Below are 144,179 nucleotides of genomic sequence, written 5' to 3' on the forward strand. Positions count from 1 at the left end.
TTTTGTTTCTATATGTAAACAGGATCAAATATACTTGTATTCAATGTGAATACACTGTGATACAATGAGTTTGTAATTCTATATGTAAACAGAATCAAATATACTTGTATTCAATGTGAATACACTTTGATACCATGAGTTTTTACTTGTATATGTAAACAGGATCAAATATACTTGTATTCAATGTGAATACACTGTTATATTATGAGTTTATACTTCTACATGTAAACAGAATGAAATATAATTGTATTTAATGTGAATACACTGTGATACCATGACTTTTTACTTCTATATGTAAACAGGATCAAATTTACTTGTATTCAATGTGAATACACTGTGATACCATGAGTTTATACTTCTAAATGTACACAGAATTAAATATACTTGAATTCAATGTGAATACACTGTGATACCATGGGTTTTTACTTCTGTATGTAAACAGTATCAAATATACTTGAATTCAATGTGAATACCCTGTTATACCATGAGTTTTTACTTCTATATGTAAACAGTATCAAATATACTTGTATTTAATGTGAATACACTGTGATACCATGAGTTTTTACTTCTATATGTAAACAGGATCAAATATACTTGTATCAATGTGAATACACTGTGATACTATAAGTTTTTACTTCTATATGTAAACAGGATCAAATATACTTGTATTCCATGTGAATACACTGCGATACCATAAATTTTTACTTCTTTATGTAAACAGGGTCAAATATACATGTATTCAATGTGAATACACTGTGATACCATGAGTTTTTACTTCTATATGTAAACCGAATCAAATATACTTGTATTCAATGTGAAAACACTGTGATACCATGAGTTTTTACTTCTACATGTAAACAGAATCATTATACTTCTATTCAATGTGAATACACTGTGATACCTTGAGTTTTTACTTCTATATGTAAACAGGATCAAATATACTTGTATTCAATGTGAATACACTGTTATATTATGAGTTTATACTTCTACATGTAAACAGAATCAAATATACTTGTATTCAATGTGAATACACTGTTATATTATGAGTTTATACTTCTACATGTAAACAGAATCAAATATACTTGAATTCAATGTGATTACACTGTGATACCATGTTTTTCTACTTCTACAGTCATTCGTGCAAGTTTCTTTAGCAGGCAACTGGGTCTGTATCCTTTCATTTTGTTTTGACGGAAGGGATACTATGTTGCCTACCATACCCTCGTTTTTTTTTCCATTCTTCTCTTCCTCTAGGTTTCAGTCAATTTTCCTACTTTTAATTTTGCACTTTTTTGGCGTGTTGCAAAGAAAGAGAAATAGGAATAGCATAAAGGGATACGGTAGGCACCAAACTAACCCCTCCATCAAAAAGAAATAGAAGGATATAGACCCATTTGCCTGCTAAAGAAACCTCCACGCATGACTGTATATGTAAACAGGATCAAATATACTTGTATTCAATGTGAATATATTGTGATACCATGAGTTTTTACTTCTATATGTAATCAGGATCAAATATACTTGTATTCAATGTGAATACACTGTTATATAATGAGTTTATACTTCTTAATGTAACATAATCAAATATACTTGTATTCAATGTGAATACACTGTGGTACCATGAGTTTTTACTTCCATATGTAAACAGGATCAAATATACTTGTATTCAATGTGAATACACTGTGGTACCATGAGTTTTTACTTCCATATGTAAACAGGATCAAATATACTTGTATTCAATGTGAATACACTGTGATACCATGAGTTTTTACTTCTATATGTAAACAGGATCAAATATACTTGTATTCAATGCGAATACACTGTTATATTATGAGTTTTTAATTCTACATACAAACAGAATAAAATATACTTATATTCAATGTGAATTCACTGTGATACCATGAGTTTTTACTTCTATATGTAAACAGGATCAAATATACTTGTATTTAATGTGAATACACTGTGAGGTGAATACACTGTGATACCATGAGTTTTTACTTCTATATGTAAACAGGATCAAATATACCTGTATTCAATATGAATACACTGTGTTACCATGAGTTTTTACTTCTATATGTAAACAGGATCAAATATACAGTACCCACACAAAGTTTGGAAACACGACGAGTTTTTCCGCGCTTTTAACACGGCGGCTTACGGGCCGAAGTGTCTGCCTTTTTTACGCGATAACTCACGTTTGAGTTATCGCAAAGCAAATCAAAAAAATCCTCTTGTTGAGGAAAGAATTTCCCTTTCACCATGAATTTTTGAAATTTTTGTGAATAGAAGTTTAGCCCCAAAGTCATAGGTATAAAGTTTGGAAACATCGGCGCGCTCGCCATATGTTTCCATGCTAAAGTGTATGTTACTGAAAAAATTATTAAAAATTCCAATTTATGAATTTTTACTTGAAACTTTTACAAACGGTAGGCGACATAGTCGTCTACATTTTGACAAAGTTTCAATTTTTTTTGATGAAAGGCTAATTTTGCTGATTTTTAAAATAAACAATGCCGATCAATCTTTCGTGGCGAGGGGACGAAATCCTAGCCCGGGGGAAGAATGGAAGGGAAAAGCAAAAGGGGAAGAAAGGGGGAACAGAATTTCCGACGTACGTTTTATTAAAAAAATCGGCAAAGATCAGCCTTTCATAAAAAAAAATTAAACTTTGTCAAAATGTAGACGACTATGTCGTCTACCGTTTGTAAAAGTTTCAAGTAAAAATTCCTATATTGGAATTTTTAATAATTTTTTCAGTAACATACACTTTAGCATGGAAACATATGGCGAGCGCGCCGATGTTTCCAAACTTTATACCTATGACTTTGGGGCTAAACTTCTATTCACAAAAATTTCAAAAAATTCATGGTGAAAGGAAATTCTTTCCTAAACAAGAGGATTTTTTTGGATTTGCTTTGCGATAACTCAAACGTGAGTTATCGCGTAAAAAAGGCAGACACTTCGGCCCGTAAGCCGCCGTGTTAAAAGCGCGGAAAAACTCGTCGTGTTTCCAAACTTTGTGTGGGTAGTGTACTTGTAATCAATGTGAATCCACTGTGATACCATGAGTTTTTACTTCTATATGTAAACAGGATCAAATATACTTGTATTCAATGTGAATACACTTTGATACCACGAGCTTTTACTTCTATATGTAAACGAGATCAAATATACTTGTATTTAATGTGAATACACTATGATACCATTAGTTTTTACTTCTATATGTAAACAGGATCAAATATACTTGTATTCAATGTGAATACACTGTGATACCATGAGTTTATACTTCTACATGTAAACAGAATCAGATATATTTGTATTCAATGTGAATACACTGTGAAACCATGAGTTTATACTTCCTCATGTAAACAGGATCAAATATACTTGTATTCAATGCGAATACACTGTTATATTATGAGTTTTTACTTCTACATACAAACAGAATAAAATATACTTATATTCAATGTGAATTCACTGTGATACCATGAGTTTTTACTTCTATATGTAAACAGGATCAAATATACTTGTATTTAATGTGAATACACTGTGAGGTGAATACACTGTGATACCATGAGTTTTTACTTCTATATGTAAACAGGATCAAATATACCTGTATTCAATGTGAATACACTGTGATACCATGAGTTTTTACTTCTATATGTAAACAGGATCAAATATACTTGTAATCAATGTGAATCCACTGTGATACCATGAGTTTTTACTTCCATATGTAAACAGGATCAAATATACTTGTATTCAATGTGAATACACTTTGATACCACGAGCTTTTACTTCTATATGTAAACGAGATCAAATATACTTGTATTTAATGTGAATACACTATGATACCATTAGTTTTTACTTCTATATGTAAACAGGATCAAATATACTTGTATTCAATGTGAATATATTGTGATACCATGAATTTTTACTTCTATATGTAATCAGGATCAAATATACTTGTATTCAATGTGAATACAGTGTTATATTATGAGTTTATACTTCTACAAGTAAAGAAAATCAAATATACTTGTATTCAATGTGAATACACTGTGATACCATGAGTGTTTGCTTCTATACGTAAACAGGATCAAATATAATTGTATTCAATGTGAATACACTGTGATACCATGAGTTTTTACTTCTATATGTAAACAGGATCAAATATACTTGTATTAAATGTTAAAACGCTGTGATAACATGAGTTTTTACTTCTATATGTAAACAGGATCAAATATACTTTTATTCAATGTGAATACACTGTGATACCATGAGTTTTTTCTTCTACATGTAAATAGAATCAAATATACTTGTATTCAATGTGAATACACTGTGATACCATGAGTTTTTACTTCTATACGTAAAAAGAATCAAATCTACTTGTATCCAATGTGAATACACTGTGATACCATGAGCTTTTACTTCTATGTGTGAACAGGATCAAATATACAAGCAGTCAATGTGAATACACTATGATACCATGAGTTTTTACTTCTGTATGTAAACAGGATCAAATATACTTGCATTCAATGTGAATACACTGTTATATTATGAGTTTATACTTCTACATGTAAACAGAATCAATTATACTTGTATTCAATGTGAATACACTGTGATACCATGGGTTTTTACTTCTATATGTAAACAGGATCAAATATCCTTGGATTCAATTTGAATACACTGTTATATTATGAGTTTATACTTCTACATGTAAACAGAATCAAATATACTTGTATTCAATGTGAATACACTTTGACACCATGAGTTTTCACTTCTATATGTAAACAGGATCAAATCTACTTGTATTCAATGTGAATACAATGTGATATCATGAGCTTTTACTTCTATGTGTGAACAGGATCAAATATACAAGCAGTCAATGTGAATACACTATGATACCATGAGTTTTTACTTCTGTATGTAAACAGGATCAAAGATACTTGCATTCAATGTGAATACACTGTTATATTATGAGTTTATACTTCTACATGTAAACAGAATCAATTATACTTGTATTCAATGTGAATACACTGTGATAACATGGGTTTTTACTTCTATATGTAAACAGGATCAAATATCCTTGTATTTAATGTGAATACGCTGTTATATTATGATTTTATACTTCTACATGTAAACAGAATAAATATACTTGTATTCAATGTGAATACACTGTGATACCATGAGTTTTTGTTTCTATATGTAAACAGGATCAAATATATTTGTATTCAATGTGAATACACTGTGATACAATGAGTTTGTAATTCTATATGTAAACAGAATCAAATATACTTGTATTCAATGTGAATACACTTTGATACCATGAGTTTTTACTTGTATATGTAAACAGGATCAAATATACTTGTATTCAATGTGAATACACTGTTATATTATGAGTTTATACTTCTACATGTAAACAGAATGAAATATAATTGTATTTAATGTGAATACACTGTGATACCATGACTTTTTACTTCTATATGTAAACAGGATCAAATTTACTTGTATTCAATGTGAATACACTGTGATACCATGAGTTTATACTTCTAAATGTACACAGAATTAAATATACTTGAATTCAATGTGAATACACTGTGATACCATGGGTTTTTACTTCTGTATGTAAACAGTATCAAATATACTTGAATTCAATGTGAATACCCTGTTATACCATGAGTTTTTACTTCTATATGTAAACAGTATCAAATATACTTGTATTTAATGTGAATACACTGTTATATTATGAGTTTATACTTCTACATGTAAACAAAATCAAATATACTTCTATTTAATGTGAATACACTGTGATACTATAAGTTTTTACTTCTATATGTAAACAGGATCAAATATACTTGTATTCAATGTGAATACACAGTGATACCCTGAGTTTTTACTTCTATATGTAAACAGGATCAAATATACTTGTATTCAATGTGAATACACTGTTATATTATAATTTTATACTTCTACATGTAAACAAAATCAAATATTCTTGTATTCAATGTGAATACACTGTTATATTATGAGTTTATACTTCTACATGTAAACAAAATCAAATATACTTGTATTCAATGTGAAAACACTGTGATACCATGAGTTTTTACTTCTACATGTAAACAGAATCATTATACTTCTATTCAATGTGAATACACTGTGATACCTTGAGTTTTTACTTCTATATGTAAACAGGATCAAATATACTTGTATTCAATGTGAATACACTGTTATATTATGAGTTTATACTTCTACATGTAAACAGAAGCAAATATACTTGAATTCAATGTGAATACACTGTGATACCATGTTTTTCTACTTCTACAGTCATTCGTGCAAGTTTCTTTAGCAGGCAACTGGGTCTATGTCCTTTCATTTTGTTTTGACGGAAGGGATACTATGTTGCCTACCATACCCTCGTTTTTTTCCATTCTTCTCTTCCTCTAGGTTTCAGTCAATTTTCCTACTTTTAATTTTGCACTTTTTTGGCGTGTTGCAAAGAAAGAGAAATAGGAATAGCATAAAGGGATACGGTAGGCACCAAACTAACCCCTCCGTCAAAAAGAAATAGAAGGATATAGACCCATTTGCCTGCTAAAGAAACCTCCACCCATGACTGTATATGTAAACAGGATCAAATATACTTGTGTTCAATGTGAATACACTGGGATACAATGAGTTATTACGTCTACATGTAAACAGAATCAAATATACTTGAATTCAATGTGAATACACTGTGATACCATGGGTTTTTCCTTCAATATGTAAACAGGATCAAATGTACTTGTATTCAATGTGAATACACTGTGATACCATGAGTTATTACGTCTACAAGTAAACAGAATCAAATATACTAGTATTCAATGTGAATACACTGTTATATTATGAGTTTATGCTTCTACATGTAAACAGAATCAAATATACTTGTATTCAATGTGAATACACTGTGATACCATGAGTTTTTACTTCTATATGTAAACAGTATCAACTATACTTGTATTAAATGTGAATACACAGTGATACCCTGAGTTTTTATTTCTATATGTAAACAGGATCAAATATACTTGTATTCAATGTGAATACACTGTTATATTATAAGTTTATACTTCTACATGTAAACAAAATCAAATATACTTGTATTCAATGTAAATACACTGTGATACTATGAGTTTTTACTTCTACATGTAAACAGGATCAAATATACTTGTATTCAATGTGAATACACTGATATATTATGAGTTTATACTTCTACATGTAAACAAAATCAAATATTCTTGTATTCATGTGAATACACTGTTATATTATGAGTTTATACTTCTACATGTAAACAAAATCAAATATACTTGTATTCAATGTGAATACACTGTGATACTATGAGTTTTTACTTCTATATGTAAACAGGATCAAATATACTTGTATTAAATGTGAATACACAGTGATACTCTGAGTTTTTACTTCTATATGTAAACAGGATCAAATATACTTGTATTTAATGTGAATACACTGTTAAATTATGAGTTTATACTTCTACACGAAACAAAATCAAATATACTTGTATTCAACGTGAATACACTGTGATTCTATGAGTTTTTACTTCTATATGTAAACAGTATCAAATATACTTGTATTAAATGTGAATACACAGTGATACCCTGAGTTTTTATTTCTATATGTAAACAGGATCAAATATACTTGTATTCAATTTGATTACACTGTTATATTATAAGTTTATACTTCTACATGTAAACAAAATCAAATATACTTGTATTCAATGTGAATACACTGTGATACTATGAGTTTTTCCTTCTATCTGTAAACAGGATTAAATTCTACTTGTATTCAATGTAAATACACTGATATATTATGAGTTTATACTTCTACATGTAAACAAAATCAAATCTACTTGTATTCAATGTGAATACACTGTGATGCTATGAGTTTTTACTTCTATATGTAAACAGGATCAAATATACTTGCATTCAATGTGAATACACAGTGATACCCTGAGTTTTTACTTCTATCTGTAAACAGGATCAGATATACTTGTATTCAATGTGAATACACTGTGATACCTTGAGTTTTTACTTCTACATGTAAACAGAATTAAATATACTTGTATTCAATGTGAATACACTGTGATACTATGAATTTTTACTTCTATATGTAAACAGGATCAAATATACTTGTATTCAATGTGAATACACTGTTATATTATGAGTTTATACTTCTACATGTAAACAAAATCAAATATACTTGTATTCAATGTAAATACACTGTGATACTATGAGTTTTTACTTCTATATGTAAACAGGATCAAATATACTTGTATTCAATGTGAATACACAGTGATACCCTGAGTTTTTACTTCTATATGTAAACAGGATCAAATATACTTGTATTCAATGTGAATACACTGTTATATTATGAGTTTATACTTCTAGATGTAAACAAAATTGAATCTACTTGTATTCAATGTGAATACACTGTGATGGTATGAGTTTTTACTTCTATATGTAAACAGGATCAAATATACTTGTATTCAATGTGAATACACAGTGATACCCTGAGTTTTTACTTCTATATGTAAACAGGATCAAATATACCTGTATTCAATGTGAATACACTGTTATATTATAATTTTATACTTCTACATGTAAACAAAATCAAATATACTTGTATTCAATGTGAATACACTGTGATACCTTGAGTTTTTACTTGTATATGTAAACAGGGTCAAATATACTTGTATTCAATGTGAATACACTGTTATATCATGAGTTTATACTTCTACATGTAAACAAAATAAAATATACTTGTATTCAATGTGAATACACTGTGATACTATGAGTTTTTACTTCTATATGTAAACAGGATCAAATAAACTTGTATTCAACGTGAATTCACAATGATACCTTGAGTTTTTACTTCTATATGTAAACAGGATCAAATATACTTGTATTCAATGTGAATACACTGTTATATTATGAGTTTACACTTCTACATGTAAACAAAATCAAATATACTTGCATTCAATGTTAATACACTGTGATACTATGAGATTTTACTTCTATATGTAAACAGGATCAAATATACTTGTATTCAATGTGAATATACTGTGATACCATGAGTTTTTACTTCTATATGTAAACAGAATCAAATATTCTTGTATTCAATGTGAATACACTGTGATACCATGACTTTTTACTTCAACATGTAAACAGAATCAAATATACTTGTATTCAATGTGAATACACTGTGTTACCTTGAGTTTTTACTTCTATCTGTAAACAGGATTAAATTCTACTTGTATTCAATGTAAATACACTGATATATTATGAGTTTATACTTCTACATGTAAACAAAATCAAATCTACTTGTATTCAATGTGAATACACTGTGATGCTATGAGTTTTTACTTCTATATGTAAACAGGATCAAATATACTTGCATTCAATGTGAATACACAGTGATACCCTGAGTTTTTACTTCTATCTGTAAACAGGATCAAATATACTTGTATTCAATGTGAATACACTGTGATACCTTGAGTTTTTACTTCTACATGTAAACAGAATTAAATATACTTGTATTCAATGTGAATACACTGTGATACTATGAATTTTTACTTCTATATGTAAACACAATCAAATATACTTGTATTCAATGTGAATACACTGTTATATTATGAGTTTATACTTCTACATGTAAACAAAATCAAATATACTTCTATTTAATGTAAATACACTGTGATACTATAAGTTTTTACTTCTATATGTAAACGGGATCAAAAATACTTGTATTCAATGTGAATACACAGTGATACCCTGAGTTTTTACTTCTATATGTAAACAGGATCAAATATACTTGTATTCAATGTGAATACACTGTTATATTATGAGTTTATACTTCTAGATGTAAACAAAATTGAATGTACTTGTATTCAATGTGAATACACTGTGATGGTATGAGTTTTTACTTCTATATGTAAACAGGATCAAATATACTTGTATTCAATGTGAATACACAGTGATACCCTGAGTTTTTACTTCTATATGTAAACAGGATCAAATATACCTGTATTCAATGTGAATACACTGTTATATTATAATTTTATACTTCTACATGTAAACAAAATCAAATATACTTGTATTCAATGTGAATACACTGTGATACCTTGAGTTTTTACTTGTATATGTAAACAGGGTCAAATATACTTGTATTCAATGTGAATACACTGTTATACCATGAGTTTTTACTTCTACATGTAAACAAAATAAAATATACTTGTATTCAATGTGAATACACTGTGATACTATGAGTTTTTACTTCTATATGTAAACAGGATCAAATAAACTTGTATTCAACGTGAATTCACAGTTATACCTTGAGTTTTTACTTCTATATGTAAACAGGATCAAATATACTTGTATTCAATGTGAATACACTGTTATATTATGAGTTTACACTTCTACATGTAAACAAAATCAAATATACTTGCATTCAATGTTAATACACTGTGATACTATGAGATTTTACTTCTATATGTAAACAGGATCAAATATACTTGTATTCAATGTGAATACACTGTTATATTATGAGTTTATACTTCTACATGTAAACAAAATCAAATATACTTCTATTTAATGTAAATACACTGTGATACTATGAGTTTTTACTTCTATATGTAAACGGGATCAAAAAAACTTGTATTCAATGTGAATACACAGTGATACCCTGAGTTTTTACTTCTATATGTAAACAGGATCAAATATACTTGTATTCAATGTGAATACACTGTAATATTATGAGTTTATACTTCTAGATGTAAACGAAATCGAATCTACTTGTATTCAATGTGAATACACTGTGATGCTATGAGTTTTTACTTCTATATGTAAACAGGATCAAATATACTTGTATTCAATGTGAATACACTGTGATACCTTGAGTTTTTACTTCTACATGTAAACAGAATTAAATATACTTGTATTCAATGTGAATACACTGTGATACTATGAATTTTTACTTCTATATGTAAACACAATCAAATATACTTGTATTCAATGTGAATACACTGTTATATTATGAGTTTATACTTCTACATGTAAACAAAATCAAATATACTTCTATTTAATGTAAATACACTGTGATACTATAAGTTTTTACTTCTATATGTAAATGGGATCAAAAATACTTGTATTCAATGTGAATACACAGTGATACCCTGAGTTTTTACTTCTATATGTAAACAGGATCAAATATACTTGTATTCAATGTGAATACACTGTTATATTATGAGTTTATACTTCTAGATGTAAACAAAATTGAATGTACTTGTATTCAATGTGAATACACTGTGATGGTATGAGTTTTTACTTCTATATGTAAACAGGATCAAATATACTTGTATTCAATGTGAATACACAGTGATACCCTGAGTTTTTACTTCTTTATGTAAACAGGATCAAATATACTTGTATTCAATGTGAATACACTGTTATATTATAATTTTATACTTCTACATGTAAACAAAATCAAATATACTTGTATTCAATGTGAATACACTGTGATACCTTGAGTTTTTACTTGTATATGTAAACAGGGTCAAATATACTTGTATTCAATGTGAATACACTGTTATATCATGAGTTTATACTTCTACATGTAAACAAAATAAAATATACTTGTATTCAATGTGAATACACTGTGATACTATGAGTTTTTACTTCTATATGTAAACAGGATCAAATAAACTTGTATTCAACGTGAATTCACAGTGATACCTTGAGTTTTTACTTCTATATGTAAACAGGATCAAATATACTTGTATTCAATGTGAATACACTGTTATATTATGAGTTTACACTTCTACATGTAAACAAAATCAAATATACTTGCATTCAATGTTAATACACTGTGATACTATGAGATTTTACTTCTATATGTAAACAGGATCAAATATACTTGTATTCAATGTGAATATACTGTGATACCATGAGTTTTTACTTCTATATGTAAACAGAATCAAATATTCTTGTATTCAATGTGAATACACTGTGATACCATGACTTTTTACTTCTATATGTAAACAGTGTAATAGACCGCAGCAACTCCTACCAGCAACAGCAGCCCCACCCAGCAAGAAGGTCGTCACGAATGCAACCTTCCCGGCGGATAATAGTTTATGATAAAAGTAAAAGTTATTGTAAACCCCTCCCTTCTTAACCTTCAATCTTTTGGTATATAAACGCATGGTTGTATCGTCTTGAGTAGAGTTAGTTTACTGACAAATACACAGTCTAGAAACTATTACATTTGGAGGTCCCCACGAGACTGCAAGAATAACAACGAGACTCTGGAAGAAAAGTTTCTGATCTTTGCTTCATTTGCTAGCTGCAAGTATTCAACGCTTCTATCACCAAGTCTTCAAGCAACCGACATCGGAACATCATCGAGGTAAGCGAATGCCGTTTGATTCACCTGTACAAAAGACTGCTCTCAACGAGAACACACTACACCTTTATACTATAAGAATCTGATTTAACCGACCAAGACTTAAACCTAAGTCACCATCGAGAACAATTTTTGGACCATTGGAAGACCTTAATAGACTTAGAACTTAAGCAAGACTTAGAAAGAAGTAAATCATACCAGACAATCTCAACAACTGAAAATATCCAACAGTTACAAACACAGAAACAAGAAGCAAGTCAGGCGACGCAAAATTCGCTGCATTTTTACACTTATTACCTTCTAGAACAAACTATAAAAGTAACAGATGGTGTAACAGCAGAAACCATTGCTAATGCTACTAAAACACTCAAAGACGATATAGTCGCACAAGGTGGGAACACCAGATTACTCGATAGTTTACTCCAACAGCTACACCATTGCACGGAAAAGAAAAAGAATTTTTGTTCGGTACCATCAGTGTATTGCAGAAAGAGTCAGTAATTGCACTAATTGAAGATAAAAGGCAGATATCTACGCTAAAATTTGAACTTTTAAACGCGCAAAAACAATTGGAGAGTAACAAAAAGAAGGCAAAGAGTTCCAAATACACTTTAAGCAGTTCGTTAGAGCAACTTCAAGAAAACAACGAGGCTCTGAAAAATTCCCTTGAAAAAGCCAATTCCCAAATCGCCAACCTAGAACAAAACCTTGAAGCCACCTTAGCAACCGAGAGCCAATTGCAAAATCTTCTCAAAAGAAAAGAGGAAAACAACGCAGCTGTCGAGACCGAAGGGCAAGAAATAATTAACAAACTTGAAGGTGAGAAGATCAGACTGATCCAGAAACTCAGCACTGCGGAAAACCACATAAAACAAGTATCAGAAGCAGCAGAGCAGCTCCAGAAAGAGATAAAAGTTTTGACAGACAAACTCGACAAGGCTTCAACAGAGAAAATCAATTTAAAGAAAAATTTGCTAGATTTTACTTCGAAGAACAAGAACCTTGACAAAGACCTTCAAGAACTACGAGCTGGAAATAAAACAGACAAACGATTTTGAACAAACAATAGAAAACCTGAAAACGCAAATAGAACACTTAAACAAAACAATCATCTATTTGGAGCAAGAAAATCAACAGCTAAAAAAGAAGGTCGACATGGGCGTAACACACGACGACGAGGTCACTTCGGAAAAAACGTTTGCGAATACCCGCAAGAAAAATCCCAAGGATGACGATATTCCAGCAACTGAGCAGGACGACGAAGACGCAAAGAAAGTGAACAGGTACTTCACTCTGCCAATAGTGAAGGCCCTAGGAGAGCTATTTTCCAGAGAAGACAAATAGGCAATCCCAATCTTTAAAGGGAAAAGCACTGATAAACTAATATCAGAATGGCTACGCGGCGCCGAACACGTAGCACGAAACAATGAATGGGACGACAATCAAAAGATACGTTTCTTTTCTGATCGATTGAAAGGCGAAGCCTTCGAATGGCATGAAAACTACGCTGAGGAAGAAGGCGATGATCTAAATTACCAGGATTGGAAAGAAGCACTAATAACGAGATTTCAAGACACCTACGACTTAGCTACGCTGGAGAAAAAACTTTCAAAATTAACTCAAAAACCGGAAGAAAACTGCAGAGCTTTTGTGTCAAGGTTAAATAATCTTTACGATACCATCGTTGGTAAAGAAGAAAGGGCTGACCATAACCAAACTATTATTGAAGGACAATTACTAAACAAAGTGAAAAAGACGAGGGATCACAGAAAAAGAAAAATCCTACTACAAGGATTACTACCAAAGTATAAAGCAGAACTTTATCTACGAATGCCAGAAAACACAGAAGACTTTGACGCATTATGTAAACAACTTTTCATTTCTGAAAAAATTTTACACACAAAAGAAGCTACAGACGACAAGTAGATGTCAGCTGTTATAGCAGGGATAACGCATCACGAAAAACAACAAGACGATAAAATCCAACTACTTGAGCAAAAATTATCAGAAGCTCTGTAAGAATTAAAATGTACTAATACGAAACGTGGATCCTCACAGGAAAACGACGTTACCATAGCTGCAACTGACCGATACGAAAACAGAAGACCACGTCCAAATGAACGTTACTCAAGATCACGTGATTCGCGAGTGCGATTTGCTGACAGTCATAACAGCCGAGAATCAAGTCGAGAAAGAAGTCTAAGAAGAAACAGAGACAACAGCCCCTACCGCAGAGATTACAATTCGTCAGGACGAATAAATTATAATCCTTCAGGATACAGGCAAACCAGATTTCCATCTCACCAACGTCCCTCATATCGGAACGACTACCCCCACCGACAAGGAAACTACAACGGACCAAACAACTACAGACATCAAGCACGTTATAACAGTAACCAACATCTACAGCAGCAACAGCAAACTGGCAACAACCCTCGAACTACTGAAAATTGAGAAATAACCTGCTACAAGTGTAACCGAAGAGGACATATTGCAAGAGAATGTTGGACAGATATGGCACGTACCAACAACCAAGGTCCCCGATAAACACTATAAAACCAATCCGTAACTCCCAACTAACATACAATTTAGGATCAGATGTAGAAGTAGAAATACCAAAACTGATACGTATTCCCGTTAGAATTTTTAATAAGGAAATCATAGCTTTAGTGGACACTGGCGCAGCCGCTAGTTTAGTATCCAGTAAAATATTGGATACTCTAGAGTGTAATGAGAACTTAAAACAAGTAGAAAATGCGAATCCTCCTATTTTTAGAACGGTGTCGGGACAAGAACTTAAATCGATAGGGAAATTTGAATTTTCAGTTATTATCAATGATAATCATATTATTAACCATCACTTTCATGTTATGAGCAACTTAAATGAACAATGCATCTTTGGATTAGATTTCTTATCTAACAATAATGTGAAGATTAACACTAGAAATCGTCAAATATGTTATGATCACTTTGGAGTAGCACATAATTTTGGAAGTAATACCATGCCCATTTATAGCGTAACATTTAGCAAAGCAGGCATCCATATACCACTAATCCCAATTGATAGAGAAGACGAAGATCTTACACAACAAGATTATCGTAATTTAGAATCCTTCACTCAATTAGACTTTAATAATAAAACTAAGCAGATAGCTAAGATTGCTGAAAAAGAAGAACAAGCACTCAATGTATCAGACGACATACAAACTAAAATTGAAATTTTACTAAAGAAACACGAAGATCTTTTCGCAGACCAAGAATCCGACTTGGGTCTAGCTACACAAGTAAGACATCACATCAACATAGGCCATAACGCTCCCATTAATCAAAGACTACGAAGAACACCCGAATCCCTAAAACTTTTTGTTAAGACTAAAATAGAGGTAATGCTAAGTAACAAAATAATAAGAGAAAGCCACAGTTCTTTTGCTGCAGCCATAGTAATGGTACCTAAAAAAGATGGAGAGATGCGAATGTGCATCGACTACAGAGCTTTGCACAAATTACGGTTAAGGATAACTACCCTCTACCTAGGATAGATGACACAATTGACGCGTTGTGCGGATCGGTTTATTTTTCAACATTGGACTTACTAAGCGGCTACTGGCAAATAGAAATAGAAGAAAGTTATAAACACAAAACAGCTTTCATTTGTGAATTTGGCCAATACGAATTTAATCGAATGCCATTTGGTTTAACAAATGCGCCCAGCACTTTTCAAAGAGCAATGAATAACATCTTGAAAACGGTATTAAACACATTCGCATTGGTTTACCTAGATGACATCATAGTGTTCAGTAATTCAATTACTGATCATGTGACACACTTGGAAGCAGTTTTTAGACTCCTTAAACAAGCGGGTTTAAAGTTGAAAAGGAAGAAGTGCGAATTTTTTAAAGAAGAATTAGATTATTTAGGATACATCGTATCCGGGAAAGGAATAACACCAGGTACAAAAAAGTTAGACGCGATTATTAAATATCCCGCTCCCAAAAACGTAAAAGAATTGAGCTCATTTTTAGGTCTAGCTAGCTACTACAGAAAATTTATTAGGGCTTTTGCTGATAAAGCCCATCCACTAACTGCGCTCACTAGAAAGTCAGCGGAATGGAAATAGGGGGAGGAACAAAGGGACGCCTTTGAACGTATTAAGAACTGCCTCATCACTAGACCTGTTCTATGTTATCCGGATTTTTCTCGAGAATTTATCATCTACACGGATGCTTCAGGATATGGAAAAGGAGCAGTCTTGGCTCAAATACAACCTCCACATCAATCAGCGGATTTAGAGTCCGATGGACAGGACCTTCGTAAATCAGACGGCGTAGAAGTCGTCATAGCCTATACCTCTAAACATCCGACCGAGGCCAAGTGGTCAACCACAGAGAAAGAGGCATACGCAATAATCCGCGTCATCGACGTGTTTAGGACGTACCTATACGGGCGTAAGTTTACCGTATTTACAGATCATAGACCTTTAGAATGGCTAATGAGTAAGACAGAAGCAGCAGGAAGATTAGCTCGATGGGCTCTTAAGATCCAAGAATTTGAAATCATTATTGGGTACCGACCAGAAAAGTCACACCAAAATGCTGACACACTTAGTCGTACCCTAATAGTGCCGCTAGCGAAAGTAGAAACAAGGTCAACAGGTACAAAAGAGAAAGCAGAAGTAAAAAATGAAACCAAGGCAACTAGAACAAAACAAGTAATTTTTGAAACGGAAAGTAATCAGTCCAAGGACACGGAAAAATGGATAGAACTCCAACACAAAGATGAGTATTGCAGAACAATATTAAAAGAAATGGCAAAGGCCAATCCAAGTAAGGACGTTAAAAATAAATTTAAAAAAAACGACAAAGGATTATTAGCAGATACCAGAGGAAGAATTGTAACGCCAGTAAGACTGGTGCCACAAATTTTAAAGGAAAATCACGATCACATATTGGCAGGACATTTAGGAGTAGGAAAAACGTTGGCTAGACTTCAAAGACAGTACACATGGCCATGCATGCGTACCTCCTTAATAGAATACGTTAAAAGTTGTTTGATGTGCAATAAAAGAAAAGCGGTAGGTGGAAGTAAAGCACCATTGCACCCTTTGCCTTTAGTTGAAGGAGTATGGGAAAGGATCGCTATGGATATAGTGGGCCCAATTCAAGAAAGCGCTAAGGGATACAGATATATATTAGTTATATCAGATTATGCCAGTAGGTTTGTTTTTACAGTTCCAATGAGAAATCAAACTGCCCAAACAATTGCGAAGATTTTAGTTAATAAAATATTTAATAAATATGGATCTCCAGAAGTAGTTCTAACAGACCAAGGTACTAACTTTCTATCCAGTCTGATACAAGAGGTGTGTAAACTATTCAAAGTCAAACAAATAAGGACTACGGCCTATCATCCACAAACTGATGGATTAGTTGAGAGATTCAATAGAACTCTCTGTGACATGCTAGCTTGTTATGTCTCAGACCAACCTGCTAACTGGGACAAATACCTTCCGTTCGTTACTTTTGCTTACAACACAGCAAAACAAGCTTCAATTCAAGAAACACCATTCTTTCTATTCTTTGGACGAGAACCAATAATGCCCAATGATATCAAAATTAACAGAAGATACGAGACTTATGAAGATACTAGTACGGTGTATTCACAGCAATAAGGAAAAGCTCAAAAACTGGCAAGAGAACATCTCTTCAAATCCCAAACAAGACAGAAAAAGTACTACGACGTAACCACGAAAATTATTAAATACAACATAGGTGACTACGTATTACTGAAGGCGCCACCAGCAGCAGGAAAATTCATAAATCGATGGAACGGACCATTTCAAATTTCAAGAATCTTCTCGGATATCAACTACGAGATCCAGCACACTGAAAACAAAAAACTTAAAGCTGTAGTACATACCAACTGTCTCAAACTTTACATACCAAGAAAACAAGAAACAACTAAGGAAGAAGAAATACTACAAAACCTACCAGAAAATGTTTAAGCCCAACGACGACCAACAATTCACCAACGCCGACCAGGCCGACCAAGGAAGCAGCAGCTGATACATCCAGTGAAGATGAACATCAAACCACGCAGGAACGAAGGAGAACCAAAAGAACAAACAAACCATACAATACCTAACCTTTACCGTAACCAAAACCGAAACGATCCTTTAACGAATCACCAATACCACTTAAGAAGACGATATCAAGGACCGGATTACTAAAAATTTTCATTTTTCACAGATGCAGACATTACTCTTCCTTCTTTGCCTCCTTCATTCACTTAACCCTACTTACCCTATCTACGCATCCGTCTGCAATTGTAACAATATGAAAATACGAGGAATCCTAGACTTCGAATTGCCTTACTACTGTGACAATGAAAAACCAGAAACACAACACTTACCAAGGATACCAACTACTTACACCTTAGTAACCAAGCAAAAACCAGCAGCCACTTGGAAAGGATGGACTTGTCGACAGTGGACTAAAACAAAGAAAATAACCGGATCGTTCTGGATCGGATCCTTCGATACAGTTTACTCCCAAGAGACAATACTAATCACCCCGTTGGAATGCTGGCGGATGGTCAACGATAAAAAATGTGGCGACAACAACATGCAAACCGGACCGACGGGACTCAGTTTCACAGCCACTCCCACAGGAGAAGGTAAATGGTACGCCATCAAGGAATACCAAACACTCAACTGTATAGCGGAACAGATCACGCTACGTCAGGAGAAACCATATAGTCCAATCGAAAGCCCTTTCGGATTACTAAACACCACCCAACAGGAAGGACAATTTATCCAAAATCAAAATACGATCGTGTGGTGAGAAAGAACAACCAACAGTTCATACACTCAGACGCTACTAAAGGGAAAAGGATACCTGGAAATTCTTCGAGAACCGGAGTCGGATAACTCCAGCCGCCTTTACGACACCAGTCGACAGATTGAAATATCTTTTCTTAACAAACCAGATAAGGACATCGTACCAATAGGATATAAAGTGGTTGGAATCCCTCTAACGTACTTGACGTTTCCTGCAGAAACAACAAAAATTTTGTATGAAATGTTCAAGAACACAATCGCAACATGCCTTAAAAACACCAACCTTGCCACACCCGTGTGTGAAGAATACAGAGAGTTGTACAAATCCAGACCACAACGTTCTCTTCTTCAAGAAGTTCACTTTCTTTTCGACACCCAAGTCGAAGACGAACAACTTGGGATTCGCCTCTACAGTATCAACGAAGAGCAGTTACAACCACAATCAACTCACCCATATTTGGCGGTATCTTGAAAGCAAATTGAAACATCATCTGGGACATGATCGCCTGGGGATTGTTTAAAAATGGACAATATGCAAACGGGAAATGTGTCACACATCATGGGCTTGAAAAACAACTAACCATGGAAGATTGTGACACAGATTGGACAAAATGTCAAGAAGAACTAAAAACATTTATCACAAGTAACGATCCCCTGGTGCAATCACAAGTATCCGTAGGAAACTGCAGTAAAGCAACTAACAAAGGCCAAGCTTTCGAGTATACGTCTGATTTCACCATTAGACCGTTCAACACTAATGCTTGCGTCAAGGCAAGCACAACGATGCTTATTCTACAGGAATACGCCAACACTGGTTCAATTTGGGCCACTTTCGAACACACAGGACAGCTCATGGCAACAGACAGAACTGGCCTACATTCACCGGCGTCAGACAGAAAATGTCTTAAACTAAAAGTAGGACGTCTGAGTTTAGGACATTGCCACGGTTCAAGTAGAAAACAACAGATTAACTTCGAATATCGAAACCCGCACCAAATACGGACGCTTTCAGCAGCAGTCATTATAGCGCTTCACACTCAACAATCATTGGACGGAACACAACTCCCACTTATACCCCCTCTTCTCAAAAGAGAAAGTAACACAAACAACGAAAACTTAACCACGCCCACCACACAAAAATCTATCTCATCTACTTCAAGCACCACAACGACAGTAAAACCGACTACAAAATTAAGCACAACAACAATTAAAACAACAATAGCCACAACAGCCATAAAAACGACCGTTAAAAACACACCACCGACAACTAGGCCTACAACAACTACTAAGCCTACGTCTACCACAACTAAGCCTACGACTACCACAACCAAGCCTACAACTACAACAACAAAGCCTACAACTACAACAAATAAGCCTACTACTACAACTGCTACGCCTACAACTACAACAACAAAGCCTACAACTACAACAACAAAGCCTACGACTACAACTACTGCGCCTACAACTACAACAACAAAACCTACAACTACAACAGATAAGCCAACAACTACAACCACCCTCCCTACAACTACAACTACTAAGCCAACAACTACAACCACTAGGCCTACAACTCCAAGTACTGAACCTACATTGCCATCAATTACAACTGAAACCACGTCCACTGCACTACCATCAACGACAACTATGGCGACGACAACAACAACTGAACTAATAAGCAATTCAACAACAAATAACACAACAACTGAAAAAATAGAAGATCCTCCAGTCACGAAAAATCACACCATTACGGAAGATGCAATAATGGAAATTATTGATGACACTGAACAAACAGCTCAGCAAGAAATACCCGAGGCAGCATCTTTAACACTAGAACAAGTACCGGAGGTACCAATAAAAGATGAAACAGAAAGCGGTCTACCCAAAATATAGAAGAATTCGGTGACAAAATTAAATTCAAAATTTCAAAAATGCATCAGCAATATAAAATAAGTATAGAAACAGAACGCGAAAACAAACTTGCTAAAGAAATCCGCGACGTATATTGTCAACTATCAACGATAAAGAAAACTCAAGCGGTGATTCTAGCTCAAAGTAACGGAATTCTTGCTGCTTCAGCACTTGGATTACCCATCTGTACGAGACTGCAAGGCTTCGGACAAGCGATGACACTTCAACAATGTGGAACAAAACGGATTTTCATCTCCGCAAAAGAATCCAAATGTGGATTTCAACCATTCTTTACCTATGAAGATAAAAACTGCACAATTGGAGTAGATGGATAGTCTATACATCCATATTCTGATTGCTTTTGGAAAACTCATTTGGTAAATTTAAATGGATTCCATCACACCTGGGAACACAATTCAACAGACGGAGAGTGGGTAAAACAAAAAGCAAGCATTCACATGCCGAACTTAGACCTTATCACAGAGTTCAAAGAGTTGCACTTGAATGATTTCGACTACAGTTTGAAGAGCCATCCAACGCATGAAACAATGGAAATGGAGCAATTGAATATCCTAAACGATTTAGTAGGCCTAATGCAGGAATCAAATTCAAAATCAGTTTCAAAACAGGATAATCAGATAGGAACCATGTTCTCATGGTTCGACACATTAAAAATTCTTATCCTATCTATTATCGGATTCATTATATTCATTGTATGCCTACGCATATTGATCATATGTGACCCTTTCACAAGAATCATGGAAAAAATTCGCCAAACTAGAAGAATAAGACGATATGGAATCAATAGGGAAGAAGCACACGAATTAACTGCAATGATCGCAAACTCAAGCACTCAACCACCAGAAGAAATAACAGAACAACCATTCACTAGGGCTCCTACACCTCTTACCATGGAAAGTCCCACACAATCACGCCCAGCTCAACCAAGCGCGCCGAAACAACGTATTTACCCTATTATGGAAGAAAACTGGAAATCCGATCAAGCTCGCAAATGCACAGGAAAACACACGACGTGCACTTACGTTGTTGGTTATGGAATGGTATGGGAAGACCTTTTGCAGATGCTCAACAGAAGTTGAATCTAAAAACAACTAACTTAAAAAAAAAAAAAATTATGATTTAACCTGATTTAACTAACTTAAAAAAAAAAAAAACACAACTAAACAAGTTTTTATTTTTGGGTGAAAGGGGAAAGTAGTAAATGAATTAAAAATTTAATACTTCGTTATACCATTAGTGTTTAAACAGCCACCAAACAATCAAGTGTTAAGTAAAAATGGAAGTTTTTAACATCGTGAAGAAAAACAACGAAGAAACCATAGTGATGGAACAGAGTGCAACATAATGAAGCAAGTGATAGTGAAAATCAACCAGAAACAAACTACTTAGTGATCGAAAGTGACATTGAAACAGAAAGTGAAACACAACGAGATGGACTCTTCGGGGATTATGGTTTTTATCCACCAACGTTCGAATTTAATCCAAATGCTACACAAAAAGCAACACTATTTAACTGTGCGATGAAAACGCACCCAACTTTATCGGCAGCGAGAGCAGATGCCATTCAAAAACGAACATAAGCCATCACACGACTACGTGATCAAGAAATTTTCTTAGAAATGATAGACGCTCCAAGGGAAGAAATAAGAAGGTGTATCATCCAGAAATTGGGTCCCGCTGCATGGGATTACTACCCGAAGGCAGAATTTCTAAACCAGAAATTTAACAACAAAACACTACTTCATACAAGCGTGAAAGCGGGAAAACTGGACATAATGGATTTACTGTGAGACTACGGAGCTGACCCAGATATAGAAGAGGATGGCCAGACCATTGCACATAGAGCGGCAGCAGAAAATAACAAGCTCTTGATCAGGATATTACGATACCACAAATACAAGTTTTCATCGTATAATAGCCTTGGAGAAACACCACTAATGGTCGCCATCGCCTACGGGCATGAAGAAGCGGCTAGTTATTTGTGGATAAGTTCAAACGTTGCCCAAATGGCAAAGGACAACAGCACCGTCCTACATTATGCCGCCAAACATGGAAACAACACTCTCGCTAGGGCAGCATGTGAAAGGAAAATCCACATTAACATCAATCAAACGACTAAACCAGGAAACTATACGGCCCTACACCTAGCCACAATGTATAGGCAAGATCACATAGTAAATATCTTATTGGAACACGGAGCATATCCAGACATAACTGATGTCAATGGAAACACCCGGCGGGATTACGCGTTTGATGAACATAGGAGAAACATATTCGAAGATTGGAACTGTATAAAAGGCCGCCAGAGAAAAGCTTCTGACAATGAATAAAACTAAAGCGAAACAAAAATTAAAGAACCAACAAAAGTTTATTTTAAAAAAAACCAATACTACAACAAAAACACTAAAATGAAAACACTACGACAACAAATTGCATTCGCTAGACAGAATCTTCGAATTCCTCCAGCAGGCATTCCGGTAAAAACACCGCAGACCGAGAAGTGGGATAGAAAATATCCTCGCCTGACTCCAACCACCACAAAAACCTAGCGAGATGTTGAGGATAAACATCACGGTACCTCGCATATCCAGGATATCGGCTAAAAACAGATAATAACAAAACGTTAATAAAATCGGAAACATAAAAAAAAAAAAAAAAAAAGGAAAACCAACTCACACGTAGCAATAATCGCCGATCCAAACTCGTTGAAAGCCGAAATCGCAAGCAGAGGAAGGAGCACAGGGATTGTTGAGTAGTGAAAACAGCAACAACTGCACTACCAATTCCTTATCCTCGGGTCGAAATCGAGCAAAGAAACGAGACGGCGAAGAAAACAACAACGCCCCCATCAGATGCAAAACATCATCAAAATTGCCCCGATGGCGCAACAAAAATTGTAAAGAGTCAACCTTCATTTTAAATACAAACCAAACGACACGAAACGACAACGAACGACAGAAAACCAAGAACCGACGTAAAAGAACGTCAAGAAAAAACTAAAGGAAGAAAAGAGAAGAAAAGCATACAAGAAAGATGATTGATGAATGATTGAAATCTGTAGTAACATTCCAGTAAAAAGGAACGTAGACCATCAATTATTAACTAACACTTTATTAGCCTAAAGACAATGAATAACGGTACAGGAAACATATCTTGTATTTTGTGCCTCATACTATAGCCCAACAAAGAAGAATAACGGTGAAGGAAAGAAAGTAGGTGACGGGTAAAAACAAGTTTTCACCTAACCATTGCCACGCCACATGCCGAAGAGAAGTAAGGTGAAGAAGAAAATCAGAAGAAAAAGAGGAAAATTGGAGGACCAATTTCTTCTTGCCGAAGGGGGGAAGGAATGTAATAGACCGCAGCAACTCCTCTCGGCAACAGCAGCCCCACCCAGCAAGCAGGTCGTAACGAATGCAACCTTCCCTGCGGATAATAGTTTATGATAAAAGTAAAAGTTATTGTAAACCCCTCCCTTCTAACCCTTCAATCTTTTGGTATATAAGCGCATGGTTGTATCGTCTTAAGTAGAGTTAGTTTACTGACAAATACACAGTCTAGAAACTATTACAACAGGATCAAATATACTTGTATTCAATGTGAATACACTGTTTTATTATGAGTTTATACTTCTACATGTAAACAAAATCAAATATACTTGTATTCAATGTGAATACACTGTGATACTATGAGTTTTTACTTCTATATGTAAACAGGATCAAATATATTTGTATTCAATGTAAATATACTGTGATACCATGAGTTTTTACTTCTTTATGTAAACAGAATCAAATATACTTGTATTCAATGTGAATACACTGTGATACCTTGAGTTTCTACTTCTATATGTAAACAGGATCCAATATACTTGTATTTAATGTGAATACACTGTTATATTATGAGTTTATACTTCTACATGTAAACAGAATCAAATATACTTGTATTCAATGTGAATACACTGTGATACCATGAGTTTTTACTTCTATATGTAAACAGAATCAAATATACTTGAATTCAATGTGAATACACTGTGATACCATGAGTTTTTACTTCTATATGTAAACAAGATCAAATATACTTGTATTCAATGTGAATCCACTGTTATTTTATATGTTTATACTTCTACATGTAAACAGAATCAAATTTACTTGTATTCAATGTGAATACACTGTTATATTATGAGTTTATACTTCTATATGTAAACAAAATCAAATATACTTTTATTCAATGTGAATAAACTCTGATACTATGAGTTTTTACTTCTATATGTGAACAGGATCAAATATACTTGTATTCAATGTGAATACACTGTTATATTATGAGTTTATACTTCTACATGTAAACAAAATCAAATATACTTGTATTCAATGTGAATACACTGTGATACTATGAGTTTTTACTTTCATATGTAAACAGGATCAAATATATTTGTATTCAATATGAATACACAGTGATACCCCGAGTTTTTACTTCTATATGTAAACAGGATCAAATATACTTTTATTCAATGTGAATACACTGTTATATTATATTTTTTTACTTCTTCATGTAAACAAAATCAAATATACTTGTATTCAATGTGAATACACTGTGATACTATGAGTTTTTACTTCTATATGTAAACAGGATCAAATATTCTTGTATTCAATGTGAATACACTGTGATACCTTGATTTTTTACTTGTACATGTAAACAGGATCAAATATACTTGTATTCAATGTGAATACACTGTTATATTATGAGTTTTAAACTTCTACATGTAAACAAAATCAAATATACTTGTATTCAATGTGAATACACTGTGATACTATGAGTTTTTACTTCTATATGTAAACAGGATCAAATATACTTGTATTCAATGTGAATACATAGTGATACCCTGAGTTTTTACTTCTATATGTAAACAGGATCAAATATACTTGTATTCAATGTGAATATACTGTGATACCATGAGTTTTTACTTCCATATGTAAACAGGATCAAATATACTTGTATTCAATGTGAATCCACTTTTATATTATAAGTTTATACATCTACATGTAAACAGAATCAAATATACTTGTATTCAATGTGAATACACTGTTTTATTATGAGTTTATACTTCTACATGTAAACAAAATCAAATATACTTGTATTCAATGTGAATACACTGTGATACTATGAGTTTTTACTTCTATATGTAAACAGGATCAAATATATTTGTATTCAATGTAAATATACTGTGATACCATGAGTTTTTACTTCTTTATGTAAACAGAATCAAATATACTTGTATTCAATGTGAATACACTGTAATACCTTGAGTTTCTACTTCTATATGTAAACAGGATCAAATATACTTGTATTTAATGTGAATACACTGTTATATTATGAGTTTATACTTCTACATGTAAACAGAATCAAATATACTTGTATTCAATGTGAATACACTGTGATACCATGAGTTTTTACTTCTATATGTAAACAGAATCAAATATACTTGAATTCAATGTGAATACACTGTGATACCATGAGTTTTTACTTCTATATGTAAACAAGATCAAATATACTTGTATTCAATGTGAATCCACTGTTATTTTATATGTTTATACTTCTACATGTAAACAGAATCAAATTTACTTGTATTCAATGTGAATACACTGTTATATTATGAGTTTATACTTCTATATGTAAACAAAATCAAATATACTTTTATTCAATGTGAATAAACTCTGATACTATGAGTTTTTACTTCTATATGTGAACAGGATCAAATATACTTGTATTCAATGTGAATACACTGTTATATTATGAGTTTATACTTCTACATGTAAACAAAATCAAATATACTTGTATTCAATGTGAATACACTGTGATACTATGAGTTTTTACTTTCATATGTAAACAGGATCAAATATATTTGTATTCAATATGAATACACAGTGATACCCCGAGTTTTTACTTCTATATGTAAACAGGATCAAATATACTTGTATTCAATGTGAATACACTGTTATATTATATTTTTTTACTTCTTCATGTAAACAAAATCAAATATACTTGTATTCAATGTGAATACACTGTGATACTATGAGTTTTTACTTCTATATGTAAACAGGATCAAATATTCTTGTATTCAATGTGAATACACTGTGATACCTTGATTTTTTACTTGTACATGTAAACAGGATCAAATATACTTGTATTCAATGTGAATACACTGTGATATTATGAGTTTTTACTTCTATATGTAAACAGAATCAAATATAATTGTTTTCAATTTGAATACACTGTGATGCCATGAGTTTTTTTTTCTACATGTAAACAGAATCAAATATACTTGTATTCGATGTGAATACACTGTGATACCTTGAGTTTTTACTTCTATATGTAAACAGAATCAAATATACTTGTATTCAATGTGAATACACTGTGATACCTTGAGTTTCTACTTCTATATGTAAACAGAATGAAATATACTTGTATTTAATGTGAATACACTGTTATATTATGAATTTATACTTCTACATGTAAACAGAATCAAATATACTTGAATTCAATGTGAATACACTGTGATACCATGAGTTTTTACTTCTATATGTAAACAAGATCAAATATACTTGTATTCAATGTGAATCCACTGTTATTTTATAAGTTTATACTTCTACATGTAAACAGAATCAAATGTACTTTTATTCAATGTGAATACACTGTTATATTATGAGTTTATACTTCTATATGTAAACAAAATCAAATATACTTTTATTCAATGTGAATAAACTCTGATACTATGAGTTTTTACTTCTATATGTGAACAGGATCAAATATACTTGTATTCAATGTGAATACACTGTTATATTATGAGTTTATACTTCTACATGTAAACAAAATCAAATATACTTGTAATTAATGTGAATAAAGTGTGATACTATGATTTTTTACTTCTTTTTGTAAACAGGATCAAATATACTTGTATTCAATGTGAATATACTGTTATATTATGAGTTTATACTTCTACATGTAAACAAAATCAAATATACTTGTATTCAATGTGAATACACTGTGATACTATGAGTTTTTACTTTTATTTGTAAACAGGATCAAATATATTTGTATTCAATATGAATACACAGTGATACCCTGAGTTTTTACTTCTATATGTAAACAGGATCAAATATACTTGTATTCAATGTGAATACACTGTGATACCATGAGTTTATACTTCTTTATATAAACATGATCAAATATACTGTCCGTACGAAAATTTTGTTACCTCCAGTGTGATCTTAATAGTCCACTCACACGTTATTGGCAAACCATCGAAAAACAAACTTTGTGCTATATCAATTGGTAGTTAGTTTTTTACTTACTGTATGTTTTAGCTTAGTAACACTTTAAAAACTAGCTAGCGCTGTACTTTATGAAACTGATGGGAGTTACTGGTGCCTAGATGTGAGCTAGTGTTCGTTAGGCGGGCCGCTAAGTAGAAAACTGGCGCACAACTCATTTGCTGTTTATTTGTCCAAGCAACAGCAGGTGAAAAACGAATAAGGTACAATTGGTTTGCGGCTAGTAAGTTTATTTCGAATAAGAATAACAATAAAGAGCTAACGTGATCTATATATGATACGCTGTAAACTTAGAAAATTGCGCTTATTTTCTAGAATGAAAGAAAACTAATACGGTACCATACTAATCCGTTTCTAAGGTATTTGTTAGGGCAGTAAGAATCAAGGATGTCAGTTTTGAATTAAAGGCTGCTATGACACATTTTCTAACAATTTGATACGGAAATATTGCTTCCAAGTCAAACCCGTAAATTTCGTGGTCTGATCAGGTAAGCGGACACATTCTTTGGCAGAGAATTTTGGAGAATAGGTTTTTTTATATCCCTGGCCCATTGGATGGCCTAAAATAAACACTTTAAAATTTTGTTTCGCTTCTTCAACAGAAACCAAATTTTCTATAAGTAAGAAACGGTTGTCGTTCAAGAGAGAAAAAAAATTGATACGCTTCTTCGATCGTACATAGGGGGATCTAGTAAAGGTAGAGTTACTTCCACTTTGTAAAAATAACCTGGAATAAAAATCGCAAGCCGTTTTCTCTATAAATCTAACTATATTTTCAATTACTATTAAAGCAATCTTGTTCTCCTCCTGAAGTAAAATAGTTTGAACAACACTTTGCTCGTCCATTGAAAGATGTCTGCGTACTTGTCTACCTAGAAGGCTAAATGGAATATCCTCTTCTATCTTTAAACACTTATAATTTTGGATTTCATACGTGTTTGATAAACCAATCATTTTATGAATCAATTTGAACATATGAAGAGAAATTGAATGGTTTTTTAGTAATTCTATAGCTTGGTTACGAATAGAATTTTTCATTTAAAACGACATCGCTATTTGTTACACAATCGCTAGAGTTCCTTTCGATAGCCCCGGTAACTGCCCATTAAACCACTCAGGTATAAACGCAGATGTGGCCCACAAGCAGCCCCAGTCTAAAACACTTTTTGACAGATGCGTCATAAGATGCATGTTGAATTTGACGTACTTTTCCCCATAATAGAGTTCAACCTTTTTAACAAAATCTCCGAGAAGAACTCCTACATCTTCGACACAGCGATTGGGGACGGATTCTTGTAACAGGACTGAAAGAGCGTACGACAAATTTGTAACATGAGAAAAATAGGGTTCCCGCAAAATGCCCTTTAAAAGAGGGAAATATTACAATGCAAATTCACGAAACTTAGAGGCTTTCCAATACTTGATGGTTTCTAAAGTTCTTGGAGTTCTTGCGATATCATATGGTGGTTTGGTATTTGATAAACGCTTGTTTAGAATAGTTAATTTATGATTACTGATGTACCATTTGTCTTTGCTGTGTGTTGGTGATATTCACAAGAGGATCAAATAGCGGATTACACCCAAACAAATGCAGTGCATGTACTCTGGAATGAACGTTCCAATAAAATCAAAATCTGCAATGTTAGCAAGCAAAGTGGGACCTTTTATACCATGGGATGTTTTTCCACTTTTTATTGCCTCCTATTGAAAAAACAATTTTTTTCAGTCTTTCATAACTGACAAAAAGGCAAGCCAAAAATTAAGGCGCTTATTATAGAGCTTACTTTGAGATCAATCCGGTATTGAATAGTAGAACGCAACGAATATTTCGGTTGTGAATCATCCGATGGTTTTTCTAATACCTTGACGCAAGGGTCCAGAAGATTCTCGGAGGTTTTTTGGTTCCCGAACCATATCGCCATTAATATGACATTTGATCGTCGGGTTTTATAGCCCATTTCGTTGATTATTTCCATGAATGACCAGAATGAATACTTGCTTGATCAAAATTTTTGTTCCCCGTCAGTGTTTATTTGCAAAGTTACTGTATGGTAGTTAATAAGCCCATCTTTCACGTACAGCTTATAACGATCACCGGTAAATACCGTAAAGAACCAAAACAATTTATTCTTTATTATTTTCCTTATTTTCCCCTACCTTTTATTCTTACGTAACATTAATTTTTTATACGCCCCTCCTTTCTATGTAATTTCTTCCTTAGACGTATTACAAACTGATTTACCCTTCAAACGTTTCAACTTGATTTTCTTGTAGTTCGACCTTCACGAATCCCGTATAAAAACTTTTTGTTCTATAGAAAATAGAGAGAAATATCTTTCACAATTCAGTTCCTAAAGAGTTGTTGCCCAATTTTTTGTGCTACTGCAAATATACTTTCCAAGAAACGACAATGAAAAAATAAGTTAAAATATTAATAGCTTACATTTGGTGGCAGCGGAGTCGAACTCGGCTTCCGTGTTAAGCTGAATAGCGTGTGTTTTTTGTTTTATTGTTTGTTTTTAATTTTTATGGTAATAAGTGTTACTTATTGCCTTCTCTTCGTTTGTTGGATTCCTATTTGGTTGAAATTTTTTATATCTTTTCATAGTTATAAAAGAACATGCTTTGTTAGAAAGTAGTTCGTTTAAAAAGATGTGGACAAATGAGGATTGCGGTTTAGAAACCACTTTAGAAAGAAGATCTGTAAGAAAAGGGCCACTAATACAAAGATTTGTTCGATCAGTACGTGAAAGGTTCACTCCCTTACGATCAGGAGGCGGGTCGACGTCAATTTTGAGAAAAAACGAAAATCTAGGTGTCGAATTAGATAGTGATAGCCCACATCAATCCGATATTGATCTTCTTGATTCCAATGAAATTAAAGAATTGAGAAATGATGATCAGTGGAACGAAGTACTTAATATGCAAGTATCGTCATAAGACGAAACCGTAGTCAAACCCCTGATAGGCGAGGAGACAAGAAAATTGCTATCATATATTCAACTTCTAGAACAGGCTCGGGCAATTACGGACCTTGAAAAAACAACAGATAGGGTAGAAAACACAGAAGATATCTCTATAGATTTCCAAAACCTAGAACTAATAAATGAAGAGAACCAAGATCGGGCATGGTTTTATCAGCAATACGGAAATACGAGAATAACGGAAATTTCTGTTGACGATCTTATTTTTGAATTGCAGTATTTACTTCGAAGTGAAAAAAAATAGAGTTAACAAACAAAGAAGTAGGAACAGCCTTAAGAGCATTACTCTTAACCGAACTCACCATTTTGACACCAATTGAACTCTTTAAGCACTGTGGTCTAAGGTCATACTACGAAAGTAATGATTCAGAGTATGAATCAGTGCACTCGGGAGAACAACAAAGTGGGTCAGAATCAGACTTAGTGCCCCAATCTTTAGTAACACTCGAAACTGCGGAGGAAAATTCTAAAAACAGTGTACCCATCAAAATTGTAAGAGCAGAAATCCACACGCAAGGTGATCAGATTCCTTTAGATTGTCCTAAATCGACCCCTAGTACCACAACAATCACTTGTCCGGCGGTTAATCATTCACAGTCAAGTATGAATACTCAAACTCCTAAATCACAGTTAGCGTCCACTCCGTGTAACTATTTACCGTATCAAGGACTACAAAGTCTGAAAGTTTTCTTTACTCCAGCGTCGATCGTTGACCAGTCAAACAAAATCATGCAAAACAAACCGTCAGAAGAAACAAACCAAGACATGTCCATTAAAATATACGTAAAAGAATTGAGCCGTTTGATGGGATCCAGAATGGATTATGAGGATGCTTCTAAAGCAGCTGATTGTATTGTGCAACACGTTTTAACGAATACTAAACGTTGCATTAATTCCTCTCAGAAAACAAAGCATAATGGACAGCCTGTTTTTACAACCAGTTCTCAGCCTTCATATCTTACCTCAACTCCTTTACATACACAATACTTGCGTTAAGTGGACAAAGTGTAAAAATTCCAAGCATATACAATAAGCAAAGCAATAACGGAACAACTTCAAAATACTCAGTGACCAGCTCAATTCCTAAAATGAATCCCTTAGTAAAGTGTCCGTCCAAATTAAACAGTATAGGAAACACAAACAATTTTATTACTAACGCCATTGATAAAAATAAAAAGTTACAACAAAGCCAAGCAATGACGTTATTTAGTAACGTCGGAATTTACGTAGACCTTGATCGCTCCAGTCGCTTTGATGACTGAGTTGCACATCTAGTATCAGTCCTGGTTTTAGGCGATTTTGAGGAGTTAAGAAAAATTATCTTACAACGCTCCAAATTGTATGGTGAAGCGGCTGATAAGTTAGATAACTTTAAACTTGAAATCCCAATTAGCGCGCAAATTTACGACAGAGTATAGGAGCGTTTAATTAAACTTTTCCACTCTACAGAGACCAGATCTAAACAAAGCGTTGAATTTCATAATATGCAACGGGAACCTGAAGAGAATATGAGACGTTATGCGAATCGTATACGCAAGGCCTTCCACTTAGCGTATTCTATAAAATCTACGATAGATAAAGCAACAACTTTTTCCAGAGAACAAATTATGATGGACAGATTTCTGGAAGGGCTGTCTTTCGACATCCAGACCAGACTAAAGTATAAAGAATTCGAAACTTTTGAAAAACTCATAAAAAAATCTGAAATGACGGCCATGGCAGTAGAAGAAGCCCAAGTTAGATCCAGACTAAATGCTTTTCAGGCCTAATACGTCAAACCTAATAGAGAATTGACTAAAGTAAAGGAGGCTTTAGATCGCCTTAGTACCCAGGTGGAATGAAACACTCACCAAAAACATTTAGAAGAAAACTTGGAGAAAATGCAAAGGCAATTATCTACCAGAAGAAACGTGAGTTTTTCACAGCGCTCACCACAGTCAAAACCTTCAATCAATAAAACAGGGGATTTATATTTTTGTGATTTTCACAACGATTGGGGCTATCACTCAATAAGCAATTGTAAAGCAAGGGAGAGTCAAGCTAATGATAAATGTTTTCGTTGTAAAGAAATTGGACACCGAGCAAACTTTTGCCCCCAGATAAACAATTTGAAACCCACTCCTCCAGAGGGTTATAACGGAAATGGAAAAAAACTCCTTCCTTTGAAGAAAGGGGAAACTAAAAACTACCGATGTAAGCGTTTTGCCCCTCGGTGGAACTAAGAAAAATCCCCAACATCATATAAATAGTTTAGCAGCAAAATCTACAGTTCCTAAGATAAAAATAAAAATAGGAAATTCTATTGTAAAAGCGCTGTTGGACACTGAAACCGAGAGAAGCGTTATTAGTAGCACATTTTTTCATAAGCTTAAAGAAGGAAAGGAATTAATTAATTTCACTAAAGAGGTATATGTGGATCTTTTCAGCATAAATGACAGGCACCTCGTCATGGAAGGCACAATCACCGTTAATTTTTTTGTGGCAGAAGAAACGCCACGCCAAGCACTAAGGCAGAAATTCATCGACGTAAATGGAATTGTTGAAGATTGCGTTCTAGGGCACGATGGTCTTTGGAAACAACAGTTTATCTATAACGGAAAACAACAGTCCATCTAGCATCTACCGAGTACCGGAAATTGATCACTTCCAGGAAACAGAAAATCCCTTTGTGATTAGCAAATCTTTGAGAATTCCTCCAAATTCCACTAGTCTCCTAGAGACTAGAGAAGAGGAAACTCACCCTTTCAACCCTCTCAATACTTGTCATTTTGTTAGATGGTGTAATATTCCGTCCGGGCTTAGCCTGGAACCCTACATCTCTACGACACCAAATCGTTCGCTCCGTGTGGTGGCTGTTAATGGAACAGATAAAACCATATTTCTACCTCGCCTTACAGTGTTAGGAACCCTTCGTATTTCCAGACCTTCAAGAATGCCTGTTGAAACAATGGCTTCAATAAGCGTAGCTTCAGATCCAATCAACACAGCAGCCGTTGAGTCGGCTCTTCCAGACATAGATGAAGAAAACAAAGAGAATTTGCGTAGATTAATAACAAAAAATTATAACAATTTTGCTTTTAAGACAAGTGAGTTAGGCCATACTACTTTAGTAAAACATGTCATTGACACACAAGGACAAGGTCCTATTCGTCAAAAAGCATATCGCACGTCTCCAAAACAAAAAGAGATAGCTAAAAATATCATCGAGGAACTGATTCAAATCAAATATCGTCCCCGTGGGCAGCCCCGATAGTATTAGTAAGTAAGAAAACAGGGGATGTCCATTTGTGTGTAGATTTTAGAAAATTAAATGAAATAACAAAAAAAGATTCTTTCCCTTTACCTCGTATTGACGACGTTTTAGATTTACTGGTGGGACAGAGGTATTTTTCCACATTAGATTTTACCTCGGGATATTGGCAAATTGAGTTCGAGGAGGAATCCAAAGAAAAAACAGCCTGCATAGTCGATGACAATTTGCACGAAAGGAATCGTTTGGCGTTTGGCTTAACCAACGCCCCGGGAACGTTTCAAAGACTGATGAATTCAGTTTTACGAAAAGTCATTGGAATGATTTGTCTCGTTTATCTTGACGACATAATAATTTTTTCAAGAACAATTGAAGAGCATTTCATCAATTTGAAGACTGTTTTTTCCCTCTTAGAAATCGCGCACCAAAAAATGAAATTGTCAAAATGTGAATTTTTTTCGCAATCCGTTTCCTATCTTGGACACGTAATCACGGCTGAAGGAATAAAACCAGACCCTGCTAAAATTTAAACCCTTGTGAATTACAAAAGACCTGATACAGTAAAAGAATTACAATCTTTTTTGTGACTAGCCAGTTACTACAGACGATTTGTAAAAAATTTCTCTACCGTCGCCCACCCCTTGTAACCTCTTTCCGCTTTTATGAATTTGCATTCTTTCTCCGTCAATTTTCGTCTCTACGTAGAATGGCTTGTTCCCCATTTTCACGAATTGCTTTTTGTGGGCAAATGAAACTCATTTAGGGAAGGAAAGCGAGCTTTCTTTCCATCTTGAGAGCATCAGCTGGCAGTGAACCTTTTAATGTAAACTGCATGGAATATACTTGTCACCTACCGATAGTGTAACTTGGAAAACAGATGAAACTGTAGCTTTTGAGTACTTGCGACAATGTTTAATATCAGAATCTATCTTGATATACCTGGATTTTTTGAGGGAATTTTTTATTTGCACGGACGCAAGTAACTATGGCTTAGGAGCCGTCCTTTCTCAGATGAAAGACGGAAAGGACCAACCTATAGCCTATGCAAGCAGACATCTCAATAAAGGGGAAATCGAGTATTCGACAATTGAAAAAGAGGCTGCAGCAGTAGTGTTTGGGATAAAACGTTTCCGACATTACTTACAAGATCAACCTTTTGTTATTGTAAGCGATCACAGGCCTCTTCAATGGTTGCAGACTTTTAAAGACGAAACATGGCGACTAGGTAGATGGGCGATTTTGTTATCTAATATGAAGTTCAGTGTTCAGTACCGAACAGGTCGAGTACACGAAAATGCTGATTTTCTTTCAAGAATACTGGTAAATCTAATTTCTGCCATTCCTGCAGACAACAACGTAATGTGTCAAGAACAGCAGAAAGATTCTCTGTGCAAAGCAATCGTTACGTTTAAAATGAACCTTGGAAAAAAGAAGATGGCCCGATGCCTTCTTGGGACAGTGAAATAGATCATTTCTTTGTGGAAAATGGTCTTTTATGTAAACACTACGAACCTACGTCAGTGAAAAGAAGAAACTTTAAACAGTGTCAAGTGGTTGTTCCACTTTCTCTGAGAAAGCAACTTTTACAAGAATATCATGATTCCCCATTGTCAGGACATATGGCAACTAGGCGAACATTCTTTTGTCTAAGGGACAAATACTATTGGCCTACCATGTTACGGGATGTTAAGGAATATTGCACTTCTTGTGAACCTTGTGCGCTAAGACGTCGAGTGCACAGTATGAAAGCGTATTTCAACCCGTTAGACCTCGTTACAAGACCTTTTGAAGTATTAGGCTTAGATTTTCTAGGTCCAATCAAACCGCATTCACTTCAAGGAAACAATTATATATTAGTAATCACGGATTACTTTTCTAAATGGATAGAAGTCATTCCTCTTACCAACTGTACCGCCCTCAGTACTAGTAAAGCCTTAGTAGAACGAATTATTTTACATCATGGTACCCCGAAAGCAATAATTACAGATCGAAGCAGTAGTTTTACTTCTGAATTATATTCTGCACTTGGTAAAGCTTTAAACAATAAACGCATGAAAACAACTGCGTATCACCCTCAGACTAATGGGCTTTCAACAGGCGATTCAACAAAACTATTGTTGAAATGATAAGGAAATATTTGGAGAATGGATTCGAGCGGTGGGAGGATATTTTAGACCCCGTTGTTTTCGCTTATAATAATTCTGTCCACTCGTCAACACTTGAGACTCCATATTTTCTAAATCACGGTCGTGATCCAGTCATGCCGATTGATCAATTCCTCCGTCCTCTTCTCCCAGTAATAGTTACTCCCTCAGACTATAAAAGTCAAATTATGAAACGCTTACACGAAGCCTTTCAGCTTGTAAAAATCAATCTTTCCCAAGCTCGTGAACAACAAAAAGCCCAGTACGATAAACGCGTAAAAGAGCAAATATTTAACGTAGGAGATAAAGTTTTACTGGATATGCGAACGCCCTTGGCGGGAATTAGTAAGAGACCCATTCCACGTTTTGTAGGCCCTTTTCGAATTTTGAAAGTAAGCAACAATAGTACTGTGGAAATACAACAAGACGTAGGAAGACAAACTCAGCTTGTACATGTGAATCGAAAAAAACCCCTATTTGAGTCAATGATCTTGAAAGACGAACCAGGTGTCGACTTTTTAGATGTAAGAATTGAGAAACAGGCCGAAAAATTCGTACAAGAAATCGCAGATGAACTCGAAACTTTTCCTCTACCCCTAGAAACAAACCTTCAATCTGAGTTAGAACCAATTCCTTGTGAAAAAGAAACTCCTACTCAAAATTTGATGAGACCCCCACCCACAATTCTTCCTACTTCAAATTTAATGATAAGTTCACCAACAATTTCATTACCTTCCAACCCGATTCCAGAGACGTCAACCTTACCCATACAACCAGAGCGTCGCCTCGGTTTCCGTCCTCGGAATCTTTTAAAACCAGTTGTCAAATTCTGAAATTGTATTGCTGTAATTTTTATTTGCAAATCACGTTCGAATCACTTTAACTATCTTTAAGCTGTGTTTAAATTCTAATTATTGCGTATTAACGGATTTCTTTTACTTTTAGTAATAGTTGAACAATATCACTTAAAGCACTCTGTCAGCCAAAAGGGTTCCTACAATTCACTAGCGATGACTGTGATTATCAAATAAGCCCCCTTCCCGCTATTCCAGTATATTATGATGTCTATTCTACTCTTCCCCAAATCACCCGTTTTGTTGGCCATTCGTGTACCATGGGGCTGGGAAAGAAACACATCTATACTGACTTCTGGGGATAGCAAACTCCAAGTCAATCAAGAGTGCCAATAGAAGTCAATGCACATGAATGTGAAAAAATGCGTGATTCCCGATTTTGCCATGGCAAAAAACATGGACTACTTAGAAAACAATAAGTGGTCGTTCGAACGTATTCCAAACGTGCAGGGTAGCTGGCTTCAAGTCACAGCTGATCAGATGATCAACTGTCGATTAGAAGAAGTTACTTTAGAAACTGAGTGCACTAACTGTACGATAAGTTCACCCATTGGCGATATACTGGGAGGGATCAACGGATCCGTTTCTCACAACCTAGTGACCATTGTCTGGAAAGAATCCTTAAGAGAAGTTCAACAGTGCAAACTAAGGTTTGTTGAAACAGGTATCGCTCAAGGTTACCTGACTAACAACAGTGAAATAGAAAGAATTCGTGACGTCGAGCAACAACTTGACTTTGTCTACAATACAACTAACAAGAAATATTGTAATTCATCAGATAAAAGCTACAAACAAGTAATCGGAATGGACAAAGTTATTTTACGTTTACATTCTTTAACTGACACCAATGTTCACCCGAGTAAACCACTGGAAGAAGTCATCGAAAATATTGCTGACATTATCCGGGCTGAAATCAGCGGAGCGGCACATTCTCAATACGCACGAGACCGAACTACCGATGGAATAAATGGAGTTGCTCGAAAAAATCGAGCCCTACAATGTGAAAATCGGGTACTGGCACACAAAACTGTTATCGCCACCGCACAACACAGTGGATGGCTTGCTGCCAGTTACCTTAATTTACTCACATGTAGCAAATTGATAGCCACTGGTGAATCGATCAGCGTCTATCAATGCTCCCCGAAAAATTCTACGATCACCACTGAAATCACAAGCTGTGGTTCTCAACCCAAACTCGGCGACTACACTTTAGATACTGAAGGATGGGAACTGACGCCTTACAACCCCTGTTACTGGCACAAAAATTTTACATTAACGGCCGAGCACATTTTTTCAAAATCAGTTCTTGGCATCCAATTGTCCCCGGTGTAATAATCCAAGGACATAGTTTGATCAACACTTTGCCGTATGAAATTGATAAGCTACTCGCACTAAGTTTACATCCCGCACTATTTCCCCACCCGATGAGCAATGCAGCTGCAATCACCGAGATAATTGCTGCTTCTAAAGAAAAACATAGCCTCGACCTTGGAAATCCTTTTCACATGAACACTCTTCTTTCTTCACTCCAAAAAGAAAAAGAACGTTTCCCTGTCGTCTAAGATTCTTAGTTGGACAAGTAGCATTTGTAGTCTTCTAGGGATGGGATTTATCGGATTCATTTTCTTTCATTTTTGTGTAAGAAGGTTCCCTTATTGCAAGATACATACCTTGTTGTTCTTTTCTAAGTACTTGCAACCCTTTCACTTGCTTCACCAGAACGTCTGATAATGATATAGAAGTAGGCCACCCCGCGTTATTAAACCCCCCAAATCCATCCCCGCCCATTACTATTGTAAACTTACCCAACTCTAATCAACAACCCGCCTTGGAATTTTTTGCCCCATCAGCCCCTTTTCTACAAGGAGAGCCTCCACGGAACAAATTCCATCGGGACGCACTAACACAAGCGCATCGAGAAGCAGCTGTTCTGTTGAATTAATTAATGTTGTTTTCTTTGTTTTGTTTTGACTCACTTTCTATTCCGTTCCAAATTAGACCTTGATTGATTGCGAGACGCAATCTTTTGGAACCGGATAGCTATGCAAAGAACCAAAAAAATTTATTCTTTATTATTTTCCTTATTTTTCCCTACCCTTTATTCTTACGTAACATTAATTTTTTATACGCCCCTCTTTTCTATGTAATTTCTTCCTTAGACGTCTTACAGACTGATTTACCCTTCAAACGTTTCAACTTGATTTTCTTGTAGTTCGACCTTCACGAACCCCGTATAAAAACTTTTTTTTCTTAAGAAAATAGAGAAAGACACATTTCACAATTCAGTTCCTAAAGAGTTGTTCCCCAATTTTTTGTGCTACTGAAATATACTTTCCAAGAAACGACAATGAAAAAGTAAGTTAAAATATTAATGGCTTACAATACGTCACCTTTTCTGTCTTCGTCATCATTGATAACAGCATTTGTTTTTAATTCCATGGTAACGTAAAAAAAATGTCACTTGTTCTTCGACGGGGAGTAGGAGCGTATAGCATTTGTCTGACGTTTCCTGCGAATAATTGTGACCGCAAGGCTGAATTTTGGTCAGTTAACCACTTCTTTTCGTCGGGATAACAATCGTTTTCAAGTTTCTTTGAGCACGTATTGCATGGATATATTCTTTTCAAGCCGGCTTTTTACAAAAAATCTAGCTGTGTTTAAAGAAAAAATCTTAGCACTTGAAATTGATCCCAGCGCCCCTGGTGGCGCAAGCACAAATCATAATTTTCTCTGTAAAACATTAGAGTGTAACAACTTGGGGGATATAGGAAAGCATTTTTTTGGTTCAAATAATTGAAAAAATGTACTATATTCTTATAGAGTAAAGAAAAACGCGTCGTTCGGCATAAACTAATTAATTTAAGGATGTTTTGAAGTATTTTATTTAAATTTTTTGAAACGCCGGTATTAACATGGCGTTTATGGGGGGAAAAGTGGTGTACCTAATCACGTTAACGATACTTTAGCGCCCTGGGTGTAACTGGGTCATATATAATTTTTTTATGTTAAGATAAGTTTTAGAGCACTTTGTCTTCTGGGGCCGTATTCTAGCCTTGACTTAAGCATGAAATTTTTTCTTAACTTACTGTTTTTTGCTTAAAAATCCAATTTATGCTTGGATTTACCTAAAACCGTATTCTAGCTTTTCTCAACTCACCTTTTTTTCTTAAGAAATATTTTGAACTTGTCTTTTAAAACTTAAGATAGCAAATTTTTGTAAGCCAACTATTAGATGGCTTACAGCGGTTATTTTCTTAAAATTCCGTGCTAAGGCTAATGCTTACAGCTATTGTTGTCCTAGTTTTTAGTATTTTCACGTGTCATTGTTTTGATTATCAAGTAACAACATCTAGTGGTCTAGTGAGAATTGAAGATGAATAACATCGACGAGTTCGAACGTCACCTTGATGTTTTGAACGAAGTTTTAAATAGTGACAATGACAGTGATGCGAATGAGGATGAATTGTATGAAAAACGAATAGAAGTGAGAAGGAGAATGGTTCCGTTTTATCGTAAACGTGCTGATATTTTTGATCTATTTGACGATAATAAAATTTACAAAGTATTTAGATTCGATAAAGCTTCTATTTGGTATATCGAAGGTATTCTCTATTTCATATTATTAGTAGTCTTAAGCTACTACAACATTTCCATGTGTATTAACTGTTGCATTGGCTGATTAACCATAGGAATCATTTCCAACAAATTGGGCCGCAAGTTGTTTGTAGACCAACTACAATCAACAATCAAGTTTACATTAAACTAATAAGCAACACAATTATAGCTAAGTTAACTTTCTTGCGATGTACTAATCAACTAAAGTTTCTATTTGGAATGACGACCACGCTTTTTCTTTTATTGATGGGGCCATTTTAATCTCGTAAGTCTATCACTTGCACAATAAACACAGTTCAAGATACCTAAACTGTCAATCAAAGAGTCTTATAACTTTAAAAATACTAACTAGATTCTAGCTCTAGCAGACGCCTTGTAATAATAATAAAGTAAACAGCATCTATTACTGTACGCAATGTCATGAAACGAATATTCTTATTGGTCGCTATAAGGTCCGCCCTCTAAGAAAATAAAAAATTCTATGCTTGAAAAATCTGATCTTAGAATTTGAACTTACACTAAGTTCAGAAATAAAAGTAAGAAAATTTAAGCTAGAATACGTGTTTATTGAAATGACGAACTTCCATTTTTTCCTTATTTACGTGAGGAAATTTTATAAGAAATTTTAGTAAGTTTAAGACCAGAATTTAAGCCAAGGCTAGAATACGGCCGAATTGAAATTATCAGTAAAGAGATAATCAAGTTTTCCTAAGACCCGTTGCGCCATAAGAATGCACTAAAAAAACGAGGGTGTACCTAATCGCTTGGTGGGTACTGTAGATACACCACATTCATGAAGGGAGTTTGAAAACAATATTCTGTAAAGTTTTTCTTACGGAAAGAGAAAGATCACCTTCTTCATCATCTTTATCAAACATGTTCCACCCTTCTAGCTCCAGCTCTTTGTCAAAAACTGCTTCTGGGCATTCTGATTCCATAAGAATAGATTCAAAAGTGGAGGAAAATCCGATATCCGTTGCATCGATATCTAAATTTTGTTCGAAAAATTATGAGAAATTGAAAATTTTCTAAAGTAATAAGTAAAATTGTTACCCTTAAGCTGCACTTTATCCTTACAGAAAAAAGAAACTTTTATATTTCCAGGTTCACGAGATAATTCTGACTCCATGTATTATCATTAAAATAAAATGCGAAAGCTAATGATGAACGTATTTGCTACCAACCGTTAATATTGGTGAAACATCTGAGTCAGTCATTATACTTCCAGTAACATGATGAGAGTTTGATTCTCCTTATTCAGTTACCATATTATCAACATCTAACATGGCCTGATGTTCAGCTATTCGACGTGAAATCGCATTCATTGTCCACTTTGAACTCCCGGTGACACGCTTTCGTTTATTAGACACACATTGTTCATCGCTTTGCTGGGAATTTTAATGAAGACTTTAGAAAAAAAACTTTAATGAAGAATGTTGAACACTAACTCTTCGTTGTGTAGACTCTCGAGGTGTATTTTCGATTGGCCTACGTTAGGCCATAAAAGGGCTTACATTGGCGTAGGCGGGAGGATACATCAATAAATAGTTGGAGCTAAAACCTAGAAAAGCGGTTCCCCCTTACGGGTGCCCTTACAAATAGTAGTGTTGCAGATGTCGGGGGAGACGGAGGCTTCTCCCCGACCTCGTCATGGCTGTTGGGGGTATTATATTCATAACATACTCCCCGCCAGAGACTGTAGTATCCGGCTCGACCTCCACGACGACGTTACGGTCGGGTTCTTCGAGATCCAGGGCTGGATGGATTGGACCACCTTCTTCCTCTGGTTCCGGCTCCTGTTCATGTTCCGTCTCGAGTTCCTGACCGGCCGTCTCCAACTCCTCATCTTGATCTTCACGCAATTCTAGAGGAGGAAGACTCTGAATGGCTCTGTTGATTAGATTGCCATTGGGAGTTTTCAGTATGACGGAACGGATTAGTCCATCCTTGCTGGGAATGAGTTCTTTAACTACTCCGACCTTCCACATGAGTCGTTTCGTGTTGTCGTCGTGAACAACGACGACTACACCGAGGTGAATCTTTTTTCCTGTATTTTCCTTTAGCGTTGAAGTTGTCTAGCTGCTTCAGGTAGTCTTCAACGAATCGAGAGCAGACATCGTTCACGTATTCTCTTCTGGCTTTATCTAATTCCGTCAGTGTTGGGTTTGTAGAGTTGGGAGCCATCAGCTTGTCCGCTGGCTCCGGGTCTGCGCGGGTTGTCCGCCGATTGTTTAGGAATTGGTTCGGAGTGAGGGGAAGCGGGTCGTCGGCTCTGTCTCCTTTGTAAATAAGCGGCCTGGCGTTGATGAAGCTTTTGATCTCGATGAGACTGGTTTCAAGCTCCTCGTATGTTAGGCACGCTCTGCCGTTGGAATGACGGAGTAGATCCTTCATGCTCCTCATCATCCGCTCTCAGAATCAACCCCACCATAGAGCGAGGCTGGCGGAGAAAATCCAGTGGGTTTTCTTCATGGCGAGAAAGGCTTGGATGTCTGGATCCGCGTGCAGCATCCTTAATTGTTGACTGATGCACCGAAATGTTTTTGCGTTGTCTGAATACATGACGGATACTGGGTCTCTCCTAGCAGGAAATCTTCTGAAGGCAGCTAGAAAGGAGCGTGCTGACATGTTTTTTGTCAGCTCCAGGTGAACGGCTCGAATAACCGCGCATGTGAATAAGCACGCGTAGCTCTTGGGGTGCTTGGTTCTGTCCTTCCTTTCCTTGTTCCTGTTCACCCTTCTTTTGGGCAGAGTTTTGCTCGTCGAAGTCCGCTTCTGTTGGAGTTTCCACTTCCACAATTGATTCCTGGGGAGACTCCTTGTCTGTTGTGGACGGGTTCACGTGTGTTTTAGGATCCGGGTTGACTTGCGGATTATTGTCCCCTTTGATCCTTTTGGCTGGCGCGGGCCAGCAAAATCAACTCCAGTGATTTGGAATGCTTGGGCTTGGCGGAATCGGTTGAGCGGATCAGGCGAAGCAATTTCTTGAAAGGGCGGAGACGTTAGCTTCTGGCAGGGTTCGCAAGCGAACCATACCTTCTTGACTTGTTGGCGCCCATTGACGATCCAGAATTTTCTTTTAACTCAGAGAGTGTAGTTTTGACACCTGCGTGCGCTAGGGATTCGTACTTGTTGGTAATCAGTAGTGATACGACGATGTGGCTCGCAGGTAGGAGAAAAGGGGGCTCGATGTTTCCATCCCTCAGAGCTAGTGCGACTCTGTCTTTGATTCGGATAAGTCGGTCTCTTTCGTCCCAGATTGAAAAAAGGGTGCTAACTTTTCCTTTTGATGAATATTTCGGCCGAGTTGAAGGGATTCGAATGCGTTTGGATATCTTTCTCTCAGGAGTTATCTATAGATGAGCAGCTCCACTTAATCTAGTTCTTGTCTGGATAGTAAGGCAATTTTAACCTCCTTTTCATTGGCGTTTATGCTCTCCTCTAATGTTGGTTCAGAATCTTGTAGTCTTTTGCGACTTCTGTTAAGGATCCATGCCGTTCCTTTTACGAGTCGATTCCAGGTTGTGATCCTGTTGCGATGCCATTCAATTGGCTGTGTTAGAGCGACGATGGCTGCTGTCATGTTGACTTTTGAGCTTCTTGCTTCCGCTTCAATTTCACTTTGAACCTTCGATGGTATTTCTGAGTCTTGAGAATCCGGTTATTCGTTTTCTTTTTCACTCAGCCATGTTGGACCTTTCAACCAGAGCTGAGAGTGAACCAGCGACTGCGCTGGCACTCTCAGTGAGACGAGATCGGCAGGATTCTGCAGGCCTGGACAGTCCTTCCATCAGTCGGTTTTCGAGACCTTTTTGATGGATTCCACTTGGTTGTGGATGAACGGCTTCCATCGATTGGGTTCTCCTCTTATCCATCCTAAGGTGACTAGGGAGTCCGACTAGTAAGCGGTTCTCCAATGCCCTATCTGTAGGGCCGTTTTGACTGTTTCTCCTAGACGAGTTGCCAGAAGAGCGCTGAGAAGTTCTAGTCTTGGTAGAGTAACCTTTTTCTTAGGTAGAGGGGCTACGCTTGTCTTGCTCGAAAGGAGAATGGTGTGGGGTTTTCATTCCTTTTCTGTAGCGGGGCGTGGGCAACGCTTCCGTATACCGATTCTGAGGCATCGCCGAAAATATGGATCTCACTTGAAATTATTTCTTCTGAGAATCCTGTCCACCGTGGAATTTGCACTTGGGTCAGTTCTGTTAGGTCGCTCATGAAAAGAGTCCATGACTTTTGTATTTCTTCTGGTGCAGCTTGGTCCCAACTATTGGTGGCATTACTAGGTAGTAATACCTAGTATTACCTAGTTACCTAGTAATACCTAGTATTACCTAGTTACCTAGTAATACCTAGTTTTTTTTTCACTACTTTACCTAGTTCTACTTTACCTAGTTTCTCTCCGGGCTACTTTAGTAATAGTAAAACCTAGTTTAAAAAAAAAAAAATATCTAGTAATAAGAAAAACATTACCTAGGTAATTTGACTTTTTTTTTACACTGTTGTCAAATGATTAAAAACTCAAAATTTCTGTTAATTGTAATTTGTCGCTTATCACTATTCATTTGTTTCCTTTTTTCCCTTTCCCTGACAGAGCCTGACGCCTGACTGAGTTAGTCTATCAGTCTATCTACTGTTTATTGGAAATTACATGCAATTCTGCACCTGAATAACTCAAAGTTTAAGTATGAATATGAAATAAATGGTTATTTTACAAGCATTTGTTAGTTTTGTAATGTATTTAATTGTATTGCAGGGACTTATTTAGTTTGTCTAGCATTTTTTCATTGGAATTGTCACATCCTAAAGTGAGTCAACTTCATTTCACTTGCAACTGTTGCAAGCTGCACCTGAATAGAATTTCGAAAATTAACTGATTCTTCCTTTAATCTACAGATAAACCTCAGCATTTCAAGAGGCGAAGGTTTGTAAACTCACCATCACTTCCAGCTACCGTATCAAAAGAGGAGGAGTTGAAACAAGAAGTTCAAGATTATATCTTAATGATCGACAAAGGAGAATTCAGCCAAAAATGTGATGTCCTTCAATTCTGGAAAGAGAAATTGGGTAGATTTCCCACTCTAGCACCAATTGCCTTGCAGTACCAGGCCATGCCCGCAACTTCCGCATCAGCAGAGCGTCTTTTCTCGTGTAGTGGCCTTTCCTGCAAAGGGAAAAAAACAAACGTTTCTTCCGTTTTGCTTGAATCTGAAACTCTGTGCCGGTTTAACAGAAATTTAGATTCATAACTTATTCAAAACTCAAGTTGTAGAAGAAATACAGAAAGAATAATCAAAGAATCAAACTGCTTGTATTGTCATTTAATTTTTATCGTATTTTAAAAACTAGGTATAACTAGGTTACCTAGTTTTAAATTACTACCTAGTTTTTTATTACTACCTAGATTTCTTGCCGCTACTTTTTACTATTACCTAGTACCTAGTTTTTCGGCCACTACTTTACCTAGTAATTTTATAAAACTAGGTATTTAGTAATAGTATTACCTACTTTTTTTCGAAAACTCGGTAAAAAGTAACAGTAATACCTAGTTTCAAAAATAACTAGGTTGCCATCAATAGTCCCAACTGATGTCATTCTCCAAAAGCTTCTGGTAAATCACCTTCAGTAGTAGGTTAGTTGGAGCTAGAAATCCGATAGGGTCGAATATTCTTGACGAAATATTGAATATTTTTCTTTTCGTGATCAGCTCCCCTACTTCTTCCACTGCTTGGACTATTGCCGTAGGCTTGAATTGGAATGAATCGGATCCGGTATCCAACCGGATCTCTAACACCTTCTGTTGGCTTTCTAGGACTGGGGAGAGGATGCCGACGATTTGGTTGGCTAGACCTTTTTCTTTTAGGTGGATGCGTAGCTCTTCGTCGTTTGCTGCCCAGCTTCTCATGTTGAGTTGGGCTTCTCGGAACAGGGTCTTCTTTTCGTGGACTCTTCTCTTCGCGGTTTCTATATTTTCTGCTCCGCCGAGGTAGTCATCCACGTCGAGTTGTTTTTCTATCTGCTCTATGGTCTCTGGGAAACGAGGCTTAACTGTCTTGAGGTGTTTGTTAATCTTCACCCTCAATAGGAGAGGGCTGGAGCTGAGACCGAAGGGTACTCTTTTCCAGTTGTAGGCGATTAACGGGGAGCCGATTTTTTGCAGCTCTCGTGGCCATAAGAATCTGACTGCTTCAGTCTTCTGGTTGTAGCACGATATTGAGGAATTCCTTTTCAATGTCTGCTACCCATGCGATTCTGTTCGTTCTGAATCGCATCAACACCGAAAGGAGATCGGGGTTAAGATTGGGTTCAGTCTCCAGGACGTCATTTAAGCTGGGTCCGTGTTTGGATGTTGCAGCTCCGTCAAACACAGGGCGGATCTTGGTCGTTGACTTGTCTTTTCTGTAAACTGGGTGATGAGGGAGGTAGGTGTGATATCCGTCGTAGTCACCGATTGTGATGCCTCCTCGATGAATTGTTGTTCGATTAGGAGCTGGATCTCCTTGTGGTAGTCTGCTAGGTTCTGTGTTGTTTTCCGCAGTCTGTTTAGCGTGTTTTCTACCCTTCCCGTGGCCAACTGGAGGTTTCATTGTAATCTCCATTTGTCTCTTGTCCAGGGTCTCAATAACTCTCCAGGGGAGTGCAATAACGGCCATCTGCTAAGCGGGTGATTTCGTCTTCAAAGGAGCTGAGATGGTCCTTTGGCTACACTGCTTGTGAACCGTCTAGGTTTGCGAGATCTTCTATTCTCCAAAATAAGGAGAGATCGAAGTTTATTGGTTTCAGCTGGTCTTTTTCAAACTTTCTTTGTCTTCTTTTCCTTCTGGTTTTGCCGGAGTGCTTGAGGTTGATACTCTTTTTCGAGGTTCTACTTTTTTCTGCGAGTGCTGGATACTGTAGGGTTCGGTATTCTTTTCTACCATCGGGGTGTTTGACGAATTTGAGTTGAAGTTTGTGTAGCTGTACCAATTTGTCGTCAATGACGACGTAACCTCTGGCGCTGAGCGGTCAGAGCGTGAAATCATTTGCTGTATCACTTTTTGTCCTATGTTGGAGTTGGTTTTCTTTGACGGTCAGGCCAGCATTCTTCCGAGTTGAGTGTTATAAGCGCGAAGACTGCACGGGCTTTGGATTGCTGGTTTGTTTAGCATGATCTGAAACATTTGTTCCATTCCGATCGGGATTCCCACCAGCTCTTCTTTGTGCTCGTTTTCGAAGCGATCGTCCGCAATTTTTTCGTTTTGCAACCAGAGTTCTCTGGCAAATTCCGGAGCGATGTAAGGACCCGTAATTGCTATGTGTTCTGATTCCAACGATATTATTTTGATCTTTGGAATGCCTTTCCAATTGCCCCTAACTTGCATTTCGACGGTTTGTGTCATTTCTGGGAGGTTTGCTTCTTTCTTTTTGAAGACTCTTGTTCTGATGTTTTCGATCACGAAAACCTAGATTGAGTTGGTTGGAGATCTATTTGTGTACCCAGCTTCTATGGCTTTAAGTTCTTTTCTATTCTTGCGAGTGACAATTACGGTGGCAGTTTTTAGCATGAGCTGTACAAATGTGCTTGCGCATGCTGAGGTGGCTGAAATTGAGTCCCCAGCAACTGTGTGTTTAGGAGACCTAGTTGTCTCCTTTGAGAATCGGAGCTCTGTTTTGTCGCAGAGCATGTGATGCCTTGCCTTGAATCTGTTGCAATTGCAAATGGATGTGCATGTGGAGACATCGTGTTTGTCACCAAAGCAGTTCATGCATATTTTCAAAGTTTGGATGATATTCTTCCTTTCTTTGAGACTTTTCAGACAGTTGAAGAGCCAATGAATTACTCCGCAGAAGATGCATGGTCGATTGCATTCCATTGCGCTTCGTGTACCTGAATTTTACGGGTATGAAGTCTTAGTCTGAAAATATTGTTTGAAACTTGGAGCCGTTGGTTTACTGGCTCCTTCCACTACTTGTGATGCTGTAGCTGGCGTACCCACGAATTGTCTCTGTGGTGGTGGCGTTGGAGGAGGTTTTGGCTTCTCCTGTTTCAGTCGATTTAATCTTTCGGCTGTTTCAACCTGTTTACGGATGAACTTGATCGCTCCGTCAATGTTGGTTGAAACGTTCGCAGAAGATTCTGCCAATTTTGCTTGTAGCTTGTGGCGGATCAGCTTGATTAGTCTGGATCCTAAAAGTCCGCTAAACGTGTTTCTGGAGACTCCTAATGTTTCCAAGCCATTGATAGGCGACTGTACGTTCAGGTAGAAGATCTTGAGGGTAGTGATGTGGTTTGCATCCTTCACCGGTTGAAGTGTGTCCAATTTGTTGAAATAAGCATCGATGAGTACGTCCTTTGGTCCGTAAGTTTTCTTTAATTCGTCGATAGCTATGGTATAATTAGCGTCGGTGAGTTCTAGACTTTCCCCGAATAAGTATGCTTCTCCCTTTAGGTACTCCCTCAAATAGTCCAATTTCTGTACCGCTAAAAGTGAAGAAGAGTGGATTGCAGCGTTAAATGATTCCCAGAATGGGGTCCATTCGAGGATGTCCCCTTTGAATGGCTTAATTTGTCTTTGAGGCAGTTTTGTGGATTGTTGGGCTGCCTGTGTTGGTTTGGCTGCAGGAGTGGCTGCCATGAGTTGCTGAATGTCCGCTGCGTTTTGTGCTTGTTGCAGCTGGAGAACTTCGAGGAATAACTTTTCTCTGGCCGCCTGCTTTTGTATTTCCTTTTCTTCTATCCATTCTTGTGGTTTGATGGCTACGATGACTCCTGCTCCACTAACTTTTTCTTCCATTTCGGAAACTGCATCGTACTCAGCGTCATATTCTTGCTGCGTAGCTTGAAAGGTTGCCATGTCTTCTTGGATTCTTAGTGAAAGGGCCTTGTATGTCTCGAACTTTTTTTTGAGTCTTCCCTTTTGTTCGATTAAGTTGGTGGACGAGCTGTCATGGTAAGTGTCTCGTATCCATTGATAGCGTGGACAGTCCTAGTGATGTGGCCTTTCACCACGGCTCTAGTGGCTTTGGCTGATGGAGTCATTTTTCGATATGAGGGTGAGCTGAGAGAGAGAGGCGATGAAAGAGATGTGCTTGAGACAGAGTAGTTAGTTGGCTTTTCTTGTGTAGACGGCGATCCCGATGGCGTGATTCATTTGCAAGAGGGTTTTGCTCACGTTCGGCTGGTGCAGGGACTCGAGGATTGAATAACTGGTTTTTTTACCACGCGGTTTTCGATTCGGCCAAGAAACTTTGAGAGTTTTAGAGCAGGATTTAGTTCCTTGCTCCGACATAAGCAATGACAAGCACGAGAGAAAGAGAATGAAGAGAGAAAGGGTAATTCGAGAGCCGAGAGGTGTATGCTTGACAGCTTAACAAGCATGGGAGAGAGACAATTGAGAGCGAGAGACAGACAATTAAGAGAGAGAGATAATTGAGAGGGAAAGTGCATCTGTTTTTATGCTGAGAGATGTTGAGAACAAATTGAGAGTCGAAACCAAAGATAGAGAGTGTTAAAAAGTAATCAGAAGAGTATACAATTGGTATGTTGAGAATTGAGAGGTTTAATTGAAGTGAGAATGGAACAGAAATAAGAATTGTTGAGTTAAATACTAAATTCTGTATTCGTACATCTACTTGATGGTTTAGGAAGAGCTTAAGATTTGAGTGCTAGATGGCATTGGTTGACACCTGCGCTTTGTAAATGAGAGAGGTGTGACTTCTATGTCAAAATTTTTTTTTATTGCTTATTGTCTAGTCATTTATTACCCCTCTAAAAAATCATTCTTGTTGTTTTTGTGGTTTTCCCTTCTTGCTGGCCCCCTAGCTGCTGCCAGTATTTGAGCTGAAACTCCAACAAGATCTTCTTCCTCCAAAGATTCCGATGAATCCGACGAATCGCTACTTGAGGAGTAGTTTGGAGCCTCCTTGGCGGTTGGCACCTCCAGTACCGCTTCCGCTTGTTGTTGAGGTGCTGGTGGTGCTGGACGTGGAACCTCGGGTGTTTACTAGTTGGGATCCTGGGGCCTGTACCGTATGTCTCCGCTGTATTTGGGGCGCAGTGCTTCCCGAATTTTCTCCAGCGACAGGTGTCTTAAGGTGATAGGGAGAAAGTTTCCAATGGCGGCTCTGGATTCGACTGAGACGCCGACCTGCGGTATTTTGCCACGAAGCTCACTCACATTTTGCCTGCCTTCTGGAGTGTTTTGTGTAGCCCTTGGTCGAATGGAGCCTGTCCAGGGAGGAAGCGTTGCCTCCTTGCGCTGCTGCGCATGCCTAATACGTTGGGATTTCTTTCCTATTTTTGGAGTGTTATTGGAGTACCTTTTACGGTCCTCCTCTAATAGAGGGGAGAGCGTGACAGAAAAGAGGAATTCAGTTTGAGCTGAGTTAAATAATTTAATTTTATTAAGTAGAGGGTATGAGAGAGCAAAGCGTAAAGGTGTTAAAGCAAAAAGTAGATGTGTGGGTGTGTGAGAGAGAAACAAAAGAAAAAAAATTTAAATTAAAAATTTCTATCGAGAAGGGGTTTCCACGTGGTTACCACGCTAAAGAGGTGGGGTAACCTTGTTGTCGCGAGGGTGGTAAAAAAAGCAAGAATTGGGCCCTCGCGACGGTAAAAAAACATCGCGCGACGTCAGTCGCAACGCGATTTTTTTTAAACTATATTTTAAACTGTCTAAAAAAAAATTTTTTATGGTTAGTTGGGGGCTATTAAAAGTAGTCCCTTTAAATTAATTGATTGAGAGAGAAATAGTGAATTTTGGTGTTTGTGTGGGAACAAAATTCATAATAGAGAAAATGTTTTGAGCTGAGAAGGTGTTTGCTTGACATCGTAGAGATAACGATAGAGTTAGGTTTTTTAAGAGACCAACACTTCTAGAAGGAATTTAGAACTAGTTTAAGAAAAGGTTCGAAGGAACAAGAAAGATATTGAACTCTTTTTGGTGTGTTCAGATCGTTCGATACCTTTAGATAATGAAGAATGTTCAACACTAACTCCTAGTTGTGTAGGCTCTCGAGGTGTATTTTCGACTGGCCTACGTTAGGCCATAAAAGGGCTTACATTGACGTGAGCGGGGGGATACAACACCAAATAGTGGGAGCTTAAACATAGAAAAGGGGGGCCACCTTACGGGGGCCCTTACAAATAGTAGTGTTTTAGACGTCGGGGGAAACAGATCGTTCTCCCCGACCTCGTCGTGGCTTTTGGGGGTATTTTATTCACAACAATACGTAACTAATTCATATTACTTATTTTAACTGATATAATTTAAGAAAACCAACCAGCAGGGTGTATATGGAGAAACGTCAACGCCAATTGAATGCCGATAACACATCCAACAACAATGCTAAAGTTGCATTAATGAAAAAGCCCGAAGAAGTAAAGAAAAAATTAAGTCAGCGACCTGCTGCAAAGAAAATGCTAGTTTACCACGACGGGCAATCTCCTTCGTCAAGTCATTGCGACGATTTACAAAATAACATGTTTGTCGAATCTTCATCAGGTGATTTGAGTGTTTTTAATTTATTTTCAACAACTGCTAACATGTGTTTTCAGGAGAATATGAAGAGGAAGTTTCAAGGGATGGGTCAGGCCTCCTGAATGGACAAACATACAGGGTGACAATTTGTTCCACAAACCGTCTCCTGGCTCTTCTGAAAATAATGTCCATGTGATTCATTTGTTTTATATAAGCCCAGGCTATATTTATACTTGTACAGAAAAAGAGGATCAAATATACTTGTATTCAATGTTAATACACTGTAATACAATTGGTTTATACTTTTAAACGTAAAAAGAATAAATTATACTTTTATTAAGTGTCAATACACTATGATAACATAAGAGTTTATAATTCTTTGGGTAAACAGAATCAAATATACTTGAATTCAATGTGATTCATTTGTTTAATAGGAGCCCAGGCTATATCTAAACATGTACATATAAACAGGATCAAATATACTTATATTCAATGAGATCTATTTGTTTTATATGAGCCCAGACTATATCTATAATTCTACATGGAAAAGGAACAAATATACTTGTATTCAATGTGAATACACTGTGATACCATGAATTTATACTTCTATATATGTGAACAGGGCCAAATGCACTTGTATTCAATGTGAATACACTTTGATACCATCTGTTTTGTTTGTTTTTTTAGCTTAAGCTATATCTATACTTGTACAAATAAACAGCATCAAATATACTTGTATTCAATATCATTCATTTGTTTTATATGAGCCCAAGCTATATCTATACTTCAATAAGTAAATAGTATCAAACATACTTGTATTCAATTTAAATTCACTGAAATACTAATAGTTTTTACTTCTACAATATAAACAGATTCAAATATGCTTGTATTCAGTGTGAATACACTGTGATACCATGAATTTATTATTCTTTGGGTCAACAGAAACAAATATATTGTATTCAATGTGAATACACTGTGAGTCCATGAGTTTATACTTGTAAATGTAAGCATGATCAAATATACTTGTGTTCAATGTGAATACACTGGGATACCGTGAAATTATTCTTTTATATGTATTCAGGATAAAATATACTTGTATTCCATGTGATTCATATGTTTTATATGAGCCCAGGCTATATCTATACTTGTCTATATAAACAGCATCAAATATACTTATATTCAATGTTAATACACTGTGATACCAAAAGTTTACACTTCTATGTGTAAACAGGGTTAAAGTTTATTTTAGCCAACCACACTAAACCTTATACTACTTACTTAACTAACTTAACTTATTAAACTCTAGTAAAGTACCTAAGCGGGACCAGGCCCGAGCAACGCGAGGCAAAATAGTGGTTTTGGGTGGGTAAGAAACTAAAGTAGTATAGTAAGTAGTAAAGTAAAGTTAGTTAAGTTAAGTTTAATATAGTTAACTTAGTTACACACTTGTGTTAAGTTAAATAGTTAAATAAATGTTAATTATAGTAATAAATAACATTGTGATGCAAAACACAATCTTAACGCACACAAATATTTAGAAAAACACCATTGTCGCGGGGGGCAATAGCAGATGTACTTATCTCTTCTTAGAAACGCTACAGCCGACGCTGTAGTTACGTATATCAAATCTTGTTATGATGTCATCGGGCATTACTCTTTAATAAGTAGAAATTCCAGAATAGAATAAGAAAGTACATTAGAGTCTTTAGACCTTAGGGAAAGGGCGTATTTTCAAGACTAGTATAAAACCCACTATATTCTCTCTCACAAGGCCCTTTTTCCACTAGACGTGTAGACGTTCGGTAAAGTGTAACCTTTTCATTTCTTATTCCGTGTATTCTCTTTTCTGTGTCAAGTAAATACAAGTGTTTTTAAGTCCAGTGTGACACTATCTTGCTAACTAAGATAATTAAACATAAATAGAAACTAAACAACATTACCTGAACTAGTATCTGATATTCGTAATAGGTAATAGATGTACACACACCACACTGTCACAACCGAAAGAATTACAATGATAAAAATTTTTCGTCTGCAACTTGAAATTCCCCAGAGTTGCATGTATTATTTTTGAAGAATAAGTAAAATCTTTACATGCAATAAGTTCATGCTATTAAATTATAAATAGAAGTGTTTAAATATAAAACATATAGATAATGACAATTAATTATTATATAAATAACATTACTTTTTAAAATAAAGTATTGTTGAAAATTAAGGTAAATAATAACTGTACCTTATTTACACATAATTTATCTCCATAGACTAATACTTTCTTACCACAGCTAGATTCGAACCATAAGCATTATATTTAGTGGTCCAGCGTTATAACACTGAGCTACCTAAAACTACATGTTCATTCATCATTAATAACGGCTAATAATAATAGATCGACTCGTAGACAAGATGGAATTAATACAAATATTATTATAACTTTAAAAACACAACCCAATTTAGAATAAATGAGTTTAGTAAAGTATTACTTAACTACGCGTTTCTCAGACTAGATATTAAAATAGTATACGTAACTAAACTTTACATAAATATTGTTGAATAGTAAGGTAAAAAGTAACAATACTTTATAAACACGTACCTTAAATACATGATACAAAATACCAACCGTCACTAGATTTGAACCATAAGACTCATGCATAGCAACCCAGTGCTGTACCATCAAACTATCCCATACTACACATCAATGAAATTTTACTGTAGTCAAATAAAAGAGTAAATATAGTATAGTATAGAATAGTCCAGTACAGTGAAGTAAAGCATAGTAAAGTATATCAAAGTACAACAAAGCATAACATACTATACTCTAGAAGTAAATAGTAATATAGTAAAGTATAATATAGTAAAGTATACAAAATATGAACATACCTAAATGCCGAAATTTTAACTTAAGAAGTTTAGTAAACTATTCCTAAGCTAACTATTCCTCGGACAACAATAGAAATACAATACTTAACTAAACTTTACTTTTTAAAATATTTATTACTGAATAGTAAGGTAAATAGTAAATCAACTTTATTCAACTTAATTATTAACATAACAAACTAATTTCAACTATATAAACTTATACAATTATACTACATCTAGATTTGAACCTAATGCTTTATTCATAGTAATCCAGTGTTATACCACTGAGCTACACAATAATATAACCATTCGATTCTTCACACATTGTATTAACCGATCTGAACATGTCATTTAATAACGAGTAATTTTATTAGATCCATTCGTAGAAATAATCGAATCAACTAGTATTACGTTAAATACATAAACCAAAAAAACTAAAATCATTTTAGTGAAATATTACTTAACTACATCTTTGTCATACTAAAAATAGAAAAACTACACTTTACTAAACTTTAGTTTTTAAAGTATAATAATTGTTGAATACTAAGTAAAAAGTAACTTTACTTTACAAAAACGATTTATTAACATAAACTAAAAAATATTTTCTATCGCTAGATTTGATTCAAAGACCTCAATCTCACCAATCCAGTGCTATACCAATGAGCTACCCAACACTTTATTCATATACAATATTGCAGATTTTATAAATCATTTAATACATAATACCATTTTATGACTGCAACATGCCTTACTACGTTTGGCAACATTATGATTCTAAAATATATATATATATATATTCTGTCAATCATTAGAATACAAAACAGTTCAGAATATTTGTATCGTTAAGTAGTTGAGTTAAGTAATAATAAAGCTACTTTGGTCGGGTAATATAGACTTTATCCTTAAACAGGATCAAATACACTTTGATTTAATGTGATCCATTTGATTTATATGAACCCAGGCTATATCCATAATTCTTCATGAAAAAAGGATCAAATATACTTGTATTCAATGTCAATACACTGTGATACCACGAATTTATAGTTCTATATGTAAACAGGATGAAATATACTTATATTCAATATGATTTGTTTTGTTTTTTTAGCTTAAGCTATATCTATACTTGTACAAATAAGCAGTATCAAATATACTGGTATTAAAAGTCATTCATTTCTTTTATATGAGCCAAGGCTATACCTATATTTCAACAAGTAAACAGTATTCAATGTAAATACACTGTAATACTAATAGTTTAGACTTCTACATGTAAACATAATCAAATATACTTGTTTTCAGTGTGAATACACCTTGATAGCATGAGTGTATTCTTCTATGTCAACAGAAACAAATATACTTGTATTCAATATGATTCATTTGTTTTATATCAGTCCAGTCTATATCTATACTTCTACATGTAAACAATACGTACGCGTTGATACGTACGTATCAAATTTTCTTGTATTCAATGTAAATACACTTGTGACATCAGTTAATACTTCTACATGTAAACAGAATTAAATATACGTATATATATACGTTATTTATACGTTTCCGTCGGCGACTCGGGAGATCCGCGTTCAAGTCTTGTTTGCGTTAATGGTTTTCAGAGCAGAACTAGCTAATGAATATAATTAAATATTTCTGTGATGGGATACATTATATTAAAAATTTTGAAGAAAGTATTTATATTTGATTAATGATTATTTAATTCGTAAACAATTACACTATTTTCATGACCAACATAATTTTATACATAGTTATCTTATACAAGTCTAGAACGCGGATCTTCCGCGCCGCCGACGGAAACGTATCCAATAAGCCACTAACAATTCAGTAATACATAGCTAGCATACTGATGAAAATGATTTTGTGTTTCCATATGCTACCCGATTACCCGACCCCATAATGACAATAACGAATAATGGAAAAACTCTATTTTGTATTGCAAAAATTGTTCTAATTTGCCGGGGGGTAGCGGAGTCTATCGATGATACAGTCTACACTTTTTTCCAGACATTTAATACCTTGGGCAAAAAAAAAGTGTCTGGACTGACATTACCCAACCCCCCTTATGATGATTTTGCGCCAAAACCGCCCAACCTCTCCTTAAAAAGGTAAACTATTAAAATTTTCTACCCACAGATTGCTTTTTCAAAATAAATCGGTGTTCACCTTTTTGTGCAGGATACTGTACGTTCATTTTATATTCTTTTAATGTAACTATGTTAGTAGGGCTGGTTTCATGAATAAAAGCACACATGGTTTTCCACATGCCGTGATTTGCCGGGATCGAAGGCAGTGAAGGTGGTCAGTTGACATCACAGCTACTACAGGCTGCTTAGAAAAGAGAGTGGGCCTTGGAGAAACGAGGACCAGCAATAAAAAATGCTCCGTAGATTCAAGGGGAAAACCGCAACCACAAGCGGGAGAATCCTTGAAGCAAAAACGACATTGATGAGAGTTAATTAAAGAGGGCCCCGAAAGAATTTAGACAACTTGTCTGGAAATGCGATCCCTTCAGGTAATCGTTGCCGTTTTAACCTGGGTGAAGAAAGCCTTGGTACTTTCAGACCATTGGCTAACTCACGGTTTCGAGTTGACGCTATGGTCTGCGAAGTTTGATTTTTGCGGCTACTTTCGAGGGACGCAGAAGCGCAGAGGAAGTGCAATTGCATGCGTTGCAGTTCCTCGACCTTGAATGTGGAGACACTTTATTTTACTCAGTCTCTTCAAAGCAATTAAGAGAAAAGGTGACGAATACGCCCCCTTTACACCAAACACTTCAGACTCTTTTCAGCTCTTGCATACAACAGTCGGTAATAATTTTCTTCGGAAAGTCTCGTTCAAAATCTGATTCAAATTCATCGAATCCTAGTTCAAGCTCGTCTTCTAGTTCTTCAAGTTCGAGATCCACGTCAGGTTCCAACTACCGTCGGAAACGCCCCAGTAGGAAAAGTACGACAGTGCTTCCCCCACCCCCAGTGCAGGATCAGGTCAAACAAGTCTTGCTAGCTAAAAAAGATCAAGGGAGCGAGCATGGGGATGACGGCGATCGAAGCGAAAATGATGACCAACAGCAGCAACCACCAAACTCGGGTGATGTAATCAAGTTCAAAATATCCAGTGAAAAGGGCAACAGTTTGCGTAAGCTAGTTCAATTTGGGCTACCTAATACCAAAGCTAGGGCAGTCAGAAATCGCCTTAGCCCTAGATAATTCAGGCTGTGTCTCACCGAACTAGATGACTTCTTTCATGATCGCCTCGATCCCAGTGAAACGTTCGGCGGCGTCTAAAGGAAAATTGATTTCCGGGAGGTGGATTGGCGCTCCGTTCAATTCAAAGTTTTAGATGTGATGAGCCACGCCAAAAAACCCGGAATCCCCTGGAACCATGTAAAAAATCCCAATTTTCCCACATTTTCCGATTAAAAATCCCAAGGAAATCCCACCTTTTTTCTTTATAAAATCCCACGTTTCCCGCCTGTTTTTTTTGAAATCCCACCTATTTTCCCAAAATTTTATTTCAAAATATAAGTCTCTGACTCAGGGTTAAATTGTATTTTATTTATCGAGCGTTAAACTGTCTTGGTGAAACAAATGGCATAGGGGATATATAGGACATGGCACATGGGAGGGAAATTTCGCATCATATAAAACTAGTAAAAAGTTTATTGCACAAAACTTAAAATGACTTAGAATCTGGAATGGTGGCATTGGATTTTACTTTAATAACGGCCTGGACTAATTCGTCGGTGATATTGACTTCATCAGCACTCTTATCATGAGCTTTTAACCAAGACTTTATTCTCATTAGACTAACTACGGTATCATCATCTATACTAGTTCTTTTGTCCGTTTTAGTATTGTTAAGTTCACTGAATTTTCTTTTTGCTATTACGTTACTAACGATTAAACTAAAAAAGCATTGAAACGCAAACGCACAAGTTAGCGAAAGTGGCCTCGTGATTTGCAAAAACTTTTTGCCAATATTCTTCCGCAGGCAAGCGAAAAACTGCGGACTCAGTTAGAACCCCGAAAGCAGACGTAGGGAGTAGGGCATGAGCATTCCATTCTTTTTCGGTTTTTAAACGATCACAGAACTTATTTAAAACCGTAAATCTTTCAAATAATGCACTCAGTGTTCGAGGTTTCAGATTTCGCGCATTTTCCGGATGTAGCATAGTAACAACCTCATAAACTGGATCCGTAAAATCAAAACGAGATTTCATATCAGAGATCGCAGTAATATAGAAATCCCTACAATGAATGTAAAATGAGTTGATTCTCATATCTTGAGATACGCCCAATTCCGATTGAGAGACAGCGATGGCACTGGATTGAAACACAAAAAACTGTCGTCTGCACACTGAAGCACTGCGCAAGTGCGCAGTCATTTGGCAAGATTGCCCAATAGCCAATAATATTTTTATTACTATTACCCAATAAGACAATAACACTTTTTATCACTAACTGGCCATTTGGCCAAACCCCAAAATAATTTATCTAATTATCTTCTACTTCTAAATCCCACCTTTTTTCAAAAATCCCAATCCCATCCCATCCCACATTTCCACTTTTGGAAATCAAAAATCCCAGAAAGTGGGACCTTCCCACCAAAGTGGCAGCACTGGTGATGAGGCCTGTGCTTTTCATTTGGCAGGCAAGTAAAGTGATCGCGATAAAGAAGGCAGCCAAAACAGCCATCCGTCTGTGAACCCATACCCATTTTTCATTAACAGCGCTTCCTCGGCTTAGTTTTCTTTTCTGTATCGTAACATGAGGTGGGTGTCTTCACATCCAGTAGGTGGTCGCCTGAAATATGTTGCCATGAATTGGCTTATGGTGTGATAGGATCCTTGGATTTTTGTAATAGTAAATCATGGTCTTAAAATTGAATTCATAACAGAACCCATCCAATCTTTTCGCCCTGGAAACGTATTGTTAGGGGATAGAGAGGTGGAAATCTATGATCAGGAGGTCGCGTCTTTGTTAGAGAAAAACGCAATAGAATTCTCCTCGGAACCACACCAAACCACTTTTTTAGTTCTTTTTTTGTTATCCCAAAAAAGCCGGTAAGTATAGGCCAGTCATTATTTGAGAAAACTAAATAGGTTTGTTTTCTACCGACACTTCAAAATGGAAGGGAATTCGATGTTGAAGCATCTAGTAAAGCAAGGGGATTGGTTCGTTAAAATCGATCTTAAGGACGTATTTCTTACCGTCCATATTCATCCCGTCCATCGAAGTTTTCTCCAGTTAAGATGGCGTAAAAACTTATACCAATTTACTTGTTTAGGAAAGCAAAGCAACATGGGTTTTTACCAAACTTCTCACTCAACTGCTCGGATAAAGAGACATTAATTCAAGATTTCAATTTTGCTAAATCAGTGCTGGAATATCTGGGGTTTCTCGTCAATACGGAAGTCAGTAAGTGAACCCGCTCATGAAGTAGAATTTTGAGGCCTTATCGTCAATTCCCTAAGGCTGTCAGTGGCGTTGCTAGAGGAGAAGATGACATCTATTATGCAGCTTTGCTTTTAAGCGTCATCGGAACTTTCTATTTCTGTTCGGGATATGGCAGTTATATTGGGCAAATTTGCATGGGCGACATTTGCGGAACTTATGCACAGGCTCACTACAGGAGCCTCTAACTGCTTTACATTCCCCATTCTAAAGAGGGAACATGGGATTGATTTTTTTATCTGAAGCGGCCCGTAGAGATTTTTTACGGTGGGTTACAAACTTAGTGGTTGCTAACGGTAAACCTTTGAAACAGAATGATCCGGATTTGGTAGTTTTCGCGGATTCTTCCCTTTCTGGATGGGGCGGGTTTTGTAACGGGGGAAAGGCAAGAGGCCCTTGGCCCCTCCTAGAGCGCGCTTGACACATCAACGTTGGAACTCATGGCGGCCTTTAATTGCCTGAAAGCTTTTGCCAGTCACGCAACGGATTTATCCGTTCTTATCCAACTAGACAATGCGACTGTGGTAGCGTACATTAACAAACGGGGTGGGTCGAGATCGGCCGCTCTAAACCAAATAACGGTAGACGTCAGCGCTTTGTGTGAAGAGAAACGTATAGACGTTCAGGCCATCCATCTACCCGGTTGTCTTAATTTTATTGCAAACCACGAATACCGGAGCAAAGTGGACTCGAGCGACTAGAGACTTTCACCAGCAATATTTGCGAAGCTAGCAGCAGTCTACGAAATTAACGTAGACCTATTTGCCTCACAATGGAATGCGCAACTGAAGAAGTTTGTAAGTTGGCTTCCGCAGCCGGATGCATGGTGGACAAACGCCCAAGCATTCAGTTGAGCAAACCAGAAGGCGTATGCCTTTCCGCCTTTCGCCTTCATAAAGGATTGCCTGTTCAAGTTACGCAGAGAACAGGCGGAGATTGTACTGATTTCCCCATATTGGCCGTGGCAGCCTTAGTTTCCCATAATTCTGGAGATGGCGCCAATATTCCCTTTATGCTACCACCGGATCGACACACTCTGTTATTCCTTCTTGGATTCCAAGGGGGTCCTAGGGTATGTTATTAGGACCGGTTTTTCCGGACAATTTACGGGTTTCGTGGGATTTTGTAATTTGATCTTGTCTGTTCAGGGTGGACGTAATCAGACTTGTTGAGACTAAAAATTTGGTGTAAAAATAATCCTGGTCTGTGCAGTGGATCGTGAGCGCTGGCGATTAAACCACTTTTATCGTTTTTGTGGTTTGGTTTTAGGGAAGGGTTTGATTTCTTTTTTTTGTCGAGTTATGTGGGAGGGAGGGGAGATTTTTCAGGGGGGTGGAGGGGAGGGTGGCAAGACTACTTAGGTCTTAGTAAATTGGAGTGCGTATTAGACCTTGTAATGTGCATCAGTTAACCGGATTAATTGATATATATATATATCGATGGATATATTCACACGTTTTAGAATCGACGGAGGGAGGATGACAGACTATTATGGTAGTTGAAGTATCGCCTTTGTTTCGTTTAGTTAGTTTTTTAGTTCGTTTCAGCATAAAAAATGAAACGAAGTTTAAGATTAGAGGTGAAACGAAGAACTTACTGAATGTTTGAAAAATTTCAGCGGTGATACTGTAAGAGGAGGTAATTAGCCATTGTTTGAAGCTTATATTGTTTCTAATGTGATATAAAAACATTAATTTTTACTTTTGCAGTGAGTGTTGAAATTAATCAGGATGATACTGTTAAAGACGGTAAAGGAGTGATGCTTAATTTATGTTTATTCATTTTAGTTAAGATTACAATTAATTGGGAAACTTACTTGTCATCTTTTTGGTTTTCCTACAGATACAGGTTTGTCAAAGAAGATGATGAGTAAAGGATTGCGTGAAAGTCTAAGTATTGTTCCTCATCTAAAGAAAACAAAGCGTCTTTCTGCGAAAGTAAAAGTGAAATTATGTAGACAGAATCAATCTGCTGAAGAGCATCAAATTGCTAAAATTCCCGACCACAATCAACATATTTGTTCTCGACCACATGAGAAAGATGTTCCAAATTGGAATACTGCTGGTAAAGCTAAATAATATAATTTTGTTTTCTAGTACGATACTAATGGTTCAAAACATTACTCAGAGAAAATGTAAAATAATTTACCGGTTAATCACAGAAAAGAATTAGAATCATCCATTGCTGAATTTTCTGGGTCAACCGAGAAAGGAGATGCTGTATGTGGTAAGTTTTGTTTCGTAAACTGTTTAAACTTTGTAATTTGTAGTTACGTTTGATATTTTTCTTTATTTCAAATCGTGCGATGTTAAAATTTTGTTAATATACTTCAATATTGCTTTAAGTATAAGATGTGCGTATAAGACGTTGCGCAAATAAAATAAGTAAAGTGGGTAACATCGTTATCTGTATGGTGCATGTTTAATAAGGAATGAATCAAATTTATATGAATTATGCAGAAAAACGAAAATCACCAAAAATATCATGCAGTTTGAAAACAAACTAAAAAAACTTAAACAGGACGGTTTAGTTCGTGATTCTATAGTATGTACAAAGGACAGTGAATTATTTGGTTTCGAATTTGACCCTGACGCAGCTCTACTACTCTTCCATGAAAATGGAGGTCTCGATCGTTTCAAATGTATTGGGTTTTCTACGGAACAAACGTCACTTTTGATTCAACCAATATCAAACAATATCAAAGACAAATGTATTGCAAGTTACCAAGAAGCAATTGAATATAATGGCGATCTTTTCACATTTGGCACGTGTGGAGTTCGGACATATTCGCAGAAGAATTATTCTACGTTTGGTGTAGACGACCCCCTATTGCTGCCTCTTCAATTGAAGAGGGAAGATGCTTCTTAGCATGACAGTTTGGGAGAATTTAAAAGTGTATGTAGTGTTTTCGAACACCCGAATGATACCCAACTACGATTTTATATCCATCCTGAACTTATCGAACCATCACCAACATTGGATATATTTTTTTGTGAAATTGTGTTCATCCTGTGTCAACAGTTTACAAAAAAAGAAGATTCCTAAACTGTCCATAGCTAATGGATACGATTACGGCCGGATTAAAAGACTACCAAAAATACAATCTCTAACTCTAGTGGAGAAACACTTGATTGCGCTGGTGAGGTTGTACATAACTGAAGTGAAACTAGTCGCTCCGTTGGGTGATAGCATCACTGCAACAGGTTCTTCGTCACTGATCGGGAATATCATTTGCTTCCCACGGGACGGCCCTAAAGCCGCTGCTACTCGTCTTTTAAACCCCGAAACGTTTCCTTGGATGGACGACATACTAGATACTGTAGTTGTGACTTTCATAGGCACTGACAAACAGTATGATCGTTATATGAAGCATGCATTTTGCTGTCTGGAGTTGCAAGTAAGAGGACCAGTGATCATTCCTTGGCTCAAAATGTTGAAAGTAATAAACCCACTCTACGCTTGCGTTTTCATTGACGAAAGACCTGAATCTTTCACAAAACTACTTCAGCTAGCTGATAAAATTATTGAAATGTGAAAAGATTGACGGACAATCAATCCATCAATGTTAAAAGAACGCTAGGATGTGATATTGCTGGAGTGAGAATGCACCCTTCGAACGACGCTAACAGTTCTCCAGAAGAAAACGAAAATCTCGAAAGTTCAACTATACTACTGCCATCGAAAGAGGCCATCTTGACTCCCATTCTCGTTACAGACAGTGCCGGAATGGATTAGCTACACAGTCAAAAATGGAAACCCCACCTAAGCCCACTTTATGTTGATATTAAATAAACAAGTACACAGAAAGAGTTAGTCTCATTAATCCAATACTGTATTGTCACCTGAGAGGTTTTCACTGCTGGGACATATAGCAAGCAATACAGTGCAATAATGTACACAAGATAATTTCTTACAATTATTTTACAAGCAATAGACTTTACCTCTTTACCAGATGACAGTTAAACACAGAGAACCCGAACAGCAGACGAATGAAAGTCAACGAAGACTGTCATAAGATACTCAACAGCATCTCCGTCGGCGCGCATGTTTATTTGACATGAGATGCTAAACAGCATCTCCGTCGGCGCGAATGTTTATTTGGTTTGATTTATAGAAAATAAAACTCAACACTCTCCCTCAAACCAATAACCCTCATTCATCAAAAGAAATTAACAAACATAACATTACACAAAACATAAACATGGACATAAGATTTTTAGTCAGATCTTTTTCCAACACCAATTCTTTTTCGCATAGTTATAAATTTTGGACTTGGAAGTGCTTTAGTAAAAATATCTGCCAGTTGATCATTAGTAGAAATGTACTTGACTTCAATTTTTCCTTCTGCAACTTGTTGCCGAATATAGTGGTATCGAACCAGCACGTGCTTTGTTCTCTGGTGAAATTCAGCATTGTACGCCAGCCGAACGGCGCTTTCGTTATCACAGAACATTGGGACCTTTTGTTGATCCGTTCCAGAGAAATCTTGGAGAAGGCAGCTAAGCCATACAGCAGTCTTCGTAGCCTCGCATGCAGCAATGTATTCAGCTTCGGTCGTGGACAAAGCCGTGCAGGTTTGCTTCTTACTTGACCACGATACCGGACCTCCGTGGAAGAAGAAAATACTTCCAGATGTTGATCGATAATCGTTTTTGTCGCCGGCGAAATCAGCATCGGTGTAACCAATTAGTCCCGTCCGCTCTCCACCAAGCCAGATGCCAAAATCCATAGTTCCGTTTAAATAAGCAAATATTTGAGTAACGGCATTCCAATGAGATTCGTTGGGGTTTTGACAATATTTGGATACTTGGCCTACTGCGTAGGAAATGTCCGGACGGGTCATCAGAGCAAGGTATAGAAGAGCGCCAACCGCTTCTCTGTAGGGGTAAGGTGAAGTGAACTTCTCTCCCTCGCTCTTTGGAGACTTGTTCGCAATAAGACGGATTGATGGATCTGCCGGAATGGATTTTGGGGCTAGATTAGACATTCCGAATCGGCTAGACAGTTTTTCAATCATGTGGGACTGGGATACAAAGATTCTCTTATTTGGTCGATCACGCGAAATATTAAGGCCAATGTAACGAGTGGGTGGAACAGTGTGCATTATAAATTCAGCGCCAAGATGTGTCCCGATGTCAACGAGGACGCTCCTCCTGCTGCTTGCTGCAATGCCGTCGTCCACGTGAGCAATTACGATAGTCGTTTCATCTGGAGTACGTCGAATATAGATGCATCGATCAGCCGCACAGTTTTTAAGTCCAAATTTGATCAAAACTTCGTCGAGTCTGTGGTGCCACAATCGGGGAGCTTGTTTGAGTCCGTAGAGAGATTTGACGAGTAAACATACGTGATCCTCTTTTCCCGGAACAACAAATCCTTCGGGTTGTTTCCTGTAGATAGGCTTGTCGAGTTTTGCATACAAAAAGGCAGTCTTGATGTCAAACTGTATGATTTCAAGATCAAGGGATGCTATTTCAGCAAATGCGGCTTTGACGGCTTCTTGATGTGGAACAGGAGCAAAAACTTCATCGTAGTCAACGCCATATTTCTGTCTCGAACCGATAGCCACAAGTCTTCCTTTGTAGCGTTCTGGAATGCTGTCGTAAGCTGGTTTAACTTTCCCAATCCACTTGCAATTGATTGAGGTACTGCCGGGAGGAAGAGGAACAATTTCCCAAGTCTTGTTTGCAATCAACGAATCATATTCTTCTTTAAATGCCGCCATCCATTTGTCTACATGTTCAGATTCAAGAGCTTCCTTGTAGCTCTGTGGTTCAAAAGACTCGGTGAACAAAGCAGTGGCATGCTTAATTTTGAAATGATCTAGGTAAAAATGTCATAAATTACAGATTAGTTCACTTTCCTACAGATATTTAGTTTGACGTTCAATTTACCGATTAGTGTCGTCAACCCGAGTGATCGTCGGAACTCTTGATATCTCGCACTGTACTTTGGAGTGCGGTCTGATCTTCGCAAAGCATTTTCCTGTTCAATATCATGTTGGTCGAGAGGTTGAATAACTTCAGGAAGAAGAGCATTGTCCTCGAGTGCACGTTGGGCATTTTGAGGGAGTGGAAGGTTTTCAAGCTCTTCCACTTGATGATCATCATTGATATCCATATCAAGGTTAGGTGGTTCATCTGCTGGTTCCAAGACGTTGATTTGCTGATCTTCTACGTGCTGAATGTCGACGTCATGCTGCTCTTCAACCAGGTTAATCATATCGGGACCCGTCGTTTCATCCTCAAGTGGTGTACCAGGGTCCTAATTTGACGCATTGGAAAAAAAATACGAATACTGTTTATCACATGCACAATTTAAGAAATAAAACATGATATACCAGGCCAAGTATTCCAGTTGCCAGCAAGAATGGATCAAATATAGTACTATTGGACTGGTTCGATGCGTTGTGATTGGAGTCGTCTTTGAAGTCACTGATCAGCAAATTCTCATCAAATATGACGTCCCGGCTTACGATAATTTTTCTAGAGACGGGGTCCCATAGTCTCCATCCCTTCGTTTCTTCACCATACCCTACCAGCCAGCAAGGAGTTGCCTTCGAGTCCAGCTTCTTTCGTTTACAATCGGGAACATGGACATAGGCCCTGCAGCCAATTACGCGAAGATTCTCGATGTTGGGTTTCTTCTTGTAGAACAGTTCATGAGGTGTCTTGGTGGATGAATTAGACGTGGCAGAACTAGACAGTGAGCGGTTCAGTACGTAGATAGCGCTTTTCAAAAATTCTCCCCACAGCTCCAGAATTGAGTTGTCGGCTTTCTTAAACAGATTTGTTAGTCTGTTGCTTCTCATGTGCAAACTGCTTCGGGTTGACTCCATTGCTGTCCGGTTCATTCTTTCAGAAACACCATTCTGTTGGGGAGTGTAGGAGTTGCTAGTTTGGTGAACGATTCCGGAGGTAGCCAGAAAGTTGTTAAGGTAACCGTTGTCATACTCTTTACCGCCGTCCGTCCTTAAAATTTTCACCGTTTTTCCCGTTGCAGTTTTTACAAAAGCAACAAATTTAATGAAAAAATCAGCTGCATCGGATTTCTTTTTCATCAGCGCCATCGATGTCCAGTTGCTATAGTCGTCTTTAAAAATTGAATAGTAGCGTTCACCATTAGGAGTCGGAACAGGAACGATTCCGATGTCGGAGTGGATGATGTGACCTACATGTTCTGCCTGAGTAGAGCTGGTAGGAAAAGGAGACCTGCTCATCTTTCCGAATATACATCCTTCGCATAGTTGGTAGTCAAGATTGTTTAAGTCAAGATCGAGTCCAGCGACAGCATTAGTTCTTGCCATTTTCAAAATAGTCTTGCAGTTGAGATGGGCTAGACGTTGATGCCAGATTGGAACGGGACGAGTAGTGCTGGCAGCGGCTGCATAAGTGCTGTCTTGGTCGGAATTCTTGGCTATTACTTTAAGATGATACAGCGACTTGCCGACTCTCTGGCCCGAGATCTCTGTGCCATTCTTCACAAATGCAACAGTGTTCTTGATGAAGTGCGCGTCAATACCAGAGTCGGTGGCAATTCCGATCGAGAAAAGATTGGTTCCCAGTCCAGGAACAAAAAGGACATCATGAAATTCGCCATTTTTTCTTTCTCCGTGGACATAGGAATGAACTGGGATAGTGCCGATTCCCAACGCGTTTAGCTGAGCACCACCGATGCCGTTCACCTTCCAAGTTTCACAGTCGATTTCCTTAAATGAGCTGAAAAAGGAACGTTGATCAGTCATATGATGCGTCGCGCCAGAGTCGGCATACCAGTCGATGGGTTTTCGTGCAACAAAACAGAGAGAAGAGAGAGCAGCAAAGGAGTTGTTTTTAGAGTCGTAGTCGCGGTTTTTGTCAAACTGACCATTTCTTGCATCTTTTCTTTCTTCATCTTTCTTGTTTCTGCAGTTGTAGGATTTGTGGTTTGTCATTCCGCAACTCCAACAGCCTCTTCCACCTCTTCCACGTTGTCCACCTCGATGGCTGTAGCTACGTTGATTGTGATCGTTGCGATAGCCTGACTGTTCGCCACGGAAATTATGCTTATTTCCCCGGTTGTAGTGGTCACCTTTTGAGCCTATAAGTTGCAGAAATTTGAGTTGAGTTCCACTTACTTAGCGAACTGTACTGTTGATAAAAGAATACAACCTCGGCTCCGAGCAGGATTAGCTTCTGAGTGATGTTGTTGTATCATTTGTTGTTGCTGAATTCTTGATGGATGTGAGGCAAAGAAGGCAACATCAGCAGGATCTGCTACACCATGGGTTTTGGCTCTGAGTTCTTCCGTTACGAGTCTCCCCGTTAAGTTAGCGATAGTTTGATCAGCTCGTGGAACACTATCCCAGGCCGACAAAAAGATCGATAACTGGGTGGTAGTGTTTGAAGAATTCTCACAATTAGAGTTTCTTCAGATATTGGGGAATTGACACTCTTTAGTTCGTCAGCCATCAATCTGAGTCTATTTATGTGAGCCATGACTGAATGATCTGGTAAATAAATAAAATGTCAAACATTATTCAGTCATTCACATTTCGTGTCTAAACGAGTTCCTTCAATAATTATTTACCGGGATCCATTCGATATTGATGGAACTTTCCAAGAAGATGGGCAGAGTTGGCCACAGCTACTTGGGCATATTGCAGTATCAACCTATTCCACATTTCATGAGCAGTAGCAGATCCTTCGATGGAGGTTTGATACGTTGGCTCAATATTGTAAAATATGATGGAACAGGCATCCACGTCTCTTTCGTTCCATGAGTCAATTGCATTCTGATTAGTCACCACATTTACTCCATCTATCTCTTCAGGCACCTGTTGTTGTGATTCAAAAATAGAACTCTCTGAATATATGTCAAAATGATATCCACAACACAGTACTGCTTCAAATTCTATCATCAAGAATAGGTTGAAATAATTATAGATTCCTCTGTAGTTTCAAAATACACACTCGTTTTCACAGTCAGCTATTGAGTTACCAGTGCTATTCAATCATCGCAGTCGATAAGTTACTTGTGGTATTCTCAATATTTAATCAACAGACATATTCAATATGTTACCTGTGATACTCAAATCACAGTCAATATGTCGCATAAGTTACCTGTTGCACTGAACAGTCAATGTCATTCATGACACAGCCAACAATAAGTTACCTGTGATACTCAAATCACAGTTCAGTATTTTTTAGTAGTACAATTATTTTACAAGCAATAGACTTTACCTCTTTACCAGATGACAGTTAAACACAGAGAACGCGAACAGCAGACGAATGAAAGTCAACGAAGACTGTCATGAGATACTCAACAGCATCTCCGTCGGCGCGAATGTTTATTTGGTTTGATTTATAGAAAATAAAACTCAACACTTTAAAGTGGGGAAAATGAAAGTATACACTTATTGGGGTAGACGCCCACTATCTAGTGTATATATACACTTAGGCGTACACTTTTTAAAAAGTGTAGCAGCCCACTTAGGCCGAAGGTGGGCATTGGTTTATATTAGGTGTACCTACGTGTGGTACACTAATTATTGGACAACCAGGTGGATTTATAGGGGTAGATGAATGAAATAAACAAAATTTAGATTTTAGAAAAAGCAGGTGATGCTGTCATTTATTCATTAAGGCTAGATTTGGTATGCAGTAAACGAATAAAGGTGAAAAAACAAGCGGTATATCAAAGAATGAATTTAACTTTGCTGCTGTTGTTCGAGGGACTGCGGAATTGTTGCTGATGCAACATTGTCGAGGCAGTTTGCAAATTCTTGATTGCAAGCGCTGATATTCTTCCCAATTTGAAAAACAAATTGTTCGAAAAAAAGACAAAATTTGTCAAGATATTAAGGATATTCCAATCGGAAAAGGAAAAAAGATGCAAATAGCACATGAAAGGCATGAGCACAGTTACTACCAACTGGAATGGCAGTGTTTTCTATGACGAGAAAGAATGATAAAGGATATTCCAGGGTTCCAGAGACGATCAAGAATGGCTGTTTATGATAGATTTCGTCTTTTGATTCCACAATAGAAGATATACTAGCATTTTCCTGGAAAAAAGAAATGACATTCAGTCAGGTCGATGAAAGTAAAAAATAAGAAAACAGAAATTACTTTGACGAAGTAAAAAAGGCGACCCAGTTTTGATGAAAAATCAGCCTTCTTAATCCTGGATACACTGGGCATTACTTTCAAACACAAAACTAATGCCCCAAGAGATTCTATAAAGCGCGTAAAAGATATTAAATGTTTTAAAATTTTTTCCATGCCTTCAATTCTACAAGTAATAAACGTATTTATCATACCGTCAGTAGATTTTGTAACTTCCACTTTTTTCCTTTCCGCTAATCCAACCAAAGCGTTCTGGAACCGTCCGAAGAAACGCGTTTCCAAGCAGGAGTGTGCGTCCTTATATTTTCGATAAAAATCGTTCAATATCTAACAAAAAATAGATTATAGTAAAAAAATTACGTAATTTAACTGTATGAATTACCAAAGATCCGTTTTCAAAATCCACGTAACGTGGATATTCTTCGAAAATTTGAGAAGCGAACGTTAAGGTTACAGAAATTTGCTGCTCCCGGTAATCAAATGTACTCTCCATGTACTCATGGATCTTGGCTTTATTTGTGATAGAAGGCCCATGTACTTTAACCAAGAAACCTACAGCAATAGTTTTCAATAAAACTTTAGAAAAAATCCGAAAACAAAAGAAACAAGAAAACATAGTTACCATCGATACCATGACAGACTCATCAAAAACCACATTTGCCCCTTTTAAGAGAATTTCTCCCTTCTTAACTTTAGTTTTGGTCTTTTTTTCTGTGGATGTGTTCAGTGTAGAACTTGTTTGAGAGGATATTTTTCTCTTCCGAATTCCCTTGCTTCTTCGCATTTCTTTTAATTTATTTTCTATGAATCCTCCTGCTTTGGGGTGAAAGTAGATGTCGTGATTCATAGTGACTTTGCCCTAGGCATCGGTCACCTTTGTCCCTAGACAAGTAAAACTTTTCACTATTGCTTCAGCCCACAGCAGCTTCGTCGATGTCAAAGGAAAATATTGTAATGGATCTGTTTTCACAATGTGGTCACACAGAATTTGAATAATTGTTATTCTTTCTTCACTCGAGATGAATTCCTCATCTCTTCCAAGATATTCACTTATTATAAGTCTTCCTGCAGGACACTTTCTTAAAACTTCCATCACGTTGAGTTCAACCTGCTTAAAAAAATTGCAATAGTAATATAAGCTTTCCATAAGAAAAATATATTTGACATCTAACTTACGCTTTCATCTGATGTTGTTTCCGGAAGTACATTTGCAACTGTCGATTCCAATTCACTTTCCTGGCCACTGCAAACATTTGTGCCCACCGTCAACGTTGAGGCAGGATGTTCTGAATGTGTTGATGGGTTATTATCGAGTGGAATTTTTAAACTTTCTAAAAAGTTGCGAAACTTTGCTGCTGGACCAATTTTAAACCCCATATTAAGCACATCAGCATTATTAAGTAGTAAAAGAGCTTCTCCGTCTATCTCGTTGCCTATAAAAAAAATAAAAAAATACAGTAATATTTCTTGTTATTGCCATAGTGTTGCCAAAATTAAGGATTGAATTTTTCTTACCTTTCAAAATGCTAGTTATATTTTCACCAAATCCTTGTTTTTTTAAGTTTTCTTCCACTTCGAGAACAGTCCATAACTTAATTTTTTCTGGATTACAATCCATGCTGTGTCATACAAAGGTTCCCTGACAATAAAATTTTCTCTTGGTTTCAGACTGATTGCGTATTTTTTAAATTCTCACGTACTAAGATTGAATGAAACTGGATATTAAATAAAGTTACGAGGACAAACATAAGATTTGGAATCATTAGAAAAATTTGACAGTAAATCAAGAGGTTCGTTCCTTAAGCACTCTACAATGTTCAATACAATGGTTTTGTCCAAGGTCTTATTTTCAACTACAAAGGCGTAATAATGGGCATCAAACTCGACTGTTCTTACGACGGACATAACTATGAAAATAGTTTCATACTGAACAAAAAAAATTTTTATTTTCCCGAATTTAGGCAACCCACTAGATGTTTCAAAACTTTTTTTAATGACCAAAATCCCCCCGTGGTGGTATTTCCATCCTTCGATCACAACCCAGTTAGGACTTGAGATTTCTACTTCAGGATTTAACACTGAATCAAAATTTAAATCAGGATATTTCTGAGCAATTTCAGTAAAACAACATATTTTACTGCGACCAAACACGGGCTTGGTGGAAATCAATTTATCCTCAATAAAATTCAAACAGTGAAGGCGTTGAACATGAACAGCCATTGATATGCAAATATTAATATAATTACCAATAAACTGTGCCCTACGTTTGATGACATAATGGAAAGCCTCGAAGCGCATACACCAATAACGAGTTGGTGGACCATGCAACCGCATTATATCGTGGTAATGAATAAGGTGGTGCATTTTGTTTATGGGTTGGACGTTGGGGAATAATAAATTGAATTTTTCAAACAACACAAATATTAAGTCCTTTAAAATATATATGTGGGCAAGCGTAATGGCTGGGGCAAAAACAATATCCATAATTTGAAGAAAGAGTAAAACAAATTGGTAAAGAGGATCATTTTTTGCAATCCTATCACCAAACAGTAAAGGAAAATGTCTCATGAGACACAAACTTTGGGCTGCGCGCTGTTTAATGTTATAGTTACCCTCAGCACGCAAAATTGCATCAGAAAACTTCTCGCTCGGTTTGTTTTCCGAATCGTAACTACCGTAATGGAAAAATGAAATTCTTTTGTTTATAAAATCGGCCGTCAACCCATATTCACGTTTGTTGACTACCCACTCTCGAAGACATAATTTTAAGAAAAAAGGAATAATCCCTTCTGCAAAATCGTGCATACAATCTAAAATGTGGTTTTCACCAATGTGAAAAAATCGGCTTTCGTTTAACAGGCATGGACCCTTTATACCAGTGCTGGAGTCTCCGTTTGGACATTCTTCAGGGCAGTGTAACACACGTTGGACTCCATCATCAATAGATTTTCTAGTTCTAAAAACAATAGAATCTGTGGTCGCATGATTACGAATGGCGCTTCTTTCAATATTGCAAAGGCGACAGAGTTTAGTTGCGGATGAACTCATAAAACCGCCAATTTCGTGAGCGCCTTTTGTGTCTGCGCACGAAGTGGCAATTGTTCCATGTACACGGAAGTTAGACCTACTTGGTATGTCTAGCAGCATGCCGCCCTCGGACTCCAAAATCGTTATCTCCTTCATAAATTCTTTGATAACAATTCCAAACCCGTATTTTTTCAAATGCTGAGTTTTTACAATGGCAAAAGGATGGATGTTTTTAAAACTAGAATTTAGAAGTGGAGGTAAGTTCAAAATAACGAAGCAAAAATTACCAATTTCATGCTTTTTCACTTTGGTGCCCAACGGGTTAACTAAGTCTACGTCATCATAAAAAATTTGTAACCGAACCGCATAAGGGTATCGCTTAAAAAACTCATGAGTGGAATAATGGGAGCTATCACGATGAGATCGGATAAATCCATCAGTCGACCCCTTTTCAGAGAAAAATGCACTGAAAAATTCCTCATTGGAAAATAAAGCGTTCAGTGTTGATCGTAAGCTGATGTACTAAAAAGTGTGCGGCACTTGCCTTGACGAACATATCCTGTTCTTGTTCCTCAAATGCTGTTCTTGACTACCGAAAAAGATTTCATTGGGAAAAGAAAATTGAAAGTGATCTGAAAAAAATTTTTTACGTTTATGTGAAGTTGATAAATTCTGTAGGGAAACAATCATTTCTTGTATGGTGTGAATCTCGTGGTCATTTAAGGAGCTAATCAACGAACGTAGTAAAAAATTTATGGCTGTTTCACTTACATTGAAAATAGCCGACAGTTTCAGCATTATTTTGGTGATAGCAAAATCAATACCGTTTTCTCGAATAGAGCATGCACTGCCATCCGGTAATTCATTTCCAACGAAATAGTTTGCACTGCGATTAATTTTTTGTGCTAAATTTGTATCACTTTCTACCATAACTGAATTTTCGATTACCTCCCGAGTAACGATATTTTTTCACAAACTTTTAAATGATACGCAAAGTTAGCAAATGACGCAATTTTAAGCTGGCATCAATTTTGTCCGCAAACTAAATTATTTCTTTCTTTACCTGCGGTTTTAAAACCATGTTGAATCCTAAAGTGTCTACTTAATTCTGTGTAAGGGCCAGGGATAATCTTTTCACATTTAAAACACGAGAAGTCACTTCGTCGCTTCTCCACACTTGACATGGCACTATGGCACTGCCAGAAACCAAGAACTAAAAATTTGTTACAACACTCTGCCGTCAAGCTGAAACGCAACCCTGCTTAGCTTACACGATCAACGAAAAAAAAACACAAAAAACAGCAAGCTTACTACAGTTAAGGATCGTTGCACTCGATGCTGATAAACGCGGATAAAACACAGCAGGTAATGACCTATCTGGACCTTCAACGACAATGTAACTGGCAATGGCGATCAGAGCTGCAACTTTGAACACACCCACACTGTTGTGGCTACTGTCTGTCTTTTGTTTTTAGCAATATTGCACAGAAGAAGTGAGTCATTCGACCTTGGAGGCGTTTCACCTTAGGGCGCAGATAAGGGTTGATACAAAAGGGGTGGGGAGAAAGAATTGCCACTGGCTGTAAGGCCAGCATTGTCTCAGAGATATGGTATACACTTGTCATTGAGTACCGGAATTAGTGTACTTCAGCACTTTTGGCAAGTGTTGCGCTGGACCACTTAACTCACACTTACGATTTAAACATTACTAGGTGTACTAAAAGTGGGCAAACTTTTTTAACTGTGTACCTAAAGTAAACGAGAAAAAAACAGAAATTGTTCAACAAATCCTCGACGTCATTAATCCAATTCCAGCCATGAAAATTTCGCAATTCCTCTGAATTAATTTACTGAGAACGACAGATTGATTCTCGGAGCCTTTCAACACCTATTTATTCTTGGAAAAGGTGTTCCAAGCGACCACTCGTTGACTCATAAATTATGCAGCCACTACATGAACCAGTTTACTGGTTCAATGGCTAGAGAAAGTCAATTTTATTTCTTCTTATCGAATCAGCGTCGTCGACATGAATCAACGTGCTCTGTCAGCTTACGGGTAAAAAAACACCCCGAAGTTTTTCGAAAAATTCGAAAACTTAGTGAATAACGCAGACTTCCATCAGGCATCACGACGTGCTGTGAAAAATCCGCTGGGGAAAAACGCTCAACATATTCTTAAGTCTACTGCTCCTTACCTTCAAATGGATGGAAAACATGTTGTGTTTAGTCCAATGGAAAGAAACGACGCCATGACAAGTCTTTGTGCCTTAGTGCAACGTTATGTGACATCTTCTGTATTTTTAACAGTGTCTCCTGACGACACCCACCATCCGATGACGTTACAAATCGCCTTTCCATCTACCAGCAACGAGAAATTCCCTGCAAAACCAGAAAAATTCATAGGGGCCCTTATAAATGAAGATGAAGAATGCAAGCAAGTGTCGATCTCTCAGTTGGCGATCCATAAGTTGTTCACGGAAAGTCAACACGCCAGCGCAACTGTTTTCAAGTTGATCATGGAAAAGTTATTTAATGTATTACTTGGAATACCGTTATCGTCGACAACGAAAAAAACCACGCCATTATCAAGCAGAAATGAGGGCGTGATTGGTAAAGTCACCGAGGTCTTTTCGGTGACCGAAGAACAGGAAAGAGGAGCTCTGTATGCGCACTGCGCTATATGGGGAACGTCTTTGACCCCAGATCTCTTCAAAGTTAGTCCGTGTCCGCTATTAGTTGATGAAGTTGCTAAAGTTCTAGATAGCATTTACGTAGCCATGATGCCCGATGAAGCTCACTTACGCTATCTCATCGGACGCGTAGAAAAAATCAAAATTTCACGCCTAATTTTTTTCGCATCACAACTTCCATCGTCTTCGGACTATCTGCAACGTTTACATCAAATCATGGATAATGTCCAAGTTCATTCTCATCGAAAGACTTTTCATAAAAAGAAACCTCGAGCAAGAGTGCCGTGACCGAAAGGAATCGTAGACGCTGGTAGCTGTCGCCTGGTAAAACCGTCAATTTTGAATTAAAAACAAGCTGCATGCAGTTACAAGAAATCGATGGAAAGGTGTGCGCATGCGACGCAATCCATGTGCCACAGTATCTTTCAACAACAGAACGTAATTTTGGTATATAACCAATCCCGCCGAAGGATACGCGCTGTGTTGTATTTGAGCTTAAAAGACCAGCTGTTCGAGAAATACCAAATAATGGAACGGACGATGACAAAACATGGCCGGCCAATTTACTAGAACGTTTACATCGCTTGCCAAAGTCGGTACAAGAAAATATCAAACGTGCTCTCGTAGCAAGAAATGGTTCCATCGTAGAGGTCAATGACGTTAATACCTCCGTACTCGCCAGTAATACGGCGAAGTATTTGTTAGGAAGAGCGGAGTAAGCAAAATCCATCCTCTTTTATCTTTTGAAATATATGACGAAAGATTCCGTAGGCTTGACTGACTCAGTTACAATCATCAACGATGCTCTTAAACACGTCCGGATTCATCGGTCAGTAGCTGATGATTCCGGCACGTCTCAACGAACGGCGAAACATTTTCTCCAACGAGTCATCAACAGTCTTACAGGAAAAATTTAACTATCAGCTACACAAGCAGCTGCTCATCTACTGGATATGCCTTCTTTCCTGAGTTCGACATCACACTGCTTTTGCTTTGTCCGCGCCGCGATCACTCACGTGAGAAAAATGAAAAAGAATATGGAAGAAACAGTTCAAGACTCGTCGTCCGATGATGAAAATGACGAGGATTTCAACGAAAATGATTTGGTCGGCGAGGTTAATCGACTACCTGAGAAAGGTGACAACGAGACTAAAAGAATTCCATTAGGAGACTGCGAAGAAACGATTATTCTACGAAGCGTCGGTGATTCGTCAGCAACGCCACGATATGGTAGTCCTCTACTTTACGTCATCAATGAAAACCAACTCCAGTGTCTCACCACACTCACTACGCCTTCCGAAATGTGGATCTCCAACACCTGTCTTACTACGAGTATAGGGACATTCCACGCTAAAAAAACCAATCGATGGCGCGTCAAAATTTAGATTTTGATAAAAATTGTAGTGTGTATTGGAAAATACACCAACAATTTATTGTCCAATTTTGGGATTTTTCATTTTATTAGTTTAAGAGTTATTGCGATAAAAAAATCACATTTTTTCATTTCACCGTGAAGGCAGAAAATTTTTTTATTTTTCTTTTCTCTTATTCTTGCCTCTATTTTTCACTTGATTGCGATTTTAAAAATTTCAATCGATTCTTCATTACTTATTTTATATAGCTCATAAATTAATTTTCTTTTTAATACAAATTAAATGTATAGTTAAAAGAATTTAAAAAAATTTCTGTCAATTTCAAAATTCTGTATTACAGAATGCTTGTCGATTGCGAAATTTAAACTTTTACCACATGAAAGAAGAACTAGCATTTATCACATCCAACATAAATACAAACCTAGAAACAATTTCACAACTTTTCTTTGACATCGTACGAAATTTCAAACGAAGCTAAAGAGTCTAAACGTTCGAATTAATCCCATTCTCTTCCATTAACTGACAAAATAAGACGCCATAAATGCTATCAAAGACGAGAACGCCACAAAACAAGAATGTTAATATTAATATAGAATACAGAAGCGGGAAATTTTTTTTTAACAAACACGTAAATGTAAAGTGTAACGTTGTGATTGAAACGTTATTGATACTCAAATGATGAAGTTTATAACGAAGGAAAGAGAGACGAACGCAAGGGGTTTCTGTCTCATTAATTCGTTAATTCTTTATCACTGTCCCAGTGTCCCTGTGGGAAAGAGATAATTAGAGTAAAAGATAATTAGTTGGTTCGCAGAGTCAATACAAAAAAAAGCAAAAAAAAAACAAGGAAAAGGTCTATCGCGCACAGGCTACGACCTTCAAAATGCAATAGAGTGAGTACAAAAATTTGACTTCCAATATTTTGTCATCACTCTAATAGTTTTCTTCTTGTGTTAGTGTAAAAAAAAGGCCCCTGGGGTAAATATTGCCCGAGTAGCAAAACAAAATGAACGTCAATGAGAAATTGATACTTAATTCATTTATTTCGTAATTGGACCAGTCCTTGTAACGACAACGTTTCGGAATGATATTACATTGCTCAAATATTAGTATATACTGATTGAATATTTTTCTACTGTGGTGTTGCTAATGTTCTTTCTAAACTGAGTATCCTAGTTGGTTCGCAGAGTCAATTATTAAGAAAAACATATATATTAAGGAAAAGGCCTATCGCGCACAGGCTACAACACTCAAAGTGCAATCGAGTGAGAGACTTATTCGCCTTCAATCAAATAAAAAAAATGTCATGAAATCGGTGAAATAGTTTATTGCATGCAATGTTAAGAAGTAACCAAATGTGTGTACTACTGTGTTACGTTGAATACAACATACGCCAATAACACTTCAAATAGTAAGAAAACAAATTGTTCATTTTTTATTTCTTACTCTAAATACATTCAATATTACACTGCTCACTTTTCTTTTTTTTTTTACTCACTCTATTTTTTGTTACGGACTCAAGAGGCTGTTGTGTTGTAGAAAGTGAAAACGATATGATTGCAAAGATATTAACATTCTGCTGAACAAAACAAATCTGGTTTCCGAATTAACCGGAACAACACTGGATGGAATGGAAATGGAAACGTAGAAATACGACATTGCTTCTGCATACTGAAAAACAAATTATTTCATGTTAGCGCACCTCCGTGGCACCTTAGTGTAGCCCATGTAAGATTGGTGGTTAATCCAGGTTTTCAGTAATTGAAACTCAAAGCACGGACGGGCGATCTTGAAAATGTAAATAAAATTTTTTTGTGTATTAAACTTTTATAACAGTGAAAATCGACCACCTATCACGGTAACACGAAAAACCTGTTCCGTCTTGTCGAATTCCTTAAAACTTCCACAAAATCATATACCTGTGGAAGAATTGCATTCACATTCACGTCGTACTAGTAGAGTAGGAAGGCACTTTGATGTCGAATAGCTATCTTAAGCTTGCATTTGGAGTGTGCAATTGTATAACGTTAGTTTTCAAACACATCGGGCAGAATACATCAACAAGGTCTAAAGCATCCAAAACAGACATCAGATTAAGGGAAGAAAAATACTCATTGCGATAGATTTATCAGGTACTTACCGATGGCGTGTTGCGTTCGGTGTTCCTCGGACATCCAACGAACACTTATGTAATTGTATTGCAGGTGAGGGAAATTGAAAAATTCGATGGTAGCATTTTCCACACGAATTATCTGAAAGAAAAAAAATAAATGAAACAAATGCACCAAAAAATAAAATAAAGAAAACAAAACAATTACTGCTGTGTGTTCGTTGATCTCGATTTTTTAAATATTATCAATCCTAGTTGAATTATTCCAAAGTGTGTAGTATACTCTGGTACCGGTAATTGAATAAATGCTTCTGGTCTGCAACGTTCCTCCCTAATGATATAGACGGACAAGAAAACAACGAAATAGGAAACCAACATATCGTTGGAAGTTTTAAAACTAAAACAACCGCATGAATAGTATTAATGCTACCATTATTGTATTATTGATCATGCTGGAAATGTTGTTGCTGTCGTAACCCCGGAATTCAATTCCAAAACGGTCGATCCAATTCAGCACAACATAATTTTTTCCATCCAGATTTTGCATTAGTGCTTTAAAAGTCAGACGCACTAAAAGATTCACACTGGAAGTTAAAAAGCAGTTGAACGTGAAAGTAACAAGTTTTCTGAAAAATTTAGAATTTGATTCACCTTTCAGCACCAGCATGAATGGAATTGAAATGACTGTAATTCAAATGAACTGGTTGCGAGAGATTACTTATGATGTAGACTGCGTTGTTTGAAACGATTAAAGTGTTAGTCGTGATATTTGCAATTGACACCGTGACGCAACAGCATCGTTACGCAACTACATCGTTTATTGGTATTGGATGTTAGGTATTATTTATCCTTATTTATACATGGCTACAATATCTTACCCGTGTTACAAGTAGGGGAGAGTGGGGCTAGTTGGTACAATTTTTTTAATTTCTTCTCTGGTTTCTCTTATTTTCCATATTTTGACACCCAAAAAATTGTAAAAGAAAGCTCAGATAACCAGCTTTCTCGTGCTATTTTTTAATTTGATCTACGTTGAAGAATTTATATCGAAATCAACGTTCAAAAAGCTAAAAAAAAATTGCCTACATGCCCCACTAACGGGGTAAGTTGGCAGTGGTAGTGGGGTAAGTTGGCCCCATGTATTTCAAATACGGATTTCAGTGAAATGTTGATGTTGTAAACAAACTAGAATAAAATTACAATAAACAAAAATCCTTTAGTTATTTTAGAGTGGGAAACTCAGAGATAAGTTGTGATAACTTACATAAAGATTAAATAGCCTTAAATGCAAAAAATAAAAAATAATGTACATAATTCAGGCAAACATTTCACAGGTGAACATCGTATAAAGTGAAACACCTAAAATGTGCCAAATTTTGGCCTCTAATGCATACCACTGTTCACCATAAGTCATATCTAGCAAAAATTCGACTTACAATTCCCTGACATTTGGACAGGCCATGTACTATACATATGCATGTATAATGCCTATGCCGACATGCCCCATCTTGCAATGTATCAACTTGCCCCAACCCGGGGTTTATTCAAATACAAATTTTTATTACTCCTTTATAATTGATTAAAACAAATCCATTGTTACAGTTCAATAGAGGACACAATTTTCTATAAAACTAATATTTTTTAAAAATTATATGCATACCAAGAAAAGATAAAATTGATGAATACCAAGCACGCAACTATTGTGGATTTGACGCAAAAAATTTCGTTATTTTCTATTTCCTAAACTATTTGGGATAAATTTATAAAACTTTGCACAAATGTGCGCACAATAAACATCTTTGACTACGAATTATTTCAATAAAACCTCTTTCACACAATTCTTCTAAATTAGGAATTGCAAACTTGCCCTCCTGCCAACTAGCCCCACTCTCCCCTACGCAAATTTCCCTTACCAATACACCCATTCCGAATACAATTTTTTACTTTTAAAACATTTATTATGAAAAAAGCAAGGTCAAAACAAATAAAACATTAAAACACCTTTATGGAACATAAAAGTCTTCAGGGTTTCCCTGATCGTCACCGCGAAATAAATGAAATAACATCAATTGGGGAACTACTCACTCCTTTTCAAAAAAAAGAAAAAAAATCAAACCCAATTACTAGAAAACCAGTTAACGCAACGGAAAACAAACGTTAAAACACCGACGATTAACGTACTTTCAGTGATAGTGCTCAGTCAACTAGAAACTGCATTCAAGCAAAGTGCTTCGGGAAAGCGACAGTGAGCCGGAAAACGAAAACTACTTACCTGGATGCAGCACTCAAACCGGGACTGCATCACTAAACACTTCGCAACCTGTGTTCGAAAGAATAAAAAATCTCAATCCACAGCTCGGCAATTAAGTAAAACTGTTCTATAGTAAACTAAACTGATATCGTTTACCACCGACTTAGGGAAGACTGGAGTAAGCCGAGACGGATTTCGTTTTCCCCCTATATCTCCCAAACTAATCCTTAAATTAATTTATTATTTTGTTTTTATGTATTCCATACGGTAATGTACCCCCCATATTTTTTATATAATTTAATAATAAACCATTTTCCCATATAAGACCTTTGAAGTTTTCTTAGATTTGTGGGAGGAGCCTATTTTGAGGGGTAAGTGAGGACACTAGGGTGGGTAGTGAGGGACGTCCTCCGTTTTCGCCTTAAAATTCATTAAAAAAATTTGTAAAAATTGAAATAGCGTCCCACTGCATAGACTCTATAAGTTAATAAATGTTTCAATTTGATTATTGTGTTAATAAAATTTTTTTCTTATATGATAAAAAACCCTTATTACAAGATAGGTGGGGGTTGGGCTTATTGTAATCGATTAATATGCTGAATAATCGATTACTTGTAATCATTGTAAGGAACAGTAATGGCGTCATGAGCTCGGTGATGATTGATGGGCTTGAAGGCCAAACCCGCCCACTAATGTCCCATTTTAGTCAAAAACAGCTGTCCCGATTTCCCGATAAAGACTATTTTTTTAAAACGTTAATATTATCTACAGTAATTGATCGAAAATTATAATTTTTGTTTTTAACAATAAAGAAATGATTAAGCTTCATTTCCATATTAAATTTACATGCCATTTGCGATTATTTTTTTCTAGAAACATTAAATGGCGGAGACAAAATTAACTAAAAAAAAACCGTTTTTTTAGTTTTGTTAATAACTGATACAGTTATTGACAAAACTCAACCAAATTTCATGCCAAAGTAGATTGTATGTATCTAAATAACATACTATAAAAATTTTTGATTTTATTAAAATCTACTATTTTTCCCCCTACTGTCCCTCTTGACCCGGTGTCCCGGCATACTCCAGTCTCCCCTACCTTTACAAACCTAGGGGGGAAAATTAAAGAAATGACATCGTGAATTTCAAGACTAATTCCGATCAAGGAAGACCAAAAGATGTTCTTCTTTCGACTTGAAGACGAGTCCGGAACAATCAAAGTCAAAGCCTCCGGCGAGGACGCTGAAAAATTTTATCTACTGATTCAAGAAGGGGAAATATATAACATGCAGTTCGCCGAAATCGTCGCTGCTACAAAACCCAACAGCATCTACCCGTTCAAATATGAGATGATAATTTGCAACAAAACAGAGGTTACATTAAAATTTTCAATAATACTCTAATTACAAATTGCTAAAATCAAGGTAATCCATCTTGAACAAGATACTCAATTCCCAAATGGTCATCACCCGAAGACTCAACTCAATTACATTTACCAAATGAGCCACGGTACTATGATAGGTAAAAAAGTTCAACAAAAAATCAATAGAATAAGATCTTAACTTCTTCTTACCTAGATGTGGAAGGTGTAATTCAAAAAGCCGGACCAATTACACAATTTAAAAATGAGAGCTACAAAAGATGGAAGTTGACATCTTCGATCACTCTATGAAACCTGGAGAAATAGTAAGTCAAAAATGAATTTCATTTAAAACTATTTAATTTATGACAAATATCATTTTCAGAGGAAAGTAAACTTGTGGAATCAAGACAAAGGAATTCTTAACGACCTGCAGCTGAAAAAAAATTTACTGCAAGCTTTCCATCCACGACGCTACGAAGAACGTGAATTTACAACAAACATCCATCAACACCTCCAAAGCTTCCGTCTTCAAGGTAAAAAGAAACTGAGAAAAAAATATCGCGTTATACTCACGGCAATGACGTAACTACTACACCCTATCCACTTACAGGTTTTTTTTTTTTTAAATTCATTTAGGTGCCACTGGCCATGGCTAGTTGCCACTGGTTACAGTTTACGGGCCGCCATAGTAGGGGCCCTTACACACCGTGAGCAGTGTAAATGTTGTAGTGTGTATATTTGTGTGGAAGAGGGCGATGGAAGTACCATCATTTCGTTAGGAAGAGGTGTGAACTGTCCGTGTAGTGGTGCGTGCCCGGATGTGGGAGCAACTATGCTCACCAGGAGAGTTGAACTCGGATCACGAAGTGCCCCGATCACCAAGTGACGCCTTATCCAACTCACCCATCCGCCCCCCCCTTACACACTTACAGGTTTTGAAAGTAGAAAACAATACGGTCGATTCCCAAGTCCTTAAAGAATGGAAGCAGAAAAGAAAACACGACGACAGCGATGACATCAGTGACAGCGACCAAACTCGAAGATCACAATCAATCACGAATCTGAATCCACAGATAAAAGGGCCTTCAGCAACAATGCTAAACGAAGAAAATAACAAAGAAAGAAATTTCGTTTAATTCATTGCATTCAGAACTATGATGCAACAGTATCAAAGGAATACGCACATTCTTTCAAAACAGTCTTTCTTTCACACTTTTTTCGTGGCACATTCTGTCGAATTTAAAATGGCAGAGTTCTTGTCATTGCGCATTAACTCAACAGAGCTTAAATCTCCTCCCAGGTAGCAGCCAAGGTCCTTCTCAGTTCTTCCGGCTCGTATGAACATCTACCGATTGTCCTTCAGAGTATCTTGTTATTGAACCACGCGCCGGCCATAATTTTTGAGGGTACAAAATTGGATCTGGCAGCCGTCAATTTCGGCTTTGACCTCTTAGTATGCATGCATAGCAACCTAAACATCTGCGTACGTCCATTTTCTTGGTAATATTTTGAACCCATACTTCTAATTCGAACACGTAAGCCTTGAACTCATGGAATGTATATTATGAGACCAGGCTTTCACTGCGCACTTACACCGTTGAAATCAATCACATCTATATGTCCTAAGCTATTGTCAACATTGACTGAACAGCAGCTGCCATGTCGTAGTACTTGGCCTTAGCCGCCAGTTCACGAGCCTCAGCGCCATGCTCCTTCAGTTTACCAACACTCGCAGTTACGTAACGTTACAATAGACTCCTTGCCACGATTCACGGATACCGTGGTAATTCGAATTCCTCGTTTTCAATCTTGGTGGAGAATAACTTCACTGTCACACAACAGATCGGACTACATCCTACACCATCACTAGAAAATATGCACCACTCGAAGCCGATTCCAGAATTCCCACCCGCACCATGGTCTTACATTGAAGGTCCCAGAACTGTCGTCTGCTAGAACTGTTTTGGGCTGTTCGTCTGCTATTTCAAAGGACAAATTTTGGGGCACTAGCTAGGGCCATTGCGCGCCATTGCCATTAAAACAAGGCCGTTCAAAAATGATTTTGAACAATTTTCTCAACTTAAAAAACATGCCAAGAGAGGCAAAAGCTTCCTGCGTTTTGCCTCTCTTGGCATGTTTCAGCGCCCCTAGCGAGTGCCAAAAAATTTTTCCGCGGAAATAGCAGACGAAACACCTAGCAGACGACAGTTCTGGGACCTCCAATGTTAAACCATGCCCGCACTAAGAGATCCTACTTCTCAGCAGCAAGAAAGGTTAACACGCAACTAGGGCTCGGCCCCGCGACGATCGGGTACGATTTTGGCCGAACCGCGCGGTTCCTTTTTTTAAAAAGGCCAAACCGGTGCGGTTCGGTTTATCAATTTTTGGGAACCGATCGCACCGCGGTTTCCGCGGTTTTACCGCGGTTTGTTGAGTCACACCGCGGTTCTTACGGGTCACACCGCGGTTTTAGGAAAACGGTTTTAGGAAAAACAACAATACACCGCGGTTTTAGGAAAAACCGCGGTGTGACCCGTAAGAAACGCGGTGTGACCCGTTAGAACCGCGGTTTTAGACAGTTTACACAACAAGTTTTACACAGTTTACACAACAGTATAAGTCGTAAATTATGTGAAAAAACCAGTTGTATTTTTGCCCACATCATTACAACAATTTTCTTAATCATCATTCGTCAATGTTTTCAATATCGAATTCAGTCAGATTGTGGGAACGTGAATCAATTTCTTTGATCAAACCGGCTTTAAACCATGAGCGCAAGCAGATGAGGGCTTCAACAGTCTCGGAATTAAGGCTCATCCTAGCAATTCCAAAACAATCTTTTCCAGTGCTGAACGCCCTCTCACTGCCTGCACTAGTGGCTGGAATGCTTAACATATCTCTAGCCATGTTTGATAGTTTAGGCCATCTTTTAGACCTTTGGTCCCAGTAACTTAGTATATCGGTCGGATCACAGTTACTGGGCTCGGTCTCCTCATTTACATACTGTTTCAATTCATCTGCTTTTGATTCAGTAGTTTTTGTGGATATAATAGCAGCTATGAAAGAATGGTCCTCGTTTACTTGCCATTGTGCATTCAGTCAAACTCAAACAGCTTATTGTGGTGCGAATGTGACTATACAGTATACAGCATTCAGCATATCAGCAATGCCTGACAGCCTGACCTGACTCAATTAAGTGTCAGTCAGTCAAAGTTCGAAGTTCAACTCAGGTCCCACCTGGCAACCATTGGCACCACTTTACGCTCAACGCGATTTGATTGGTGGATTTGAAATTTCCGCCAAATTTTCAAAAAATTTCAAAATGGCGGCGGTTCGCACCGGTTTGACGAATTCCAAACCGAGAACCGCACCGAAGTCAAAAACGGCTAAACCGAACCGACGGTTTGGTGATTTTTGGCCGGCAAACCGCGGTTCGCCCCGATCGAAAACGATCGGGGCCGAGCCCTACACGCAACACAAGTGCATACAGCTACAACACCAACCGTCAGAATCCAACGAATCTTGAGCAAAAATTTACATATATAAAAAAATTTCATTCACCAAGCATGAAAATTACTTACTTGACACAAATATACCATAACGAAAACCAACCGACAAAACTCCACTAAACACCAGACCAAAACTCAAACAAACGTGAGACCAAAACTCCAAGACATACGGAACCACGACCAACAACTTAACAACGACGGAAACAGGGATAATAGTTTATTTAAACTTTAGTTTGAACTCAAACACTCAACACTTCAAGTCTTCAACTAACAATCATAAAAAGAGAAAACCAAACCAAGAGAATGCAAACCACCACACAACTTCAATTTCTCCAAGCAAACGTTGCCACAACTTATGTTCATCACACACACACCATAGACAATTAGACACCCTACAGCTAAAATCGAAATCCCCGCTCTAGAAAAAAGCGTTCCCTCACAAATCACAATCGTAAAGCCACTCCGTCAACCAGCACGACGTAGAACGTACTAAACAACGCCCCACAACCGTATCAAACCAACCGGCCCTATCGGGAATTTCCCGATCGAAGTGAGGGCTCCTACTGTTTTATTCCGTCTCAAAAAAAAAACTAACTCCAAGAGGGACCTGCCGCCACACCGGCACCTGCTTGTCAGTAGACGGCCCTCCAAACCCGTTAATAGAGACGAGGTCGATTACTCTAACCGTCTGGAAGTTGTCCTGGGTGAGTTCACAGGCAATGGCCATCAAATGTGGTCAACTTGTTGTTGGCGGGAGTCCGTCCCACCACACAAGCTGCAAGCTGCTTACCAGCCCCCCTGGGCGGCTTGGGGTGATTGGTGCTTACAATGGGGTTTCCATTCCTTGTCAAATGATTTAAATAATATATTGGCATTTCTATCTAACCTGTTCACTTTAGGCAAAGCATACAACACTATTAACAAAGCCCGTTCTATGCTGTCCGACACTCTGTCCCCATCGACTACCACCCGGTGGGCCAACATTACTTAGTCATGAAACTTATGAAGGGGATCTATAATTCTAAGCCACCTGAACCGAGGTACTCCTCCACATGGAGCATAGATTTAGTTACAGTTTTTTAAAAATTAACATCCCAACTCTGAACTGAGTCTGCCGGTGATTTCTTATAAATTGGCCATCCTGTTGGAGCTAACCTCCATGCTTAGATAATACAGTCTACACTTTTACCCAGACATTTAAGAACTGGGACAAAAAAAGGTGTCTGGACTAACATTACCCAGCCCCCCCCCCCTTATGATGATTTTGCGCCAAAACTGCCCTACCTCTTCTTAAAAAGGTTAACTATTAACATTTATACCCACACATGGCTTTTTCAAAATAAATCGATGTTCACGTTTTTTTAATGCGGTCATTGTACCCCCCAACAGTGGCCCCCGAGAGTACCCCTACACCCCCCCTCTCAAATTATTTCAATCGAAGGGGCTGTCGCAGTGGTATTCGACACCAGTCCCCTTGTCAGTGATTTAGTTGAACGTTGTTATTTAAGCCATTTGTTAGCCAATTTTATGATTTTTTTATTTCTCGTTTTGGAATATCGAAACTTGCTGCTACCAGAGTTGTCGTGATCGAAATCAAAATCACGATCAAAATTTTGATCGGAAATCAAATCATTCCAAAATGATTTGATTGCACAATCAAATTTAAAAAAATTATTTCCGATCAAATCTTTTCACCGATCATTTGGCTAGCGAACAGAGCCATCTGCTGATGGAAATAAACAATTTGTGTTAGGTGTTTTGACGACAGAGAGTCTTGTCAAACGTTTTCAGTACTGTCAACTGTCAAAATGGATGGTGAAAATTTTGAAGACATTGAGAACATCGATCCCAACAGAAGTGTCATTACTGAAGGAAGAAATAGCAGGTAAATTAGGTTTGTCTAGCATAGCATTTCTGTAAGAAATATTGTTACAGATTACGTAGTAGGCATGGTTTTTTTTTTAATGTGTTTCTTTTATTTTAGTGACAATGCTACCCCTGAAAAAACTACTGATTGCTGAAGAATATTGCCAGATGGCGTTTTTCGTTGTTAATTTGATCGCTTAAATAATCGCAAAATCATGGTCTAACCATGGAGGTCCCGGAACTGTTGTCTACTAGGCCTGATTTGGGCTGTTCGTCTGCTATTTCCGCGGACAAATTTTGGGGCACTCGCTAGGGGCGCTGACTACCCGGATCAGTCATAACATTTCCTCCAAAACGTTGTCAACAATGGGGAAAGTAGTCGCTTATGACTGTTTTCCGCGCTGTTTTCTTCTGGATAAAAAATAAAAAAATTTACTACAAAAAAAGGAAACCTGAATCAATTCCTCTTTGTATTACACGCCTTAATATACATTAATACACATTAATTGACCATCTTAGACAGCTTGTGCAGCTTATGCTGCTCTTCTTTCAATTTCTGATTAACCTCATTTTTTAAACGTTTCGCTTCCATATGATATCGGATTTCTATATATTCGAACATTCAAAAAGGGACCATTTCCATGCGATGTTCATCGCAACAAATCTTTGGCAGAACAAGGCCGTCGCATGCAACATCATGGATGACTTGGTGGAAGGAATCTCTCATGTAAGCTTTTTCAGAAAGAAAATGATTTTGAACAATTTTCTCAACTTTGGCAAATGTAAAAAACATGCCAAGAGAGGCAAAAGGCAGGAAACCTTTGCTTTTCAGACTAGTTATATGGGAATATATTTTTAAATGTTCCGACCTGTAACTTGCCTTAAAGCGTAATAGCTTAAGGCACTTTTTTTTATGTCTAGACTTACCCAACCCTGCCCTATGTGTCCATCACCCCGTCTACCCTACCTCTTAAAGAAAAACAAACAAAAAACCCTTTACCTCGCCAATAGGTGGCTTTAAAAAATTTAATCGATTTTCGGATTTTTGTGCAGGATACTGTACATGAACAGCATCATTAGCATGCCATGTACCACTTATTTTTACTGGTTTTTAAAACTCGTTCCTGCGAGGTATTTTGAAAATATGACAACAAAGCGTAGAGGATTACAATTAAGTTTAACTAAGCAATGTTCTTATATTAATTGGAGTTCTCCTGCAGAAGTTTCTCAAACAATTCATCTACATTAGTTTCAGGAAACAGGGTATCAACCACGGCTTCGAAAATTACGTAGAACAGTCGTCGATTCAGAACAGGATTCTGAAACAATTCAAATATGCGAAAAACACCTTCTCGCGTAGTTTCGCTGCCTATGAGATGTTTGATTTCATCTGCGATAAGCGATATAACACGTAGCATTCAAAACAGAAAATATTTCTAATAACAGCGATCGTACCTGAAAATAATGATAACAGAGACATTTTGGCGGCTACTCGGGTTCGCATTTTGGTTGCTTCATCACGACAAGGGCGAGGCAGAGCAGGTACTCCATGCGGCCAAAACGAACAGCTAGAGTATATTGAACTTTTCATCATGAATGTTATACAGAACTTAAAAAATTTTCACATACTTTATGACTTGAATAAATTCAGCGACCTGTTCCGGGGACGTAGCTGTGACTACGTAATCAACGATCTTCTGATTGAATACATCTCCAAACATTGCTCGCAAAATTTCCCGGAGAACATAGAAAACTCTTTTTCTCAACCATTGATTACGATTGTGTAGATCAAAAATTTCGTCCATTAGAATCAAGAGAAATCGCAAAGGTAATTGACCGTCTCCCTGTAAATATCATCTTTGAGAAATAATGAAACGATGTTTCTTTTTTTCACACTTACATATAATGGTATTCCGGACAAAGTTTGCAAATTATCTAAAATTTCATCGTTAGTGCTGTTTTCCTTTACGAAAGACGAATCGAAACCAACCACTTTTGTCACATTTCGCATTGAACTTACAAACGGATTCATCAGGCTGTCCACCTATTATAAATTGTATTTTACAACCAATTGTCCATCCAAATGATTAGAGCGATCCGTAAAGATGCATACCTTGCGAGAAATGGTTCCTTTGCTTTGTTCGTAAGAACCTCGATCGAGAAACTGGAGTAAAGATTCTCGAAGACCAGGGTTTACCATTAAAAACTCTGGCTTCAATAACTTACTCAGATACTCATTGAGTAAGTACTGTCGACGTTCTAAGAACAACTTATCCATGTTGTTGAAAGCCCGTTTGGCAGGGAATGAAAATTCTCTAATTGCTTTAAACTAAAGTACATTGTCGCATCAAGTAAAAAGCTATAGAATTTCCTGGGTATTGCCGTATCATTTCATAACTTACCCTTTCTTCTAGTCGCATATGGAAATCATAAAAATCTGAATATCTTCGATATACCACCCATGAATCAATTTCTTTAGCACCCAGAGACTTAACCACGGTAACAGAATACACTGCGTGGGAGGAAATGCCATCTTTAACAACTCCTAAAAATAAATAACAAGCAAAACAGAAGGCGTTTAAAAAAATTATTAATAATATTTCTTTACTACTACCTTTCTGGCAAATGGAAGCGCTCAAAGTGCCATTATCGACCGTTGGAGATCCATTGTTGCATATTTCACCATATGAAATGTTTTCGATTGAGCACTTTTCTTTGACAGCCAAATGGTTAGACAGACCAGAAGAATCCATATGGCTGTGTCCGTCCAATGAACGCAAATCTTCGTCGTCACCTTTTGTGGATTCCTTCAACATGTCTAGTTCGGCCAACATACGCACGTACCCGAAACTTTTCCGGAATGATGGCAAAAACCGTTCATCTTTCTAAAATGTTGATATAATTTGCAATAACGAAACATCTCTACGTAAGTTAAACAATTAAGTAATTACCTCTAATTTATAAGTTACAGCTGACTTAACTTCGTCAAACCACGACTCAAGAGGCGGCTCGTTTTTCAAGTTGTAGAGTAATCGCCTCACGATAACGTCGTCGATACACAAACTTGGGGTAGCCTTTCGTGTGTATACACACGTATGCACAAACAAAACAAAAACAAACAAAAGTAAACCAAAGAAAAACCAAAGAGAAGAAAAAAAAAACGAATGTTAATAAAACAAATTTAAATTTAAATTTAAAAAATTAAAATTAAAATAAAAAAAAGAATAATAGCAAATTAAAGATTGATAGGTTTAAGGAAATGCAATTTTGATTCCAGTATTTACATTTTCCGAGAAATATTGAGTAAAAATTCCCATGGCAGATTCTTGCAAGCTCATTAAGATTTGTCCAGGCAAATTAAGATCAACGTCACTGCTGCGCTGTTTGGAATGGATATACTCAGTTTTAACTTCAACTCCTTCGAGTTGCAACTGTGATATCTGCTGAACTGCAGCAGCTTTCCATCCTATAGCAAACGATTCATGTACGTATATGCATAGCCAACAGCCATTCATGCCGAATGCTTAGCCCATTATGGCTTAGCCTACCACTGAAAAGTGATGCAATTGATTAAATTCTACGACAAATATTACCTTCGGCGTTAAGAAGAAAGAAAATATATGCTTGTGACTCAAAACAAGCCATAAAATCCAGCATGTATGAGAGTGCCACGCTATTTTTCAAAATATCTTCTAGTGGTAACTCAACGTTAGGTAAATCATGGTTACCGACCCAGCGTTTCCAATAGGATGGCGTATTGTAACCTTCATGAAAAAAAGATGAGAAAACATTTAGTTTAGATTCTAGTTGTGCAATACAAAATAAAACATTACCAATAGAGTTACGTTCTTTTCCTTCGTTAAGTTCTTGAATATGATTTTTAATAACACGATCGACAAACAACAAACTACTAAGTCTTCTTTTAACGAATATACCGTCTTCACCTCCAAAATCATGTGACCTCTTCAAAGATTTAACATCACAACATGTGCGTAATGCTTCCCAAAAAGAAATCCCTGTTATAACACTTTACCATTATCGCAATTTCTTTCGTCAGCAACTGCTGGGAAGCATTTAATTCAGAGAAAAACTCCGTATAACGTATCACAGTCAAAAAGGAGTCACTCGTAATTGGACAGTTTTTGCACTAAAATCACAGGTATAAAACTCAACTGAAGCAAATAGTTTGCATTCTAACAGTGTAACATTACCAGCCATATAACAGTTTGGTTAACGTAATCTGGATCTGAAAGAAGGTCAATCAGGGGAACCAAAATTTCACCTGTTAGAATCTGAGAGAAGAGCAAGTTCAGCGGCCGACAATTAAATTCCTCCTTAGAACTAAGCAGCTGGAGAAAGAAACCACTGAGGATCTTTAAGCTCTCTTTAAAATTTGACATGGATGTAGAAACTTAAAAACAATTAACGTAAGTTGTAAAACCTTTTTCATAACAAGGATTTGTTGCAATTCTTCCTCTGCCAATTTTCTTTATACCACGTGTCTGCTCCAATTCAAAAAATGTCCCAACAAAATTAGCACTTGTCGCTTGGACAGAATCTTCAATATCTGATGTCTTTTGACTCAGTCTAATTTTTGTTTCACGATAGAGACGAATATGAGCAATAACACTGTCAAAAAACCTTGTTGTAAGGAAAGTAAGCCAATCAACCTCTTTGCATCTAGTCATTTTAAAAAAAATTTGCAAAAATATATTAAAATTTTTTTCTTATTTAATATAAAACAGACTACCTGTTAGATACATTAATCACTACTATTTGCAGGAACTGCTTTGTTTCAAATAGAAATTCTGTTTCCTTGGTAATAACACCATACCAGTTTTCAATATGGTCACGTATGATGTATTGAAGTAGATCTTGCAATGCATCATCAATAAGGTTAGAACCTGAAATTCGTTTGTCTAGACCTAGTTTGGAATTTTGTCCAGCTGGCTGCTTAATGAACTTGAGTTAAGGATGTGTGTGAAAAAATAAAAATAGTCATGTACAATTTTGATGTTTTTACCTCTCTTTTAGGTAAGCTATTTGTTGTACTAATTGGAGTGAAGATCACACTTACACTTGCAGTAAACAAAGATTGTGCTTCATTCAAAAATCCAATCAAAAAGCTACAGATAGAATGTTTCTGATACAGAAAGTAGTCAACAGATGTAAAGTACACAAACCTTGTTAACAGGAACACCATGAAAATTAGCAAGCCAAGTAAGGACTTGAACCCCCATGGCACGCCAATAACGAAAGCAACACACAAAACTCCAATGATATTCAAATTCATCGTTTCTGTTGGGCTTTCCGTTTTTCACTTTCCTTGACAGAAATGGGTCAACAAATATGTATCGATCGTTAGATTCGTTACACCATAGACAACGAAGTGGAAGACCACGAAGGGGGCCATAAGGCTGAGAGGACGGGAGGGCGCGTGACATGCCGCATGGTGGCGCTGAGTCCGCTAAGATAATAATTTTGGGTTTCCCTACTGATCCAATGCTTCACACACCGTAATTTTTAATGAAATCATGCACGGTATCACTTTGGTATGCACATGCAAATTAAGCACAAAAATTCAGCATATCGTGTGAATTATTTCATATTTTTAGTGGTTGGGTAACCTACGTTCATAAAATGTTTTATTTTTCCCCATTTTCCCTATCTCGAAAATTCGAAAAAAAAAAATTTTTGTCTCGGGAAATGGGGAAAAATAAAACATTTTATGAACGTAGGTTACCCCAACCACTAAAAAAAAAAAAAAAAAAAAAAAAAATAAAAAATTTTTTTGTTAAAATTAGCGATATGAAATACCAAAGTGATGCATGTTTCACGCGCATCGCTACAGGGGGATATAGGCGTTAGCGGTCTTCCACTTCGTTGTCTATGGTTACACCACAGACTAAGAGGTAAAGACTACGATCTGCTATAAACCCCTTGAAGCCATGCACGTCCTATGCCGTATGGTGGGGCCGCGGTATATCGTGTACGCGTACCGTGTACCGTGTACCGTGTACCGGTATATCGTGGAAAACCATCGTGGAATGGCTAGCCCCGCCCAGAAGGGGAGGAGCCTATTATCGTGGAATGGGTCGATTTCCACGGTATAGACAGAGTAATAGAACACTGGTGTAGCCACGCTTGTGGCGGGCCCTCCCATTGCCTTTTTGGCCTGAAAGTCTTTCTATCCCATAACGAAAGCGCCACAGCGGCTGTGTTGTGAACTTGTGATGTATTACGTTTTCGCTATGTTTTTGCTCATTTTCGTCGTCTGTACTTCAGAAAGTAAACAAAAAGTGGCTTAATTAATTAGTGTGAAAAAATGTATGTATAAGCATATGGGTTGTTATAACAATAACAACCCTTAAAACTCAATTCATAGGTGGCAGTTACGGTTATGGGACACTTAAATCGATATCTTGCCTCATTTTCTCACAATCGATACGCGAAATTGGCAACAACTTTTGGGAAAAAATCCGAGAGAGGGAGTTAAAATGGCCGTGGCTACACCAGTATTCTATTACTCTGGTATAGAGCAAGGGCGAAACGCGTACCCCCTTCTGATTTACGAACGCACCTTGCGCGTGGCGGCCATGTTTGTATCTTGAGAGTTTTCTGCGGTTTTATGTCCTAGCATTCCTTACGTGATTGGAACTCCGTCTTCTAAGAATATTCGCAAAAAATATTTGCGTAACAGTTGGATTATCTAAAACTACATCATTACAAAGGTAAGTAAGCTAGCTACATTTCTATATAAAATTTATCGTTAAAAAACATGCACGTATTAATGTAAATTTAATTTACATTAATGTGTTTACATTTTAAACTGTGGTAGACTTTTGCAACATGATAGATGTTTCGACATTCGATCTGTCTGAGTACGGTTCAGTCTTCCACAACCAGAACAATTAAAATATTGTGAGAAACTAGCTAGTATAACTCTCAAGCAATGCCCATTCAAAATACCCCGACAATATTGGACGAACACAAAAGATGACTTAAAGTCTCTAGTGAAGAAAACAGACCGAAATGAACTATTCTATTATTTAATCTATCGGAAGTGTAAACTGGATGGGAAGCCAATTGAAAGTGTGAAAAGCTTAGATTTTCACGTTAAATTTGTAGATGGTTACCTGAGAGACTATTGTGCCACAAAAATTTCCAATGGGATCGTGGTTGTAAATGGTTTGGTACGTTTAAATATTTAGATTTTGTAAATTACTTTCTACTTTACCTCATTCTAATGTTATGCTTACAATAGGTAACAAACTCTACGGCGTACACAAAGCCACCTTTAAATTGTTGGGTTGCATTGGAACGGCAAGGAGGGATTTTGTGTGGACATTGCGATTGCAAAGCTGGGTAAGGTTATGCTTTAAAATTAATTCTTATACCAAAATTAAAAATATTTTTATCATTATTATTTCCAGATTGGGTGGATCATGTTCACATGTTGGTGTTGTATTATGGGGAATAGTAAATCTGTCAGAAGAGACATGTACCAGTACTTTGCAGCGGTGGCATAACAAGAACCCTACCAATCATCCTGTATACATTTTCCTATTTATTTCTATTTCAAGTAAAATTATCTTTATTTCAAAAAAGAACTTCCTACCACTATTCCAAGTTTAAAAACCGCTAAGAGAGGTGCAATCGTTGACAAAATGTATGATGCAGTCACAAACGAGACACTCAACGCATTGTTGGAAAACCTCGAAAAAGGGACCCACCATGTTGCATTGCATAGGTTGATGGAACCGTTTAGTGCCGACTGTCTTCCTCTTGAAGTGAAAACGCCACTCCCTGAAAGGTTGACTTCACTTTTCGACCAGAGCTGGGCATGTCTTCCGATTTGAGAAATACAAACAAAATGCGAAGATCTACTTGTCCGGTATTCCATCACCGTTGAGCAACGAAATGTAATTGAACTGCTGACTAGGAGGCAAGCTAGCTGCAAGCAGTGGAACAAGGCAAGAAAGGGTAAAGTTACTGCCAGTAAAGTTTACGACGTGTCAAAAACCAACCTGAGTAATCCTTCGAAATCCCTATTACAACAAGTGGCGTCAGTGCTGCCACGCCAAAAAACCCGGAATCCCCTGGAACCATGTAAAAAATCCCAATTTTCCCACATTTTCCGATTAAAAATCCCAAGGAAATCCCACCTTTTTTCTTTATAAAATCCAACGTTTCCCGCCTGTTTTTTTTTGAAATCCCACCTATTTTCCCAAAATTTTATTTCAAAATATAAGTCTCTGACTCAGGGTTAAATTGTATTTTATTTATCGAGCGTTAAACTGTCTTGGTGAAACAAATGGCATAGGGGATATATAGGACATGGCACATGGGAGGGAAATTTCGCATCATATAAAACTAGTAAAAAGTTTATTGCACAAAACTTAAAATGACTTAGAATCTGGAATGGTGGCATTGGATTTTACTTTAATAACGGCCTGGACTAATTCGTCGGTGATATTGACTTCATCAGCACTCTTATCATGAGCTTTTAACCAAGACTTTATTCTCATTAGACTAACTACGGTATCATCATCTATACTAGTTCTTTTGTCCGCTTTAGTATTGTTAAGTTCACTGAATTTTCTTTTTGCTATTACGTTACTAACGATTAAACTAAAAAGCATTGAAACGCAAACGCACAAGTTAGCGAAAGTGGCCTCGTGATTTGCAAAAACTTTTTGCCAATATTCTTCCGCAGGCAAGCGAAAAACTGCGGACTCAGTTAGAACCCCGAAAGCAGACGTAGGGAGTAGGGCATGAGCATTCCATTCTTTTTCGGTTTTTAAACGATCACAGAACTTATTTAAAACCGTAAATCTTTCAAATAATGCACTCAGTGTTCGAGGTTTCAGATTTCGCGCATTTTCCGGATGTAGCATAGTAACAACCTCATAAACTGGATCCGTAAAATCGAAACGAGATTTCATATCAGAGATCGCAGTAATATAGAAATCCCTACAATGAATGTAAAATGAGTTGATTCTCATATCTTGAGATACGCCCAATTCCGATTGAGAGACAGCGATGGCACTGGATTGAAACACAAAAAACTGTCGTCTGCACACTGAAGCACTGCGCAAGTGCGCAGTCATTTGGCAAGGTTGCCCAATAGCCAATAATATTTTTATTACTATTACCCAATAAGACAATAACACTTTTTATCACTAACTGGCCATTTGGCCAAACCCCAAAATAATTTATCTAATTATCTTCTACTTCTAGATCCCACCTTTTTTCAAAAATCCCAATCCCATCCCATCCCACATTTCCACTTTTGGAAATCAAAAATCCCAGAAAGTGGGACCTTCCCACCAAAGTGGCAGCACTGAGTGGCGTACCCAACGGATTGTGCGTTCCGCTCAACAGCCACAGAGTATACTAATTTTAAACCAATTTACTATAATAATGCAATTAAATATTACTTTCATTTTGTATTTTTAGCTGGGGGATAATGCACGAAGGGGCAGCAATAAGGAGATTCAAACAATATATGAAAGAGGCAAACCTACATACCAACTTTGAGATACATGGCGCTGGCTTGTATGTTTGTCCTTCACATGGATATTTGGCGGCAACCCCTGATAGAATTTTCAAATGCGCTTGTCACGAAGATGCTGTGATGGAAATGAAATGTCCCTATTCTCACAGGAATAATACTTTAGGCGAAGCTGCTACTCCCGATACAAAGTTCTGTCTGACCGTAGACGACGATGGAATATTACAACTAAAACGATGTCATCCCTACTTCTATCAGGTGAAAGTCTAGTTTTACTCACCATTGCTTTGTGCAACTTAAAATGATTTTGTTTGTGAATCAGGTTCAGTTACAGATGTTGGTTTGTGAACTCAAGCGATGTTTCTTTTGCATTTATACGTTGAAAGACTTTGGTTGCTTCTTGATTAATTTCCAAGAAGAATTTGTTTATGAAACACTTGTATCAAAATCGAAATTGTATATTCTACAGGTTGTATTACCTCTTAATTTAAGCAAATAGTTCCTTTCCTAGCAAACCTTGCTAAAATATCTAATAATGCTGTAAACTAGTGTTATTGATGTCAACAGAAATATAATTGAACTTCAAACACAAACCTCTAGCCTGGCTACGTATATATCTTCTCTGACACCTGTTTGCTGAAAGCTGTTCGTTGTTTTCTAATAACAAAGTTGGTGCCCAATCTGGATTAGATATATCACGTTCATAACTAGGTTTGCCTATTGTGAATATAAAGGAAAGTATTAGCTACAAATTGACAAGTAAAACATGGTAAGTTTATTTTAAATGTCATAGTTATACCTAAAATGAAGTGCTTGTCGCAAACTTTCCCAGAAACAAGCAGTTGTTTTTCTTTAATGTTAACTCTTTTTAACCAAAGAGCTCTTCTTTCCACCAACAACTCTGTTTCGTCATTTCTCACTTTAGGAATGGAGAAAAACCTTGCATCGTTATTAGTTAATCTACTTCGAGTGCATCCTTTTACTATGCAGCGCATCGTGAAACTGTAAACACATTAATGTAAATTAAATTTACATTAATACGTGCATGTTTTTTAACGATAAATTTTATATAGAAATGTAGCTTGCTTACTTACCTTTGTAATGATGTAGTTTTAGATAATCCAACTGTTACGCAAATATTTTTTGCGAATATTCTTAGAAGACGGAGTTCCAATCACGTAAGGAATGCTAGGACATAAAACCGCAGAAAACTCTCAAGATACAAACATGGCCGCCACGCGCAAGGTGCGTTCGTAAATCAGAAGGGGGTACGCGTTTCGCCCTTGCTCTATATCGTGGAAAGCGATCGTGTACCACTATACGTATATATACACAGCAGACAACAGGCCCAAAGAATCAAAATTCAAACTTGACACGTGTGGTGAATTGTTTAGTGACTTCATATACAAGGTAATTTGATAGATGTGTATATAAGTTATTTCTTTATTATTTTTCTAACATATCTTAATTTAGTAGTTTTAAGTACAATGTCTTCCAGGCCAAAGAGAAAATGTAAAGCCACTAATCCGCCTCTGTCAACAGTGTGTACAAGTTCAAAGGTTAGTTAATCCTAATCATAAGTCATATAAAATTAATTAATTAATTGTATTTGTATTAGGCTATGGATCCGGTAAGCAATAACCCTTTGTCAGCTTTCATGGAAGAGGATCAGTCTATGTCCCCCCAGCCTCTCATCAAAGATGAGTCGCAGGCTGAAGTGGGTGAGACAAATGTTGCTGTCCGAGCAGCCACTGTTGAATACATAATTGCTGCTGGCACGACTCAGGTAATTGTGTATTCTTTTTCATTTGTTTAATACATAAATTTTTAAAATTTGTTAACCCCTATTTAGGAATGGAAAATGACTGCGGAGAACCTTGCAGAGGAGAACTGTACCCTAAAGGACAAGGTTAAGCTGCTGGAAGAAGCCTTAGTGGCGCAAAAGGCATCCTCTGACGAGGTAAGTTAAACACTTATTAATTTAATAGCTCTATTTTGTATTTAAAAAAAATATCTCCATTTCCAGAAAGTTACTTCCTTGGAGTTGGAGCTACAAAGAGTAACAAATCTTCTGAGGGCAGTGGAAGGTAAGAAATCTAAAACCAATAAATATTATTTTGTTTAAAATTGTGTACATGTGTATATAAAGAACTTATAGAATAACTGTCAGTTCTTAACTATACAGTTATTCTGTGTATTATAGTTATATATAATACCTATATATAGTATCCTTATATAATACCTATAAAGAGGTATTGTATAGAAGAACTAAACACATGTACTATATAGTACCTACATTTGTACAATACTATATAAAGCACGGTAAATAGTATTATATAGTACTTGTATATAGTATTTATACAATATTAATTTACTAAAATTTATTTATTCATTTAATAGTACTGCTGTATAGTACTACTGTATAGCGCTACTGTATAGTATACCACTACTGTATAGCACAACTATATAGAACTACTATATAGAGCTACTGTATAGCACTACTATATAGCACTACTATATAGCACTACTATATAGCACTACTATATAGCACTACTATATAGAACTACTATATAGCACTACTATATAGCACTACTGTATATAGTATATAGTATTACATAGTACTTGTATGTAGTAGTTTATAGTACTACTGTCTAGCACTACTGTATAGTACTACTATATGGAACTACTATATAGAACTACTATATAGAACTGCTATATAGAACTATATTACAATTACTATATGCACAATATTATATACAATATGTATTGCTATTTAGTGTTTCCCGAATTAGTGAGCAAGGCGATGGCGGTGATTGAAGCGGGTACGCACGCAGGTACGGAAGCGGGTACGCAAGCGGCTTCCCGATCGTCTCCAGCTCCATCGACGAACTCCCGCCATGTCGACGAACAAACTAATAAATCATCGGCTAAAGAAAGTGGCGACGAGGAAGAGGAAGACGAGGATGAGGAGGAGGACGAGGACGCTTTTCAAGCTCTAAAGGTAAGTTCGCAGCAGTCCTATTATTTTTCTATTGTAACCAAGAAAAAAATCGTTGTAGGACGCGTTTCCAATAAAAAAGGAAAACCTTACCAAATTGAGTCCCGTGGATGAGCGAAAGTTTGTCCTGAATCTTATTGGGACGCTGTATTCCCGGCAATACCTCCGTCTCCACAAAAAAAGTGGTACGAAAGCTACGCATGGGGACGACTTGAAAATTCCTATTCCGCGTGAGCAGTACGTTCAAATACAAGGTAAGAGTTTTTAAATATTATTTAAGAGTTGTATTTTAATCATATTTATCTGCTTAGATGCCATTTGCTCCATGCTGAAGGTGAAACTAACTAGACATCGTTTGCCACCGAAACTGGAGTTGGCTATTTCCCAGAAATTTAATCAGGTGCTTCCAACGGCAGCAGACAAGCGTAAATTGCGCCACTACTGGAAGATGCAAAATACCCAAAATCCTTGAAAACTGTGCATTTATTATGGTCTGCATAATACAAAGAAATTGTGTTCTCCAATGGTTTCGTTTTCCTTTTATATTGTATACATAATATAATATATTAAGGCCACTGGGTAAACTAAGTAATAATAATTTAAAAAAACGTACGATGAAATGCGGTGTTGATGCGTGTACTTTATAGGAGAATTTCTGAGAAAAAAGTATAGCATATAATTATAATACTATATAGAATTACTATATATAAGTACTATATGGAACTACTACATAGAACTACGATATAGAACTACTATATAGACTTAATATATAGAACTACTATATAGAACTACTATAGGGCTCTTTGGGATCTGTTTCCTTTTGCCGTTTTATCTGGCAACGCAGCATGGCTGCGTACTTTTGTAGCGCAATAATATAATGAATATTTTGTGTTTCTGCATCCCAACAGCAAGGCTCTACTGTTTTGACTAAAGTCAAAAGTGTTTCATGTGTGTTGAAAAATGTGTTTCATGTTTTGAAATATTATGTCACTATCGAATTATGTTAGTGGGCTTTCAGTAGAAGCCAAAAAAAAATACATTGATAAATTGGATATTCTTCAGTGTGATTGCCCTTACAGTTTATCTAAAGATTTGTGGAAACAAGGACTTCACTGTTGCACAATTATTCCCAAAATAGATCATGGGGATATATTTGCCTACTTAGTTTTCTCCAGAAGTAATTTAGATGTTGAGAAAACAAAGAAAGCCTACAAAGGTCTCAAAGCTGAGTCAAAACAAGCAGTGAACGATGGGTGGCTGAAACAATTTATGGCAATGTGTTTGTCATCAGGCGTGGTTTTAGTTCAAGCTAAGGTAAGCCCTTAAAGTTGTTTCTTATTTAAATGAATTATATTTTCTGTTATAATTCACAATTAGGTAACTCCATCTCAAGCTATCAGCGATACTCCTCACTCACCATGGGCTGCAATTGGTGTTGATGGTTGTGTAATATACGCTCATTGTACCTGTGCTGTAGGGTAATACTTAAAGTATTAACAAGAAAATACTTAATACTTCATGAAATATGGTAAAATGTTACAGATTAGGAGAAGTCTGTAATCATATTGGATGTCTTTTACTAGTCAGTGTATATTCAGTCGAAATTCATGAGGGTAAAGGACGTACCGAGGATAAGTGTACTTGGGCAGATCTTTCTTCGCAGCCAGTAATATCAATAACAAAAAAGTTTTTATCTATCAAATTAATGCCTTTACATCTTTTAGGGAACCTACAAAGAAGTTCGTGAAATGGGAAGGACTTTCATGGCATAATGAATCTTGATGTAATGTAGTCTCAGATGGGTTCTCATCGCTGGGAACTTCATATTCCATGGTTGTGTGCAAACTCTCTTCGCAATTACTTGGAATGTTGTGTTGATCAAGCTCATCGAAAAGTTCAAAATAAAATGCTTAATATTGTCAGACAGATAAATGTAAATTTGTTGTTTGAATATTACCAATCGGCAAAGAATGATCCTGAATTACAGAAAGGTGAGTTGACTCTATTAATTTTAGTGGCTCATCCCCTAACAACAATGATGGCACAAAATCTGGATGCCTCGGGTAGATTTCTTTTGCAGGTTTCCCTAATATATCACAACAGAGTATGTATTAGCAATTTAGTATTAGCTTGATACAAATATACCTCCATAGAAATGCTTTGAGCATATCGTGATATTTTTTATTTTGGTATGACGATTAGCTTCCCTACGTTTAATCTTGTCAAGGCAAAGCTGACGACGAACACTGTTTTGTGGCAAAGGAAACAATTCGACACCATCACTGATCTTACGTCCACACTTAGCAACATGACAACTTCTCATTTTAGTTAATAATAGAAACACATTTTTCAACACATGAAACACTTTTGAATTTTGTCAAAACAGTAGAGCCTTGCTGTTGGGATGCAGAAGCACAAAATATTCATTATATTATTGCGCTACAAAAGTACGCAGCCATGCTGCGTTGCCAGATAAACGGCAAAAAGAAACAGATCCCAAAGAGCCATAAATATTATTCGGCATCTAATAATATTAAAAGCAAGTATACTTATGATAGGATTATAATTTCAAATAATAAAATACTACTTTATACTTAATAAATCATGCTGAAGTTTAAAATTCAAAAAATATTTAGCATAAATTGTTTAATTTCAATTTATACACCTCTGGTTTAACCTAAGTTCGACATCATCTTGACTTCTTAAAAATCCTGTATGTGATTTGTTATCGAAAAAGCTCATGTGTTTTACAACAATTCGATTGTATTGTTCGAAAATGATACACTATATATTTGTAGATTGGCACAGTGGAATAATATTCGACTGTGATGCGGGAGACCCGAGTTCGAAACCTAGTATAGTCTAATGTTTTTTCAATAATAGATGTCCAATACATGTCATATTTATAGTCAAATGAAACCCCATTCGGATATCCTTAGAATGTCTGACGGCGCTGTTGAGGGCGGTCAAAACCAAAAAAAAAATACATCCATAGGACATCCAAATCGGATATCGGGCTGTCCGGAGGATATCAAAAAGATTTACTCAACATCCGACAGATGTCAGATCTGTCGGACATCCGACGGACTGCCTCGTGTTATGTGGGATATATAAGTACACTCGCTTCCATAAATATGTAGGCCACCGCCCGCGGGTTGTACCGCTTCAAATATACCTTTACGGAATGTTTACTTAAGCTTGTGAAAGGAAGAAAATAAACTTGAGGGATTCATATGTAACCCCTTCCTACTCTATTGTCGAATATACCATAAAGGCGCGCATAAAGGTATTTTTGAAGCGGTACAACCCGCGGGCGGTGGCCTACATATTTATGGAAGCGAGTGTACACGCTGCCAGTACACGATATACCATCCAACGACAGTCGTCTGCTAGGCGTACTTCGTGGAAAACGTTGGTTAGGCCCCTCCCCTTTCAGGGCGGAGCAAGCCATTCCACGATGGTTTTCCACGATATACCAGTACACGGTACACGGTACGCGTACACGATATACCGCGGCCCCGTATGGGGGCGCGTCGATCAGATGATCTGAAAAGAATTATTTTTCCTCGTCTCCCTGCCGACTTGAGTCTTCACACACCGTAAGTTTGTAATTAAACTACTTAACATTCCAACAATGTTTTTTTTGTAAATAGAACCATACTACACATGGTCCATAAAATACTTTATTACACCCCCTTTTTCCCATTTTCAGGCCTATTTCTATAAATCTTTCACCGCTGCATTGTGGGAAAAAGGGGGTGTAATAAAGTATTTTATGGAACGGTGGGAAACGGCGGGTGTTCAGTAAAGGGTCCCAAGATTCCCCGCCAGGTTCGCTAGTATAGGAGGCCCCTCGCCTCTCGGGGGTATAGTCAAAATTGGGGTTTTTCGTTCGTTATCTATAAAATTACAAATCAATGTGTCCAGAAATTGATTTCATTTAAGTTTCATTTAATTCCCTATCCTTCAATACCAAATTCATCTAGATTAGGCAATTATTTATATGTTAAATTTGTGATTGAAATTCACAATTTTTTGAAATTTGCGCCTTTCGCAACATTGCCTATTTCATTATATTAAACACGTTTGTCTTCTCTCTAGTGTAGGAACTTTTACACCTTTGTTAAAAATGGATATATTGAATAAATATTGACGAATTCTATTTCTAATGAATTCTGCACTAGAGAGAAGGGGATAGCCGAGAGTGTACCTTTCCTATTATATCGTGCTAGCACCACCACCAAAGATTCTTGGAACTTCGTTGAGCAATCGTTAACAAAACAAAAAACAAACAAAACAGTTAGTTGTCGTTTTAGCGTTTTGATGTTAAAAGTTCTTTTTACTTTTTGAAAGTGTTGAAATTGACGACAAAAATTACGGGTTTGGAATATTTTTCATTGCAAGTCTTCTCCTGTTTAATTGAATAACAAGGATGTAAGTAAACAAAAATTATTAAGCATGAATTTTATCGTGTGTTTATTATTGCTAAACGTCAAGTTACGAAAAGGCCCTGTATTATCAAGAATAAAAAATTGTCAATCCAAAAAGACTAATTATTATTTTTATTAGTAGTATAGTTATATTATTAGTTATTGTTATGTCCCCGTCTACCCCGCTCGACGGTGGTGGCGCTGCGGGGCTTGGGAGCAGGACGGCAGTTTCTCTTGCACCTAGTTGTGTAAACCAGATCATCGTATCTTGTGTGGCTCATCTTCGAGAAATACAGTGGCGTGGCCTAACGGCACGCACCCAGACATAACATGGCGCAGTTGCTATCTCTAATCTACAGTTCTTAAAGCCCTCATTAACTAACTGAATGCTTAACGAGTCTTCGAGTGCCATCCATTTGTGTGCCCCTATTCCCCACACCGTGTGTGGAGGACGCCATTTTTCGAACTTTCCATGTGGTCTATGGAGGCCGCCATTTCGTTTTGCGGGCTCTCGTATAGCCCCTCTCATCTTCCAGACGGAACCTCTGACAAGTGAATACCGGTGAACTAGTGTAACAATCGTTGTCTGCCCAATTGAGGCTCTAACAGCGACCATTTCATCGCGTCGTGCCACCGTATTGCCATTTCGGCATTGAGCCCGGGCGAAGTGGTCCCTTGTCCAGCTTCGAGATCCGTTTGGCGACTCTGTACCTCGGTTCGAACCATACAGTCACCGACTAGCGTAATTCTTCGGTCAAAGTGTTATGTTTATATGACCGACGCTGACCCCATTTCTTATCGCCTACGTTCACGGTCTAAAATGGCGACACCAACAGCAGCGGACGCATTGGCAGCCGCAAACGCAGCTGCCACAACCGCTACAACCGTTGGCAATCGTATTGACGCCGTGGAACTTCAATTGAACAATATTGCGACCCAACTCCAGGCCCTGGTCACGGCCGCAGCGGCAGCCGTTGGTGGCGTCGGTGGAGCAGGCGGTGGCGGTGGTGGCGGTGGTGGTGGCGGTGGCGCTGGGGTGGCGGTGGCGCTGGTGGTCGCGGTGGTGGCGGCGGCACTGGTTGTGGCGGCGGTGGCGGGGGTCTCGGACCAGCTGGGCTGACTCATCCCGCACTGCCTCTTTTTCGACGTCGCATCGACCCGTCGGGACTGGAAAAACTCAACGGCGACGTTCAACTTCCGCAGCTGCGGACCTGGCGAAATCGGTGGAACGACTTTCGCCAACTGAACCAGCTGTCATCATATCCTCAAAACGAACAGACAGCGGCATTCCGCATGGCACTCGATCCTTCCATGCAACAAGTGGCCAAGGTGGCACTGAATATCCCACCTACTACACCTCTTACGCCCGACGAAATTTTAGATCTAATCGCTGACTACATCCGGGCCAAGAGAAACTTTGCGCTGGATCGGGTAGCCTTCGATGAGTGCCATCAGTCGACATCCGAATCTTTTGAAGACTTTTATATCCGGCTCCGACGTCTGGCAGACGCGGCCGACCTATGTGAAACTTGTGCGGACGCCCGCATCGCCACGTGGATCATGGCAGGTATCCGAGAAACAGAAACGAAGAGAAAATTGCTGGCCCTCTCTCCATTTCCGTCGGCCCAGCAAGCAATCAACGTGTGCAGGAGCGAGGAAGCGACGAGAATTAACGAGAAATCTCTGAGGAACCAATCGGCGGTTCATCACGTCCGCCAAGGCCAGCGCAGTAATTTGCCAACATCGTCGACGCCCTGTGGTTCGTGCGGCCGGAACGCCCATCAACCAAACGAGACGTGCCCAGCAGTGGGAAAATTGTGCCATAATTGTGGTGGCTCCAATCATTTTTCACCACGTTGCCCTAAACCACGGGAAAATGCCAGTTCAAATGGCGGTGGAGACGCTTCCAATGGCGACAACGGTACGGCTGGTAACGCCGCCAGTTAACCAGGAGCCCGACACAAGGGCAGAATCAGCCGGATTCTCGTCGGGTCTGTAAACGCCAGCCGGCGATGGCGCCGCGCCCCTACTGTCTCATTACGAATCTTGGACACTCAGGGACGGCAGCTTACGACCATCGATGACACGATACCCGACGGCGGCGCTGAGATTTCAGTCGGCGGGTTGGACACCCTCTCGCTGCTCGGTATGAAGGAGGGGGCTTAACTTCTTCATCCTACGATCTGGTCATGGCGGATCGCTCATCTCCCCTTCTCGTCGTCGGCCAGGTGGTTGCGATGGCTAGTTACGGCGACGTCACCGCCGAAATAACAATCGTCATTTACCCGGAAATATCCGGCCTGCTTATCTCCTGGTATGACTGCATCGCCCTCGGCATTTTAACCGAGAACTATCCAATGCCAATTCGTCGTACTCAGTTCAAGTCAGTGCCAAATAGCGGAGCTTGCAGTGAGACGCCCATGATGGTTCCGACAGAATATCTGGTCGACCCGTCGGACGAGCTGATAGAGAGCGTGAAAAAGGAACTTTTGGCGGAATTCGCTAAGGTATTCGACCAATCTACGGGGTTGCGATGCATGGACGGAACGGAAATGGTCATCAGCCTGAAAGACGACGCCGTTCCGTATTACGTCAACGGCGCCCGACCCATTGCATTCGCCGACCGACCAAAAGTAAAGCAGCAGCTGGACGAATTGTAGGACAAAGGCATCATCGAACCGGTCATGGAACCATCCGAGGGAGCGGCACCTTTAGTGGTGGCCAGGAAGCAGGATAATTCCATCCGCATATGTGTGGATCATACGAAGCTCAACCAACATGTCCGCCGACCCACTTATCCGACGAGAACGCCTCGCGATGCTGTCGCGGAAATAGCCGGCGACGCCCAGTTCTTCAGTACCTTCGACGCCGCCAATGGATATTTCCAGATCCCGCTCCACCCCGTTAGCCAACATCTGACGATCTTCATGACCCCTTGGGGCCGTTACAAGTTTTTTCGGGCTTCCATGGGTCTATGCAGTTCGAGCGACGAGTACAATCACCGCGCGGACGCTGCTTTCGTTCAAGTGGCCCAGGTAGTTCGGGTGGTCGACGACATCCTTCGCTTCGACTCCTCCTTCTCGGGCCATGTGGCGGGGGTACGCGCGGTCCTGACCACCGCACAAAACGCCAGCATCACCTTGAATGAAAACAAATTCCATTTCGCGTGACGATACGTGGAGTGGGTCGGATTCCAGATCCAGCTCGGTGGTTTTGCCGTAGCCCAGGACAAACTTAAGGCTATTTCGGATTTTCCCCGACCGGCCAACATAAAGGAGCTCCGCTCATTCATGGGGCTCGTAGAGCAATTAGCTGGATTTTCCACGGACGTGGCGGCCGCCAAGGGCCCATTACGGCCATTGCTAAGTTCCCGAAATTCTTATGTGTGGACACCGGACCAAGAAAATGCCTTCGTTGCGGTTAAAGCGGCGTTAACGGCGCCACCGATACTGGCCCACTTCAACCCGGAACTCGACACAGCGCTCCAGGTGGACGCTTCACAAAAAAAAGGGATGGGGTATGCCCTCCTGCAACGCCACAACGAAGTATGGAAGCTTGTCGACGCCAATTTGCGATGGTGCACCGACACCGAGACCAGGTACGCGATAGTGTAGCTGAAACTCGCAGCTGTTGAGTGGGCCATGCGAAAATGCAAATTATATTTGCTGGGGCTCCCAACGTTCACCCTGATGATCGACCACCAGGCGCTAGTAACAATTTTGGACCGTTACACCTTGGACGCGGTCGAAAATCCAAAATTGCAACGCCTAAAGGAGCGGCTGATGCCTTACGTCTTCACAACCGTGTGGAGGAAGGGGCGGGATCACGCGATTCCGGACGCATTGTCACGCGCTCCAGTGAACGACCCTGGACCAGAGGATGAGGCGGCCAATAATGACGTTCAAGCATTTGCTCGGACCATGACGCTGAGGCGGGTAGCAGCCATCACCGCCACAAGCTCGGACGACGACGATCAATCTGAACCGTCGCTCGATTCACCGTCCGTACGCAGGGACATGGTGATCGACAGCCTACGCGAGGTAGCAGCAGCTGACGCAGCGTATTGGGAACTCATAGCCGCCGTCGAATCCGGATTCTCCGCTCGTCGCGACATGACCGCCACATCCATGCGGCAATACTGGACGATTCGGCAGGAATTATCTGTGGACGACGGCCTGGTGCTTTTCGGAAAGCGCATCATCATACCCCAACGCTCCCGCCACGACATCCTCGCGAAACTTCACGTCGCCCACCAGGGGATCGTGATAATGAAAAGACGAGCTCGTCAAACGATCTACTGGCCCGGCCTAAACAACGATATAATAACGATGGTCGAGCGCTGCCAGGCCTGCCAAGAACGGCTCCCGTCTCAACAACGGGAGCCCCTCCTCCGCGACGTCCTACCGGAGCGCGTCTTTGAGGAAGTAACGGCGGACCTGTTTGAATCTGGCCGCCTGCACGTGCTGGTTTATACCGACCGTCTATCGGGATGGCCGGTCATCCACCGTTGGCATCATGCATCGACTGCACGCGAATTAATTCAGGCAGTAACCGGAAATTTTGTCGACCTTGGCGTCCCTACTCGATTCAGGAGCGACGGCGGCCCACAATTTGCAGCTAACGCATTTCAGAACGCGCTACGGAATTGGGGCGTGGAATGGCAGAATTCGTGGCTGTATTACGCCCAAAGCAATGGCCGTGCCGAGGCCGAAGTGGACGCCATGAAACGCTTGGTGGAAAAAAATTGCTCCTGCCGGGGATCTCAACTCCGACGAATTCCTCCAAGGCCTACTCGAATTCAGGAACACGCCAAGAGAAAACGGGATGTCCCCCGCTGAAATGGTCTTCGGCCGTTAACTCCGATCCATCCTCCCTGCTTACAAATCCTCGTTTGATCCCAGATGGCGGGAGATCATGGAAGCCCGCGATCGGCAGCTGGAGCTCGACGGAGCCGTGAAATGGATATATGACGAGCGGGCTCGTCCACTATCACCACTTCTCATCGGATCCCGGGTTCGTGTTCAAGACACGTCAACTCTATTATGGGACAAGGAAAGCGTCGTCATGAGCGTGGGCAAGTATCGTTCATATCGAGTCAAATTCGCCAGCGGGAGTGTGCTATGGCGGAATCGACGACATCTGCGGCCACTGATTACTGACAACGAACCAGCCCCGCCACCATCCGGCACCGCTAACAAGACGGACAACGACGGCGACATCGGCGACGATCCAGCCCCTGATCCAGACGCGGCTCGTCAACAAGCGGATCCACCGGCGCCATTCATTCCCCGACGAAGCGAGCAAATCCGTAAACCGAATGTACGATTTGCCGTTTAAGGCGCTTTTGCATTACCGCGTCGTCCATGTATTACTTATCAACATGTGTATACGTTATCTGAAATCTTGTATTTTTCATATACGAGCGAACGTTTTCTTTTCCCCCCTCCATCGTTGTCCCCGGAGTTACAATCCGGGCAGGCTACAAGTAGAGTTCATTCTCCATTGCGCGTATCTGCCCTCCGCCGCAGTACCGTGTTTGTTCTGTTCCCCCCCGAACCCAGAATATGTCTGTATTTTTTTTTGTGTCAAACGGATCATTTTTCATTGCGCGTATGTGCCCCCCGCTGCAGTACCGTGTCTGTTCCCTTCCGAACCCTGAATATGTTTGTATTGTGGTTTTGTGTCAAGCGGCTCCATCCGTATATCTGTCGCCGCTTGGAAGGGAGTTGTTATGTCCCCGTCTACCCCGCTCGATGGTAATGGCGCTGCGGGGCTTGGGAGCAGGACGGCAGTCTCTCTTCACCTTTGTGTAAACCAGATCATCGTATCTTGTGTGGCTCATCTTCGAGAAATACAGTGGCGTGGCCTAACGGCACGCACCCAGACATAACAGTTATATTATATATTTTAAGCATAGCATAGCTGAGTGGTTAACGCGTATGATAAGTTTATTAAATGAGAATTGGTATTAGGTTCAGATCCAATCTGATTCTTGCCTTTTTTTTCAGTGAAATCACCATTTTATACAATATTTACATTAAATAAACAAAAATTTAAAAAAATAATTACATGGCATTTGTATTCATACAACAAAGAAAAATTTGAAAATAAACTTAAAACACAATTGTCATATATTTAGCGAAGTATTTGAAAAAACGGCATGTTTATATTTTGAAAAATGTTGTTTTTCGACACCAGTAGAACGCGCTGAAGTCCATTCAAGTTGAAAAAAGGAGGTAGGGGTGCGTCAAAACGATTGAACGGGCGAGATAGGGAACCTTCAGGCTTGAACTATTACATTCAGTGGGCTATGGCAACTGTAAATATTTTATAGTCGGGCCAGGATAAAATGCGGATGCGGACCGCGGACTGCGGACAGGAGAAACTGCGGACTTTCACATGCGGACTGGCCCAAAATTTTTGACAGCAGTCCACATTTTCTCCACAGGGTAGCTGTCCGCAGTCCGCGTATTATACGGGGATACAGCATTCCATATACACATGTCTATGCTTTGGTAAGGCAGAAAATCGGTAAGTATTCAATTGTAGGGGAGACCAGGGCTATTTGGGACATTTTTTTTTTAAGCGGCCAAATTTTTTTTAACAAGAAAAACGAAAAAAAAAGTATGGTAGTGATTCCCTTGCATTGTTTTACAATCCGTAATTTTTTTATTTTTTTCGTCCAACTCTTTCATAGTTATATAATAAAATGACAAGAGAAAAAAATGAAAAAAAAAATTAGGGTTAAACGGAACAGAGCCAGGGGAAAAATGGAACAACATTTTTCACTACAACGGCTGAATTATTTTGATTAAAAGACGCACTAATGAAAAGGAAATTCATTTTCTCTTTCAGAAGTGCTGTCTTCTTTTAAATTCTGTTACGTATAAGTGGAGATACTATAAAAAAAAGTTTAGATGACTTTATTTTTTAATTCTTCCCCTTGTTTTTGTCGGTGGGTGGTCGTTTATCTGGCTATAGCTCCACCCTTGTGAACACGTGACTTTTTTACTTCTGTTTAGTAACAACCCAACCCCAACCCCAAGATTTCACATAGAAAAGTAGCAGAAAGTTATGGCATTTCTACGACTACCCTTTTCACTCACTTTCAAAAAGTGAAACATCTTGCCTCCATCCCTGATAACTATTTATCGAATAAAGTGCATCACAGGCAAATCCTGAAATATGAAGAAGAGGAGGAGCTCGTTGAATATCTGAAGCTTGCAATGCAGAGCAATCATTTCTTGACCCATAGTGAAGTGAGAAAGCTCGTTTACAGCTTTGTGCTCGGTAATGGAATTGAATGTCCTGCAATGTGGCATGAATATCATACTGCTGGAGAAGATTGGTTCACTTCGTTTATGAAGAGGAACGACTGCCTATCTCTAAGAAAAGCTGAAGCTACAAGTCAAGTTCGAGCTGCCGGCTTCAACTACCCAGTTGTTCACGCTTATCAACAGAAGTTGGCTTCTATTTTTGCCCGTCATCAGTATCCACCACATCGAATATTTAATATTGATGAAACTAGCAATCAAACGGTGATGGCTCCTGAAACCGTTGTAGCTATCCGTGGTACTAAGCAGGTAAATACCGTAAACTGTTATTTTTTCGAAGAATTTGTCGGTATTTCATTAATTTAATTCTTTAAGGTTCGTCAAACCACCGGTGCAGAACGAGGAACTAATGTTTGTATGATATGCTTTGGAAACGCTGCTGGGGGTTTTATTCCTCCAGCTTATGTCTTTCCGCTAAAGAATGTCAACCGAAAAAGTATGAATAACTCAGTTCCTGGTTCAATTGCTTTTGCAAACGGAACTGGTTGGGTTGATGGGAACATCATGGTTGATGTCATAGATCATATACAGCATTATGTGCAAAGCAGCCAAGAAAATCCAGTCCTAATCGTTTGGGATAATTTCTCTGCTCACTTGGATTATCTAGTTGTTAAGAAAGCAAAAGACTACGGCATGGAGCTTATTACTTTGCCTCCCCACACCTCCCATGAGCTACAACCGTTGGATGTGTCGGTGTTTGTAGCACTGAAAAAGTATATTAAGACAGCTCACATGGAATGGTACTGCAATAATCCTGGCAAGCGAATCACCATCCATGAAGTAGCAGGATTATCAAGGGATCCTTTCCATAAGGCTATGACTCCATCTAATTAAATTTCTGGTTTCAAAAGAGCTGGGATCTACCCTTTCACAATGTTACAACCGGAAGACTCGCGTTTCTCATCAGCTTTGGTTACTGATCTGCAAGGTACTAAACCAACTTCCAATTTGGTTTTTGTTATAGTTTTTTATTTTTTTTTAAATAATTAAAGCAATTTTTTTTACATTTTTTACCGTTCGTTTATTAGCTCCATCGCAACAACAGAATGCACAAGATCTAGTTGGTCATGAAATACAGACCCCGCAGCAGTCCATAGAGATCGAAGGTTCGAATAATATTCAGACGGCGGAGGACGAAGATGATGAAATGGATTTTGCAAAGGAAGAAGGGAACATTCTGACTCGTGACTGTCATGTGTTAGGCAACAAAGTGGCTTCGACAACAGTCGATAATCGGGAACCACTGGGAAACAGTGATAGAGAAACCGTTGAAGGAGGAGATGGAACAAGTCAATCAAGATCGGCCAAATGTGAAACTCCCATTAGAGCGAATATGACGGCGAATCGTGTACGTTTAGCAGAACTTATGCCCATTCCAAAAGTCATACAAAATGGTCCTAGACAAAAGAGCAGAATCCGTATTGGAAGAAGCCGCGTGTTAACTGATCCCAAGGAAATGGCTCAACTAGAAACGGATTATTAAAAAAAAAAAAGAAATGGAAAAGGAGAAATCGAAGAGAACACGAGCGGCTAAGCCTCGCTTGTCAAATAAAGAAAACATCCCAGTTAATGGAAAGGCGTCGCTGGTAAACGCAATATGAATGCAGTTCACGAAAAGGAGTCATTTGCAGTCACAAACCGTCAGCCTCGAAATGCAAAAAAACCAGCCTTTTTAAAACAAAATTATTTGATTGATTGAGTCATTTACACGAACGATTCCTCAATCTTCTGTGTACGACTTACTATGTGTGTCTAATTTATTTATCAAGCATTCTGTTTGTGTAATAACACAATAAATTTTTTTTTGTCATCTCACTGTTTCTTAATGAAGAACTGGATATGAAAATACATTGAAATAAACAAAGAAAGATTTCTTCTACCTATTCCTCATCTCTTGCGACTAAATGGTAACAGCATTATGTAACACAATCCAGTTGTTGTGTAGGCCTAAATAATGAAGCAATGAGTCTTTCAGATAGTTTGTATTAACTGTTAAGAGAGTACAAAGAAACAGAATACTTAGTCAACATAATCACCATTTTTCTTGACCACTCGCTCAAGACTGACTGAAATATCGTTTAGACGACGTTGAACAAAGTCTTCAGTGCATACCTTCTGCCAAACTTTGAAAATTTCTTCCCATAAGCGCTGCTCACTAAAAACTTTAACATTCTTTTCAGTCAGCTGGTTGAGCATCTCCTTCCAAAGTGATTCTACAGGCATCACGTCACCAAAACACCTTGGCCAGTCGAGAAGAATCAACCAATTTTTGTGTTCACTATAATACTTTTTCATGGCAGTAGAATAATGGACTGGAAACCTGAATAAAGAACAACAATCTTGTACTGAAACGTCACATCAATTACGTAATTTAGAAATTGGTAACTTACCAGTAATGAACATATTGAATCATGTTCGATGTAGTCTTTTGTCTCAATGGAAGCACATGCTGTTCTAGGAGATTGCTGTATTTAGTTGAGTCCAGTCTACCATCAACTCGAGAAATTGATGAGTTCATTGTCGACATACAGCTCTAAGCAAGAACAGTGCTGGGAATCTTCTCTTTTTCAGATTTATGATACAATGAGATTGTACCGTTTTCTTCAAACCTAACAGAAGTACCAAGATGTGTATGTAAGTAACATGAATAACGATGACTACTAGTACAATAGCTGAAAAAATATGTTAAACTTTACATGAACCGTTGACTGTCTCCATACGCGACATTCATTGTGTATTTTTCGACATTCTTCAGCATTGTTTTGCTGCTGAAACTCGATAATTTTTTTGCTCCAAAGACAATTCGGGACGAAATATCTTTGTAGAAGAGACCAACTGTTGTGTCACTCCGGAAATACGTCTAAACAGCAACATTTTTGCCCCTCCTACAGCTCCGCCCACAGGAGGTATTAAGATGCCCTGTTTTAACCCGTTTTCTATGTTCCATTTTACCCGAACCCAAACAACTTCAAATAAACTAAATTATTAAATACTTAAAATCACATTTTAAAAAACTAGATACACCACCTTAAACTAGATGAAAAACCCTATCAAACAAGTCTCACTTTTATAAAAATATTTATATAAGTATTTCTAAAAGAAAAAACTAAACGTCTTAAATATTTTTTACGAATCCTTTTTTTAAAATATCCCATAAAAATCTACAAGCCAATCGGAATTTCAAGACAAAAAGTTAATAGGATAAATTAAACATTATTTAACATACGCTATATTTATTTCTACATTTTTAAACAAATTGTATATATTTTAATCCCCTTGTACATTTTAGCCCCATGTCCCGCATAGCCCCGGTCTCCCCTAAACTCATAATATTGTAGCGTTCACGCATCATTGTAAGAGAACTCTCGCCATCCGTTATAACTGTAACGGATAGACAAACGACCGACGGAAGTGTCATTCGAGTGTCATCCGATTGCTGATGCATCGGATTCGCCGACTGACCCTTTCCCACGCCTGTAAGACTATAAATGGGACTGTAGTGTAGATCTTCGTGGCCAGTAGTTAGATAGAACAGTTATGTTTACTTGTGTAGTGTTTGAGTGTTGAAGAGATTGAATACACCGATATTGATTCACCGAACCCATCGGCGATAACTCGTTACATGGTGGAGATGCAGGGTAGACCTTCCTGATAAAATAAGGTAAGATCATTGTGCTTGATTCTGAGTTGTTAGGGGACGAAGTGAGAGAGTAAGAAACTAGGAGGCAGGTGCTGTTGAGAGGTCCTTGGAAGGTGTGACCAGCGGGTATTGGTACCTTAAATTGCTTGGGTATAGGACCTTAGGCCTGGCCGAGCTTCTTATTCGTTTGAACGTCCACAACTCGGGTAAGAGAGCAGATCTTGTCTTGTTTTACGCGGGTTAAAATAGGTCTACCGGGGGGTTCGTCGATCCTGAATGATCGGGTGTAGATGAGTACTGGTCCACTGCGGCAAAGTAAACGGTTAAGGAGGATTGCAGCGTCACCCGAGGGCGAAGTAAGGGAACGTAGGGGGGCCAACGTAACGGAAGCTCAAACGGAAGTTACGACCAAAGTTTGTGTTAGTACTGGGACGCAAACCTCTCTAGCGATTAGTCACCCCGCCCCGAGCCTCGGAGCTGAATCAGGGAATCTGGTCGGGAGTTCTGGAGACAGGGCGAATCGGGGGTGCAATTATCGGAAGTTCTTGCTACAGCGGAGACCGAGAGACAGCGGTCTAGGAGAACGGACGGTCGTAGATCCAGACGACTCAGGAGAAGAGGCGGGCGCAAGAGAGCGATCCGCTACCTATCCACCCCTGCCAGGAAGTAGGGCCGATAGTAGGCTTAACTTGGTGGAAGCGGGGATAGAAGGGGCCTACTACACGGAGTCACTGCAGTGGGATTCCGGCGACCTACGAGAGGACGCGGTAGAGCTCAGAGCGACTTCCGAGCCGGAAGAGGGCACCAGTCAGGAGGGCTCGGATTGGCACGGTTGGAGAAGCCGACCCATATCCTCGAGAGAGTCATCACTTGCAGAGTCGGTAGACGAAGCGGAGCTTGCGAGTGAGTCGGTAGACGAAGAGGAGCTTGCGAGTGAGTCGTCAGGCAGTTCAGCGGGTTCTCGGGCCGCGTCACCAGTAGTCATGGCCCAACGACCACCTGCCCCCCAATTGAAGTACCGGGCTCCTCCGATCTTCTACGGGAGGAAGGATGAGAATGCAGTGGATTGGCTAGAGCGTTATGAGAGTACGGCTCTCTATAACCGCTCGGGAGCAGCTGAAATGGCCGAGAATTTTGGAATGCAGCTGGATGGAGCAGCGGAGTGATCGTCGAGACGAGGGAGAGAACAGATGGAGAAACGATCGGCGCAAGGAAGATGGAAAGGCTTTGCAGGCTAGGCGACGGTACTCCGAAGAAGATTACCGGAATACCGTGGGCATGGTGTCGGCCGACGAAGACGACTCAGGAGAGACGGCCGTACTGCTTATCGACTCTTCCCGCCTGATAACCGAAGAGGTGTGTGCCGAGGAATAAGGATCAAGGCCGTGATTGACACCGGAGCGGTGGTGTCGGTGGCGTCTCCGAGCTTGCAAGAGAAACTAGGAGCTCGTCGAATGGGATGGGACGGACCGTCTGTGGTCATGGTAAACGGCCAGAGAGCTCCCCGCTAGGAGCCCTCGAGCTAGAAATCGAGCATAGAGGAATGAAGGCCAGTGGAAAAGTAATTCTATTGGAAATGAGAGGGATCGAGTTACTGCTCGGCAACGATTTTTTGAGTCAGTTCAAGCGGCTCCAAATAAATTACGTCCCAAATGGCGCTGAATTATTGCTCGGAGAGTTACCCGTGAACGTAATCGAAGAACAGGAGGCCGTGAAAACACCTAGATTGGTCACGAAGACGGGTAGAATGCTTCCGCCCAGAGCCATTGTTCCGGTTGAGATAGAAACCACGACTCTCAATGAAGCAACGTGGATGATTGAACCTTAGGAACATCTGGCTCAAACCAAGGGGCTGACGGCGGGTAAAGTGCTGGTGTCTTCGGATCAACCGTTAGGACAAGTGTTGATGGTTAACTTAACCAATCGGCGCGCCTATCTGAGGGAGGGAACCGTTTTGGGGCAGATGGAGGCTGTGGAACCCTCCATTGTCGCAGTGGATGAGGGGGAAACGCCAGATTCACTGGGCGACGATGTTGGGGAGGACTCAGCTGAGTCAATAAGCGACTCAGATTCTACGCCGAGAGTGACCTCTATTCCTCGTCAAGCTTTTTGGGCTCAAGTAGCATCGACGCTTCCCCCTGTTGATGTGGAGAAGACGGTTGAGCTACTCGAGGAATTTGACACTAGTTTTGTGTTGAAGGAGGGAGAACTGGGGGTGTGCAAGATTGCAGAGCATCGCATAAATACTGGTACAGCTACGCCGGTACATCAGTCTCCCTACAAGAGTGCTTGGAAAGAGAGGGCTATTGTGCAGATACAAGTGGACGAAATGCTGAGCAGAAGTGTAATTGAACGTTCAACTAGCCCGTGGGCATCACCTGTGGTCTTAGTGAAGATAAAGGATGGAAGTTGGCGTTTTTGTGTGGACTATCGCCGCCTCAACGCCATATCCGTAAAAGATGTTTACCCGTTGCCGAGGATCGAAGAGACGCTGTCTCGGATGGGGAACGGTAGCATCTTCTCGACGCTGGATCTGGAGAGTGGGTACTGGCAAGTACCACTAAACGAAGAGGATAAAGTCAAGACGGCGTTTGTCACCCCCGACGGGCTTTATCAGTTTCTGGTTATGCCCTTCGGGTTGGCCTCCGCACCGGGGACGTTCCAACGGATGATGGATTTGGTTTTAACCGGTCTGAGATGGACGATTTGTCTCGTTTACCTGGACGACATCATCATCTACGCGGCTGATGCGGAGGAACACTTGGTGCGAGTACGACAAGTGTTGACCGCCCTGCTGGAAGGCCGGGTTGAAAATTAAGTTGGTGAAGTGTCAGTTTGGGGTCAGCGAAGTAAAGGCTTAGAAGTAAGAGAAGTAAGAGTTAGGCCTGACCCAGAAAAAATTAATGCGGTCGCAAACTTTACTTCTCCGTCGACCCTGTGTAAGCCAAGTGAACAGTTGAAGTGCGTACGTAGCTTTGTGGGGCTTTGCTCGTATTATCGCCGGTTCATTCCTCAGTTTGCACACACACCCAAACTCCTGACGGACATGTTAAAAAAGGGTGGTTGCTTCGTGTGGGAAGAGTCGCAAGAAGTCAGCTTTGAGCTGATGAAGCAGGCGCTAGTGAGTGCGGCCACTTTGGCCTATCCCGATTTTACAAGGCCATTCGAGATACACCCTGACGCCTGTGACTACGGTTTAGGAGCGGTGTTACTACAACGCGTAAATAACATTGAGAGGCCCCTGGCCTACGCAAGTCGCCTCCTGTCTCCAAGTGAGTAGAATTACTCGATCACGGAGAAAGAGTGTCTCGCTTTGGTTTGGGCCGTGAAGAAATTCCGGACTTACATATGGGGAATGGATACTTTGGTGGTGACCGATCACCACGCTCTGTGTTGGTTACTCACCAAGAAGGATCTAGCTGGACGGTTAGCTCGCTGGAGCCTACAGCTTCAGGAATTTCTACTACGGATCCCACACCGAAATGGAAGACTTCCTACGGATGCAGATGCATTTTCCCGCTATCCGGTCGACGCACCGCAGGAGCTCGACGAACAGCTGTATTGTACTCTAGCTGCCTTCAGTATTGACACTGAAAGTAAGAGTGAGTTTCAGCAAGCGCAGCAAGTGGAGTGGGAACCAAGTCTTCGCGGGTCTGGAGAAAGGAAGAAAATACAGCCAGTATCGCCTTAAGGACGGTCTGCTGTTCCAGACCAAGGTCGTTGACGACGGCCTCCTACTAAGGCTATGTGTGCCTCAATCCTTTAAAAATGAGATAATGCGCTCTTGCCATCATGACATTTCCGCCGGCCACCTAGGTGTCACTCGTACTCTTGAAAAAGTGAGGGGTAGATACTACTGGTGGGCCTTGGCCGAGGACGTGCGTAATTTTGTGCGGGCGTGCCGGGAGTGCCAGTCCCGAAAACCAGTCTACCAGCGACAAGCGGGGTTTATGGAAATTCAAAGAAGTAAACGTCCATTCGAGAGACTGGGAATGGATATTCTGGGACCTTTTCCACTGTCCAAGAGTGGGAATAAAAGTATTGTGGTAGTCGTAGATTACGTCACCAAGTGGGCGGAGATTCGAGCTCTACCTTCAGCAGATGCGTCGGAGGTAGCAGATTTTTTTATGAAATTTGTGCTGTTAAGACATGGAGCTCCACGCCAGTTGACGACCGACCAGGGGCGTTGCTTCACTGCTGAGGTAACTCAAAAGGTGTTGCAGGCCCTGAAGACGAACCATCGTACGACAACGGCTTATCGTCCCCAGGCAAATGATTTGGTGGAAAGGTTGAACCACACCCTAGCTGACATGCTGTCCATGTATGTTAGCTCCGACCATAAGGATTGGGACGAGTCGTTACCTTTCGTAACGTTCGCTTACAACACCAGCCGTCATGAAAGTACGGGACGAACTCCATTCTACCTGGTGTACGGAAGAAAAGCTGTTCTTCCCATCGATGGCACTCTGAACGCGGTTCCGAATTTGGTACCTCCCCCTGACCGGGATCCGTCCGAGTGGGCGGTAGAACGTCTTCAACAGGCCCGATTGGAAGTACAGGCTCGCGCTGCTGCTGTGCAGCGGAAGCAGAAAAAAGTTTACGACGAGGGCCGGAGGGAGGCAACGACATATCTGCCTGGAGAAGAAGTACTGATGTACAAGCCTATCAGAAAGGTAGGAAAATCTGAGAAGCTTTTACATCGTTGGTTGGGACCGTACACGGTCGTACGACAGACCACTCCTAGTAACTACGAGCTGCGGCTGGGACGAACGGTTAAAACAAAAATCGTTCATGTGGAACGTATGAAACCGTTCGTCGATTGCGTTAGCATTCCGACGCCGGAACGAGAAGCTGCCGTTGGGAGCTCATCAGGAGTCCGTGGACCTGAACCGAGAAGAGTAAACTGGAACTCTCCGGCTGACACTCCCGCTGCACGTGATGGGCCGTCACATGCTACAGCCATCGCACCCAAAGGCGTCGGCCTTCGACGCTCTACGAGAATACGGGCACCGAGGAAAACATTCTTACTGGCTTTCCCGTTGATGTTTTTACTTACCGTAGTGTCAGGTCCGGGTCCGGTAGCTGCCAGCGAGATCGTCGCCTATCAAGGGGTGATCTTCAAGTCGGAAGGAGACTTAGCCTTCTCCGACTCGGTGTGGGTCGTAGTGACAGATTTTACGTTTGATCCAGTGGATCAAGTGGTAAAATCGTTATACGAGTGGTTAGACATTCGAGTGAATGCCATGTCCGATCACTAGGACGGAGTTAAATCACAGTTTAAACAGGCATTGCAACAACATGTGAAAGAACGGGCACAAGAAGAATTGTTGAAATTGCGGAAGGTTCATCAGCGCTTGAATGAACTAAAAACAGCCGTCGGTGTGCAAGAGTCCAGAGTGAAACGTGGCCTAGTGGATGGAGGAGGTTGACTTCTTAACTGGCTTTTTGGGGTCTCTACCCAAGAAGATCTTGAACACGTGAACGGCCGGATCAATAAGCTTTCGACGGAGACAACATCCATTGTGCATGCCCTGGAAGTTCATGCTTCTCTCATTAACGAGACGCTGTGGGAGACTAAGGCAAGTGGCGACGCCGTAGCCGAGCTACAGATTGCTTTTGCAAAAATTGAACGAGAAGCCTGGAAAATGGACAACAAAATGGACGGGGTGGTGAAAGAGATCGAAAGGCAATGGATTGCTACCACGAAAGTTGGAGATGCGTTCCGTCAAATTGGGTCCGCCGTAGGATGGATCGAAGAGGTGATGGATAATTTTGCCGTTGGATTGGCTGCTATGGCTATGTAACGTCTACCAGCTACCCTTTTTCCCCCGCTGCAAGTTCAAGCCGCCCTGAAAGAAATTAAATCTGTGCTGCCGTCAGGATGGTCCTTGAGTCCATCCATTCAGAAGGGCGATGTCTGGAAGGTGTACACTGAAGCTAAATTAGTCGTGGCTGCGGTTAATAATGGTCTTAGAATTTTTATCCATTTACCTGTTTTTGAGTTTCCTTTTCGTTTTACACTCTATAAAGTAATCAGTTTGCCGCGCCCTATAGACAATGCCACACAAGGTGCACAATTTTATCCTCTCCCACCATTTCTTGCCGTAGCAACTGATAGACAAGCCTTTGTAGAGTTATCAGCAGACGATGCATTTCGTTGTTTAATGTCACCGGCTTTAATTTGTCCGATAAGTAGCGCTATTAATCGGAAACACAGCGAACCCGGGTGTGCAATGTCTTTGTTTGTAAACGACGGGGCCCGTACTCGCACCCAGTGCACGACTCATATTTCACCTTGGCTTGACCAACAAACTGTATATCTAGGCCATAGGAGGTGGGGTTATTCAACTACTGAAGATACAACAATAACAATAACTTGCCCGCAAAGTCGTGAAAAGGTTAACACTTTAATTAGAAGAAAACCTTTTGATGTCTTTAAAGCTCCAATGTCGTGTACCGCACACCTGGATAATTGGATTTTTCAAGCAAGCTTCAGGAAAAATGTCAAGTATGCACTGAACAACGCGTCACTGCTGTCGCTCACTGAGCTTGAAAAAGTAGGGCAAGTTTTGAAAGCGCCCGAGGCTAGTGAGACTATACTAGAAAGGGAGGGGGGGACAAGAACCCAGAAAAGCCAGCCGATACTGATGCGCCGTGCGATGATTCAAGGTCGCGTAGCCCTCATGGGGGAACATCTGCGTATCATTGAGGAGGAAGAGAAAGCTAGACGGGGCGCGGGGCAACCCGAAACAGTTCGGTACCCGTTCGAATTAGTAGCAGTTATAGCGATTTTATTCTTTGGTTTTGGAGCAAGTCTGTTCGTTTATTTGCGTCAAACCGGGGCCACCATAAAAGCCTTGACTCAACGCATAGTCGAATTGGAAGGTCGGTTGACTATTCATGAGGCCGAGGTGGAAGAGCGTTTATAACTGTTACCCGACCCGTTGTATTTGTTTTTGTTTTTTCTCTCTCTCTCTCCTATTCTGTTAGGAATTATTCGAATTGCTGAAATTATTTTGGTGTTTCTTGTGTAACTTTTCTTTTTCTTCTCAATAGCTATTTGTAGCTGTTATTTTGTTTCATGCTTGTTTTATTGGTAATTTGGTTTTTTTTTTATGTTTTGCATTAATGTCCATTGGTTCGACCAGTAACCCTTCTAGCATTTGTTGTGACATTTGTTTACATTGAATTTTGCATTCATTTGTTTTCATTAACTTTTGGCAAAAAAATTGTTTCTTTACACAGATTTTTTTTTTTTTGGCCGAAAATTGCTCATGTCTCTTATGTTTTGGGGTTTATGTTTATTTTTCTTGTTCTTCGTCGTAATAGTGCGATCGGGACGAGTCGCAGGCTGAAGGGGGGGATGTAGCGTTCGCGCATCATTGTAAGAGAACTCTCGCCATCCGTTATAACTGTAACGGATAGACAAACGACCGACGGAAGGGTTTCATTCGAGTGTCATCCGATTGCTGATGCATCGGATTCGCCGACTGACCCATTCCCACGCCTGTAAGACTATAAATGGGACTGTAGTGTAGACCTTCGTGGCCAGTAGTTAGATAGAACAGTTATGTTTACTTGTGTAGTGTTTGAGTGTTGAAGAGATTGAATACACCGATATTGATTCACTGAACCCATCGGCGATAACTCGTTACAATATTGTCGCGGGTGAAAAGGAATATTGGTTATCTCTTCGCAGAGATGAGCATTCCGCTCCTTGGACAATGCTGCGATCGTGGTGAAGAAAGTATCGGGAGAAGTCCGCTCTAAGAAAGATACGCAGGTACGCAAAACGGAAGGGGAGTAATTCGCGCGACGGTATAAAACACTGCCCCGAATCTGCGTTAGAAGAGTCTTCATCGGGTGAGCTCACGGAGCTGGGCTCCGTAAGAGGAGTTCCCTGGTTTCCCTAGAGGTCTTCAGACGCTTCTCCAACTTAATGGTAATGTTTATCCCTTTTGTTCGAGTTAAACCATTAATTAGAATTTAAGTCATCACTTGTTGTATTCGTTTGTTCTTGTTCAAATACAACTCGTGTGACAATATTACAGTGTATTCACATTGAATACAAGTATATTTGATCCTGTTTACATATAGAAGTAAAAAATCGTGGTATCACAGTGTATTCCCATAGAAAACAAGTATATTTGATCCTGTTTACATATTGAAGTAAAAACTCATGGTATCACAGTGTATTCACATTGAATACAAGTATATTTGATTCTGTTTACATGTAGAAGTGTAAACTCAGAATATAACAGTGTATTCACATTGAAAACAAGTATATTTGATCCTGTTAACATATAGAAGTAAAAACTCATGGTATCCCAGTGTATTCACATTGAATTCAATTATGTTTGATTCCTTTAACCTTTAGAAGTATAAACTCATAATATCACAGTGTATTCACATTGAATACAAGTATATTTGACCCTGTTTACATATTGAAGTAAAAACTAATGGTATCACAGTGTAGTCACATTGAATACAAGTATATTTGATCCTGTTAACATATAGAAGTAAAAACTCATGGTAATCACAGTGTATTCACATTGAATACAATTATGTTTGATTCAGTTTACCTTTAGAAGTATAAACTCATAATATCATAGTTTATTCGCATTGAATACAAGTATATTTGATCCTGTATACATATAAAAGTAAAAACTCGTGGTATCTGTTGTGGATTGCCAAAGTCCACCTGAAGAGAGAGTTTCTAAATTTGGATGGCCCGTCAGACGGCCTATTATTTTTTTACTTGTAAAGTATCCTGTTATTGTAAACTTTGTGTTGGCCGCCAGGGGCGCTGCCAAGCAGTGCCTTCTTGGTTGCCGATATCGGCAACAGCCGTTGTTAGAATTTTTCCCCTTGTAGAGGCAGACGCCATTATTTGTGTCAAAAGTTAGTTTCAATAAAATCAGTGGTAGAACTTGACTAAGTTAAAGTCACAAAGGTATTTAATCGCAGGTATTAGCGTTATTATTTAGATTTAATACTTTTCATGGTCCTTCGAATTTTTTGAGATTGACGATTTCGTCCAAGTAATTGGTGTAATTTAAAGTGTAGACTTTTAGTGTGAGATTCAACACGTGTTGTAAGGAATCACGTGTTGGGGAAATTTTCTGCCCACTATTAATTTATAGTGTAAGTGTTTTGGCCTATCTGTTACCTAACTAACAAGTCATTAAAAAGGTGTGCGATTTCGCAAAAATACAGTCTTTTGTTTCTTCTTAATATTGCCTTGGGATATCCCACTATAATTGTTATTTAGACAACTTTTTCAGATCACCAGTAGAACTCCACAACAAAAATGGCTACCAAGAGATTGAATCAAGCAACGTTGGCGGTGACCATGAAGTTTTGGAGAAAAACTTCTAAAGACTTGAAGATTTGAACCGCGCTTCTGAAAACGATTGAGGAAGCTGAAACTGCGTTTGAGCTGGTCGATGACAGGATGAAAAGACTAATCAGAAATTACGAAACGATCATCCCTATGTTGGAACATGCTCCCGAAGCTCAACAGAAGTACCTGGTGCAGCATGAAGAGTTCGTCGACCGTTTCCACAAAATAAGCATCGAAGGGAGAAAAAGAAACCAGTAGAAACAACAAGTATGGCAAGCCCCATACTTCAAGTTGCAGCTCCAAATGGAAGCAATACACCTCCAAGCACTACCGTTACTCCACCGATGAATGCAATGCAACTGCAAGTACCTTCAACCCCGTGGAACATCACACATCTGTTACCACGGATAGAAATCACCAAGTTTGATGGGGATCTTAGCAAGTGTGAGGATTGGTGGGCCATTTTTCGCACACTGATCCACGAGAATCTGTCAATGAGACCCATCGAGAAATTCAGCAGACTGAAGTTGCATTTAACGGAAGACGCAGCCGGTGCGATATCGTACTTGGATCTGACATGTAACAATTATAACAAAGCAATAGATATTTTGACTGGGAAATACAACAAGCCGAGATCGGTAAAAGCAGACCATTATATTGCCATAACAGAACTTTCAAGAGTAGAACATCAAGAGGACTTTAAAGGACTATGGAAACTACATGACAAGGCAATGGGCCATGCTTTGAACCTCGGCAGTTTAGACCAACAAACAGCTCAGAATGAAGCAATTATGGAAATCTTAACAAGAAAACTGCCAATTGAACTAAAATCCCGATGGCATGGCAAAACCAGGCAGTTCCACAAGACATTAGCAGATTTCTTTACCTTCATCGACTCAATAGCTGCAGATAGGGAGTATGCTTACTCAACCGAGAACAAAGAAAAGAAGAAAAGAAGACCAGAAGCAAGCGAAAAGACGCAAAGGGTAACATGTGCCACCACACCTACGGCTGCTGAACTAGCAGTCACAGGCACTGCTACAGAATATAAAGATAGGAAACAGAACACTGCGGTCAAAAGAAAATGTTTATTCTGCAATAATAAACATTCCCCGGCAAAATGTGATATCACCCAAGAGAAAAAACTGGAGCTAATCAAGAAAGAAAAAAGGTGTTGGAAGTGCCTGGGACAAAATCATCAGGTGAGAGAGTGTTGGAGTACAAGAAAGTGCTACAAGTGCGGAATGGGTCACCACACGTCTATCTGCAACAAGGCAGTTAAGCCGAAATCGGTGACAGCAACTGTGGCAGCGTCTCCAATTTTAAAAGTAGCAGATGGCGCTCTCTCAATTGAAGCACGCCTATTTGGTGGCGTATACGTCCAAACGGCAACGGTGGTAGTGGAGGGCCCAAACGGGTGGCATAAAGCTATAGCCTATATCGATCAAGGATCGAATGCAACCCTTGTTAGGCGTGAATTGGCACAGACTTTCAGGCTACAAGAAGTCGGGAAAATCAATCTGAAGCTGCAAGCAGTGGGATACATCCATCCAGAAAAGGAAAGAAGCGTAAGGAAGCTACGACTTCGCGGAACAATCCCACAGGCGGAAGATATTGAACTTGAAGCAATAGAGCAACCCAAAATCGGGAAAATTGCTGGGTCTAGTAAGACAGAATTCGTCAGCGAAGTTTGGAAACAAGGATACCAACTAGCCGACGACAGAATACTGAGCGGAAAAGCAGGACCCTGCCAAATAGACGTCTTGATCGGAGCGAATCAAGTTTGGAAGGTTCTCGGCTCAAAACAGATCGTGTCGAATACAGGTATTCGAGCGATAGAAAATAAATTGGGATGGCTACTACTAGGGCAAGATGAGAAGGTGGCGTTATCGTCTAAAACGGCTATCAGCTTTCTCTAAAAAGCTAAATTAGGAACACCCAAAGATTTACATGGAGACACTGACCCGAAAAAGGAAGAAATCGATTTTGCAAGATGGTGGAAACTAGAGAGTCTAGATCCACTGGAAAAGGTGCCACTTTCAGTACAGTAGAAGACCTTATGCAGAGTCCATCACTCAAGATGATGATGGACATTATGTAGCACCGCTCCCATGGAATGGGAACAAAAAATACTTTAGCAAGAATGAAGCCATGGCAGAAGGTCAGGCAAAGGCACTGATAAGAAGATTGGACAGAGACCAGGAGATGAAGACTTCATACGAAGCCGAGTTCGGCAAATTAAAGGAACTTAGGTTCATTTCCAAGGCGGATATGTCATTCGACGGTATCTTCACGGTTCTGCCCCATCATCCGGTTGTCAGAAAAGACAAAACCACCGTAGAGTAGGGCCAGTTTTCAATGGTTCAGCAAAACCGAAAACGGGTTTCAGCGCCAATGATTGTCTAGAAGAAGGACCCAATCTGAACCCGGACATTCTTGACATCATGTTACAGTTTAGGCTCAACCCCATTGCCTGGACAGCTGACATGAGGCAAGCGTTTCTAATGGTGAAACTGCTTAAAAGAAGACGCGGAAGCGTTAAGGTTTTTTCTAGAGGATGAAGACGTTCCAGGATCACTACAACTTTATAAATGGAACAGGCTTCCATTTGGACTCACATGCAGCCCGGCAGTGCTCAGGATTGTCCTGAAGAAACATTTGGAGTCCTATGAAGGTGACTTAGCAGAAAACAGCAAACAAATTCTACGCCACCTATATGTAGATGACTACTTGTCAAATGCATCTACAGTAGAAGAAGCAATGGCCGTAATCAGAATTGTGCTGAAACTTTTTGCTGACGCAAACATGGACTTAAGAAAATGGGTGACAAACAGCCAACAGCTGCGAAGATATCTACAAAAACAAGGCCTAACCAATGACTCAGACAAGTCACACTAATGTATTAATTTAGACCCACAAAAAGTGCTTGGAGTTAGATGGAATACTAGCACGGATTGCTTTTATTTCAAGGCAGACGTTATCGTAGACACAGCAGCAAAAGTTCAAGTGTTAACTAAACGAGCTTTTGCAAAAATTTCAACAAAATTGTTCGATCCACTTGGATTAATTGGACACGTAACGCTCCAATTTAAGCTTCTTTTTCAAGAATTGTGGCAATTCAAGATTGGATGGGACGAGAAGGTGCCCAAAGAAACAGAAAGCCGATTCAGAACAATTGTTGAAGACTTAAGATACATTGACAAGATACAAGTGCCAAGGATGGTTTCTATGGCACCTAGCAAACATACGCAAGAACTGCATGTTTTTTGTGACGCTTCAACCAAAGCGTATGGAGCTGTTGCTTACGTGAAATCCAGACATCCAGATTTCATTCGGCTAATTTGCTGCAAAACCAGAGCAGCACCACTCCCGAAGAACGAGGTATCTCTACCACGGTTAGAGTTACTTAGTGCCGAATTCGGCAGTGTTCTAGCTGAAAGATTCGTCCACGCAGTTTACAAAGTAAATTGGGAAGTGCATTTATGGACTGACTCCATGGCAACCCTTGGATGGATTCGCGGAGAAGCAAACCGTAGGAAGATATTCGTCAGAAACAGAGTTGAAGCCATCCAGAAAAGGTTTGGGCAAGATCACTGGAAACATTGTCCGGGGAAGGACAACCCAGCAGACCACGCATCAAGAAGCTTGACAGCAAAGAAGTTAGTTGCGGCTTCTTCCTGGTGGGGAGGTCCCTCCTGGCTGAAACTGGAAAAGACGGAATGGCCGCAACAAGAGATGCCGACATCGGAAGTAAAATAAATGATGGAGATCGAAGCAAAATTGAAGCAGGAACTGCAAATCCTTGCAGCTAATAGTACTTCGGATTGGTTTGACGTACTCGTATCAAGAGCGATCAGTTATCTGAGAGTTTTACGTACAATCGCCTGGATGTTTAGGATTTTTAAGAAGGAGTCGCCCAGCAAAGCAACCGAAATGATCAGGGGAGTGGAATTTTCCTGTCTCTCTCTTCACGAAATCGCCGTCACCGCGATCATTCATTTTAAAACTCGTTCAAAAAAGGGCATTTGCAGAAATCTACGAGTCCTTACAAAAGAGAAAACCACATGGTAAACTGCTTCACGGTATTGATACACTCAGGCCCATTTGGGATGCAAAGGAGCAACTCATCCGAGTGACTGGAAGAATAGGCCCGGCCCTAAAAGAACTGCTCATCGATCCACCCATCCTTCTTCCATCAAACGAGAGGATTGTCGACATGATGATTCACTATCATCATGTTAAACGGAAGCATGCTGGTGTCCAAAACACTCTGACGTTCTTACGAAATCGTTTTTGGATCATTCGTGCACGCCAACGGATTAAAAGTGTCATAAAAAAGTGTATAAAGTGCCAACGAGTTCAATCGCGTCCCTTTAACGAAGAAACTGCTGCAATGTCATTGGATCGAACCAAGAAAGCGCAGCCATTTGAAGTGATCGGGATCGACTACTTCGGCCCAATGTATGTGCTAGAAGAAGTGATTCTTATTGAAAAGGACAGTGATGGGGACGATATCGAGAAAACTCGTGTTGGCGAAAAGAAAAAGCATGCGTGTTTGTTTACTTGTGCAGTCACAAGGGCTGTGCACTTAGAGCTTGTGACTGATCTGACAGCACAAACTTTTATGTACGCGTTAAGAAGAATGATGTCACGTAGAGAAGATTGCAAAATTATCTACAGTGACAACGCGTTAACGTTTACTTGTGCCGCAAAATTAGTAACGGAAGATCCTACCCTAGCCAACTGGCTCTCAAGTAAGGGTATAGAATGGAAGTTTTCTTCTAGCCTAGTTCCATGGTGGGGTGGGTTTTGGGAGAGGATGGTCCGCTCAGTTAAAGAACCACTAAGAAAGGTTCTGGGGAAAATGAAGGTCAGTTTCGACCAACTTCACACCATACTGGTGGAAATTGAAGCTATCGTGAATTCACGGCCCATAACTTATGTTTCTGTCGACGCACATTCCTACGAAGTTTTGTCTCCACAAAAGTTGCTGACCGGAAGACAACCTGGAGCTACATCAGAGTCACCCGACTCAATGAAGATGAGCCGTGACGACCTCATCGAGCTGGACAAGCAGAGGAGCGAACACGCCTTGACATGGTGGAGGCAGTGGCAAGAGTCATACCTGTCTGATCTTAAGCGATTTCACTGTCGCAAGGGAAAGGGCACCAAAAGAACCTAACATCAAACGTGTTTCGTGGCCGACGGCTATTGTTACAGGAGTGATACATGGAACCGACGCCAAGGTGCAAGTGGTTGTTTTACGACTACGTTTGGGTAAGGAAACCACCGCCTGTTCAGAGCATCCAGACTGTCTACCCATTAGAAGTCCAAGCCGATATCGCCACGCCCGTCGATGATACCGGAATCGGCACAGTGGAAAAGACTACGTCTACGAGAAAGAAGAATCCGTTCCGTAAGAAGAATTTGGAATCGCGCGAGGACGCTGGCGATTCCGGTGGGGAGGATGTTGCGGATTGCCAAAGTCCACCTGAAGAGAGAGTTTCTAAATTCGGAAAGCCCGTCAGACGGCCTATTATTTTTGACTTGTAAAGTATCCTGTTATTGTAAACTTTGTGTAAGCCGCCAGGGGCGCTGCCAAGCAGAGCCTTCTTGGTGGCCGATATCGGCAATAGCCGTTGTTAGAATTTTTCCGCTTGTAGAGGCAGACGCCATTATTTGTGTCAACAGTTAGTTTCAATAAAATTAGTGGTAGAACCAGCCTAGTTAAACTCACAAAGTTATTTAATCGCAGGTATTAGCGTTATTATTTAGATTAAATACTTTTCAGTATCACAGTGTATTCACATTGAATACAAGTATATTAGATTCTGTTTACATGTAGAAGTATAAACTCATAATATCACAGTGTATTCACAATGAATACAAAGTATATTTGATTCTGTTTACATGTAGAAATATAAACTCATATATTATCACAGTGTATTCACATTGAATACAAGTATTTTTGATTCTGCTTACATTTAGAAGTATAAACTCCTAATATCACAGTGTATTCACATTGAATACAAGTTAATTTGATCCTGTTTACAAACAGAAGTAAAAACTCATGGTATCACAGTGTATTCACATTAAATACAAGTATATTTGATTCTGTTTACATGTAGAAATATAAACTCCTAATATCACAGTGTTTTCACATTGAAAGCAAGTATATTTGATTCTGTTCACATGTTGAAGTGTAAATTCATAATATAACAGTGTATTCACATTGAGTAGAAGTATATTTGATCCTGTTTACATATAGAAGTATAAACTCAAATATTATCACAGTGTATTCATATTGAATACAAGTATATTTGATTCTGCTTACATTTTGCAGTATAAACTCATAATATCACAGAGTATTCACATTGAATACAAGTTAATTTGATCCTGTTTACAAACAGAAGTAAAAACTCATGGTATCACAGTGTATCCACATTTAATACAAGTATATTTGATTCTGTTTACATGTAGAAATATAAACTCATAATATCACAGTGTATTCACATTGAATGCAAGTATATTTGATCCCGTTTACATTTAGAAGTATAAACTCATAATATCACAGTGTCTTCACATTGAATACAAGTATATTTGATTCTGTTTACATGTAGAAATATAAACTCATATTATCACAGTGTATTCACATTGAATACAAGAATACTTGATCCTGTTTACATATAGAAGTAAAAACTAGAGGTATTACAGTGTATTCACATTGAATACTAGTATATTTGATTTTGTTTACATCTAGAAATAAAAACTCATAATATCACAGTGTATTCACATTGAATACAAGTCAATTTGATCCTGTTTACAAACAGAAGTATAAACTCATAATATCACTGTGTATTCACATTCAATACAAGTATATTTGATTCTGTTTACATGTAGAAGTATTAACTCTTAATATCACAGTGTATTCACATTGAATACAAGATATTTGATTCTGTTTACATGTAGAAGTATAAAATCATAATATCACAGTATATTCACATTGAATATAAATATATTTGATCCTGTTTACGTCTAGAAGTAAAAACTCCTGGTATCACAGTGTATTCAAATTGAATACAATTATATTTGATTCAGTTTACATTTAGAAGTATAAACTCATATTATCACAGTGTATTCACATTGAATACTGTTGTAATACATTATCCTGTTTACAAATAGAAATAAAAACTCATGGTATCACAGTGTATTCACATTAAATACAAGTATATTTGATCCTGTTTAAATATTGAAGTAAAAACTCATGGTATCACAGCGTATACACATTGAATACAAGTATATTTATTCTCTTTACATGTAGAAGTTTAAACTCATAATATCACAGTGTATTCACATTGAATACAAGTATATTTAATGCTGTTTACATGTAGAAGTATAAACTCATAATCCCAGATAGGAATTGTTGTCCCATATGGGCTTCAAAGCCGTATCAATGGCACCGCTGCGACGAGTTCATCCAGTATATGTTCCAATCCAATCCCTTTAAAAATGAAGTACTTCCATTTTTCCGCTATATTTCGTTTGTTCCCCGTTGATGTCCCTAGCCCGTCCCATTTCTTTTCTTTTGGCTCTCTATCAACACTTAGAAAAATTCGTTATGATCATATCTTTTTTCAGCGCGGGAAAATTTGCTCACTCCCTTTTACGACAGAGTTATCGTTAAGCTCACTAGATGGTAAGTTCAATAAATTTTCAATAGAAAGTAGTTTCTATTATTTTTTTTTTGTAATTTTTTAGTTGCTATTTTATTATCCTTCTAGCTGTAGATTTGTTTTTGTTTATTCGTAATTTATGGAAAAAATATTTTTACTTGACTGTTCATCAAACAACTCTTGGCAACGTTTACGCTCATTCTGGACATGGATTGTAGCGTCTGTTTCCTCCATGGTGTGAGAAAGCTGGAAAAGAATATCTCCTCTTCTTGCTTCTGTCAATAGATATTTTTACTCAACAAGGTTTTTACTATTTTCGATGATTCCAGGGCTCTATTTGTTGATTGAGCTTATAACGAAATACGAATACCATCGTTGGAAGGGTAATGAAATCAATCATGACCTACGAGTATGGGAGTTGTTTCTGCTATGTAGGCCTCAATGAGGATAAAGTTGCTTTTAAAACTTCTACTATTTGTGATATTGTAATTGGTGAGTAAATTGCATGCTTCAAACGCATTTTTCTTTTAGCTTTCATTTGACCAAATTTAACAGTTTTTTATATTTTTCACAATTTCAGACGGAGTTTGTGAAGTGCATAAATCCATGACAAGAGATGCAGGGGAATCGAAGATAAAGAATTGTCACTGCCCAAGGTATGCCTTCAAGAACAATGAAGATGAAAAAATAAATGGGGAAGACGAGCTCCGACAAGTTGATAGCGACTACTAATTGCTGACTAATTTATCATTTTCTACGTAAAGTGCGATTGTTAATGCACTGATTAAATTACCTATTTTGAGTTTCATATTGTACCTGATAAGTTAAACTATTTTGAGTTTTCTATTGTAATTAATTAATTTGACTTCTTTGAGTTTCATATTGTTCCTGAAGAATAAAATAAATTTGAGTTTTTTTAGATAAATTACAGAGTCTCTTTATTTTATGGAAAATAGCGGGATTGCCGCAAATTCATCAATATATGCAGCGGAAAAATTGAGAACGAATGAGGATACTATTCGTATACAAGACGTTTATTACGCATCTCACTTGTTCCATTGACATCCCAATTCCGTCCGAATGACGTCCAAGGTCTATCCAATGGGACGAGATAGGTACGAATATGGGATTTCGGCGAAGCGGACATTACCCATACGTAAAAGACGTCCAAGGAATGTAAACTTGGAAATGTGGTATGTTCCAAGTACATCTCAGACGTTTTAAATGACGTGTTTTGGACGTCTCTGGGACGGCACTGTGTTATCTGGGATATCACAGTGTATTCACCTTTAATACAAGTATATTTGACCCTGTTTACGTATAGAAGTAAGAACTCATGGTATCACAGTGTATTCACATTGAATACAAGTATATTTGATCCTGTTTACGTCTAGAAGTAAAAACTCCTGGTATCACAGTGTATTCACATTAAATACAATTATAATTGATTCAGTTTACATTTAGAAGTATAAAGTCATATTATTACACTGTATTCACATTGAATACTGTTGTAATACATTATCCTTTTTACAAATAGAAATAAAAACTCATGGTATTCACATTAAATACTAGTATATTTGATTTTGTTTACATATTGAAGTTAATACTCATGGTTTCACAGTGTATTCTCATTGAATACAAGTATATTTGATTCTGTTTACATGTGGAAGTATAAACTCATAATATTACAGTGAATTCAAATTGAATACAAGTATATTTGATTCTGTTTACATGTAAAAGTGTATACTCATAATATCACAGTGTATTCACATTGAATGCAAGTATATTTGATCTTGTTTACGTCTAGAAGTAAAAACTCCTGGTATCACAGTGTATTCAAATTAAATACAATTATATTTGATTCAGTTTACATTTAGAAGTATAAAGGCATATTATTACACTGTATTCACATTGAATACTGTTGTAATACCTTACCCTTTATACAAATAGAAATAAAAACTCATGGTATCACCACAGACCAAGAATGGAAAGACTGCGATCGCCTATAACCCTTCGGAAGCGATGCTCCTGCATGTCGGTAGGGGTCAGGTCGTACGGTTTCCTGTGGATATCAGTCGTTTTCCCATTTCCCTACTGATTACGTGCTTCACACACACGCATTTTCGGGTATATGTAATTCATATCGATTTTTAGATTTTACATCATAATTTTATATATCCCTTCCCCGTGCACCGTGAATTTTTACTTAATTTGACTTACAAGTTTGGGTGTATAAAAAAAAGTTTTATGTGACCACCGTTTCTCTTGAATATTTGGATTTTTAAATGAAATCTTGAAACACTGTTGTGCATTGTAGGCGTCATTTACATTGTTTACATTGTGGTTAACGTTGTGGTTTAAATTTAAATTAATTTTTAAAGTTTATTTATTTATTTCATATACTAAAATATTAATATAGGGAAAATACAAACGGCGAAATTAGTTGTATCCAATGAGTGTAGTTTATAGCTCGCGCCTACTACTACCTTCTGTTGAATTCGAAAAAACAACAACCAGTGTTTCACGATTTCTTTAAAACGAAGTATATTTAAGAGAAAAGGTGGTCACATAAAATTTATTTTTTCTACATCCGAATTTGTAAGTAAAATTAAGTAAAAATTCAAGGGACACGGGGAAGGGCTATAAAAATTATAGTATTTTTTTTTTTTTTTTAAAGGCGTAGCTCCCACCGGGAGTATTGCCATTTTGTATTTAAAGCGAGGTCGATCTTGAATAAAATTACAGATGAAGATGAATGTGAGTGAATAGGAGTTCAGGTGGTAGATGCAGTGACTTAATTCGACAATTTTCGCGAATGCGGATACAACATGTCGTGACGCATAGGTGAATAGGCATAGCTTCACACTGAATGTGTCAGAAACCAGAATGTTCTCATCTGTCGCACGAAACTAGTTTGAAAACATACGGATCCGCCCAGCCCGAATGAACGCGGAGGAGCAAAAAAACTCTCAAACATCAGGATGTTACAGGCCTCACGACAGCCAAAACTGGTACTAATCTCATCCGTCACACATTGTGCGGTCGATTACCCAGTCCTTGCTGACACGGCGATACCAACCATAAATAAGCAAATAAGTATACTATAAACAGAAACCGGAGGAATCTCATCCGTCGCACAGGGCGAGGTCGAAACCAACCTGGTCTGGTAGCAGGGAAACAGATGCAGAGTAGGAGAAAAGGAAAGTTCGAACAGCAATAAAGGGTCTTTGGCCTCACGACAGCCGAAGCTGGGAAGAGTCTCATCCGTCATTACATGGTGCGGTCGATCTCCCAGCTCCTGCCGACACGGCGTACAAGACATAGGGACGTATTATCAAGGGGTTATACATTCAACAGAAATACAAATAATTGTGGGTGTGTTAAGTCTTCCTGAGTCTTTTGGTCGCAGAGATGTATCGCACCATTGCTGTCCAGACGGCCCGGTGCGTAGGGATGATGTCGAGTGAGGGGGGCCAGTGTAGCTCGCAATCACTACACGCTGCAGAGAAGCTGATCCTAGGTTGGCTGAATAAAATGCAATAAAATAGAAAGTGCTCTATTGACTCATGGGGCTCACCACAGGAGCAGGCGGGAGAGGGACGAAATTTAAAGCGGTATTGGTGAGAGTTGAGTGCGGAGTGGCCGGACAGGATCTGAGAGAGCTGGCAGTTCAGCTGTGCAGAGAGAAGCATTGAGGCCGACTGCACGGTAGGAAAGAATGACCTGGTCGTCGTAGCGTTTAACCCGGAAGCCCACTCTCGTTCATGAAGAGACTTGATGAGCATGGACGCTACCGCACTAGCTACCTCTTTCGGCTGATGCAACTCAATAACGGGGTGACGTATATCTGAGGATTCACAGATCACCCGAGTCAGGCAAAGACCGTACGATGACGAGAGGTCCTGAGCTACGTAAAACGATGTATTGTGGCGAATTGGGACCATGGAATCCAGACAGTTTAGCTGAAGGCTAGAGACTAGTTTGTCTAGAATAAGAAAACTAAGCAGTTTAGTGGAAGGAGAGATGATTTCCACATGTTCATGTGACTGTAGCGCTCGAGCAGTGAGCACAAGGGCCCGATGCATAGCGAATAGGTTTGTCATATTATCACTTGTGAAGACAGGGAGAGCACCAGAGTCAAGGTCAACAACATTCTTGTGATTAGCAGAGATAATAGCAAACCGAGGAATGCCGGCAGATCGGGCTGTTGTAACAAAGATGCGTGCAACCTGGGCTGAGGCTGGAAGGAGAGAACATCCCTGATTGAGCTGAATTGGCTTGGGAAGACAAACCCAAGGTGGCCATCTAGGAGGGAGAGGAGAAGGACTATTGCCTCCCGGCGTCGGCAGTAACAAGAAGTCTGGAAAGTATTTGCCCAGCCATTTTTTAGTGGAGCACGAGAAGTTCGCATAATTACTAGTCGAAAGACGGAGGTACGCAGTTTTCATCACAGTAAAATCAATTGGGTCCACATTGGCAAGGACCAACAGGGCATCAGTAGAGGTAGTTTTAAAAGATTTGGTTCTGGCTATTGCAAACACTCTTTGGAATGAGCGTACACATTTCACTCCTTTTTTGTGGCCAGAAAAGGGGCCCATAGGGAGCACCCATACAGAGGAATGGGTTCGACTGCAGAGAGGTATAGGTATCGGAGACGCCTGTCATCGTATCCCCATGTTGCCCTGAGGTATGACCTCAATGAGAAAAAAGCCTTTTTGCGGCCGCAATTTTCCTTGCTACATGTAGCGACCACTTTAAACGTGCATCGAGAGTCAAACCAAGGAAAACCGTGGAGAGGGAGGGGCCTATACGAGTTTCGTTAATAGAGAGATGAAGATCAGACCAATCAAAAGATTTTTTAGATATTAACATGAACACCGATTTTGGAGCACTCAATGACATTTTGTTTTGTACGCACCAGTTGAGGACTTGATTACACATAAGTTGGAGGTTGTGAGTCGCTATAGCTGGATCTTTGTGCGATGTGGCTAAGGTGAGGTCATCTGCAAAGCCTACTATGGCGAACGGAAAATCAAAGTTTAGTCTCAAGACGTCGTCAATAAGGACGGACCACAGAAAGGGAGATAAAACTCCACCCTGAGGGCAGCCTAAATTAATATTAACGCTGGCTGATGACCCGTTATGGGAGAGAAGAGCCAGTCTGTTTGATAGGAAGGAAGACACAAGTTTGACCAGGTAAGTCGGACACTTGCGCCGGGCAAGAGCCGCTAGAATTGCAGGGTGCCAGGCAGCGTCAAAAGCGCTTTTAATATCTAAAAAGGCGGAAGCAGTGGTACGCTTGCTGAGCATACCTGCTTCACAAAACGTTACGAGTGCATGACCTGCCGATTCTGTTGACCTTCCAGAAGTAAAACCATGCTGGTTGGGACTAAGCCAGTTGGCTGACGATGAATGCCATTGAAGCCTATTCAGAATTATCTTTTCGAGCACCTTAGCAAGATTGTTCACTAGACTAATGGGGCGAAAACTGCCTAGAGCATCGTACGATGGTTTGTTTGGCTTACCAATTATGAGGACTTTAGAAGTTTTCCAGGCCTGGGGAAAGAACTGAAGACGAACGCATTCTCTTACAATAAAGAGTAAATGAGCTTTTAATACAGGGAAACATTCCTTGATAATAGCAGCCGACAGACCATCGGATCCGGGGGCCGCTTTGTAGTTGATTGAATCCAATGCGGCGTCCAGTTCTTCCACAGTGACAGGAGGGCCTTCAATTACGGAGGGGACCGAAACTACATTGTCAACAAAAGACTCCACCAGTAGGTGAGATGGAAGGGACAAGGGCTCTTTAGGAAAGAAGTGCAAGGCACACTGCTTTAGAATCAAGTTCGCATCGCTCACCGTCGAGCCATTTACAACTAGCGCGCTCGGGAGACTAATAATATATATAAAATCTAAAAATCCATATGAATTAAATATACCCGAAAATGCGTGTGTGTCAAGCACGTAACCAGTAGGGAAAAGGGGAAACGACTGATATCCACTGGAAATCGTACGACCTGACCCCTACCCACATGCAGGAGCATCGCTTCATACGATTCCTCTCAGGCTTATGGAGCCGATCGCCGTCTTTACTTCGTAGTCTATGGTATCTCAGTGTATTCACATTAAATACAAGTATATTTGATTCTGTTTACATATTGAAGTAAAAATTCATGTTATCACAGTGTATTCACATTGAATACAAGTATATTTATTCTGTTACCATGTAGAAGTATAAACTCATAATATCACAGTGTATTCACATTAAATACAAGTATATTTGATTCTGTTTACATCTAGAAGCATTAACACATAATATCACAGTGTATTCACATTGAATACAAGTATATTTGATTCTGTTTACAGGTAGAAGTGTAAACTCATAATATCACATTGTATTCACATTGAATACAAGTATATTTGATATCCTGTTTACGTCTCGAAGTAAAAACTCCTGGTATCACAGTGTATTCACATTGAATACTATTATATTTGTTTCAGTTTACATTTACAAGTATAAACTCATATTATCACAGTGTATTCAAATTGAACACTGTTGTAATACATTATCCTGTTTACAAATAGAAATTAAAACTCATGGTATCACAGTGTATCCACCTTAAATACAAGTATATTTGATTCTGTTTACAGGTAGAAGTGTTAACTCATAATATCACAGTGTATTCACATTGAATACAAGTATATTTGATCCTGTTTACGTCTCGAAGTAAAAACTCATGGTATCACAGTGTATTCACATCGAATACAAAAATATTTATTCTGTTTAAATGTAGAAGTATAAACTCATAATATCAGTGTATTCACATTGAATACAAGTATATTTGATTCTGTTTACATCTAGAAGCATAAACTCATAATATCACAGTGTATTCACATTGAATAAAAGTATATTTGATTCTGTTTACATGTAGAAGTGTAAACTTGTTGGAATCTGGTATAGGCTAAGTATTACAAACTTGTTACTATATATAGATGGCGTTGTAGGTGACCAAGGGAATGCTGTTTAGCCCCTATTTCACCTGATGTCACTCTATGTCTGGATGGTTCTGTCCCCCTCTCTGTCTCTCTCTCTCTCTGTTCTTTCACTGAACTTACTTTGTATATCAGAGACTAGACTTGCGTCTCTTTTTTTTTCTAATCAGCTACTTTGTGACACCACAGCAATTTACTTGTATTCCGTGAAATATACCCTTAAGTTAAAACATCAATTTACTACATTTATTTCCAACAGGTTATGGGCCCATATCACGCCAACTGAATCAAGACTATCATAATGGAAGGTAGTAATGTATCTAGAGACACATCTCATATTCCGAAGTTTGATGGTGGAAACTTTCACACGTGGAAGTTTTGGTTAATGCTCTTTATGCGTAACTTCAACCTTCAAAACATCATACTTGGTGAAGAACTCATTCCACTTGAGGTAAATATTATTACGTGCCAATACTATTAAAAAAATTACTTAGATCAAGCAGACTTGCGTCCACAATTTTTTTTTTGTTCATGTATTCCTACATTTCATTATTTTCTCGATGACAATGTAGAAGCCAACAGCATTAATTCACATCTGTTGATGTTAAGCAAAATTATTCTCGTTCCCTACATGTCAATCTCACAACTTGACATTGTAGAAGCCAACAGGTTCTAAGACTTGTTGACGTTAACTACTATACTCAATATTCTGCATTACGTCACTTAAGAAACATTTCTTTTAACGACTTGGCAGAAGCGATATAGTATGTTTTATGATACATATATACATATAGATTAGTCTTGTCAATGCACTAACTCATCGATATTCGTTAGCCAGAACGGAATATGAGATCACTTATTGACATGTCTTACTGCTCACACAGGAACATGATGATAATGGTGTGGTAACCAACCAAGAACAAATCAGGTCCTGGAACCAGAGAGACACCTTAGCCTCCAACTACATTTATTCTACAGTTACTGAGAAGATGAGAGACTACTTGATCAACTGTGAAACAACGTGTGAAATGTGGCTCAGATCGGGAACCAAATTCACACAGAGATCGGCTGCTAACAAAGGACAACTGTGGGCTCAATTCTACGAGTACAAATTTGTTCACGAATCTGATATTCTGGCAAACATTACAGCAATTGAGAACTTAGCCAGACAACTTAAAGATCTTGAAGAAAACGTCACTGAGATCCAGATTACCAACAAAGTTGTCAGTATTCTAACCCAACACTATGGCCATTTCAAACCTTGGTGGGATAACCTAGACGAAGAACAGCAGACAACAGATTTACTTACAACAAGACTTATAAGTAAAGAACAACGAATTGGAAAGCCAAGCACAGAAAAATCAGATACAAGCAACTTAACTGAGACTGCCTTCTCATCCACGTATTCTAATCAAAAATTCAAAAGAGGATCTTATAGAAATTCTGGCAGTATCAGGGGCTCGTATCAAAATCGCAATAGAGGGTGGAAGAATAAGGCTAATATTGTCACGGGTAGAATTCAAATATGGCAATAAACACTTGATGATGTAAACAGCCCAAAGCCAAAGTTACATAAATGTTGGCCTCACGACACAAGGCGCAAGCATATAGGTCCCTTTCACCATTGGACTACTCTAAATAACACTAACACTACTTCCAATGGGGCCCTAATGGATAAAACTAAAATACACTAAAGAAATAGCAACAATACACCAGCCGAGAAACATACAACGCTAAACCGACAACGTACAGGCGAGAACTAACTAGATCTAGATTAATAAGAACACGCTAGAAAAAGCCATCTAGCGGTCACATATAGAAAGCAATAGGAAAAACATACACATTAAAATGACATTCGTTACAATATCTACTGCGATTTTCATAATAGTACAACTCATTCGTCTCAAGCAGTGTTTTGCATCTTTTCAAAAAGATGAGATAAGATAAGATAAGATAAGATAATTTTGATATCTTTTGATATCTTTTATCTTTAAAATTTTTTGTAATATCTTTATCTTATCTTATCGGTTTTTTAAAAGATATTTTAAAAGATGATTTTGTCACGTGATTATTTTTTCGTGCATGATTCCCTCTGTTGTCTAATAGCGTTATTATAATGTTAGACTCAAACTGCAACGTCAGTTTGACGAATGCAGAGTTGCAGACTAGAGACTACAGATCAGAAGAGCAGATACAGTCTAGTTACCTACAGAAGTTCCATCAAGAAAATGACACGCTTTGCTTTTTTTTACATTCAAAAGTGAATGACTGAATTGTTCACTGAGCTGACAGAAGACGCAATTGATTGTAATCGGTCTCTTTTTCGGTCTTCGAAAAAAATATTTAGATTCAACCTTTCCTTGGTTGCTTTGCCTTGCCTGACAGGCTGACATGCCTGTTTCTTTGTGGTTTCGGCTTAAACCTTCACAGGTTTTGTTGAATTCTATTTACGGTTTTGAAAATTGAAGGTATGTTTTTTAAACCTGCACATTCAGTGCTAGAGTGTTTGGTTGTATGAAAGCAAACATTGTTATTGATGTTTTTACTTTTTGTCATAGTGAAATAATGCCAATGCCACGAGCAAAAACAACAAATTTGGGAAGAGGTCGGAGAGGAAGAGGTACAGCATAAAGAATATTTAATCAACCCTCATTACTCATTGAAGTTGGAGCCTCAAATGAGAACAAGGCTCATCAAGATGAAGATGACCAGGATTTGGCCAGCTTGGTATCGATACCTGATGCAGACTTTGAAGAATGCATCAGGTAGAATGCTCTGGTTGAAGATGAGGAAGGAG

The 144,179-nt window shown here is 38.5% G+C and overlaps 13 protein-coding genes, 4 long non-coding RNA genes and 8 pseudogenes across 22 annotated transcripts in view; 17 read left to right on the forward strand and 8 right to left on the reverse strand.

Annotated features, from left to right (window-relative positions):
• LOC123469883 overlaps nt 1-1,154 on the forward strand; it is a 5,728-nt gene extending 4,574 nt beyond the window's left edge. The window contains exon 2 of the mRNA XM_045169229.1: nt 1,133-1,154. Coding sequence (XP_045025164.1) covers nt 1,133-1,154 — 22 coding nt within the window. The remainder of the gene's footprint in view (nt 1-1,132) is intronic.
• A 31,523-nt stretch (nt 1,155-32,677) lies between these two features.
• On the forward strand, nt 32,678-33,742 carry LOC116927491 (annotated as a pseudogene).
• Nucleotides 33,743-37,399: 3,657 nt separating this feature from the next.
• Nucleotides 37,400-41,149, forward strand: LOC116917128 (annotated as a pseudogene).
• A 4,804-nt stretch (nt 41,150-45,953) lies between these two features.
• Nucleotides 45,954-46,680, forward strand: LOC123469738. The gene is made up of 3 exons (XR_006643067.1): nt 45,954-46,065; nt 46,137-46,188; nt 46,277-46,680. It is a non-coding gene; the product is annotated as an uncharacterized LOC123469738 (long non-coding RNA).
• An 888-nt stretch (nt 46,681-47,568) lies between these two features.
• LOC116934059 lies at nt 47,569-48,033 on the reverse strand. Its single transcript, XM_032941689.2, has one exon. It carries the CDS (start codon nt 48,031-48,033, stop codon nt 47,569-47,571), a length of 465 nt encoding a protein of 154 aa, XP_032797580.2.
• A 1,221-nt stretch (nt 48,034-49,254) lies between these two features.
• LOC116917785 lies at nt 49,255-50,214 on the reverse strand. The gene has a single exon (XM_032923384.2). The coding sequence runs from the start codon at nt 50,212-50,214 to the stop codon at nt 49,255-49,257; it is 960 nt and encodes a 319-aa protein (XP_032779275.2).
• Nucleotides 50,215-61,932: 11,718 nt separating this feature from the next.
• Nucleotides 61,933-63,510, forward strand: LOC116935304 (annotated as a pseudogene).
• Nucleotides 63,511-63,644: 134 nt separating this feature from the next.
• On the forward strand, nt 63,645-64,895 carry LOC116935305 (annotated as a pseudogene).
• A 5,899-nt stretch (nt 64,896-70,794) lies between these two features.
• Nucleotides 70,795-75,982, reverse strand: LOC123469772. 2 transcript variants are annotated; one of them, XM_045169057.1, is made up of 8 exons: nt 75,605-75,982; nt 72,782-72,905; nt 72,443-72,699; nt 71,889-72,374; nt 71,649-71,818; nt 71,461-71,593; nt 71,270-71,376; nt 70,795-71,205 (listed from the first exon to the last, which is right to left on the reverse strand). In XM_045169057.1, exons 5-8 carry the CDS (start codon nt 71,757-71,759, stop codon nt 70,999-71,001), a joined length of 558 nt encoding a protein of 185 aa, XP_045024992.1. In that variant the 5' UTR covers nt 71,760-71,818; nt 71,889-72,374; nt 72,443-72,699; nt 72,782-72,905; nt 75,605-75,982; the 3' UTR covers nt 70,795-70,998. The 2 variants fall into 2 exon arrangements, with proteins under 2 accessions (XP_045024992.1, XP_045024991.1); XM_045169056.1 differs by lacking the exons at nt 70,795-71,205; nt 71,270-71,376; nt 71,461-71,593; nt 71,649-71,818 and having other exon boundaries at nt 71,857-72,377.
• On the reverse strand, nt 72,989-75,369 carry LOC123469884. The gene has a single exon (XM_045169230.1). It carries the CDS (start codon nt 74,447-74,449, stop codon nt 72,989-72,991), a length of 1,461 nt encoding a protein of 486 aa, XP_045025165.1. The 5' UTR covers nt 74,450-75,369.
• A 265-nt stretch (nt 75,983-76,247) lies between the features above and the next one.
• Nucleotides 76,248-76,892, forward strand: LOC116917786 (annotated as a pseudogene).
• Nucleotides 76,893-77,735: 843 nt separating this feature from the next.
• LOC116917787 lies at nt 77,736-78,337 on the forward strand (annotated as a pseudogene).
• Nucleotides 78,338-83,864: 5,527 nt separating this feature from the next.
• Nucleotides 83,865-84,627, forward strand: LOC116917788 (annotated as a pseudogene).
• A 78-nt stretch (nt 84,628-84,705) lies between these two features.
• On the reverse strand, nt 84,706-85,993 carry LOC123470262. The gene is made up of 2 exons (XR_006643887.1): nt 85,264-85,993; nt 84,706-85,176 (listed from the first exon to the last, which is right to left on the reverse strand). It is a non-coding gene; the product is annotated as an uncharacterized LOC123470262 (long non-coding RNA).
• A 3,159-nt stretch (nt 85,994-89,152) lies between these two features.
• LOC123470263 lies at nt 89,153-89,972 on the forward strand. The gene is made up of 2 exons (XR_006643888.1): nt 89,153-89,473; nt 89,573-89,972. It is a non-coding gene; the product is annotated as an uncharacterized LOC123470263 (long non-coding RNA).
• Nucleotides 89,973-90,625: 653 nt separating this feature from the next.
• Nucleotides 90,626-94,883, reverse strand: LOC116917723 (sorting nexin-13). Of its 3 annotated transcripts, none has more exons than XM_032923317.2 (17): nt 94,638-94,883; nt 94,478-94,580; nt 94,205-94,404; nt 93,896-94,134; nt 93,666-93,838; nt 93,488-93,601; nt 93,288-93,417; nt 93,048-93,218; nt 92,739-92,920; nt 92,406-92,528; nt 92,069-92,339; nt 91,857-91,999; nt 91,568-91,783; nt 91,355-91,498; nt 91,084-91,298; nt 90,910-91,022; nt 90,626-90,844 (listed from the first exon to the last, which is right to left on the reverse strand). In XM_032923317.2, exons 1-17 carry the CDS (start codon nt 94,745-94,747, stop codon nt 90,654-90,656), a joined length of 2,838 nt encoding a protein of 945 aa, XP_032779208.1. In that variant the 5' UTR covers nt 94,748-94,883; the 3' UTR covers nt 90,626-90,653. The 3 variants fall into 3 exon arrangements, with proteins under 3 accessions (XP_032779208.1, XP_032779207.1, XP_045026303.1); XM_032923316.2 differs by having other exon boundaries at nt 94,205-94,416; XM_045170368.1 differs by lacking the exon at nt 93,488-93,601 and having other exon boundaries at nt 93,288-93,470; nt 93,737-93,838; nt 94,205-94,416.
• Nucleotides 94,884-98,699: 3,816 nt separating this feature from the next.
• On the forward strand, nt 98,700-102,043 carry LOC116917724. Its single transcript, XM_045169231.1, has 9 exons — nt 98,700-98,845; nt 98,914-99,226; nt 100,128-100,378; nt 100,442-100,527; nt 100,587-100,754; nt 100,821-100,928; nt 100,995-101,055; nt 101,746-101,983; nt 102,028-102,043. The coding sequence occupies exons 4-9, from the start codon at nt 100,456-100,458 to the stop codon at nt 102,041-102,043; spliced, it is 663 nt and encodes a 220-aa protein (XP_045025166.1). The 5' UTR covers nt 98,700-98,845; nt 98,914-99,226; nt 100,128-100,378; nt 100,442-100,455.
• A 794-nt stretch (nt 102,044-102,837) lies between these two features.
• LOC116917726 lies at nt 102,838-103,871 on the forward strand. 3 transcript variants are annotated; one of them, XR_006643120.1, is made up of 4 exons: nt 102,838-103,280; nt 103,344-103,494; nt 103,550-103,632; nt 103,691-103,871. XR_006643120.1 is itself a non-coding variant. In XM_032923321.2 (4 exons), the coding sequence occupies exons 1-4, from the start codon at nt 102,951-102,953 to the stop codon at nt 103,736-103,738; spliced, it is 603 nt and encodes a 200-aa protein (XP_032779212.1). In that variant the 5' UTR covers nt 102,838-102,950; the 3' UTR covers nt 103,739-103,871. The 3 variants fall into 3 exon arrangements, 1 of the variants encoding a protein (XP_032779212.1); XM_032923321.2 differs by having other exon boundaries at nt 103,344-103,444; nt 103,509-103,632; XR_006643119.1 differs by lacking the exon at nt 103,691-103,871 and having other exon boundaries at nt 103,550-103,673.
• On the reverse strand, nt 103,627-104,367 carry LOC123469768. Its single transcript, XR_006643121.1, has 3 exons — nt 104,112-104,367; nt 103,924-104,052; nt 103,627-103,849 (listed from the first exon to the last, which is right to left on the reverse strand). It is a non-coding gene; the product is annotated as an uncharacterized LOC123469768 (long non-coding RNA).
• A 5,718-nt stretch (nt 104,368-110,085) lies between these two features.
• LOC116917789 (uncharacterized protein K02A2.6-like) lies at nt 110,086-111,234 on the forward strand. The gene has a single exon (XM_032923386.2). It carries the CDS (start codon nt 110,086-110,088, stop codon nt 111,232-111,234), a length of 1,149 nt encoding a protein of 382 aa, XP_032779277.2.
• A 1-nt stretch (nt 111,235) lies between these two features.
• LOC116917790 lies at nt 111,236-111,733 on the forward strand (annotated as a pseudogene).
• A 1,889-nt stretch (nt 111,734-113,622) lies between these two features.
• On the forward strand, nt 113,623-114,564 carry LOC116917791 (MFS-type transporter clz9). Its single transcript, XM_032923387.2, has 2 exons — nt 113,623-113,979; nt 114,046-114,564. The coding sequence occupies exons 1-2, from the start codon at nt 113,623-113,625 to the stop codon at nt 114,562-114,564; spliced, it is 876 nt and encodes a 291-aa protein (XP_032779278.2).
• Nucleotides 114,565-137,766: 23,202 nt separating this feature from the next.
• Nucleotides 137,767-138,691, reverse strand: LOC123470012. Its single transcript, XM_045169469.1, has 3 exons — nt 138,616-138,691; nt 138,110-138,371; nt 137,767-137,911 (listed from the first exon to the last, which is right to left on the reverse strand). The coding sequence occupies exons 1-3, from the start codon at nt 138,689-138,691 to the stop codon at nt 137,767-137,769; spliced, it is 483 nt and encodes a 160-aa protein (XP_045025404.1).
• A 2,883-nt stretch (nt 138,692-141,574) lies between these two features.
• LOC123470004 lies at nt 141,575-143,094 on the forward strand. Its single transcript, XM_045169447.1, has 2 exons — nt 141,575-141,833; nt 142,267-143,094. Exons 1-2 carry the CDS (start codon nt 141,684-141,686, stop codon nt 142,915-142,917), a joined length of 801 nt encoding a protein of 266 aa, XP_045025382.1. The 5' UTR covers nt 141,575-141,683; the 3' UTR covers nt 142,918-143,094.
• Nucleotides 143,095-143,299: 205 nt separating this feature from the next.
• Nucleotides 143,300-144,179, forward strand: part of LOC116920387 (putative nuclease HARBI1) — a 3,855-nt gene continuing 2,975 nt past the window's right edge. Inside the window, exons 1-2 of the mRNA XM_045168986.1 lie at nt 143,300-143,850; nt 143,941-144,179. The exon at nt 143,941-144,179 is cut by the window's right edge and continues 443 nt beyond it. The gene's annotated coding sequence lies outside the window, so the exon portion shown is untranslated. The remainder of the gene's footprint in view (nt 143,851-143,940) is intronic.

This window comes from Daphnia magna, linkage group LG2 (genome assembly GCF_020631705.1).
Source record: "Daphnia magna isolate NIES linkage group LG2, ASM2063170v1.1, whole genome shotgun sequence".
Lineage (NCBI taxonomy): Eukaryota > Metazoa > Arthropoda > Branchiopoda > Diplostraca > Daphniidae > Daphnia > Daphnia magna.

Bases quoted from the DNA above. Each gene is read 5' to 3' on its own strand.
- LOC116934059 (XM_032941689.2), bottom strand. From the start codon at position 48,033: ATGGCCGTTATTGCACTCCCCTGGAGAGTTATTGAGACCCTGGACAAG.
- LOC116917785 (XM_032923384.2), bottom strand. From the start codon at position 50,214: ATGGCAACCTTTCAAGCTACGCAGCAAGAATATGACGCTGAGTACGAT.
- LOC123469772 (XM_045169056.1), bottom strand. From the start codon at position 72,884: ATGGATTGTAATCCAGAAAAAATTAAGTTATGGACTGTTCTCGAAGTG. The intron at 72,700-72,781 runs GTAAGAAAAATT...TTTTTTTTATAG, and splicing joins TATAACTAGCATTTTGAAAG to GCAACGAGATAGACGGAGAA. The intron at 72,378-72,442 runs GTAAGTTAGATG...AATTTTTTTAAG, and splicing joins AAACAACATCAGATGAAAGC to CAGGTTGAACTCAACGTGAT.
- LOC123469884 (XM_045169230.1), bottom strand. From the start codon at position 74,449: ATGAAGGAGATAACGATTTTGGAGTCCGAGGGCGGCATGCTGCTAGAC.
- LOC116917723 (XM_032923316.2), bottom strand. From the start codon at position 94,747: ATGAATTTGAATATCATTGGAGTTTTGTGTGTTGCTTTCGTTATTGGC. The intron at 92,921-93,047 runs GTAATATTTGTC...CGTTTGCTATAG, and splicing joins CTTTCTTCTTAACGCCGAAG to GATGGAAAGCTGCTGCAGTT. The intron at 92,529-92,738 runs GTAAATACTGGA...TACACACGAAAG, and splicing joins CTCAATATTTCTCGGAAAAT to GCTACCCCAAGTTTGTGTAT.
- LOC116917724 (XM_045169231.1), top strand. From the start codon at position 100,456: ATGTCTTCCAGGCCAAAGAGAAAATGTAAAGCCACTAATCCGCCTCTG. The intron at 100,755-100,820 runs GTAATTGTGTAT...ACCCCTATTTAG, and splicing joins TTGCTGCTGGCACGACTCAG to GAATGGAAAATGACTGCGGA. The intron at 100,929-100,994 runs GTAAGTTAAACA...CTCCATTTCCAG, and splicing joins AAAAGGCATCCTCTGACGAG to AAAGTTACTTCCTTGGAGTT.
- LOC116917726 (XM_032923321.2), top strand. From the start codon at position 102,951: ATGTCACTATCGAATTATGTTAGTGGGCTTTCAGTAGAAGCCAAAAAA. The intron at 103,445-103,508 runs GTAATACTTAAA...AAAATGTTACAG, and splicing joins CATTGTACCTGTGCTGTAGG to ATTAGGAGAAGTCTGTAATC. The intron at 103,633-103,690 runs GTAATATCAATA...TACATCTTTTAG, and splicing joins CAGATCTTTCTTCGCAGCCA to GGAACCTACAAAGAAGTTCG.
- LOC116917789 (XM_032923386.2), top strand. From the start codon at position 110,086: ATGATCGACCACCAGGCGCTAGTAACAATTTTGGACCGTTACACCTTG.
- LOC116917791 (XM_032923387.2), top strand. From the start codon at position 113,623: ATGCAGAGCAATCATTTCTTGACCCATAGTGAAGTGAGAAAGCTCGTT. The intron at 113,980-114,045 runs GTAAATACCGTA...TAATTCTTTAAG, and splicing joins CTATCCGTGGTACTAAGCAG to GTTCGTCAAACCACCGGTGC.
- LOC123470012 (XM_045169469.1), bottom strand. From the start codon at position 138,691: ATGGCCACCTTGGGTTTGTCTTCCCAAGCCAATTCAGCTCAATCAGGG. The intron at 138,372-138,615 runs GTTGCACGCATC...TTCTTATTCTAG, and splicing joins TCCTTCCAGCCTCAGCCCAG to ACAAACTAGTCTCTAGCCTT. The intron at 137,912-138,109 runs GTCATTCTTTCC...CATTTTATTCAG, and splicing joins TTAAACGCTACGACGACCAG to CCAACCTAGGATCAGCTTCT.
- LOC123470004 (XM_045169447.1), top strand. From the start codon at position 141,684: ATGGAAGGTAGTAATGTATCTAGAGACACATCTCATATTCCGAAGTTT. The intron at 141,834-142,266 runs GTAAATATTATT...CTGCTCACACAG, and splicing joins AAGAACTCATTCCACTTGAG to GAACATGATGATAATGGTGT.